Genomic DNA, 121,896 nt, shown 5'->3' with positions numbered 1-121,896 from the left:
TGGGTGTCTGCATGAAGAGAACATACGCGGAGTTCGTGGCCTACAGGACATGCAGATGTGAGGGTCTGGGCGGGCCCCCTTTGACCTCAAAATCTTTTCCAACCAGGCACCAATGTATCTGAGATCTCGCCATTCGAGTGTGATTCATTCACTTGGGAGGAACGATTTTCTTGTCAGTACTTTCTTCTGAATGAGCTTATTAAAGACATTCTTAAGACTATACTTTCAGGGATCATTTCTATAGTCCGTTACTAGAGAAGTTTCTCTGAACGTGTAAAAAAAATTAAATAAATAAAGACATTCTTCTTTAAAGACATGCAGGGTAGCATGAGGTTAGTAGGAACGTACTCCAAGGAGAGCACAGAAAGCAGTTGGGGCCTGGAAAAGCTGACCTCGGTTCCACCTCACCGTGCCATGTTAGACTGATGTGTCTGCAGAGTCAGGCTGCAGGCCCGATGCCTGCAGCACCCCCAGAGTGCTCAGGGGCAGGCTGCTCTATACACTCAGAGACCCAAAGTAGATTAAGATAGAAGTAGCATGTACTGAGTATATTTGTTTCCTAGGGATGCCATAACAAAGTATCATAAACTAGGTAGCTTAAAATAACAGAAATCTATTCTCACAGAATTAGAGGGTCAGCAGGGTTGGGTCCTTCTGAGGGTTGTGAGAGAGAATATGTTCCAAGCCTCCCTCCTAGCTTCTGCCATTTTGCTGGCAATCTTTGTCATTCCTTGGCTTGTTGATGCATCACTCCAATCTCTTTCTTCGTCTTCACATGGCATTCTTCTTGTGTGTATGTCTGTCTCTGTGTCCACATGTCCTACCCTAATGACTTCATCTTAACTTGATTATATGCAAAGACCCCATTTCCAAATAATGTCACCTTCATAGGCACTGGAGGTTAGAACTTCGACATCTTTGGGGGGAATACAATTCACTCCATAACTCTGAGCATTTAGTAAAAACAGTTAATATCCCTGAAATACCAGACACTGCCATGAGAGTCATTTTAGATACATTATTCCTAATCTTCACAAAGATTTCCCCATTTTATAGCTGTAGAAACAGAGGAAAGTTCACATTGTTAGAAAGTATTGGCTCTGGAATCAGATAGCCTGGCTCCACCACTTACCTGTGAAGCCTTGGACAAGTTATTTTACTTTTCTGTGCCTCAGTTTCCTCACTTGTAAAATGAGGATAATACTAATAATCACACCTCCATCCATGCTGGGCTATTGCAAGGATGTTTAAGGATAATGCACAGAGCCTGGCACACAGTCATTACTGAACTCGTGGTAGCTGCTACTGTAAGCTGTGGAATCAAGATTTATTTATTTTTATTTTTACTTTTTTTGAGACAGAGTTTCACTGTGTTGCCCAGGCTAGAGTGAGTGCCGTGGCGTCAGCCTAGCTCACAGCAACCTCAAACTCCTGGGCTCAAGCGATCCTACTGCCTCAGCCTCCCGAGTAGCTGGGACTACAGGCATATGCCACCATGCCCAGCTAATTTTATATATGTATATTTTTTTTTAGCTGTCCATATAATTTCTTTCTATTTTTAGTAGAGATGGGGTCTCGCTCCTGCTCAGGCTGGTCTCAAACTCCTGAGCTCAAGCGATCCTCCTGCCTCAGCCTCCCAGAGTGCTAGGATTACAGGCGTGAGCCACCACGCCCGGCCTAGCTCCAATTCTTTCCTCTCCGATCCAGCATAACGAGGTGTCAGGTACCTCCACATTCGTGATCTCACTGAATCTTCACGATACCCCTGTGAGGCGAATATTTCTGGCTGTATTTTGTGGATGTGGGAACTCAGGCACAGAGAGGTGAGGTAACTTGCCCACGGTCATCCAACAATCAAAACATTCTAATGTGGCTCTGCTGATGCTGATACTTCTTTCACTCTGTTCCTTGTCACCCCAGCACATGGAGGTCCACAGGCCCAATAGGGTGGAGCATTTTCCTTCACCATGGTTGACTAATAACCTCCATGTCTAAGGTAGTCAGGCAAGATTATAAGTTTGGTCAGTAGACCACCCGAGACTACGGCAGCCAGAGCGTTCTGTGTCCCTGAGTGTTGGCTCCTGCAGGGTTCAGGAAGCTCAGGCCAGAAGATCTGCTGTTAATTCTTGAGGAAGTCCTTCAGAAGGAAGATCTCACATTCTCTCTCTCTCTCTCTCTCTCTCTCTCTCTGTCACACACACACACACACACACACACACAGCTTATAAGAGGCCTCACCCGTGGGACAAGCAACTAACCACTGAAGGAGGATAGGCTACATAACATTTTTCAGTTCGGAAGCCTGAAAAGTAAGAACCAACTCCCAGGTCCAATCCAAAGTTGTCTGGCAAATCGGTGCTAGAGAGGATTCCAAAAGGCAAAAATAAAAACAACCTCCTCCAAATGCAAACACTTAAGAGATGGACACTCGGGTTTCTTTGTCAGGATGGAAAGAGGGCTGGAGCAGCAGAGGGCTCCGGCTGGACCTTTCTCTGTTCTCCCTCCCCCTCTGCCCCGCCTGTTCCTCCACACCGCCGTCTAGTTCTTCAAATGCCTGAGGAGAGAAGACATTTCACATGGCCACTCACGGGCTTCACCTGGCCCTTAGACAAGTTTTGTTTAGCCTGCACACATTTTTAAGTAGTTGTTAACATTTTAAAGCAAGAAATTTTACCTAAGATGAATCTGGATTTTTTTCTGCTTTTAAAAAGTCAAAGATTCTAGCCAGGTGGCTCTGTATTCCTGAGTGATAAGTGTGAGACGTGGGTGCCTCCAAGTTCGTTATTTTTATACCCAGACTACTTTTCATCTGTGCCCGGTCCCTGCAAGAATTCGAGTTTTGCACTCCAGGCCAACTGAGACCTCACCTCTACCTGTCCAATGAAACAGATATCACCTCACCCTGACATTCAAAGTTCTTTCACAGCATGGCTTATTCAGACTTACCACCCACGACTACATTTCATTCAAAATTTATCTACTCCTTCATCCCCTACAGGTCTCTTATTTCTGCATTAATGGCTTTTCTAGTGCTTTTTTATTTCCTCCAAGATGCCTTCCATCCCAACTTGGCCTTGGAACTCTTCCACATCTTTTATGATCCACGTGAAGGCCTTTTCAGAATCTCCCAGATAGATGTACGCTTTCTTTCCTTTGATGCTCCAAAGCAACTTGGTATGTTTTGAAATACTTGTTTTGGATTTTCACAACTTCACATATTTGCATATTATAATTCCCCTTCCTGGAATTCACTTCCCTCTTCCTCTGCCTGTTAAAGTTCTAATTCTTCTACATTCACTCATAGGTCACTCACTCCCTTTGGCTTCCTTCTTCATTTACCTGAGCAGAATGAGCTGGTTTCTCTTCTATGAGATGCTAAGCTGCTTGATTTCAAGCAAATAAATTATCTGTCTCTCTTGCCTCATATATAAAATGACAATGATAATGATAAAACCTACAGCAAAGAGTTGCAGTGAATACTAATTAGTTGCAACACAGCTAAACTATCAATAAAGATAGACTAGTGTTTTTCTCTCTGTATTGGCACTAGAGACAATGGGTATGTCTCTAGTGGGCACGTGTCTTCCCTACCAGCTTGTGGGCTTCAGAGTGAGGACTGTGTCTTATTCATCTTTCTAATGCTTAATAAACATGTATGGGATGAACAAACCAACTCATAATTATGCGTATATTGGTTTCATGACATCTACTTGAGGGTTACCTCCTTGAGGTTGTCAACTGGGTCTTTCTTTTTTTTTTTTTTTTTTTTTGAGACAGAGTCTCACTTTGTTGCCCGGGCTAGAGTGAGTGCCGTGGCGTCAGCCTAGCTCACAGCAACCTCAAACTCCTGGGCTCAAGCGATCCTCCTGTCTCAGCCTCCCGAGTAGCTGGGACTACAGGCATGCACCACCATGTCCGGCTAATTTTTTCTATATATATTTTTAGCTGTCCATATAATTTCTTTCTATTTTTTTTAGTAGAGATGGGGTCTCGCTCTTGCTCAGGCTGGTCTCGAACTCCTGAGCTCAAACGATCCGCCCACCTCGGCCTCCCAGAGAGCTAGGATTACAGGCGTGAGCCACCGCGCCCGGCCTGGGTCTTTCTTTTTGATATAATCTCAGTATCCCTCAGGGCCTGGCACAGTGACTTTAGCAGGCCCTTAATATGTAAATATTTAGTGAATTATTGAATGAAACTCCTAGTCCAGCTTTCAAAGACCAATGAGAAGCAGGAGTCTGTGCTGAGTAACTGCTATGTGCCAGTCCCTATAAACATATCATTCCTTTATTTTGTTTCTCTTGTTTTTGATTTTGTTCATTCACATATCATCTCCTTTAAAGAAACGTGTCTCATTTTATCCTCACCAACACGCATTAGGGTTACTATATTGTTTTACAAAGGAGGGAACAGAGACTTAGAAAGGTTAAGTAAACTTGTGAGATTTCAGAATCCCATTTCTCTTCCTAACACCCCTCTTCTTAGCCAGAATTTTCAGTCAACATCCAGTAAACAGAACAAAATTTCTCAACCTGTCTGTGTTCTAACCTGGAGGGATGGTTTCTATAAATACAGCCCTTCCCTGCCCCTCACTTCCAACCCATCATTCTGCTGTTAAGGGCTTTTTTCTCCTTGTCTTTCCCTTTCTCCCATTTTCCAAGATAATGGAAAGTCTTCCTTGAGAAGGAGCTTGGAAGAAGAGAATTATAATTAAAACTCTCGGCCGGGCGCGGTGGCTCACGCCTGTAATCCTAGCACTCTGGGAGGCCGAGGTGGGCGGATCGTTTGAGCTCAGGAGTTCGAGACCAGCCTGAGCAAGAGCGAGACCCCATCTCTACTAAAAATAGAAAGAAATTATATGGACAGCTAAAAATATATATAGAAAAAATTAGCCGGGCATGGTGGTGCATGCCTGTAGTCCCAGCTACTCGGGAGGCTGAGACAGGAGGATTGCTTGAGCCCAGGAGTTTGAGGTTGCTGTGAGCTAGGCTGATGCCACGGCACTCACTCTAGCCTGGGCAACAGAGTGAGACTCTGTCTCAAAAAAATAAATAAATAAAAATAAAATAAAATAAAACTCTCAGGGCCCAGGGCAAAATGACATTCAAGGCTCCTTGTTCAAAAATTATTAAGAATTTCACTGAATGTGGTAGTTCACAGCTATATTCCCAACACTTTGGGAGGCCAAAGCAGGAAGACCACTTGAGGCCAGGAGTTCACAATCAGCCTGGGCAACACAGTGAGACCCCATCTCTATAACAAAATTTTTAAAAACTAGTCAGGCATGGTGGCATGCACCTGTAATCCCAGCTACTTGGAAGGCTGAGGCAGGAGGATCCTTTGACCCCAAGAATTCAAGGTTTGCAGTGAGCTATGATCGCACCATTGTACTCGAGCCTGTACAAAATAGCGAGGCCTTGTCTCTACACACACACAAAAAAAAGAGGAACGGTCGGGCAAGGTGGCTCATGCCTGTAATCCCAACTACTTGGGAGGCTGAGGCAGGAGGATCACTTGAGCCCAGGAGTTTGAAGTTGCTGTGAGCTAGGCTGATCCTCTGGCACACTAGCCCAGACAACAGAATGAGACTCTGTCTCAAACAAAAATAAAAAATAGGAAGAAAGCTCAGGTTAGACTACTGAAATGATGAGAGACCACATGGAGATAGAGGAAACTGGCCATCCCTCAGCTCTTCCTGACACCCCAGTGAAGTCATCAGAAAACCCATCTTGGTCACTCTCACCCTAGCCAGGCTCCCACCTGAATGTGGTCACATGAATGACCCTAGCCAACACCACATGGAGCAGAAGAACCACCCAGCTGAGCCCTGTGCCATCTCCTCCTCCCACATAACACTCGGCACGTGGCTGGGTAGGCACGACCACACTGGCTGAGCAGGCCCAACAGTGGTTCTCACCTTAACTGCGTTAGAATCACCTGGAGAGCTTTTCAACATCCCCATGGTGGTCCCACCCCCAGAGGTTTGGATTCCTTGCTCAGGGAGAGGGAGGGCCACTGGGATGGGTGAAGAGCAGTGGGGATGGGCAATAACTCATCATGGAAAAAAAGGAAGTGACTCTTCAGCCAGAACAGGCCTAGGTTCAAATCTTGCCCCTGCCTCTTACTAGAGGTACATCCCCTCTGACCTTTCTCTTCTATAAAACGGGTGACTATTATCTCCCTCTCCAGGGAGCTAAGGGGAGTCAGTTGCAGTAGAACAAAGTGATTAAAAGACCTTGGAGGCAGAGACAGTGGGGTTAGACTCCTGGCCCTAGTACTATGAGAAATAAGGGTATGTTATGAACAACTGTATCAAAAGATTCTGCAGCTTAAATGAAATAGATCAATTACTTGAAAAATCTAAACTATCAAAACTCTCTTAAGAAGGAATAGGCAACCTGAGTAGTCCTATATGTACTAAATTGAATTTGTAGCTTAAAATTCCAGGCCCTGATGGCGTCTCTGGTGAATTTAACCAAAACCGTGGGAGAGTCCAGGCTATACACATTTACTTAAAATCTCAGAAGATGGAGATGATAAAACTTACCGCTGCATTAGCTACAAGGTACTGGACTGGACTCCTGGCCTGCTGTGCCTCTGACTAGTGAGTGACTTTGGGTAAAGCCCTTCACCTCTAGGTACTGCAGGATTTTTAGCAGGAAAATGTTAAGATTCTAAGAATGCTCTGCTGTGCATTAGGCACCGGAGAAAAAAATATACCTGCTTGATGCTTGGAGGGGAGGGAGACAGACCCCTGGACAGCAGGACTCTGCTTGGGGCCCTTTCACAAGAGGACACCTCCCTGGGGGCCCACGTAGGCAAGAGAAAGATTTGACCAACGGTTTGACCCTGTAGTCAATGATAAGAAATTTTCGGAAAGAGAAGGTATGCTTCTAAACACTTTATATATATTACCTTTTTCAATGACCCGAAATGCAGGCAAAATTATTGTCCCCATTTTGGCGATAAGAAAACTTCAGCTCATAAAATTTAAGTGCCTGCCTGGCATAAGGTCACCTGAACTGTCTGACTCCAAGACACTGGCACCCACCATGGTAACAGTACAGAAGCATTGCTTATTTCTGTTTTCTAAAGTGCAAGGGGGGCCGGGTGCAGTGGCTCACACCTGTATTTCTAGCACTCTGGGAAGCCGAGGTGGGTGGATTGTTTGAGCTCAGGAGTTTGAGACCAGCCTGAGCAAGAGCGAGACCCCATCTCTACTAAAAATAGAAAGAAATTATATGGACAGCTAAAAATATATATAGAAAAAATTAGCCGGGCATGGTGGCATGTGCCTGTAGTCCCAGCTACTCAGGAGGCTGAGGCAGGAGGATCGCTTGAGCCCAGGAGTTTGAGGTTGCTGTGAGCAAGGCTCACGCCAAAGCACTCTAGCCTGGGCAACAGAGTGAGACTCTGTCTCAAAAATAAATAAATAAAGTCCAAGGGGCATAACTCTATTCTCTCCCATTGGCCCTGCCTGCTTCTCTCTCTACCAATATCTGCATGCCTGAGCACCTAGACCTCCCTGCTCAGCCTGGAGACACTCCAACCCAAACAAAAGCCAATGGCCAGCCATCTTCTCCAGAGAAACCCTTTGATGATTTAACTTTAGAACAAATATTAATATTACCACCTTTCAGACAGTTGCTGAGGCATATTAAAAATTGTTATAAATTCTTCAACATTCCTTCCATGGATATGTGGGGTCTACGGCCCTTGTTCTTCAATCTGGGCAGGCTCTGTGATTGCTTCAACGATAGAACACAGCAGAAGTGATTCTGTGCCAGTTTCCAGGCCCAGGTCATAGTTTGGCACCTTCCTCCTCCTGCCCTTTGGACACTTGCTCTGGAAGTCCTGAGCCAGCACAGGAGAATCCATTTACCCTGAAAGCGTCACACTGCTGAGGCCACAGGGAGGCCCTTCGGTCAGTGGCTTCAGCTGAGCCCGGCCTTCCAGCCGTCTCCACCGAGGCAGCAGATTTGTGATTGAGGAAGGCATCTTGACCCTCCACCCCAGCCCATTCACCAGATAAATACACCTGAGTGACCCCAGTCAATGCCACATGGAGCAGAAGAATGGTAGAGCTAGGACTTGCCCAAATTCCTGGCTCCAGATTGTGAGATACAACAAAATGATTGTTGTTTAAAGCCACTAAGTTTGGGGCCGATTTGTTACATGGTGATAGATAACTGAAACAGTTGGGGAAAAAAATCTTTAATCTCATTATTTTCTTCAAATCTTTTTACAAGGTAATGAAGAAAAATACACACAGACACAGCTCAGAGAAGCGGAAGGGAACTAACATTTATTGAGCACCTAATTTGATTTCTGCCTGGTGCTTTTACATGACTTAACTAATACTCAAGACAAGCCATGTATTTTATCTACATTTTAAAAAAGAAGAAAACCAAAGCCTAGAGAAGTTAAGGAACTTGCAGCTGATCACATATCTTGAGAGTAGGGGAAATGGAAATTGAACCCCTCGTCTGGCCTATCCAGCTAGAAAATCCATATCCTTGTCGCCATCCCGCATCCCCACACCACCTCTCTCGCCTCTGCTGGTAGTCTGAGCTCCACCTAACATGACATCATGTGTGGTTTTTCATGTTGCTACAAAGCCTTCAAAACTCTCCTTTTAAATGGTCACATACTATTCCAACTATAGTTTACATACCATTCCCCTATTTTGAGTATTTGCATTCCTTCTGAATCTTTTTGCAATTAAAGGGAATTCTGAAAGGAACAAGCCATATCACGTAGACGTAAAGCAGAAATGCTAGAGGGAGAGGTGGGCCATTCTTGGGCTCCTTTGGTATTACCAGCAATCTCATCTGCGCAGCTCCACCTCCAGCTCTGCCCCGCTCATCTGCCCCTTCTCCACCCGGACTGCCCTAATGAACCTGGTTGCCCAGTCACCTGAGGGGAGTGTCCTGGCCTTGCTGTGTCCCGAGGAAGGTGGAGCAGCAGAGAAGGTGGAGAATAACAATTCCCTTGGAATTTACATGCCATTCAGGCCAGATGAGTTAATCACCCTTTAAGATTTAGCGCAGACCTCATCTGTCTTAAACAGCTTGGACAGCCGGAAAAATTAAGATCCTCTCAGGATGCTTGTTGGCTTTGAAAAGATTATAAATCCTCTTATCTCAGAAAGGCCAGGTGAAGGATTTGTAAATCCCATTAAGAATTTTAGCCTTTATCCTGAGGGCAATGGGTAGCCATTGAATGGTTTTAAACAGAGGATGATGGCCTGATCAGATGTTTTTGATCTAGAAAGAACACTCTGGGTGGAGGGCAGTTGTAGGATTTAATGATTAAGGGACTGGAGGGTGGGAAAGGGAGGACTCCACGATGCCCCTAGGATTCTGCCCAGGACAGCTGGGTGGGGAGGATGAGGAGCAGGAAGGGGAGGGAATGACAGGGGAGTAGCTCCTTTTCGGACCAGGTGAGTTAGCATACCTGAGGGTAGGGCCCAGGGCAGGCTGGGATTTGAGGCAATCAAGCAGGCTGATTTACAGATGCTTGTCCCCCCAGGCTTTTGCTGGCTGGCTACTTGGTCACATGGACCCAGGCCCAGGAGGGATGGCACCACCAGCCAGGCTAGCCCAGGGAATTGAGCATTCTGGGAGGCCACCGCTGGCCCAGCAGCAGAACTGGGAACACTGGGGAAGTCCTTGAGGCCGTGAAGATTGCTGAACCCATGAGACTGCTAATCTCCTTCTTCCTGCGCAGGGAGTTCTAGATTACCCCTTCTTCAGGGGCTGTTTGGGTTGGAGGTTATCAAATCCCTGGAGCTTTTCAATTTGATGTTTCTTATTAATTTTATATTTTAAAAAAAGTATCATCCCAGGTGTAGCCTCAGGAAAAAAATCCCCTGGTCCCTCCCTTCCCAAAGATCTACAGCCAGCAGGAAACTGGTGCCAAGGTGACTCAGGACAGCATGGGCTGGACCGATGCTTTGAGAGCGGTATAAGACCCAGCAAACTGGGGGAGGCAGAGTTCATCCAAACAGTGGGCATCCAGGAAGGTGCAGAAGGTGATGAGTTTTCTGAGCCCTAAAGAAAGTTTGACTTCCACAGGTGGAGAGGAGAGGGCGAGACATTCTCAGAAGAGACAACAGCTGTGCAAAGATCCAAAGATGGGAAAATACAGGACATTCTGAGCCAAGGGATCTTTGCAGGGGCACAATACTTTCAAGATGTAAAGAGACACAATTGGTCCTATTGCTCAGATTCACAAGATTGTGACACTCTTGAGACAACCTAGCCTTGGCCCTGAACACAACCATCATCATCAGCGGCTGAGATAGAAACTTTCTGTTGACTTCCTGCCTGGAAATGCTAGGAAACTCTGTCCCTAATTGCCTCATTCCCAAAAAGCAACTTTCCAGATCCTTAAGATGTACATTTTTGGTACTACCCTCATCTCTCCCTGCAACTTACTTCCTTACCTATATTTTTCCATTTACCTTCTGTCCATCTAAGCCTTTAGAGGAGGAGGTATGTACAAACAACCCTACAAAACACTAAACTCATAATATTATATTTCAAAAGAAATCTAGTGTCCACCCAATCTTCAAAGAGGCCAAATGTGCCCTCTGAGTCTCAAGGGTGAGACTTGGATATGAACAGAGCAGGCAGGGTCCAGCACAGGACCTGATAGGAAAGTCCAATTCCTAAATGAAAGGCAGGAAGGAGCAAGCTTGTGCACGGGACCCTGGGGGTGGGGTTGAGAGTGAACTGCACTGAAAGCACAGGACCTCCTTGGGGACCTCAGGAGGTTAAAGTCTACCTGGCTGCATAGCTTCAACTGAGGCTGGTCAGGCAAGATCAGATGCCAGGTAATTTTTATCCAAATAGCATCTCAAGGGTTAAGAGAGGAGATTTTCAGACTTCACATTTTTCACAGCTAGGAAATGAGGCTCCCTTCTCTGTAGGACATCCTGGGGAAAGTGAAGGGCCTAGGGACTTGGGAATTGTGTTGGGCTGATAACCACGTTCCAGCATTTGCAGACTTGCAGTATGGCAGGGTACGGCCGGGGTAGGTGGGATCTGAGCTGCTTTGCCACAGAAGTTAGGGGAAGTTAGGGGAGCGGGGAGAGGCACAACACCATTGAGAACCTTTCGTTGACTTTGTTATTTTACTGAGAACCTCTAAGTCGAGTTATTATTCTTCATTGAATAATGAAGTTTGGAAGCAGGTTCAATACATAATAGATAATTGTGAACTACTGACTTATACACATTCACAAAATCAGCTTTAACTGTTGGCACCAGGAAAAAAATATATACATTCACAATTGTTTACAAATACATGACATGCATTTGTGTTCCTCTAGGGCCTCTTGGCCCACAGACGCCCAACAGGACCAGATTTTCCAGCAACAAGAGTGAAAGCCCAGACAGCCTCACAAAAATTTCCAATTTCTATCCTTTGGAGGTCCTCAGGCTGGGCTTCCCATTGCATGGAAAGACCTGTCTGAGGCTAGGGAGGGGTTGGGGGCCAGACCCCAGAATCACCCCATCTAGGATAAAATCCGCTGAGGAGCTTGGGCCATCAAAATGCTTTCTTCCTCTGTGAAATCATTCCACAGAAGGACAATCAATGATTACATGAGGCTCCCTTTGCCCCTCTCTCAAACACTTGACTGGGGCATAGGCCAGTAAGCCAAGTTCTATTTGGGCTCAGAGGGAGAGTGATGCCCCAGCTCCCAAAAAGACTGAGTGAGAAAGCAGGTAGTAGTGAGGTACTTAGGAATGAGCCACAGTGTCGCTAAGCAGACAGGGTAATGCATAGTGGCTGTTTTGAGGTCATGAATGAGTTAGTATGAGGAGTATAAACTATATATAAACAGAAGATTTGAAATAAGAGCCCAAAATACCAAGCTATTTCATATTTAGTGACTGCAAATGCAAAGTGAAACTTTAATTTGTTTTTTTGTTTGTTTGTTTGTTTTTTGAGACAGGGTCTCTGTCACCTGGGCCAGAGGGCAGTGGCATCATCATGGCTCATTGCAGCCTCAAACTCCTGGGCTCAAGCGATCCTCCTGCCTCAGCCTCCAGAGTAGCTGGGACTACAGGTGTGTGCCATTATGCCTGCCTAATTTTTCTATTTTTTTGTAGAGACGGGGTCTTGCTCTTGCTCAGGGTGGTCTTGAACTCCTGACCTCAAGTGATCCTCCTGCCTTGGCCTCCCAGCGTGCTAGGATTACAGGCATGAGCCACCACACCCAGATGTTTTTGTTCTTTTCTGATTGCCAACCAATGTTCTCTGATGGTCTACTATGGGGCAGTTACTCACTCAAAAATCACTGAGGATGCTGTGGTGAATGGATGGTGGGGTCAAAGAGGACAGGTGAAAGGATAGTCACCAAAGCCCCCGTGTACTATAAATCAGGATACATGTCAGCATAAGCATCATCACCACTTTAATCATGGCTAACACTCATCCTAACATTGTGTTTCCTATTTGCTGGGCACTGAGCTGAGTGCTTTAAATTCATCCCCACGTTTAATCCTCACAACTCCACAAGGCAGGTGTGCTTATCATTCCCACTTTACAGATGAAAAAAGTCTGAGATGCAGAGAAGTTACTACTTGCTAGGAGGAGGCAGAACTGTGACTTGATCCCAGGTCTGACTCCAGAAAGCATGTACTTGACCATAGGGTAAAGAGCAGAATCCCTGAGAGAGTAAAGCACATGCCTTCAACTAGGCACAGAGGAGATCCCCTAGCACTCTCTACCCTCTCACCCCCTCCCTGCTTTATTCAGCCCAAGGAGGATGACAATATCATTGCCCTACTGGCCTGGTAACCCGGACTGGGGAGGCTCTGAGTCAGAAGCAGAAAATGCCGGACAATTTCACATCCAGTTGTTAGGTCATGAAGTAGAATCAGGAACGGAGTTGAAGTCAGGGACAGGATAATCGTGCCTTGCCAACATAATTATATCCCTTGTACCCCGTGATCAAAATGATTGAGTCAGAAGGTCTTGCTTTGTGCCAGAGTCACTTGACTGGCTCCCAGAGTGGCCACCCAGGGTAGCTTTTCCTCGGTAAATTTGCCACAGAGCTTAAGCTGGTTCACAGCCAAATCAGTGTCCTGGGGGGCTTATCTGCCTGGAGAATCCCGGCTCCCAGCAATCCAACTCATAGGAGGCCAAAGTATATAACCACATGCCAATGTATTCGTTAGCAGTTGGTGTTAGCCCTTCAGTAACTGACACGTTCCTCCCCCAACTGGGGCAGCCTTTTCCCAACATCAGCGATCCCAGGGAGCCAAATTCGTCATTAGCAGGCTGGTTGGTGAGTATATCCTGAGAGTTAGGAGAGGCTGACCTTCTGAGAGCTATTTCACCCAAGTCAGGGTGAATCATCTCCACCCCACAGCAGGTCACATCTGTGTGGGCACCAATTTCATGCTACTCTTTCCTGGATAGAGATGAGCAGTAAGTGCCAACTTCTGGCTTTTGGCTTTATCCTATTTCTTTTTCCTTCCTTTTGCTATTCTCCAGCCTCATCCCTCATCCTTCAGTTCACACATTCTCCATACAATAAAGTTGATGAGGTTGCTGATCATTCAGTTGTCCTCACATCCCAGCCCTCCCCCTCAACTCACACACATCAGGGAAGTCGCCCTGATGGATGGGTAGGTTGTTCTCGAGCCCTTCATTCATTTACAAAACTTTTTGGTTTATCTTCAACTATATTAGGTTGAACCTTACGAGATCATTGTTTTGTCAAAAACAGTGAAACAGCAGCAGCTTCATGTGGTTTAATTAACAACAAACCAGACTCTTTGGGTGTAGATTTGAGTGTGACTCCCTTTCCCAAGCCTTGATGGTGGGTATGTGTGGGTGTGTGTGTCTATGTCAGGGGGCAGGGAAGGGGAGGCATGCATAGCAGCTCTCTCCCTCTTTATGGAAGGAAATAAGCTCTCCTGGGTAGTCACTGGTATCTGGGTCCTCATTTCTTTACTGTCCATGCCTCCTCCAGCTAGGGCCTTAATGCCAGGGATAAGCTAAGGAGGGACTTGAGGTTGAGGGAGAAGGTTGAATTCTTTTATTTCTTTACATTTTATATTTTTATTAGGTCCCACCAAGATATGAACTCGGACTGCTGCATTCAAAGTCCAGAGTGTTAACCATTACACAATGGGGCCAGGCCAAAAAGGTTGAATTCTTTGTTTTATGTGGCAGAGTTAGCATGTGTTCAGAAGCCAACAAAGAAACACTTTTTGATAGTCAATGGTTTGTGCATTCTTCTGTTAATGTGGAAAATTGGGGATTCATAGAGACATTTTCCATTTCACAAACATCAGTCAAATGCTGTGTGATACAGGTTGTAACGCCCAACACCATTCCTGCTTTCAAGAGTTTTCAGTGTGCTGTCATTGTAGGTATACTCAGACATCTGCTTCTAATTGCCAGCTGCTGTACAGTAAGCTCTGGGAGGGTAGGGCCTGTATCTGACTTACTTTCCTTAACTCCTAACGCCGACAGGGTCTTGCATATAGTAGGTGCTCTTATATAAATGAGTGAGTGAATGAATGAAAGTAGTTAAATAATAAACCAAACATGTGAATACCAGGAAGGCTTCAAATATCATACCAAAGAACGAACCCGGGCCTCTGAAGACCAGGAAATCAAGCTGCCTGTAGAGAATCAGAAGAGACCTTCCCCAGAGGAGGTGACCTGTAAGTAGTTGCTCCTCAGTTGAAAAAGGGTGGAACAGCTCAGGCAGTGGTACAGTCTGCCTCACAGATGTTAGAGAGGAAGCCACAAATGAAAAGGATTTTAGCCACCCATTTCCTGGCCAGCTCTTTGGCCAGCATGAGCTGCATTCCTTTGAGCTGAGCATGAGTGGAATTTCCAGCCTAGGTAGCAGAATGGAACTTGGAACAAATAGCTCAGCAGAAAAGAACTGAGAAACAATGGGGCCGGGTCCAGCTGCCCTTTGCCAGCTCTTGAGCTCATGGAATATTGGAGCTCAGCAGGCCTTGTCGAGGGAGATAAATGATGTCCTTTGGATTGTAGGATTGTACCATTTCAGAGGACCCAGACAGAAATTCCCATGTTCAGACAGCATTTTAGGAACTTTGGATGTGCTGAAATACCTGGAAATAGTCCTCATCGCTATTCAACTTTCCATCTGGCAAGGACAAGTGAAGATATGGTTTGCTTTAAGGATGGGGAAGATCCACAAACAATGGAAGGTAGAGGGGAAGACACCTTCCTCAAGAGAGCTGGAGGATGCTTCAGAGATGGGGGCCTGGTGATGGTGAGGGAGGTGGTGATGGCAGGATTCAGTGCACTGTGCAACCAATCTGAAGGAGGGTGGCAAGGGAAAGGAGTAACTAGTAGGAATAGATGCTGTCAGTTTCAGGCAGGGAATTCAAAGAGAAAGGGACCAGCTTCACATAGGAGAGAATAACCACATACAATGACATAGACACAAAGACACTGGTCTCTGTACTAGCCTGACCTGAATTTCTTACACATGATCAAGTTCTGGGTGCATGCCATCAATCACACTGAAAAATGTAGTGGGAAGTTCTGCAGTGTCAGCCCTCAACTGCTGTTCCTTCTCTGCATTTTCTCAAGTCATTAATCCCTTGAAGACAATGATGTATTGATGCATTTCAGTTATTTATATCTAGATCTTCTCTTCTAGATTATAAGGGAATTGAAGGCAGGAATCACAAATTACTTAACTTTGAATAAGGCACATTGCCTTAAATATAGCTAAATAAGTGCTTCATAGATAAGGAAAGGCAGAAAGAGGGGGGAGAAAGATAGGGTGGGAGGAAGAAAGAAGGACAGAAGAAAAGAAAGAAAGAAAAAATTGCTTAGAGATGTTAAGGGGTGGTGCTGGTGGTGCTGGGCTGGTGCTTGGCCTACATCACAGGAAGATATGTGGTGTCACAGAAGGAAGTTACCTAGGACCCCCTGGGGTGGTTGGGGGCAGTTTATGTTTGGACAAGGCTAGGTCCTTTACTTCTTGGACATATTCACAACTTAGTTCTTTAATAATATGTGGTGGGTAGGAAATGACAATCTTTCACAGGGAAATTGTAAAGGAAAAGACAAAGAAGTCACTCCATTTACTGGCTGGGTTCAGTCTGCCCCACAAGACTACCAACATATATCTGAGTCATTTCCTCAGTGTTGTGATAGCTCTCTCCTCTGCCTTTAGAAGGAGGAAATGGAAAGTTAAAAATCTTACATTAGACCACCTTTTGCATACCCAAGAATTCATTTCATTCTCAAGGCCCCAAAAGTACTTAAATAGTAAAGCCAGGTTTAGCAAGAGCATTTTGGTCTCCACCCCTGTGATACGCCTTTCCCCTCCTTTATCAGGGATAGGAACTAAGGATAAACTGTAGTCCTCATCCAGACTCAAATCAGGGTAGGGGGCACTCTTTAAATGTATTTAAAAAATCATTTATCTCGCATCCAATGTGTGCTGAGCACTGTGCTGGGCCGCAGCTAACAGGTACTCTCTTCCCCCCATATTTGCAAGTGCTAGTGTGCCCACTTTACAGGTAAGGGGCTAGAAGGTCGTATTCATTTAACTTAACCTTGGTAGACGTATCTAGTAGAGGGCGGAGTTCTACCTTCCTACTGGCTTATTAAAGATTTTTTAGTAAAGGGGACCTAAACTTCAAGCTCACTGCTCCTCTCACTTTCATAATAATCATCCCGTAAAGATGAAAAGTAATGGTAGCCAGACCGCAAAGGGTGGAAGTACAGACGCGAGCAACGGGGGAGGGCTAATCTTTAACGTAGCTGGTTTAGCACAGTGCTTTTCCGTTTCACGAAAGTTCAAAAGAGTAAGAGGCCACAGATCGCTCCGGGAGAGCAGTCACAAGTGTACCGTACGCATGCGCCCAGACAGGACCCACCCGCCCCTCCGGCTGGACCGCTTTGGCCAAGTCACCAACCGGCCCCCTAAATGCCCGCCCTCAAGGCTAAACCCTCGGCCAATCGGGAACCGGAGTCTTCAGGCACGTCACTTATTTGCATATACCCTCCTCTCCCCGCCCCCACACTGGAGCCCCGCCCTGTCTGAGGCACGGATTGTCACCTAAGCGCTCCGTCATGGCACCTGATTGGCTCTTTTGCCAGCTCTGCCTCCATCTCCTCCCGCCGCCCGACCCTCCGCGCTCCCACAGCAGCGGGCGGAGCGAAGTACGCAGGCGCGGGCACTGCCTCTCTCTTCTGGTGGCCCGCCCTCCCTCCTCCCCCTCCCTCCCCTCCCCACCCCCTCTCCCCTCCTATCTGGGCCTGCGCGCGCGCATCTTCCTCCTGCACGCGCCGCCGCTAGACAAGCACTGTCGCTGGAGCCTCTGGCCCGCGCGTTCCTCTTCCTCTCTGGCTGTGGGGCGAGCGGCACCCTGCCCCGCCGTCGCGGCGGCAGCGGCATCCCGGGCGGTCTCGGGCGGAGGCAGCGCGCGATCCCTCCGGCGGACCGTACCACCGCTCGCCAGCACGCGGGGGGAGCCGCACGCCCCGCCGCACACGCCTCGGCGACCCCGCGGGGCTGAGGCGTCGCCGCGCCCGGCAGCGTGAGCGCAGAGCCGGCCTCGACCCAGAGCTCCGAGACCCGAGGGCCGCGCACGCCGCCGGCCCCACCCATCCGGGCCGAGGAGGCCGCGGCAATGGCCGAGACAGAGGAGCGGAGCCTGGACAACTTCTTCGCCAAGAGGGACAAGAAGAAGAAGAAGGAGCGGAGCAGCAGGGCGGCGAGCGCCGCGGGCGCAGCGGGCAGCGCCGGCGGGAGCAGCGGAGCCGCGGGTGCGGCGGGCAGCGGGGCTGGCGCGGGGCCCCGGCCGGGAGACGGCGGGACCGCGAGCGCGGGGACCGCCGGCCCGGGGGCCGCTACCAAGGCTGTGACGAAGGTGAGGGGCCGGCAGGCCGGCACTTGGGGCCCGGCCGCGCGCTTGCACCCCATGTGCCCGCCCCCGCCTGCCTGGGGAGGCGCCCGGGAGGGGCCGCGGGGGCCGGCCAGCGGCGGGCGGGCGGGCGCTGGGGCCAGCCACGTGACGTCGGCTTCCCACGTCGGGCCGGGCTTGCGGGCACCGGGACCCCCGAGACCTGTCCCCGACCCGCCCCCTCACTTCGCGGCGCTCGGCTTTAGCCGCGACTGAGGCGGCAGCACCCTCAAGGGGCACTTGGTTTGGGGCTGCAGTGCCCGGCATAGCGTTTATCGAGTGACGTCTACTCTGAGTAATTTCGTGTGCTGGCTTCAGCCCGGTAGTTTGAGCTGAATTTTCTCCTAACAGTCGCACTCTGTTGTCATGACTCGGTCTCTAAGCCTGTAAAAGAAAAAGTCTCGTGGCAGTACTGGGGTAGAAATGTAGTTGTGGAATTACTATTGACTTTTTCTTTCGGCTTTTCCTAGTTGCTTTAAAGTAACAGCTCTCTTGCAGGAACCCGGCGGAAGTAACAATGTTAGACTACTGAGCACGTTTGTCTTCCAATCTAGTCTAGTCTCCTGGGGATCAAGCAAGGGCTTCAGCTGGAAAAAGAGTCCATACTTAGTTTAGCCACTTGATACTCTTTTCATAGTCTGTTACTTGTTTAGTTGTGTGTTTACAAATAGCTTTAATTGATCAAATGGTGTTTGTTTTACAGGATGAAGATGAATGGAAAGAATTTGAGCAAAAAGAGGTTGATTACAGTGGCCTCAGAGTTCAGGCAATGCAAATAAGGTATGGTCTAGTTGCAAATGTGTTTAGATAACCTTTAGGCTAGGTATTGGACACAAGTTTGCTTTTTTTTTTCAGTCCTTTAGTCCCAGAGCAGCATCACAGTAGCCTTGTGCTTTAGATATGCTTATTAGGACTCTAATGGATTATGTCTATTCTTTCTCACTCCAGGAAGGCAGTCCTTCTATTTGTTCATCAAATTAGCTGCTAGCTCTAAAATCCTGTGAGAGCTTGCCTACTTCAGTTCTAGTTAGGCCTTTTTATTTGAGCCAGCTAAAGTAAATGTTGTCACTTAAAAATTCTTTTAATTTTGGTGACTGAACTTAGTTTTTCTTTTTGTCTCAAAGATAATGTGGATGTTTTCAGATTCTCTCCAATAAGCAAGTTAATATATATTTTTGTAATTGAAGTATAGCATACTTACAGAGAAATACAGATTTTACATGTTCGCACAGTGAAATCAACCTGTGTAATCAGCACCCAGGTCAAGAAAATGAACATGACTGGTATAGAATAAGTACCAGTACTCCTAATGCCTAGTCAATGCCTTCATCCCCAAAGATAACTACTATCCTGACAGCACAGGTTAATTTTTTCCATCAGAACTTGATAGTAATGGAACCATACAGTCCTAGCGTGTTATCTTTTAAAGTTCAAGAAAACATAGTAATTTTAAAAAATTGGATTGGTTGGTTTAGAGGATTTGGAATTAAGAACATATTTTGTCAAGTCCAGTCTGTGGTATTCAACTTCAGATTGATGTTAAATAAATGCCATATTTTGAAGAGTTAGTAAAGTAGGAAAAAAACAGCTGAATGTATGATTCTGGTTTAAGATTAAAAATCCTTTGCTCCCAGGTTAGAGAAACAAAGGATCTTGATAAACTGCTTCCAGTTTTGAAGTTTGCATTTTGTATGCAATGCCAGTGACTTCGTGGCACAGTGGAGTAAATAGTTTCTTTAACTGAAAACTGTCTTTTGATCTCTCTGGATGACAGTGTTTATGGCCTTATAACTTCTTCAAAAACCAGGGCTAATATTTTTTTTCTTTAATATCCACTCTGCTTCTTACATTGTTGAGAACAGGGCTGCTATTTTTGACATTTGTTGAATACCTACTACAGCTAGGCATTAATGTCCTAGGTGTTTGCACATCATTTTGTGAATTTAACCAAAGTGAAACCTCCTGATCGATAGTGGGAAACTTTTAGGAAATGTGGCTTCTCCATTCTTGATTCCTTGATAGTAGTGTTCGGTAGAAGTGATTTGACTGGAGTTTGATTCCCAGCCACTTGTTGGCTTCCTTCGTGTTGTAGATGTTTTTGAAAAGCTGTAGTTTAGAAAATATCCCCATTTTCTTTCTCCTGGATCTTGACCTGTAAAATGGGAGAGGAGGGGATGTGAGGTTCTTACATTTGGGGTTGTGGGACTACGTATGTGTGTGGCTCCTGTTCTGTTGTAAAGATAAGGCTTTTCTTGGTCTGCCTTTTCTTTCCTGGCTGACTGGTGTTCTTACAAACTTGAGTGACAGGAAGAATGGTATTTTGCCACGTTGAATTTACTGGGTAGGAGTAGCACTTTCTGAAGAGAAAAAGTTTCAAGTTTACTGAATGTTAGAAATTGATTTTGTTAAATTATGGAGAATGTTTAAGCAGAATCTATGTGGGGGTTTTTTTGTTGTTGTTATTGACTATAAATCCCATATTCATATTCGGGGTCATTTTAGTCTTTATCTATTTTGGCTACTCCTGAGATGGTGAAAGGGTTCTTAAATAAGTTAAATACTTTACCCTTGCCAGGGGCTTAAGTAAACTCAGCTAGTATGAGCATTCATATTCTGCTTGACCTGAAGTAGACCAGCTTTTATATTGTGTTTTTTCATTCTCAGCATCTAGTCCTTGCCCCTAAGTGGCCACCCTAGAGGTTTTCCTCTGACCTGCTAACATTAAAAAATATTCCTTCTTCCCTATGCTCTTCACTCAGATCCACCAATCTTCGCCACATCTGTTTTGTCTTTATCCATATACTGAACACTAGCTGCAGATTTTGCATACAGTTTTAAAGTTCTTGACACTAGTACTTGTAGTAGGTTAGCATGTTGGGCCTTTATCAAAGATAAGTGTACATTTCGGGGGGGGGGTAATTTCCATAGCAGCAAACATACCATGTTAAGATCCTATCTCATGTTTATCAACCAGTTGAAGATTTAAGTACCAAGAGTACTTAATGTGCCCAATTTTGTGTCTAAATTAATAGATCTTATTCAGGGTCATGTCAGTTCTTGACAGGGAAGCCATTGAGATGGTGACAAAGGAGCCTGACACTTGGGGCTTAGATAATTGGTTGATGATAGGACTTGAAGCCCTCTCCCATCTTTAAAATGGATTTTGGAAGAAAGTTAGATTTCATTTAATTTTTGAGGTTATACAATACTGAGCATATGTCATGTTTCAGTAAATAATGAGTTCTTGGAGCCCAGTGGCTTTTCTTGGAAGCTTCTTGAGAAATCTAGACCTTTAAACCTATTTAAACTTAACTCGGTAGAGCTGGTTAAGTTGTATTTTGAAAAGAAATAACTCCTGAATCCAAGCTGGATTCATTATAGCAAATATTTATGTGATGACTGTCAGACATTGTATGCTAGGTTTTCCGGTTGTAAAAATAACCCATGCTCTAATAGACACCAGTAGATAATTTCAAAGAGATATGTAGGGTACTCTGGGGCACAGTGGAGAGACAGTCTACCATGAAGGGGTCAGGAAAGATTCTTAGGATGAGGTGCGGTGACATTTTAAGCCACCAGGCATAGCTCATCAGACCATTTTTATCTCCCCATTTTACTGTTGTAATAGTGATTGGTATGACAGGAACAGACCTATGGAGATGCCCAACATTCCAGCAGCTCAATCAAGTCTGAATTTTTTTTTCTTTGAATTTTTTTTTTTGTGTGTGTCACCTGCAGTTTCATGCAATCAAGTCTAGTTTTTGTTTTAGCTGCTTCCCTCTAGTGTTGGGGAAGGGGAGTTAGGATGCATAAGTTCTCATGTTATGTCCCTTGAGGTAAAGGAAATAAGAATTGTCGGTTCTTTATAAATAATCTATTGCGGGATACGTGATTCTGATCAACTTTGCTAAAGAAAATGAATTTCTCAAACTTCAAAATAAAGAAAATTTCTAAGATAGCTGTCAAGAGGATACAGTGAAATAAGAGGCAGTGTGAAAGAATATGGGCTCTGGAATCCCATGGTCTTGGCTTTCCTACTTTGTAGCCCTGGGAAAGGTACTTAAATGCCTATCAGTCTCTTATATACAATGGGTTTCCTCCCTGCCTTAGTGTTACTGTGAGGTTTAACTGTGTAAAGTGTACTGTGCTGCCTGGCTTAGTATTCAGTAAATGTTCCTTTTCTAGCATCATTATTCCCTCTGCCCCGCCAATAGTATCTTAGGGATTTACACATATTTTAAAATGTACACTTCCTTTCTTGAATTTGGATGAATTTGCCAGTAGGATTGTAGTGTTTAAAAGAGAAAATTTAGCTGTTGAGAAGCTATATGTTATATGTAGGTCAAACACTGAATTTTAGCCTGTCTTCTACGGAAGTCACTGCAGCATGTTTCTTGTTCTGGCTTTGGCATTTGGAGAGTTGACACTTTCTGGAATATATAAATATGAAAAAGTAATAGGATATGTAAATCATTTCAACCCTACGTTTAGTACTGTGGCATTTTTAGTCAAGCCTCTAAACATCTATGGGCCTTAGTTGCTTCATTTGTTGGATCAACAGTCTTGACTAGACCATTTGCAATGTTACTATAGCTACTATTTCAGAATCTGAACCAAAATATTAAGTTGTTTCCTTGCACCTTTTATTATAGCTATATAGTCCATCTAATTAAATGGATCATGCTTGGTTTTTAGTAATAGTTTATAAACTAGATATATTTTTAAATTTGTGGTTATTTTATCCATTTGTTTTTTTCCTGAGAACAAGGAGTTGGTAGAAAGACAGTGGACAGTAAAGGAAACTTCTTTTGCTTCAGATGCTGCCAGTATTGTATCAGACCACATTGGAATTTTCTTTAAAATTTTTTCGTGAATTAGAAAAATATTATGCTTGTTTTTAGAACATTTGAAAAAATTTGAAAGCATAAAGATATGTATAAAATCATCTATAATCTCTTCAACTTAGGAATAATCAGTGTTACAAGATTTTTTGCTTTTCAATTGAAGATTGTTTATTGCAAAGTAATAATTTTGGAGTTTAGATATTAGTCACCAAATATTAAAGTAATTTTGGGGAAAATATATTTTAGAATCTAGTATGTGTGTGAACAATTGTGATTTAGTACATTAGTGAGTTAAGAACTGTTTAAAAATGTAAATGACCAACTGAAAGCTATTACAGTTTTGGAGTATAAAAGAGTATGTAAGCAGCATGAATACACTTAAATCCTTGTGGAGGACTCTACCTCTCTGGCATGGATTGGGTTGCTGAGACATTACTAAACTAGTCAGTTGTAGCTAGTGACTAGCACTCATACTTTTACCCTTGAACCAAGCAAATCCCATTATAATGTAAGTACACTGGCATTTCAGAAGTAAGTTTTCTTTTTAATCCTTTTGGGACAATTCTGACGTTTGGATACCACTGTTAGACTCCTGGATAAATTATGACCTTCATATTCTTACTTGGTCATTCATCCCACTTAATAAGCTACCTTTAGAAAACGAGGTCATACTGTTTGGTATTGATTTTTTAAAATCCATTTAAAGAGAACGTTTTCATTTTTGTTTTTTTTCAAGTAAAAACTTTTTTTCCTATTATGAAGGTGCGATATTGCTGCTTGTACAAAAATTCAAATGAGTATTAAAAAGCATGTAGTAGCAAACATAGTGCTTACTATGTGCCAGGCACTGTTCTATTGTTATAGCATTTAATCTTCATAAAATGAGGCTTTTAGCTCCATTTTACATAAGAAGAAACTGAGGCATTGAGAAGCTAAGTGCCATACTCAAAGTCTCCTGGCTAGTAAATGGCAGAGCCTGGATTTGAACCAGGCAGTCTGGCTTTAGAATCTGCTCCTGCTTGTTTCATGAATTCTGGCACCCAAAGCTATTCCTTATAACATTAAAAAAAAAGTTATAGACGTCTTTATATTAGGTATATATAGGTATTGTTTTAGTAAGTTGTTGGTTTATGACATGAATGTTACTTCAATAGCAGCATGGGCTTAACATCATTTTAAATGGCTGCATAGAATTCTATTATGTTGTTAGTCAAAAGGAACACTGAGGATGGCTTGGCCCTATATTCTCCAGCCTTTTTTTCTCTCAGATACAGTCTTAAGTAAAACCTTACTATAAATGCAGGTTGAAGATGAATCTATTACCCTTTCCTCTTTCTGATTTCCACCCTAGCCTGTAAATTCTGGAATCACCTCTGGTGGGTGGGTAATTCATATGATGCTGCCATTATTTTTGAAAAAGTTTTAAGCATCTTTAAAGAAGAACGTCAAACTGGTCAAGAACTTTAGGTCAAGTAAATCAGGACATGTGTTATTTTTAATAGAAATGGAAGTAAGGCACCCTTAGATGTACTTTTGCAGAAGCCAAGAGAGGCTGTGATGTTCCCAAGGTCACACAGTTAGGAGTCATATGGGGTCATCTATACATTTTTATGGCCATAATTGTTGGTCAGAAAAGGAGACAATGTCCAAAGGAGTGGAAGACCAGGAACAGAGATTTGGGAACCAGCCATGTTTTTAAATAGGGAGAGGAAAAGGTAGAAAGGCGAAGGAGATTTAGAAGCTGAAGACCTAGGAAAAACTGCCATTGTCATGAAAAATAATTCTGGGAAAGTTTGGTAATCTCTGCTAGGTGTATCTGCAAGGTCAAAGAGTTGTAAAAAGGACATTTGATTTAGCAGTTACTGTACTGAAAATCCTGCTCTCAAGCCAGCAGTAGAGAGAAAAGATAAATGTACTTGGTAATTTAGGACTTAAAAGTTTACATAAAACAGTAATAAGTAATTCAGCAAACAGAGAAATAATCAAAGATACCTTGGAGAAATAGATTTGACTGAAGTAAATTTAAGAATAAAAAACTAAAAATTGGCATTGAATACACACTGTAAGCAGTCTTAAGATGGTGTGTTACCACTGCATATCTTTTGCATTTATGATAACTTGTAAGCCAAAGATTGGATTCTTATATTTTCCATTTTTTTTTTAAACAAGTGACAAATACATGTTTGATGTTAGGGGCTAGTTCTATATATTCTCTGTGCCAGACAGTAGAGACCGGCACTAATGAAATCTGTATCACTTATGTAAACACTGGACACAGACTTGTTTTCTGTTGGAATGTGAATTCTAATTTTGAGAGCATTTTGTTACATGTGCTAAAGGATTTGCAAATAAAATTATACAACTTTTCAGAAACTACTTATTTGCTCACTAAAAATAAGCTTACCATAAATGCCTGTTTATATACTTAGCTCCAAAATGCATCTTGTAATTGTGCTTTTAATCCTTCAGGTCAGTCTTTTCTCTGCATTTCAGGGTGCATCAACCTCTCTTCCTTCCTTAGGCAGTAGCTAGGGTCTTGCTTTTACTTGAGGCTGCTATAAATAATCATGCAGGTTGTCACACAGGCATGCCAGTATTTTAAATATCTCTAAATTTTCTTGAGTGTATGAGGTGGTTTGCAAAAAAGGAAGGAGAGACTATCAGACTTAGTGATTTTCTACATCTTTTTAAGCAAAGAAATCCTTTTTTCACATGAAGTCAAGTAGAAGTCCCAATGGATAAGGTAGACAAAATTCTCTTTCTCTGCCACCCCTTTTTTCCCCAAGAAATGAGGCATTTAGGCTTCCAAGAAGTTAAGTAACTTTTGCTGGGTCCCACAGACAAGCATTGACAGAACTAAGGATTTGGACTGACAGTTTTCCTGGTGGATCTTTAATTGAATTAACTTGTTTGCTTTTCCTATAGTGAAAAGGAAGAAGAAGATAATGAAAAGAGAGAAGATCCAGGTGATAACTGGGAAGAAGGTGGAGGAGGAGGTGGTGGTATAGAAAAGTCTTCAGGTCCCTGGAATAAAACAGCTCCGGTACAAGCACCTCCTGCTCCAATAATTGGTAATCTTACTATTTCAGTTTCAGAAAGATGTCTAATTCATGTGTAATTTTATGTGTGGTCATCTTTCAACTATAAAGACTTTCAAATCCTAAATAAAGGGAATCTGGAAGTTAAAAGACATACTTTTGTTCTGTATAGTGCTAAAATTTATGGAATAAATTTATAAATAGACTAGTCAATTAAGTATAAAATTTATAAACTAATTAAATATTTAAGCATTTATTCCAGTTTTCCTCCCTAAATATTAACTCCTGGCCAGTGGGGAAATAGGTAAGGAAAAGACTTTCATTTAGTAGAATCCAAGGTAAGCTTCATTCAGGATATCTAGTAATGTGTTTAACTCCAAAAGTTTTCATAGGAGAGGCAGTTCCTTAAAGCTTTTATCATGTTAAAATATTTTTGACAGCTGAGGAAGGAATATTGGAACCCTTGTGTTTCACTTGTGCTTCTCTTTTTTTTCCTGTTCCTTATTTTGTTCCTACATCTTGAAGCATGAATTCTCAGCAGGGTTGATGTTATCCTTCTCAAGGGTGAAAGTTGGTGGTTTTTTGGGCCTGAAGAAATCTTAGATCTCAACAGTAGTTTGTGGCCCACCAAAGAAGCAAAGTACATAAACAGATGTATAGTATCTGTGGTTTTAAAATTTCATGGAGTGGGAGGCATTTAGGGAAAAGATGTCTCAAAGGGCTCCTTGGAAGGCAATAATGAAAAAACAAAAGTTTGAGAAGCCATAGCTTTAAAATAGTATATACCTCTTATTTTATTGAGAATAATATAAAGAATGACATCACCCCAAATCATGCTATCCAGAAAGCATAGATAACTACTACATGTTAACATTTTTGCATCCTTTCTAGCTTTTTGTATGTATATATATTTTTGTCTGTTTAACTCTTCTGTCAGTGGACCCCAATAACCTCTCTACGTTGCTAAATCCAACTCCCAAGTCTCAGTCCTCATCTGACTTGACCCATCAGCAGCATTTGGCACAGTTGATCACCCCCTCAAAACACATTCTTCTCTGGGCTTCCGGCACACCACATTCTCCTTCTTTGTTGGTTGTTTCCCAGTCTTTGCTGGTATCTCCTCTTCTCCTCTGCCTCTAAATGCTGGTTTGCTCCTGGGCTCAGTCCTAGCTTCTCTGCTGTCTGTCCTCGCTCCCTTGGCAGTCTCTTTTATATGCCATTGACTGTTGTGTTTACATTTTCAGCTCAGATCTCTATCTTAATTGTCTACCCAGCATCTTAAACTCATCATATCTAAAGCTGAACTAATTTTCACCCCTCACAAATCTGTTCCGCCCTACAGCCTTTCTCATCTCAGTGTTACTGTTTCAGTCACTTAGGCCACAGTTTTGGAGTCATCTTGACTCTTGTCTCTTGCTCCACACCTAAATCTAACCTGTCGGTAGATTCTGCTTTTATTTGCACAATAAATTCAGACTGTCTTGACTATTTTTCACCAAGTCCTACTGCTACCACCCTGGTTTGAACTATCATTTCTTATGGATTATGGAGGTAGCCTCATACCTAGTCTGCCTGCTTCTACCCTTGTGTCATCATCCCACCCATGCACATGCTTTGTTCCCAACACAACAGTCTGAGTGGTGATTGTCTTAAAATGTGTCAGAGCATGTCATTGTGCTGGTCACAAACTCCAGTGTTTTCCCCTCTAATTCAGAGTAAAACCTAAAGTTCTCAGTGATTTACAAAGACCTTGCACGTCTGCCTTGTGATTCTCCCTTGGTTTTTTTTTTTGTTTGTTTTTTTCTTTTTTGAGACAGAGTCTCACTCTGTCGCTGTGGGTAGAGTGCAGTGGTGTCATCATAGCTCACAGCAACCTAAAACTCCTGGGCTCGAGATCCTCCTGCCTCAGCCTCCTGAGTAGCTAGGACTACAGGCAAACACCATGCCTGGCTAATTTTTTTTTTTTTTTTTTTTTTCCTATTTTTGGTAGAGATGGGGATCTCCCTCTTGCTCAGGCTGGTATTAAATTCCTGACCTCAAGTAATCCTCATGCCTTGGCCTTCCAGAGTGCTAGGATTATAGGCATGAGCCACCTCGTCCAGCCAATTTGCCTTTTTTCTGACTTTATTATTAACTTGATCCTCACACTGCTCCTTGAACACATTAGGCACACTGCTACTGCAGGCCCTTTATGCTGATGCCTTCAGCCTGGAATCCTCTGCTTTACGTAATATCAGGAGTCTGCAGACTTGCTATTAAGGGCCAGATAGAAAATAATTTAGGCTTTGAGGGCCATGCAGTCTCTGTTATAATTACTCAGCTCTGCTGTTACACCCTAAAAGCAGTTGTATACGATACACCAATGAGCATAGCTGTGTTCCATTAAAATGTTATTTACAAAATCAGTTGTTGGGCCAGATTGAGTTTGTTTGCCAACTCCAGCTTTCTGTGTTTGCTTCCTCTTTTCAGGTCTTTGCTCAATTTTTACCTCATCACCGAGACCTTACCACTTATTGAAAACAACAGCCTACACCCTGTCCATTTTGCACTCTCTTCACAAACCCTTCCCTACTTTAATTTTTGCTATAGCTCCTCTCTGTTTTTAGTTATTTTGTTTCCTCTCTATGGAATACCACTGGTAAAACTTTTTGTGATGATGGAAGAGTGCTGTCTGATACAGTAACCACTAGCCACATGTGGTTATGGAGTACTTAAAATGTGTAGCTAATGTGATCAAGAAACTAAATTTTAAATTTTATTTCATCCTACTCATTTTAAATAAAGGTGTGGCTAGTGGCTATACTAAAAGATTCATGAAGGCAGGGTTTTCTGTTTTGTTAATTACGTCCACTGTATGTAGTTTGGGTGCTGAGTAAATAATGAATACACATAAAAGCTTTTCCTCGTATAATCAAAAACGGTATTGAAATGGCTGTCTTATGTTTCAGCTGGCAAATATTTATATAGATGTTTATTTGAAATGACATATTTGATAAGTGGAAAACATGTATATAACACTATTTGAATCTATATTGAGAACAGAAAAAAGAAAGATAGGAAAAAGCTGGAAGGGGACTATGTGCCCAAAATGTTAGCCACAAGGGAAGACTTTGGGCTGCTGAGCTGCTTCATTTTTATTCCTGTTTTATCCATATTTTCTAAGTAAATGGAGAAAGAGTCATAAAATCCATTAATGATGAGGAAGACAGTGAAATAAGGATATCTAGTCATTTATTTTTATTTTTTATCATCTTTAGAATATTAATAAAGGTCAGCATGGTGGCTCATGCATGTAATCCCAACGCTATGGAAGGCTGAGGCAGGAGGATAGCTTGAGGCCAGGAGTTTGAGACTAGCCTGGGCAACGTAGTGAGTCTCCATCTCTCCAAAAAATAAATTGGTCAAGTGCAGTGGCACACACTTGTAGCTACCTAGGAGGCCAAAACAGGAGGATCAGCATGAGCCCAGAGTTTGAGGCTGCAGTGAGCTATGATCATGCAACTGCACTCCAGCCTGAGTGACAGCAAGACCTTATCTCTAAAAAAAAAAATTTAACTACTTAAAAAAAAATCTCAACTGCACAGGCATTTTATTAAATTAAGTTCTTTACACATGGCATCTTATTTAACCAGCCAGGTAAAGAAGTCGTTATCATTATCCATATTTACTGATAAGTAAACTGAAGACTAATGTGGTCACATTCTGAAAGGCAGCCCCTGATGAGCCCTGTTGTCCAGTTCCAGCAGGTTCCTTCCCGCGTCCAACACTGAGGCTTACAGTACTCATTCACATGGATTATTAACAATAATCCATGGAGGAGGGGTTAGAAACACTGCCTTAGGAAAATAGAATGTTTTTACTTTGGGACATTTTCTGTAAAAACTTTCCTTTTGTTATAAGGGACCCAAAGACCCTTATATCAGGTATTGGCTTTTTCTGATATTGCTAGATGATCAAGAATGCAAGAATAGCTTATTTTAAATGCCCAGCATTTGAATAGTTTGTCTAAACTGTCATAAAATATTAGTTACAGAAACCCCAGAACCGGCAATGACTAGTGGTGTGTATAGGCCTCCTGGGGCCAGGTTAACCACAACAAGAAAAACACCACAAGGACCACCAGAAATATACAGCGATACACAGTTCCCATCCCTTCAGTCAACTGCCAAGCATGTAGAAAGCCGGAAGTAAGTACTATGATTGCATTTTATTTGGGACCTCTATTCATTGGCCAAGGTGTGGGCAAAAGGGGTATAAAATCCTACCTGAGGGGGATTACTCCTAATTGGCAAAGCCCAGGCTGCAGCTGAGAGGCAGCTGAGAACTAGCATGGGACTTAAGATGTGCCCTGGAGGGGGGAGAGGTATTAATAAAAGCCCTGGAATGGGTGAGGGGAACAAGCACTGTAGACTTTGTCTGCTGTCTGCAAAAGTTTCTCCTATCCCCAGTTCATGCTGTTTTGTAGCAATGACAAGTCTTATTTAGTTAAAATTCTTTGCAAGTACTTTAGTAGTGGCTGCTGCTCCTTAAAATACAGAAACTAGAAACGTAAAAGTGATATTTCGTTGTATTCCCAGTTATTGTGAACAGATGAAAGATGTTGGCATTTATAAATCTAATATTAAAATAATCTTATTTCAGCAGGTACTTAAAATGAATGCTACCTGGAGTTAAATGACCACATATGGCACATCTACATCTTATTTAGGGACATGAATTTTAAAAAGTAAATAAAATGGGAAGAAATGTAAATGACATCAGATGGAAATGTTTTTTTTTGGGTGGCCTTTAGAGTTAATCTCAGCCTTTTCGCCACTTTGAGAGCACAGCTGGCTTGAATTCAGACCTCCACTTGGACTTACTCCTCTGCTCTGTCCTACAAAATGTATAAGGGACCTACGTCTGGGAGGGGAGTGACTCACCACACTCATCTTTCTTTACCTGATCTAATCAGGTCCACTCCCATAAAATATAAGTGAGGAAAAATTACTGAATAATATGTAGAGCTTACTTGAATGAGAAAATTGTTACCTTTACTTATACATAAAGAAAGAGATGTATTATCTATTTGCTAAAAGTAAAAAGTAAGTCTTAGGAAGAATGGCATTACACGGCCTTTAACTGAACAATTAATTGTCTTCAAGGTGGTCCTGAAACAGGGTCACAGTTAAAAACTATTCAGTAGAAAATAGGACCATGGAACTTCAGTACGATGTTTTGTGTTTTCTGTTCAATCAAAGCCTTAAAAATGGTTTGGTAAGGATTTTATATACCAGTTCTCCCCTCCTGTCCCTCCCCAAGATTCTTCCAAGTGGTGGATTAATTTTTGTTTTTAATTCAAGGAAGAATATTTTCAAAAACCCTAGTGAAGAAGAAATATTTAATGATTACATTTCTTTTCCCTTAGGGATAAAGAAATGGAGAAGAGCTTTGAAGTAGTAAGACACAAAAATAGAGGTAGGGATGAGGTTTCAAAAAACCAGGCACTTAAACTTCAGCTAGACAACCAGTATGCTGTGCTTGAAAATCAGAAAAGCAGCCACACACAGTACAATTAAGGAATGGTCTTTGCTAACCCTTCTAAGGTATCTAGACCACAGCTAACCGCCATGAACAGCCAGCCATTCATCATCTGATCTCAGCTGGATCTACAGCAACCGATGCAGACCACTTGATTTAAGTGACCGGCCCTATTGCACTATGGAAGTTTAAAGTGTCACAGCTGCTCTTTATGTATATTGGATTTAGAGGAGTTTTCATTGTTATATAAATGTGTGAACTAGATTCCACAGTGTTCTTTCATAATTACTCTGCAAAAACAAAAAACCAAAACCTGCAGCCAGTGGTCATTTCAAAATCTTTTTATGTTCAGATACTGAGCCTTCATAAGGGTTGACTACCTCAGATTTGCTGCACTCATTGTGGACTTCATGTGGATCACAACTTCTGGATAAGAAGGTTTACAGCTATTAATTGTCGACGTGAACCTTGAAACCAGCTCTACTGGATTCCTGTCAGAAATCCTGCAGAAAGTCAGCCATCTGGGTTCTGATCTGCTGTAAAAGATGAAGATTTAAGTGACCTTAATTAACCTGTCCTGTGCCCCACCCTTAAGGAATACTCTCTAGTAGGCTGTGGCTGTATTAGACTTCCTGGAACACGCTGATCTCAAAAGAACTGATGTGTTCAGATCATCTGTGTAGGGCTGTGATTTGTAATTTAAACTTTTAGTTGTGTTCTGAGGTAACCACAAATTAAATTCCACCAAACTTTGGTCCTCCAAGTGGGAAAGGGGGTGGGGGAGAGAATAATCTTGTTTCTCTTAGTAATTTTTTATTTGGATAGTGCTTTTTCTTTGTTCCACATTAAGGCCTTTTTTGCTTTGACTTGAAATAAGTTCTTTGAAAGAGCATATTGCTTGGTTAAGTAAGTAACCTGAAGTATGCATTAGAATTGTGAAATGTCTTGTGAATTTGCCAATCCCGAGAGTAGAACCAAATAGCCTTTGATGTAAAGGGCAGTGGATGCCAGAGGCTCTACTTCAGGTGCTGCTAAAGCCTCCTCTAATCAGGTCTAAGATGTGTAGTAAACTGCAGTGGAAAGAGTGGTTTCTGCTCAGGCTAAGGGATTCACTGACCTGTCCTTACAAATTCAAAGCAATGTAAGCAAAAACCTCAGCTAAAACCCATGTAAGTTAAAGGGATCATGCATGATCTTTAAGAATTCCATATATACTTGTGCCCAAATTTAAGGTATTGGAAGTTCTGTATATGCAACGATTGTCCCAGCTAGCTCTCTTATCAACCTTTTGATGTGTCTTTATGTTGTTCATTTGGAGTCAGGGTAAAAAGACAGGTGATGTAGCACTTCATTTTTAATAATTACAGTTTAACTGTCTAATAGTTTTTAGTCTTAAAAAGGGACTTGAAGCTACCCAGGATTACACAGAAAAGTTTCTTTCTACTTAATGATTTAGTCTGGCAGTTTCTTAGTTCTCTCTTGGTTCAACAGAAATATTTCAGAGTGGTATGTGACCACTTGATGCAGTCTGGATTTCTCTGTCATAAATCCCTTTGCCAAATGCAGGAGTTGCAGACTTGCTACTGGCAAGAGTGAAGCAAATGGGTGAGTGAAACTAGCCCGATGTGGGGGTATTTTCCTGTAGCAGTTCCATCTTGATGAACATGTCAGTGCAGGACTTGACTTCTAGGAGGTTACAGTATCTCCTGACAGGACCTGTCAGCCACATTTTTGCAATAAGGTTGGCATTATTTGAGGTGGTGGGCAGGATGCCTGCCTTGTGATGTATTTGGGTGGAAGTAACTGAGCCAGCCAGTGGGAGGTTGGATGATTAAACAAGAACTGGGATTCTTGGTTAAACTGAAGACTTCATTTGGGAACCAAAAACCTTAGTAAATAATCTCTTGGACCTTGAGCCACATGTTTTCCTTGAAAAGTATGCCTTTTTTTCCAGCAAAATTTTGTTGGGGTTATGTTATCATCGAGGCATGAACTGAGGTGAATATATGGAGGTGTTATTCAATGGCGTACTGTACTAGAAAGCTGAAGACCTGCAGCAGATTGAAATTCCAACTCTTGTTACAACTTTTTAAAAGATTGTGAAAATATCAAAATGTACATGAATCAAGTTTTAATATACTGTATGATGGGTGGGTGAGGCTGTCCATTGTACCATTTCTTTCTTTGACTTCTCAGGCATGGTTTGGCAGTGCAAGAACTCTGTAACATTAACAAATTCAATAAAAAGTAAATATGTGGATTTTGGAGTTTAATGGTTTTTATTAAACCTTTTGTCTTTGTACATAATGAGTTGACGTCATGCCTCTTTTGCTGTGGGAAGATGACGATGCTCTCAACTCAGGAATGTACTTTGTGTTTAAGAAATGTGTGCAGGGCACTTGGAATGTTGGGGAAAAAGTGGCTGCAAAGCGGTGATAAACATTCTTCATCTTTAAAAAGTATTGAAATATACTTTTGTTTTAGTTGCTATATTAAATTTTATTACCTTAAACTATGGCAAGGCAACCTAAGTTTTATTCTGTAGACAAGATTTGAGGTTTTGTCCATTGAGAAACTTACACATTCCCCAAAAGGGGAGTAATTTTAAATTTAAGAATTTAGTTTGGATTATAGTTGCTTCATTTCTAAACTAGTGAAAGTATACTTCAAGTCACTTTTGGTAATGGAGTTTAAATGTTTAATGTTCACAATTTATTTGAATATTCTTTGTGCTTGATTGAAGTGGTTTTTTTTGATAGAACTATTTATAGTAGAATATACACACAGAAACTTAAACTCCCTATCTTCCCTCATTTAATTTCCTCCATAGTTTTTTTAAACTTTTTTTTTTAAATAAAAGTCACCTTTTTAGAGTGTACAGCTAAGTTTTTAGTATATCTCCAAAGTTATGCAGCCATCACCACTCTTGATTCCTGAACATTTTCATCACCTCGAAAAGAAATCCTGTACCTATTAGTCATTTTTTTGATTTCCCCCCACATCCCCGAGCCTTAAGCCACCAGTATTCTATTTTTTTTGTCTCTGTATATTACTCTGGAAATTTTATTTAAACAGGGTCTTCTGTGACTGGCTTTTTTTCCTTAGCATGTATTTGAGGCTCATCCATGTTGTGGCCTGTGTCAATACTTCATTCCTTTTTATTGCTAAACAATAGTTGTCAGGAAGGGAGGGAGCTAGCAAAAAAAAAGTCAGATGTGCTATATTTAATTTATACATGCATCAGTTGGACATTTGGGTTTTTTTCAGTTTGTCACTATGAATAATGTTGCTGTGAACTTTCATGTACAGGTTTTTGGGTCCACATGTTTTCAGTTCTCTGGCTGTGCACTTAGGGGTGAAATTGCTGGGTCATACGGTAACTTGAGGAACTGCCAAACTTTGAAAGTGTCTTCACCACATATTATTCAAGCCGGCAATGACTGAAGATTCCAGTTTCTCTTGTTTCAGACTCTTGGATTATAGTTTTCCTAGTGGGTGTGAAGTAGCATCTTACTGTGGCTTTGGTTTGCATTTTTTCACGTGCTTAGTGGTCATTTGTATATCTTTGGAAAAATGTCTATGCAAATCTTTTGTCAAGTTTTAAATTGTGTTTTACTATTGAATTGTGAGTTCTTTATTCTGTGTATTAGTCCCTTATGAGATGTGAATTGCAAATATTTTCTCCCATTTTTTTCCTTTTCTTAGTGTAGTGTCTTTTGAAGCACAAAATTGTCAATTTTGAGCAGGGCATCAAGGCTTTTGCCTGTAATCCCACCTACTAGTGAGGCTGTGAGACAGGAGGATGGCTTGAGAACAGGAGTTCCAGACCAGCCTGGGCAATATAGCAAGACCCTGTCTATAAAAATTTAATTTTTAAAAATTAGCCAGGTATAGTGGCATGCATGTGTAGTCCCAGCTACTTGGGAGGCTGAGACAGGAGGATTGCTTGAGTCCAGGAGTTTGAAGCTGCAGTGAGGCAGAGGTGGGAGGATCACTTGAGGCCAGGAGTTTGAGGTTACAGTGAGCTATGATTGTGCCATTACACTCCAGCCTCAGTGACAATAAGACTGGGTTTTATTTATTTATTTTTTTTGATTCAATTTTGATGAAGTCCAATTTATTTTTATTTATTTATTTATTTATTTTGAGACAGAGTCTCACTCGGTTGCCCGGGCTAGAGTGAGTGCCGTGGCGTCAGTCTAGCTCACAGCAACCTCAAACTCCTGGACTTAAGTGATCCTACTGCCTCAGCCTCCCGAGTAGCTGGGACTACAGGCATGTGCCACCATGCCCGGCTAATTTTTTGTATATATATATTTTAGTTGTCCATATAATTTCTTTCTATTTTTAGTAGAGACGGGGTCTCACTCTTGCTCAGGGTGGTCTCGAACTCCTGACCTCGAGCGATCCACCCGCCTCAGCCTCCCAGAGTGCTAGGATTACAGGCATGAGCCACCGCGCCCGGCCAAGTCCAATTTATTTTTGCTTTAGTCGCTTATCCTTTGAATGTCATGTCTAAGAAACCATTGCCTAACCCAAGGTCACAAAGATATATGCTTATTTTCTTCTAAGCTTTATAGTTTTAGCTCTTTCATTTAGGTCTTTAATCCATTTTGAGTTAATTTTTGTATATGTGAGTTAGGGGTCCAACTTCATTCTGCATGTGGATATCTACTTGCCCCGAACCATTTGTTAGAAAAGACTCCTCTGTAGTAATTACTCTATTTGGCACACTAAACATTTTACTTTTGTATCTCAGTCTATTAGAATGTGAAATTGGTTTGGGGTTGAATAGGTGGAGATGTCAGGAGGTTGGGGGTGTGGGGTCAGAATTGAGAGAGGTCAGACCATGGGTGTGGTGACTAAAAAAGGAACGCAGAGTTGTTCAGAATCTGTATGTAAGGAGTGGAAATAAATTAATAGGAATAATCAGAGATCAGGAGGAGAACAAAGGAATGAGAGGTTTTGTTTGTTTGTTTTTTAATAAGACAGAGTCTTGCTCTGTTGCCCAGTGCGGTGGCATCAGCTCCCTGCAACCTCAAACTCCTGAGCTCAAGCGATCCTCCTGCCTCAGCCTCCTGAGTAGCTGGGACTACAGTTGCTCGCCACCATGCCTGACTAATTTTTCCATTTTTTTGTAGAGATGGGGTCTTGCTCTTGCTCAGGCTGGTCTCAAACTCCTGAGCTCAAGGGATCCTCCCACCTTGGCCTCCCAGAGTGGTAGGATTACAGGTGTGAGCCACCCCGCCTGGCCAGAATGAGAGAATCTTACAAACAGGTATTCTAGTGTTAATAATTAGTTCTGAGACCGCAGATGGTTTTTCATCACCATCTACAATAAATAGGTATTAATGGGGCATGCAGAATGCAAATAAATTATGAATTGCTTCTTGGCCTTGAAATAAAGAATATTACGAAAGATATATTGAATAAGAAGTAATTGCTTTAAATAATCATATTTGTATTATCTAAAATAAGAGTAATTGTGTCCACATCAGGGATTTAGGATATACGTGAAAGTAATCATTAAGGTAGTTCAGGCGTTTTGGAATTGCAGCCCAAGTGGGAACTGGAATTCTAAATAGTAATTGAATGTAGTAATACAGAAGATGGAACTTAAGTTGTCAGCTTTAAAACAGTCTTCAGTCCCTCAACTGAACTGTTCAGGGGTTCAGTCAAAGAATACAGCAAGAAACCTCTGTAAAGATAACATCCTTTGTCTTTAAATATGATGGAAAAATAGTAAGTATGAGGGAAACAGCATTTACAGCCTGTCTTACTTGTGATTAGAGCAGACAGCTGTAGTATCAGGTGAGAAGCTGTGTTAACTAAGTAGGAGGTAGTCACTTTCTTACTAACAATGGCAGCAGATATAACAGCGGGAATATGTTAAATTTATTGCAAATATTTAGTGTGTGACATTCTATGTTTTGCATTGACATTTTAGGAAACATGGTGTTACTATGACAATTTTTTCTCTTGAGACCGGATAGCAGTTTTTGACTGTTAAATATACGAGGTTAAAATCTTAGTATATCTTACCTTTTCTTACCTTGCTATGACATAGTTGCTAGTAATAATTTTCTGTACCATCTCTTTTTATCTTTTTTTCCAGAGAACTCAAATTTCGATTTTATATTTTTGGGGGAGAGGCAAGATGTACAAAATAAACTGTTGATTGTTTTGAATGTTAGCATATGGAAATTTGAAACATACCTAAGGACAGAGACTTTGTTTCTCTTTTTAACTTCGGAGTTCAGATAGTATATCATTCTCTAAAAAATACTGCAGCTGAAGTTTTTATCTCATGGAAGTCTGTAGGGGGAGGAAGAAGGGAACTTATATCTCCCAAGATTAACCTTCACTTTTTAAAAGTTATTGTACATGTGATTTTTTTTTTTTCTTTTCCTGTTCATACATTTGTGCTGCCCATGTACTCTTGACGCATTTCAATAAAATTGTTTGGGGTGAGGGAAAGAAGTGAGGCAACTCTGCAAGATTACATCTATGGTTCTTAAATTGCATTTTTGAATAATCTAGGTCTCTTAAAAAATTACTGATGCCTGATTCCCACCCCCAGACATTCTGATTTAATTGGTATGGGGTGTGACCTAGCAGAGGGATTTTTCTTTAAGTTCCACAGGTAATTCTAATATGCTACAAAATTTGGGAGCCACTGGGTTATGTCAGAATAAGAGATAAAGTACTTCCCTTATAGCGAGCTGGAAAACAATCACAGGGCTAGTTTATGTAGGAAATCCCTTAAATTGCATTCTTACCCCAAAAGGATTACCATATTTCTAAATTTTTGGATACTGCTAAATGAGGGGAAATGGCTACCGAAGTGGGGAAAAGACCCGTAAGCTAAAATACTAAATTCTTTTTTGTTGTTGTTGGAGACACGGTCTCACTTTGTTGCCCAGGCTAGAGTGCCGTGGCACAATCATAGCTCACTGCAACTTCCAACTCCTGGGCTCAAGTGATCCTCCTGCCTCAGCCTCCTGAGTAACTGGGACTGCAGGCTTGTGCCACCACACCCAGCTAATTTTTTCTATTTTTTGTAGAGATGGGGTCTCACTTTTGCTCAGGCTTGTCGAACTAACTCCTAACCTCAAGTGATCCACCCGCCTCAGCCTCCCAAAGTGCTAGGATTACAAGCCTGCGCCACCACACCTGGCCACATGTACACCTTTTTATAGTTTTGTAATTATCAGTATAAGGACCACTTTTTATATTTCATGTTCATTTCTTAGATAACTACCTCACCATCGATATGATTTCTATAGCCACTTGCTAACCTTCTCTAACAATATATTCATTCTGTTTGACTTGTCTCTTGACAATAAATCTCTAACCATTCCAGAATTTACTCACTGTTAATCTGCCCTTCATTACTCCTGGCTACTTTTAATTTGCCCTTCCATTATGTTCTCAGTTACAGCACCTGGATTTTAATGGTTTCTGTAGAATTCTTCAGTTCTCCCTGGTGACTATGAATTGAACCCTAATTAATTAACTTTTCCAGAGACAACCTTCGGCAGCTGCAGAATCCTACAGCTCATCTGCTTAGGAATTGGAACCTCAGACGCGTGGACTGCCTGCACTCTTGGTCTGTGGTTCAGTTTACTTACCAGTTCCTGCCATTTAAAGGTCATGTGGGTTGCACTTAAGCATCCTTTTTAATCAGGTTTGGGCACCGACTAGAGTCTCTTAGGCTTGTCTTTGGTTTTAACTTGCTGAGACTATTGTAGCTTTATTCCTGGATTTCCCTGATTTTTACAGTTCAAATTTATGCCTTTAATTAGAATCTGAATTAAACCTGGAAGTCAGGCACTCCCAACCTCAGTGACACCATGGTAATGGGGTGAAGAGCAGGTTGCACGCTTCCATCATATTCCTTTGTTCTGCCCTGATATCCTCTTCTGTTTTTAAAACTTTAGCTCCAGCCTAGCAAGAGTGTTAAATCACTCACTGGAATTTTAAAAAATTATTTATATATTAATAGTTTTTAACCTTAGGCCAGGCACTGTTCTAAACAGGTACCAAATGTCTTGTTTAACCCTGAAAATGCCTTAAAGACAGGGAAATAGGTTCTGAAAGGTGAAATAGCTTGCTTGAAGTCACAGCTAGTAACGAAGGAGCCAGGATTCCAACCCAGGTGTTCTGGCTACCGCATGTTCTTACCCATGAGGCTTTGCTTCCACTCCTCTCCCCAGATTTAAGGCTGGAGGAGGAAAATGGGAAAGCTCTTTTGAATTTGACTCGAAAGTACTTTTTTACCCTGTCGCTTCCCCAAGGTGATTGTGGATGCACTAGAGCCTCACTTCAGGCTCCCCTCAAAGCAGCAGAAAATTCCTAATGTTGAGGTGAGTTGTACTATCCTTTTTGTTTGTTTGTTTTTGACTGCTGGGGGTGGGATTTTATTTTTTGAAGACTGTTTTATGATGAAATTTTTCAAATAAAATAGTTATAGCATAATAAATGCCCTTGAGCCCCTAGTCCAGCTTCAACAATTATCAGTTTGTGGCCACTCTTATTTTACCTGTGAACACCCTCTCCATTTCCTGGATTATTTTAAAGCTAATCCCAGACCTACTTCATCCATAAATACTACACCAAGGGATAGAGACTTAGCAACCAAAACGCCATTATCACACCTACGCAACTTTTCTGTAATATCAAATATCCTGTTGATGTTAACATTTCTCTTATTTCTCATGGTGCTTTACAGTTGGTTTTTTTTGAAAAACAATCCAGATAAAGATGACCCCATTGCTTTTAGTTTTCTAAGTCTCCCTTAATTCCCCCACTTTATTCTTTTTTAACCAATTTAGTTATTGAGGAAACCTGGTCACTTGGCTTGCAGAGTTTTCCACACCGTATTGCCTTTCTACGTTTCCTATAAATGGGTAGAGTGCAGTTACAACGCTAGATTGAGCTGGAATTCATTGGTATGGGTGCACTTACCACATTCTGGAGCTTACTTGGTTGGTTGACTGAAACTTGGACTCCGTGGTGGCCTGTGTTTAATGAAGTTGAGATGCTGGAGGTGGAGGATTAGGCTTAGGGAGATAGGAACGTTGGAGTGGATTTATCACGTGCAACCTGTGCATCCCGTCTCCCAAACTACACCCTCTGAGGAGGGCCGCAAGACCCCTCTTGATTAAGACATTGAGAAGTATGTTGGTGAGGGAAGCACCCACATCCCTGAAATCTCTGTGGCTGCTCTCCTGAGGGCAGGCACGACTGTGCCGTTGAGATGAGCTCCCTGATCTCAGCGAGGACTGTGGGATCTGAGTAGCAGAAGCCAAGTGCGACACTTACCTGGTTCCATTATCAACAGACTGTGTTGTCAGTATACGGCACTGTTGAGACAGTGGAAAGCTAGAGCAGGAGGAAGGGACTTCACTTCCTGGTGTGCTGTTTTCCATGGTGGTCGGTGGATGGGCCACGTGGTAGAGCCAGGAAGTGGTGTGTGTGTGTGTGGCTCTCATGGTTCCGCAGCAGTCCACACCCTCCAAGCTTCTCCCCACTGCAGCACTGCTTCCCATGGTCAGCTGGGGCCCAGAGCCCCTGGCAGGTTTTCCTGCCACCTAGTGGCAGTCTAGGTCAGCTGAGGCCGTTAGCCTCCAGCAAGTTTCTCCACCACTTAATTTGCTGAAGTGTGACTGTCTTGGGGAGAGGATGCTGTCCTCTTCTAAGTGTCCAAGTTCCTTCCCTCCTCCCTCTCCTGTGTTAGGGTAGTAGTTGCTTTCTACAGTTGCTACTTGTATACTCCTTTTTATCCCTTTTAGTAGCTTTTACTAATTAACAATTCTTTAAAGTTTCAAGTATGGTTTTGTATCCTGACTCAGTGTCGACTGATTCTACATAGATCTGGAGGCTTGATCAAATGAGAGTCTAATTAACAGGAGTAGGGACAAGAATACTTCATAGATGGTGTTCTCTGCTTCCTATCGCATCACATCAGAGCCACGTAATTGGTTGTCTTGAGGGATCAATGAGTTTACATGTTGTCAGCTTGATCTGTCATTATAAAATTCCCCATTTGCCTTTTATGTAATGGTTTTTGCAGTTACTGACGATCACTGCCTAGATCTGTGATCTCATTAGGAGCTGTAAATGGTGTGCTTCTATCGTTCATTACCTGGAATTATTCTGTACAGAGAGCTTTTTCCACAACTATCATGTTATACTGAAATGCATGTAGTTCATGTTGATATGGCAGGATAATTGCTCAACTCTCATTTATCAGGGTTTTTTAAGAGATGAGCAGTTGAGAGGTGAGGTCTCGCTCTGTTGCCCAGTCTGGAGTGCAGCGGCCACTATTGTAGCTGACTGCAGCCTCAAACTGAACTCCTAAGCTCAAGCGGTCCTCCCGCCTCAGCCTCTCCAGTAGCTGGGACTACACGTTTAAGCCACCACATGCGGCTTGTTTATCAGTTTCTATTGCTTTTTAAATTTTCTTTAACATTCTTTTACGGCTTGAAAAGAGCTTACATTAAATATCTGTACCATGGTTCCCCCTTTCCCATAAATACCTCACAAATTTAAAACAGCTGATAATTTTCATTGAAGATTCCCAAATGTTAAGCATTAAGCAGCTCTGCCTAATGACCAGTACTACTCATAGGGTGGTAGCAAAACAGAGCTGGGTGCCTTGCTTGTTGGCAGATCTAGAGTTAAAAATATTTTTAGGGATAATGGAGCAGGGGTCAGTCAACTATGGCCCAGTACCTATTTTTGTACGGCCTCAAGCTAAGAATGGTTTTTACATTTTTAAAAGGTTGGTGGGAAAATGTCACAAAGCTTAAAATGTTTGTTATCTGTCCTTTTATAGAAAAAGCCAACCCCTGATATAAAGCAACCTATATGAAATAACAGGTTTAGATTAGAGCAGTGGGGTTTGTGACTTTTGGGTGGGACGTCATAGATCTAAACTAGAATTATGAGCTCTACCCTAAAAATGCTCGTGTATAAAATTGTGCCCATGTCCACTCGTGGGCATCCTGGGCCCCAGGCTAAAAACCTTTGCACTGTAGTATTGTTATTGGTCTGCTTGGGCTACTGTAACAGAACAGCAAGGTTGGGTGGCTTAAAGAACAGAAATTTATTTTGTCACAGTTCTGGAGGTTGGAAATCCAAAATCAAGGAGCCAGCAGGGTTGGTATCTGGTGAGGCTTTTCTTCCTGGAGTGTACACAGACAGCCATCTTCTCACTGTTCCTTACAGGACTTTCCTCTGGGCATGCGTACTCCTGGTGTCTCTTCCTCTCCTGTTGGATTAGGGCCCCATTCTTATGACCTCATGTAACCTTAATTACCTCCTTAAAGGCTCTCTCTGCAAATGGTCACGTTGGGGTTTAAGTTTTAACCTGTTAATTTGGGGAGACACAACTAGGTCCATTACAATATAAATACTAAATCTTAAGTATAATTGAGTACTGTATCTACTTTAAGGATTCCTGTCTCTTTAAGCTCTGAGAGATCAAGTGTTCTCTATGCATTTGCTGCTGAATCCCATGCACTACCTTATAGGCTCCGGAGTCCTACTGAGTCAATGCATGTTGGTGAAATCAGACTAATGCACAAGAAAACTCATGGAGGGATATGTGGTGCTAATTTAAGTATCAGAGATTAAAATAGTGTAGCAATTCTGAGGAGAAACTCAAAATCAGAATAATCAAAGGAAGCCCCCCCCCCACACACACACTTTAAAGGAGAGAATGACCTATGCTTGGAATTGTTTGTGCAAGACGTTATTCTTGCTGGCATTAGGACATTTACAGACTATGAGCCAAAGCCAGAGTTTAAGTGGTTTATGTAGGGTGTGGGCAGATAGATGCTGGAGAGTTGGGAGGAGACTGGGATCTGGAGCCTTGGAATTGTACAGCATGCGTCTAAGACCTGAACTGGAAAATAGCTCAGAATTTTGGCAGAAAAGAAAATGGTAGATAAGGTAATTTTATCTGGGATAGAAAGAAATAGGATCATAAAATTTATCAATGCTCAAAGAATTTTAAGTGGTAAAATTTAAGGAAACATTGCATATCTATGGAATGATTCCGCTAACATAAAACAGCTGATAAAACCAGGTGGTTTTTGTTTGGAGAAGGGTGAGAGGGCAATGTTTACATGACAATGCTACCGATTTCTCTGTGTACAATTTGCATCGTCCTAAACTGTGAACTATCTCAAAATTGAAAACTTCCAAGTGCCAGTTCTCTTGAGGGGCAGGGACACCCTCTACTCCATTTTGAAGAACATCTGATAAAAACTTAAAAGGTTTCGTGTCCAAGGTGAGGACTCTCTCTCTTTTTCACTGTTTTTTTTTTTTTTTTTTTTGAGTTTGCCTTTCAAATAATCATTAGGAATTAAACAGTTGGCATCAAAATTACAGTCCTAACAGATTCTGATTTATCCCTCAAAATGAGATGAGCTGCTTTTATAGTTAGAGGATTATGGTAATACACATAGTATCTGGTGTTTAGGGTTAGCATAATAAAGGCTAATACAACTGAAATGCTTTTTTTGCCCAATAAAAGTATTTTTTTTACCTAGCCTCTATAATTCTAAATATTCTAAATAAATTATTCTAAATAGTAAAAAACTTATCTGAACACATTTTAATACTAATTTCAGTTACAACTTTTATTCTTTATTGTCGTATTTTCCAAGTTTTGGCACCCAAACCTGGCAAACATCATGGAGATTTGTACAAACATACATATACATATATACATACATGTTGAAGTTTAAACCCCAGCTTCCTCATTAAACCCTGTGCTCAGGCTCCTGTTAAAAAGAGGTAACATGGTGAGAAGATAAAAATCAGGGAAAACATAAATAAATCCCAATTGATAACTCTTGTCATGAATTAAGGCTGACATTTTAAAGCAAAATCCACCACCTTGCTAAAAATTCCAAGCTACAGCCTCAGATATTTACAACAACAAAGAAAGACAAAAAAAATCTCCTTATACACTTAATGGAGTTTAACAACAAGCTAGCTGTACTATGCTGTTATTTCAGTAACTTTTTATTAATGTTTCAGTGATTAAAATTTCAGGTGTTCAAAACTCAAGTGGGGGCATCATTACACTCTGAAGCAAAATTCTTCAGGTACTCATCTTTTAACTACTACACAAATCCATCACAGTAACATTCAGGCTTTTTAAAAAAATTTAATGTTTAGTAACTAAAGAGTAGCTACAATCACTGTACTCTAGGTCGCTTGATCTTATTTTTCTCTGTAGGAGCTTTCCTCTTTTGTGATAATCCGGCCTCAGGTTCCTTATTGTTCTGAAGAAATGCAACAGCTTCTGGTAGACAGTATTTTTCTATGTGAGGAGGGGATTCCTATAAAAGGAAAAATAAACATTTTTTTTTTCATGTCAAACTCTTAAATGATCTGGTAATAGATTCCTTTACTGTGCTTTTTGACAAACTTAAAGTGCACATTCATTCCTAGGTTCATGCAAAGAAAACTTCTGTCTTTCAAGGTATGCTAATTAGCATTCACATTTAGTGAATGAACCCTGTGGGACAAAGTCTCCCCTTTTATCAGAAAAATTAGTGTATAGCTCAGAGTGGGGCCAGTTCAGATCTTAATGATTTCATTTGTAAAATATGGATTAAATAGACTATGGAATGGGAAAATATGGTTAATAACTATCATCAGTGTGAGATACTATGCTTAGTGTAATTTTTAAAAATCTTTTTTACGTTTTACAATAAACATGTGATATGGGTGCTTTTAACCCTCATTTTACAGATAGGTCAATAAAACCACTAATGTCACATAACCAGGTAGCAAAGCCAAAATTCATACCCTTCTCTACCTGACTCCAAAATACTTGCATTTTTCCTCCCTCAAAACCATTTTCCAACATGGAAGAAAAGGATCTTTCCTGCTTTATAAGTAGAATACAACTTAATTTTCTGGCAACATGGCACACTGGATAACCTGAAAATGAATCTCCACAAAATACCAAGTGCCTTCTGATTCAGTTCTTCCAGAGGTAACTATAAATTCTGACCAAATATATTAGAAGCAACTACCCTAAGACCCTGGAGAATAAAGAAATCAAGCAAACATTAGAGGGGAGTTGACATTCGGAAGAGAATGGCATGGGGTGTTTATGGCTTCTGGTCTGAGAAGAGGTCCCAGTCTGTCATGCGGGTTGGCTAAAACTAACAGAGAAAGAAAACCTGCGGTCTCAAAGACGGGAAGAACCGGAGCGGATGGCAACTACAGCCACTGGAAAATGAGACAGGAAATCTCAGAAAGGTGGTGGGATGGGGAAGCCCCAAACCTAGTGTCTTGAACTCTGCCCAAATCTTTGCTTGAGCCCTGAAGGGACTAACGCTAAGGCTAAAGAAAATGAGATTTGAGCTGCCACTCGCTGCAGAAGGTCAGTCAAGTAAACTGCCCGCTAAACAAATGAAACAATCTAGAGTTTCTACAAGTTATGTCCAGAATACATCCAAAATTACTGCACACATGAAGCAGAACATGACCCATTCTCAAAAAAAAAAAAAAAAAAAATCAGAACCACTTCAAATAAAATGAAATACTTAGGTAAAACTTGACAAAACATATATAGGATCTATATACTGAAAATTACAAAATGCTCATGAAAAATCCAAGAAGACCTAAATTAATAGGTATGCCATGGGGTTCATGGATTGGAAGACAACATGGTGAAGCTATCAATTTAAACTGATCTGTAAGTTTAATGCAATTTCTATGAAAAATCTCAGAGTTTTTTGTAGACATAAACAAGCTTATTTTTAAATTTACATATTTATATTTTTAAATTTATATTAAAAGCAATAAAAAAAAGGTAAAGGCCTCTAATATAGCTAATACAATCTTGAAAAAGAGGAATAAAGTGGAAGGACTCATTACCTGATATTAGGGCTTGCTTTTATATAGCTTAAGTAATCAAGCCAGGGTAGTACTGCAGAGGAAAAGATGTGTGGATCAATGCAACTGAATAGGAAAACCCATAAATAGACCCACACAAATCAGCCCAAATGAATTTTGATAAAGGTACAAAAGCAACTCAATGGAGAAAATTTCTTTGAACAAATGATGCTGGAGCAGCTGGACATTTTTTAGAGAAAAAAACCCAAGAAACAAACAAAAAAAAGCCTTTGACCTAAACCTCACATTTAATATAACAATTAGCTCAAAATGGATCACAGATGTAAAGGTTGGCCCAATGCAGTGGCTTACACCTGTAATCCCAGCACTTTGGAAGGCTGAGGCAGGAGGAATGCTTGAGTATAGGAGTTCGAGACCAATCTGGGCAACATAATGAGACCTCATTTCAAAAAAAAAAAAAAAAAAGTAAAACCTTTTCTCTGCAAAAGACCCTGTTAAGAAAATAAAGTTAAAAGGATAAAGAGACGAACTACAGACTGAAAGAAAATATTTGCAAAGTACATTTGCAACAATGGACTATTATCTAAAACCCTCAAGCTTGACAGTAAAAATCAGTTCAATTAGAAAATGGGCAAAACACATGAACAGACATTTCAGTGAAGATGATAAAAACACTGCAAATAAACACACCAAAAGATGTCCAATTTCATTAGCCATTAGGGAAGTGAAAAGTTAAAGCACAATGAGATATCAAGGAATATCTACTAAAATAAAAAGTACTGAAAACACTAAATTTTGATGAGGATACAGAAAAACTAGATCACTCATACATTGCTAGTGGGAAAAATGATATGGCCACTCTGAAACACACTCTTCAGCATTTGTTCCCAGTGAAATGAAAACTTATATTCACATAAAAACCTGTACACAAATATTCATAGCAGCTTTGTTCATAGTAGCTCAAAACTGCAAACAACGCAGATGTCCTTCAACAGATTAATGGCTAAACAAATTGTGGTACAACTCGGCAATAAAAAGCAACAAAACTATTGACGCAAGCAGCGACCTGGATGAATTTCAAAGCAATTTTGCTGAATGAAAAAAAGCCAATCCCAAAAGGTTACACAATGTATCGAGTGCTTCTATGTAACATTTCTAGAATGACACAATTACAGAAATGGACAATAGATCAGTGGCTGCCAGGGGTGATGTGACAGCTGGGAGGCGGGGGGGCGACAGAAGGAAGATGGCTATGGTGAAGAAAGGGCAACATGGAGCCAGGTGTGGTTGGAACATGCCTGCAATCCCAGCTACTTTCAGGAGGCTGAGGTGGGAGGTTCACTTGAGCCCAGGGGTTTGAGGCTGTAGTGTGCTACGACTGTTCCTGTGAATAGCCACTGCACTTCAGCCTGGGCAACATAGTATGACCCCCAATCTCAAAAAAAAAAAAAAAAGCGACATGAGGGATCTTTGCAGTTGACAGCCTATTCGATATCATGATTGTGGTGGTAGATATACAAACCTATGGATGATAAAACTGCACAGAACTAAATGTGTGTGTACACATACATGCACAGCACAAGTAAAATTGGGGAACTCTGAATAAGCCTGGTGGACTGTAACAATGACAGTATCCTGGTTGTGATATTATACTATAGTTCTACAAGATGTTAACATTGGGGGAAACGGGGTAAAGTGTACAGAGGATCTCTATTATTTCTTACAACTGCATATAAAACTATAATATCTCAAAAAGTTAAAAAATATCAACAGAGACCACCCTGCTCATGACCCAGATGTTGGAAATAATAGACAATGATTTAAAAGCAGCTTTTATAACTATGCACAGTGATGTAAAGGAAAATATGCTTGAAATGAGTAAAAAGAAGAATCTCAGCCAAAAACGGAGAAAAGAACCAAAGTGCAATTCTAGATATAGAAAATATCTAAACCCCAAAATCTCACTGGATAGGCTTCAAAGCAGAATGAAGATAACAGGGAAAATATCAGTGAAGTTGGAGACAGATAAATAAATAGGAATCAATATTCAAAAGAACACAAAGAAAAAAAAAGATTGCAAAAAGGTGAACACAGCCTTAGGGACCTGTGGGACAATATCAAAAGGTCTAAAATGAGTACCTGAATTGCCAGACAAAAAGGAAAGAACAGACAAAAAGGAAAGAACGGAGCAGAAAAAATATTTGAAGGAATAATGGCCAAAATTTCCCAAACCTGGTGAAAGGCATAAGTTTGCAGATTCAAGAAGCTCTGCAGACACCAAACAGCATTAATATAGAGAAAACCACACCTGGAAATATCAAATGGTTGATAACCAAAGACAAAGAGAAAATCCTGAGAGCAGCCAGGAAAAACTGCCACAAGACATACACCAGAGCAACTCAAATTGTCACTGACTTCTCAACAGAACAATGGAGGGGATGGCAAGAGAGTAAAATCTTTAACAGAAGAAAAAAAAAAAACTATCAATCCAAAATTCTATATAACCTGCAAAAAAAAATCCTTCAAGACTGAAGGTGAAACAGACATTTTCATATATAACTAGAATTGAAGGAAAATGACAGCAGATGGAAATTTGGATCTTCCAGAAGAAATAACACTCAAAATGGTATGTGTCAGAGTAATTCTAAAAGACTATTTTTTGGGCATTTTTTCTACAGACACTTTGAATTCATAATCCCAGGAGGAATAAATATTTATTCTTACAGAATTATGCTAATGACATCATCTCTTTTTATAGTGACTTAAGATTATTGAATCCCTAATTTTGCCAATCTTTTTTCCTACCTTGTTACAGTAGAGAGCACATGGCATTTTATTATGAGGTATTTATATACAACACCTGACAACTACTAGTCTTGGCTCTATGATCTTTGGCAGATCATTAACCTCTCTGAGCCTCATTCACTCATTTATAAAATAATAAACTAACATTTACTTTGAGACACTTCTTTAACAATTAAGGAGAATATTAAAATATATGTAAAATACTTAACACAATGATTGACACACAGTGAGCACTGAATAAATGATAGCCACTATTAAAAAAATAAATAAATAAATAAAAGACTATTTTTTCTTTTAATCGCAAAATACATAGGACTGTTTAAAGCAAAACCTATTTAAAATACTGTATTGTGGGACTATAACATGTATGGGGGTATGTGTACACATATATATAAATGACAACTGTAGCATAAAGCAGAGGTCAGCAAACTTTTTTTATAAAGGCCCAGATAGTAAATATTGTAGGCTTTGTGGAATACTCTACCATTGTAGTGCAAAAGCAGCCATAGGGAATACATAGATGAATGAGTATGGCTGTGTTCCAATGAACTTTATTTAAACAGGCAGCAGGCCTGTGGGCTATCGTTTACTGACCCCTGGTATAAAGCATAGGGGAAGCAAAGGAACCTACTCGGATGCAAGAATTCTACATTTAATGCAACATAATACAATATTAACTCTGGAAAGACTGTGAAAAGTTAAGGACATATATTGTAATCTGTATACAAACACACCCCCTCCCCCCAAAAAGTAAAGAGATTTTTGCTTTAAAAGGCTAATGGATAAATGGAATTCTAAAAATATTGAATTAATACCAAAAGCCAAGAAAGGAAGAACAAGATACATGTCATAACAATTAAAAGAACAATACATGAAAATGACACCCATCATAACTGGATAAACAACTTGTAACAGATTTGAAATACATAGAGTAAAAGCTGACAAAATTAAAGAGAAAAATAATCCACAATCATAGCTGGAGATTTTAATGCCCCTCTCTCAGTAATTGATAGAACCAAAAAAAAAAAAAAAAAAGGAAAAGAAAAAAACAGACACAGAAAGCCTGATCAACATTACCCCATATTGAACTATTTGATATGTACAGAACACAACACCCAATAATTGCAGAATATAAATTCTTTCACATATATACGATATATTCATCAAAATAGACTAAGCTCGTCCATAAATCAAGTCTAACTTTGAAATATCAGTAATTAAAATCATACCAAGTATGTTCTGATTACAGTGGAGTTCAAAGAAATCAAAAATTAAACACACACAGAAAACCCTCTTATATTTGGGAATTAATAGATTCCTAAATAAGCCACTTAAATGAACACAAACTGCCAATATCAGGAATAAATGTAGGGTTTATCACTATAGTAAAAGGGTAATAAAGGGTAACAAGAGAATATTATGAAGAACTTTATACCAACAAATTTGACAACTAAGATGAAATAGATATATTATTTGAAAAATACAAGTTATCAAATCTGACACATGAAACAAAGTATGAATAGCTCTATATCTACCAAAGAAAATGTGTTGTTAAAAAAAACACCCTATAAAGAAAACTCCAGACCTTCAAACACTCGAGGAAGAAATAACCATCTGACAGAAACTCTTCTAAAAAACCAAGCACTTTCCAACTGGTTTTATGATGTGTAAAACCCAATACCAAAATATGACAAAAACATTACAAAAAATGAAAATTTTATATCCATATCCCCCCAAAAGAGATTTTAAAAATTCTTAATTGTATCTAGCAATACATAAAAAGATGGATATGGCATGAGCAAGTAGAACTGGTGCCATGAGTTCAATGTTAAACTTAACATTTGAAAATTAAAGCAATATACTAGAATAAAGAAGAAAAACCACATAATAACTTAAACAGAAATGGAAAAAACATTTGATAAACATCAACTCCAATTAATGACAGAAAAGAAATCTCATCCAACTAGGAATAAAAGGGAGCTTCCTCAATCTGGAAAAGAAATTTATGAAAAACCCATAGCGGACATCATATTTAATGGTGAAAAAGTGAACCCTTTCCACTCCACTGAAGATTGGGTTCCTTGTGTTTTCCCCTATCCCACCACTTCTACTCAGCAGCATACTTGAGGTCCTAGCCATATATGATAAGAACAAGAAATAATAGGCACAAGGAAGGGGGAAAAAATGTAGAACTCTCTCTTTGCAGATAAAATGACTACTTACGTAGGAACACCTATGGTACTAATTGTACTAAGTGAATTTTACCAAGGTCATAGGTTATAATAAGACTAATATACCAAAAATATATTTTTATAGATTGGCACCAACTGGTAGAAAAATGAAAACTTGGGAATCTCCATTTATAACAACATCATAAAATAGGAATAAACTTAACAGAAGTTAAAGTCTCTATATTGAAAACTACAAAACATTGCTGAAAGAAATTAAAGAAGACCTACATAGAGATATTCTATGTTCATGGAATGGACTACTCAATGTTGCTTACTGTCCCTATATTGATCTGTAGAGTCAATGTAATCCCAATCTTAGTCAAATCTAGGCTTTTTTTTTTTTTTGTAGAAACTAACAAGCTGATTCTAATATATATGGAAATACAAAAGACATAGAATACCCAAATAATCCTGAAAAAGAAAACTAAAACTGTAGTCTTAACACTAACTTCAAAAGTTACTATACAGCTACTGTATTCAAGACAGAGTAGGTTCGTTCTCTTGGCCAGAGCAGCAGCAGCAACAACAACAAAAGAAAAAAAAAAAAAGGAAGAGGAAAGGTATTATCCAAAAATCGACAAGTAGATAATGGAACAGAACACGGAGTCCAGAAATAGACCCACAAAAATATGATCATTTGATAATATTTTTTATAAGGGTGATAAAGCCTTTGGGGAAAAGTAAAGTCTGTTCAACAAACAGTGCTGGAACAGGTAGATATCTACGTGGAAAAACCCTAACCACAACCTCATAGCATAAATAAAAATTAATTTGAAATGGATCATAAACCTAAATATAAAAGCTAAAACTATGATACGTTTGGAAAACTATATTAGAGATTATCTTGGTACCTTAGGGAAAACAAAGGTTTCTCTAGGTGGGATACAAAAAACCACCATGAAAGAAAAAGTGCTGAATATTATTAGTCATCAGCAAAATACAAATTAAAAATCACAATGTGATCCCACTATAAACCTACCAAATGGCTAAAAATCAAAGGACTATCAACACAAAATGCTGGGAAGGATATGGAACAAATGGAACACTGATACAGGTTGAGTGTCCCTTACCCGAAATGCGTGGAACCAGCAGTGATTGAGACTTCAGATTTTTTCAGATTTGGAGATATTTCCATTATATTTACTCAATGAGCATCCCAAATCCAGAAATCTGAAATCTGAGATGCTCCAATGAGCATTGCCTTTGAGCATCATGCTGGTGCTCAGGAAGTTTTGGATTCTGGAGCATTTCAAACTTTTGCATATAGGATGCTCAACCTGTACATTGTTGGTGGGAGTGTAAAGTGGTAATAATTCCTTTGGGAAAACGCCTAGCAGTTTTGTAAGAACCTAAATACACATTTATTCTATAACACAGCAATTGTACTCCTAGATATATACCCAAAAGAAATGAAAATGTCCATAAAAACACCTGTATATTTTTAGCAGCCTTATTCATAATAACTAAAATGGAAAACAGCCCAGGGGTCTATCAATAAGAAAATGAATAAACTGTGGTATACTCAGAGGAATGCTGCTCGGCAAAGCAGAATGAACTACTGATATACACTACAACCTAGATGAATCTCCAAACATCATGTTGAGAGAAACCCTTAAATAAACTAGTACATACTGTATGACACCATTTGTATGAAGTTCCAGAACAGGCAAAAGTAATGTACAGTGGGGGAAATAATCAGAACGGTGGTTAACAATGGAGCTAGGGTAACGATTTATTGAGAAGGGACACCGGAAACTTCCTGGGATAATCAGGGTCTTTACTGGATAAGGTTTAGATTGTACAGGTGTATGCTTTTATCAGAATTCAAGGACCTATACAGTTAATATCTACCAATTTCACTGTATTAATGTTACCTTTATACTAAAATGTTAATTGTATAAATAAATGTTAATGGTAGATCTGGGAGGTATGTATACTGTTCACTGTAAAATTTATTCAGCTTTTCTTAATGCTGCAAAAAACCTCCAACTTTTAGAATGAAAAATACACTGAAATTTAAAAGTAATACAAGTTCTTTATAGAGAACTTATGATATGCATAAAAATATTGTGAGGAAGTAGATAAATAACATTAACAATCTTATCAGAGGCAACCACTATTGGTATTGTGGCATATTTCCTTGTAGTCAGTTTTTTTGGTTTGTTTTTAAGCATTCTTTCTTTCTTTTTCTGCATAGTTTACTGTGATGTTACCAACATCAAGTAAAATATTCATTTTCATCATTTGCTTCTGTTCATTTGTTTTCTTGAACAAGTCTTTACTTCTTCCAAAACTTGAGGTGAAGTATTTTTAAAAACCACAGCTAAAGGACATTGATCCACAGCTAAAGGACATTGATCTGCAGCTACCTATATGCTCATTACATGCAGTGGGGGTCCTAGTTTTTTCACAGCTATCTTCTTTTGTTTTTGTTTTTTTGAGACAAGGTCTCATTCTGTCGCCCTGGCTAGAGTGCAGTGGCCTCATAGCTCACTGCAACCTCAAACTCCTCAAGCTATCTTCTTGCCTCAGCCTCCCAAGTAGCTGGAACTACAGGTGAGTACCCCCAGGCCAGGCTAATTTTTCTATTTTTAATAGAGATGGGGTCTCACTCTTGCTCAGGCTGGTCTCAAACTCCTGGCCTCAAGCGATCCTCCCACCTCAGCCTCCCAGAGTGCTAGGACTGCAGGCGTGAGCCACCGCGCCCAGCCCATAGCTATCTTTTAAGACAAACATTTGTCACAATGACCTTCATATACCTTCAAAACTCAGAGGCTTTGCTGCGCCTCCCTCGAAGAGCTCAGCGACTGGCCTGCAGGCTCTGCCGGTACCCTGCCAGCATGACTGATGGCTTCTCTATACCTTACTCCCTCAGTGGCTGCAGAGAAAAGCCATTTTTTTCTTTACAGAGTTAAAACCATACTGTTTATAAAATCAAGGGGTTTTTTTTTGACGTTGTTTAAGGTATTTTTCTCATGCCTTTAAAAAATCTTCATAAACACAATTTCTAATGGTTACATAGTATTTCTTTACATGGATGTGCCCCTATACTATTGGTTATGTAGGTTGTTTTTCAGTCTTCTAACTATTTTGAGAACATAAATTTTGCTTCACATTTCAGATAATTTCTATTAGGGGAAACTAAATGTCAACTGTTAGTACCCCAACTTCCCTAACCCAGAGTTCTTGATATTGATCTCTGTTCAGTTGGCTTAGGATTTATCAAATAATTTTTTCAGAAAGATATATATTTGAGTCCTTGCTTATGTATTTATTTCTCTTTACATATTAAAGTCTGGCTAAATATAAAATTCATGGGTGGCAAACTTTCCCCTCAATCATATAGGTGCTATTGCCAGTCTTTAGGTACTTAGAGCTGCAGGGAAGAAAAGACAGGTTTGGGTGTTTTTGTTTTTTGAGGTATGTTCTTTGGCTTAGATGTTTGTGGGATTTTTGTAAGAATTTTTCTTTCTTTATCCTTGTAATCTAAAAGCATGGCTAGGATATTCAGGTGTGTGTGGGGGGTCTCTTCACTGAGTTTGACTAGAGGTCAGTGAGCCCTTTTAATCTATATGTAAATGCTGACAAGCTAGATCAGAAAAGATTTCTTTGATCTTATATCTCATTATTTTGTTTGTTTCAATGATTCTCATTTGTTCTCTGAACATCTGTACTGTTAGGTTGGATTGCTAGTCTTTCTTCATTTAATAAGTATTTACTGAATACTTAATACATATGCTAGGCAATGTGCTAGGTCCTCAGAATAGTGAAAGAAAACAATCAGTATAAAAGAATGGTTAAAACCATGGGATCTGGAATCAAAATGTCTATGCCTTAGGTGAGTAACTTTGGACAGTTTAATTTCTCTAAGCCCAATTTTCCTCTTATGCAAAAATGGGAATCATAATAAAATACTTCAAATACTACTCCTTAGATTAAAAAACCTCATGTACTCAGTGCTTGGTAAATGGATGCTCAATAAACATTAGATATTGTTACATATGGAACTAACATTTAGAAGTTCTTCTACCTCTTTTGTCTTTGCATCTCTTCATTCTTTTCCATTGTATTATGTTTTGGTTTCTCAAATATGTCTTATATATCATTGATTCAAGTTTCTTTTTGCAATGTCAATTTTGCAAACCCCCTTGCTTTAGCTATTAATGTTCATTGAGAGTTCATATAAAAATCAAATGAGAATTCACATACAAACAGTACACTATAGGTGATCAATAAATATTGGTTCTTGTCTAGAATGATCAGGAATTCCTGAAAGGGATGGATATGGTAGGGTTCTCTATGTTTCCCTAACCCTTGCATTTTTTCCCACTGGGTAAATTTTTAAGACCTCACATCTCTATAAATTGAGCTTTTTAATAAGTTATTTAGGTGCTCAAGGAGAGCTATTACTGAGTTACTAATTCCTAAACAGTATGCCCACTGTTTTATGATAAAACCTTCACATTTATGTTTTAGGCATTCTTTATATTAAATCCTGAACAACCTCCAAACAAAAGAAGCAAAGTCACAAGGGGAAGTTTTCGCTTCCCCTTATTTCTATACCATCCGTTAGAAATCCTTTGTAGTAAGACATTTATGATTACATGTCATGCTCTGCTGACTCCTGATGGCCTCTCAGGCACTCTGGTGTCAGGAAGATTTTTCCTTGCCCATTGAAATCACACAATTCTCAATATGAGTGTAGTAAGCCCTCCACATAACAAATGCTTAAATTTACCACAGCGTCTAACAGGCATTTACTGGGTATCAATGCAAAAGGTAAACAAAACTAAAGAAACACCTTTGGATAAATGTTTCTCATTAGCCTCCTGGAATCAATTTCTGCTTTCTTTATATTCTAACATTTTAAAGGGTATATCTTTTTTTGTTGTTGTTGATAAAATGGCTGGAAATAAAGGGCACTTTGAAAGCTTTCAGAGGTACCTAGATTTTTATACCCTTCTCATATTTAACTTCCAAACTAAATGTTCATATATGTGTTCATTATTGTTTTTAAAAAACAGAATGAACTGAAAGGGGCTGAATGGAGGAGAATAATAGGAGACTAACATTCTACTAAAAACAAGCTGAGGTTCAACATGTAGTTACATAAATGCATATAGCTCTAGTAATGAGGAGGTCAAGGATAGAATCTTACAAACCTGCATGAGATAATCAGCAATGTATTCTGTTTTCAAGCAGTACACATTCTGGGCAGCAGCTTCTGCTATATTAATTCCTGAGTCATCTGGTTTCAGTTTATTGAAGTCAGCAAAAAGATGTGTGGCCTCTTTAAATAAAGGTACAGAATGGCCAGGTAGCACCTAATGAAAAAACAAGAGGTAACACAATGTACCAGTATTCCAAAGTAGTTCCACTGTACACCATGTCCTTAAGGATTACCATCTCAAAAAACAGAGAAAATGAAGAACAATCACAGTAAACTTGGTTAGATAATTATTTATGTAAAAAATTCAGTAAATTAATTCAATACAAACCTTTGCTCCTCCTGACTGAAGAAGGCGTTTGAACCCTGCTTCTCGAGAATCATCAACATGTAAAATAACCTTCCACCCGCTAAATGCCCCCTACAAATAAAAAATAATCAGTGTTGAAATCATTTGGAAAATGACAAAGTAATACAGATAATGCACAATTTTATCTGTAGATTTAGTTTTATAACTAATGAATTTTATAACCTTTACTTTTGCCATAGTGTAATTGTCTCTAGTCAGAATACTCTGAACACACAGCCACGGTATCTGGCACATAGTAGGCCATTAATAAATACTTGAGGAATGAAAAAAAAACATTTAATGATTATGTAACATTAAAACAAAGCAGCCTGACTTATGTTTAGTCTTTTTTAGTATTCTTTTTCTTAAAATTAACCATGGGTACAGCTTAAAGCACAATTTCTTAGATTAGATGAAGCCTACAATATTTCTTTTGAAAATGTCTGCCAATTGGAAAAATAAAATATTTAAGTAGTAAATAAAAATTAACAGAAGGCAGTGGAATTACTCAAAATGAAAGGGAATCAAAGCTAACAAGGATTGGGAGATATCAGAGAACCTGGAATACAACATGAAAGATTATTTAACTCAGGGGTTCTTAACCTTTTTGTGAGCCATGGACCCCCTTTGGCAGTCTGGTCAAACCTATGGACCCCTTCTCTAAATGCATTTTTTAAAAATAACAGCTTTATTGATATGTAATTCTCATACCCATACCATATAGGTAATTTTTTTTAATGTTCCAAATAAAATGGTTTCCTATGTAATTATATTTTATTGAAAGTTATCAAAATATTAAAAACAAATCTATGATATAATAATAGATATGTTTTATATTAATGCATTAAATCACAAAACCTAGTGGTGGGTCTAATAACTACTATAATTTTAAAGTACTAATGAACACAAACAGTATTTCAAGATACCTGCAATTATAACGCAAAACAAAAAATACCTGATTTCTGTTAATGCAAAGTTACAGGTACTGTTGATGGTGTTGTGATTTGTTGCCTAGATTGCCTAGACTTATAATTAAAGGAAATGCTAACTTTATTAACCACAATTAGAGGCTAATAAAAATAAGGATGTATTTTTCCCCCATCCAACGTATACAGTCTTCCCAAATGTGATCTACAAATTCCTTTGGGAGAGTCTCTGGACCCAGGTTAAAAACCCCTGAAAGAAGATGCTAAAAAGATTCTTTGGAAGAAATGCAGTATGGGCCACATTTCACATATACAAATTATTTGTAAAAGAGCCATCAACATCATATACAGATATATTAATGTTGAACACAATTAGAAGAATTAGGAAATAACATTAAGCTCAATATAGGATACCCAAATTAAAAGACAAGTAGAATTATTTATTCTTACTTGGTCAAGCAAATTCTCCTAAAAAAAACCAAAAAAACAAAACTGGAGTAGTCACAATATGGAATGCCATTTATATTACCTATATAATTATGTATGTTAATACCTCAACAATGCCTGATTCTTGTCTTTGCTGGATTTTTTTCCTCCATCTCATTGCTGCAAGTGCTAGTCTTCGTTGCTGTACATTGATTCCAGTCAAAACATCAAGTATGGAACTACTTCCCCATTCATAGTCTTCTTCCTAGAGAATTTGTCCACCAAACTTTTGAGTTTCTACAATATGAGGAGCCACTGTGCTGTATACAGGTTTCTTTCCTCAAGGAACTCACAGTCTAATAATAGTTAAAGCTATACATTCAACTGTTATAAACACAGAAAGGACTAAGCATCATTTTGCGAGTGTGAAGGACATATAAATTTGGTTTCATATAAGAGTCAAGTATATCTGGTTTTTAATTAAAAATAAAAATACTGCATACATTTTTAAGAAACAATGACAATTACATATTGGCAAATGATAATTCTTATGAGATTATCGGGTTTCACTTGCTGTAAGACTAACTTCACAGAAGGACAGTCTCAGAGGAGGTATGATCCCTAAGGGACTATGACTGAAAACTTCTAAAACTACATAGTGGATACTACTGTGATGGTCAGTCAGGAACCAAAATACATCAAATAATTAGTTTCATATTTAATGGGCTAATAAGATAAAAGCTTATAATGAGATAATCTTGAAATTTTCTAATGTTAACAGAATGTTCTTTCAATTAAACCACTAACATTAAAATTAATTTTAAAAGTGAATAAAACAATGTTTCTGTGATTTCTAATTTTTTTTTGCTTTGTTATTGAAAACCTTATAAAGTTGGTATAATCTGGTCATATTTGGTTACTTCAATTATATGAGCAGTCAGTGGATGTGTTGAAATCTCTTAAAATATTTACTTAAAAAAAAAAAATCTCCACAATTGTGAATACACACCTGCACGAAGCGGCCAGCAGTCCGGCATGCTTCAAGGTAGGAGCGATGAAGCACCCACTTCCCAGCTGCCACGGAGGCTAAATACTTCTCATTACGAAGAGGATGTCCCACAACAATGTGTGTACAGTTGGGATCAAAACTCTGCTTTTCTATCACTAATCCACCTTAAGTAGAGAAAAATTGCTTGTATGTTATTGGCTCTTCTTTCTAGGAAAAATATAAGTTCAACCATGCATACAAATTATTTATAAATAAAATGCACCAAGCTATAAAAACCAAAAAACCTTGACTGACAATTATTTCACATATAAAATATTCATTATGAAAATTTTTTTTTGAGACAGGTTCATGCTCTGTTGCCCTGGCTAGAGTGCAGTGATGAGATCATAGCTCACTGCAGCCTCAAACTCCTGGGCTCAAGCCATGCTCCTGCCTCAGCCTCCTGGGTAGCTGGGACTACTGGGGTGCACCACTGTGCCTGGCTAGTTGTTTTTATTTTTTGTAGAGATGGAATCTCACTTTGTTTCCCGGGCTGGACCTGAACTCCTGGCCTTCAGTATCCTCCCACTTCAGCCTCTCACAGTGCTGGGAATATAGGTGTAAGCCACCACACCTGGCCTCTTAAATCTCTCTTAATACCTTAGTGATTTTCAAGCACTGAAGATAGGTAACCAGGAAGCTGGAAGTAAAACAGGGGCATGTGCAGAAGAAAATTTTTTGTGAGTGGAAATATGGTCAGCAGGCCAACACAGAAGCTTGGGAGGAAAACATACAGATAAATAAGAGAGGAAGCAGCAGGTGGGAAGCAGCAATGTATATCCTCTTCTTGGATATACATGTAAAGTAGAGCTACTGATCTATAGTTTAGAGGCTAACCTGACTACTGGTTAGGCAGAGTTGTATCAAGGACTTCCTAAAATGTTTTGTTGTTGTGTTTTTTTTTTTTTTTTTTTTTTTTTTGAGACAGAGTCTCATTCTGTTGCCCGGGCTAGAGTGCCATGGCATCAGCCTAGCTCACAGCAACCTCAAACTCTTGGGCTCAAGCAATCCTACTGCCTCAGCCTCCAGAGTAGCTGGGACTACAGGCATGCGCCCCCATGCCTGGCTAATTTTTTTCTATATATTTTTAGTTGTCTGGTTAATTTCTTTCTATTTTTTAGTAGAGATGGGGTCTCGCTCTTGCTCAGGCTGGTCTCGAACTCCTGACCTTGAGCGATCCGCCTGTCTAGGCCTCCCAGAGTGCTAGGATTACAGGTGTGAGCCACCGCGCCCGGCCTTCCTAAGATGTTAAAACATTTGAACTCTACTCATGATTTACAGATGATTCTAATAATAGCAGCAACATTTTTTGAGCATTTACTATATCCCGGGAACTATTAGAAATGCTCCAGATTACTAACTCATTTAATCCTCACAACACAATGAAAGTTACTGTTATTATCTGCATTTGCACATGAAGAAACAGAGTAACTTACTCAAGATCACAGAGTGACAAAAGAACAAGGTATAATTCCATACTAATATCAACTTCCAATTCCACATAGCAAATTTACTCTGTGACCCAGACAACACAATAGACTGATGTATTTATGTATCAGTCAGCCACTGTTGCATCATTTATAAAACAAAGTGCTGGACACAATATCTGCTATAACGTCTCTTTGCATTCTAATACCGGAAAACCTCTAGAGTCACAGACTCCCAGTGCCAAAACAATCTGTACTCATCTGCCTCTGCTCCCTGCCCTCTTCTAGATAATTCTCTGCTAATTACTACTACTCTTGCCCCAAGTTTGCAGAGATGGAAAAATCTATAGGAGCTAGACACTTGAAGACTTTCATTTTGGTGAGCAAAACTTAGCAATTCTGACTTTTATAACCCCAGCTAATTTGTCAGGCAACTGAGAAACAAAGTGTTCCATATGAGTAAAGTTTCCAAAAAGAAACATAGTTTTTTAAGTATACAACTATATTTGACAGAAATCTTTTTTAAAAAAGTTATAGTTCTTCACATTCTTTAAAAAAATAGTACTAAATAACATTTGATGTTTTCTTGATGACTTAGGGCCACTATTAAAAACAACCATTATTTCTTAATGTTTTCTCCATGTTAAGCTGTAAGATTAAATTCTCTTACTATTAATATAATTTTCCTAACTCTATACAGCTGCTTTGTCCAATACAGTAGCCATCAGACACACATGGCTATCAGACACCTGAAGTGTGCCAGGCACAGTGGTGTGCACTCGTAGCCCCGGCTACTTGAGAGGCTGAGGCAGGAGCATTGCTTGAGCCCAGGAATTTGACGCTGCACTGAGCTACGATTGCACCACTGCACTCCACCTGGGCAACAGAGTGAGACCCCCCCCCATCTTTAAAAAAAAACAAACAACAACTGAAGCACAGCTGGTCCAAATTGAGATGTGCTATAAGTGTAAAATGCATGCCAGATTTCAAAGACTTACTACAAAAAAACATAAAATATCTCACTGATATTTTATGCTGATCACATTGAATTCTGCATATAATAGGTTAAGTAAAATATATGTTTAAAGTTAATTTCAGGCCAGGCAAGTTGGCTCACGCCTGTAATCCTACCGCTCTGGGAGGCTGAGGCGGGAGGATTGCTTGAGATCAGGAGTTCAAGACCAGCCTGAACAAGAGCAAGACCCCATCTCTACTAAAAATAGAAAAAATTAGCCCGGCGTGGTGGCGCATGCCTGTATTCCCAACTACTCGGGAGGCTGAGGCAAGAAGATTGCTTGAACACAGAAGTTTGAGGTTGCTGTAAGCTAGGCTGATGCCATGGCACTGTAGCCCGGGCAACAGAACAAGACTCTGTCTCAAAAAATAAGAAAATAATAAAGTTAATTTCACTTGTTTCTTTTTACTTTTTAAAATGTGGCCACTAGAAAATTCAAATGATATGTGGCTTATTGTATTTCTATTGGACAGTGCTGCTGCAGCACACCAGGTTACTCTTCTAGAATGATGCCAGGTGGAGAGCCTGACAATTAGTGGAAGAAGAAGAATGTTACATACAAAGGAGCTCCTCCCTAGATATTACTATCAAACTCATTAAAATGTGGTTTCATCTATATTCTAAGTCTTTAATTTCATTGATTTTTGTCCAAGGTTTCATCAATGAACAAATGCTCAAAGCAGCACAGAAGACTTTGAAACATTAACTATTGGTTTCAATTTTAATCTTTAAATCCCATGACCCAGTGACTTTAGATTTAGATCAGAGCCTTATAAAATCAAAGCTCCAATGCTGACTCAATTGTGTAGCCTTAGCAAAGTTACCCATATTCTTTTTCTCAATTTCTAGACCTTAGAAATATCAATATTGACTATATTTGACTTCCAAATAAGGTTAACTATATGGCACATTTTTGATTTAAGTAAAATATTAGTACCTAGTTTTTCAATCAAATGATAATAATCGATACGTTCTTGAGGATTCAGAGATGACAACTGAAATATGTACTGTTTTTTAAATTCTTCATGAGTCTCCTCTGTTATAATCTGGAATGAAAGAGCTTTATTAGAAAAAATTAACATTAAAATTATCAGGTACACCGTTCTTTTAGAGTGACATTTTACTCAGTCTTCTAAGTTATCAAATATACAAATAATAATATAATGCAAAGAAATATAATTTCCAACATTTGATGAACCCATGATAGGAACATCAACAAATTTTTTAATTCCATGTCAAGACGGGTAATGTGCCGACATCCTAACAAGGATTGAGGGAGGCACATCTCATGGATGCGCGTGAAAACCCAATCGTCATGCTTATGAAATACAAAAGGATCAACAAATTTCTAATACAGCATAACAGTAACACCCAAAAGCCATATCACCCTACCAAAGATCAACAAACCTGCTCTCTGGGGTGTGGAGCCACAGGTGGGTTGGCGAGAGGGAAGGCAATGCTGGGGGCCTGAGGCGTAGGGATAAGGTGGCTGTCTTTTATTGGCACTTCCAGTTCTTCAGAGATTGGGTGTTTGGGGGCTTCAGTCACACCTATGTTTTCAGGGTCACAGACAGCTGAGGACAATAAAATGCAGTGTGATATTATCCAAATACACCAAGAATAAAGTCTAGGAAATACTCTCTTCTGCCTTAGCCAAGATGAAGTTAAACACAGACTCTGGAATGTAAGAAGTACAACCGCAAAAGTATCCTGTTTCTAGAGCTTATAAATAAATGCAATTAATTAGCTTTAAAAGGGCAAATATGTTATCTGTGGGCTTTTCCCAACCCTTTCCTTATATACCAAGCTTTAATCAGTAAAGTGTAACCCAAGTTTGTAAAATGATAGCAATTCTACACTTGGAGAAAATTAGAATCAGAGATAAAAGATAAGACATAGGAAGCGTTCTGTTTTCAACGTAAAGCTCAAGGAAGAAAAACATAGAATTCAATAAGAAATTCATGTAATCTAAAAGAACAAATGTAGGTATGTGCTGGGCAGAATCCAGAAAACTTAAATGAAAATAAGGTGATAGGGAGAAAAACCAAGAATTAACTGCACAAATACAAACAGGACTAGAATGAAAGAAAGAACAATGGTGAAAACCATATCTGGAAAAAAATGCCTAATTCTAAATTTCCAAATTTAAGAATCAAAATGTATTTTTCAAATTACTGATAAGTACCTCAATTTCTAAATTATTTTTCTCTTAAGTTTAAACCCAAATCAGAAATATTTAATAAGTTTCTCATTTGCATGTACAATTCAGAGAACCACAACATGCTTATCTATTTATTTTTAAGAGGTCAACATGTATTATACTCAATACAAAACAAGTTAACAGATTTCTTTCTTGTTACCCTGTTTGGCAATTTCCGAATCACGTAAAGGCTCCTGGAAAGGAGAATCTTCCAACTTTTTAGTATCAACCTGAAGCTCAGAGTATTGTGTGGGACAGCTGGGCCACTGCAAATTGCTTGCAAGCCTTGCTCTCTCCTCCCTTGCCGTAGGGTCATCCCAAATGATCTGTTCATTTTGGGAGGGCTCTGTGTTGACATCAGGTACTGTTTGACGAGACTGCCTAAGGAATAAAAGTGAAAATTTTAAATAAACAGCCATAATAAAATCCAAACTCATAAAATCTGTAAGATAGATCATAAAGGGTGTGGTTCACCTTTATATGCCCACCATCTAGAACAAAATAGGCACCTGAAAATATTTACTGAATAAATGAACCTAAGGAATTTTTTTCTTTTAAAAATGTTTCTCCCAGACACTTAGCTGTTTTAGCTAGAATATTAAATACATATTTTGACCAAATGTCTATATATTTAAAACTTCAAAGGGGAAAAGTTTAACCCCATCAAGAAATTTTTAAAAGTTCTAAAATAACTGCTATATTGAAAAATGAGATTTCCCTTACTTATATCGGTTAGGGAAACATGGTCATGTTTAGAAAACCATGATTACTTTGCTTAACAGTAGTTGTATTTTTTAACCACTTGAAATCATAAGCTCTATAATTATATGGAAAGCTTACTGTAAAGGCTGCCTTATAAGAAGGAACTTTTGGTAACCAAACTTTCCACCAGCCATATACTGAATTAACAGTGAAGTGCATTTTATGGTGTAATTGTAAAAATTCCACTTGGGAAAAAACAGAATTCCTACTATTTTCTTTATATGTATGTGTCTATATATTTTCGTTCTTAGTTAAATTAATTTAAAAAATCTGATAGTACCTACAAAGGGTTCCTTTGCCTCAAAAACAAGGAAGATAGCCTTTTATTTTCAGAGTATATTTATATTCTCTGACTTGACACAGGATTTAGGTTCTCTATAATGATAAAACATGATCTGAAGTATATTAACAAAAAGCAACTTTACTCAGCACTGAAATAAAGAACTGGCCTCATGTGATTCACAGTATAAGATAAATGCATAGTTCAATTAATCAATTGAAGATATAAGTCCATAATGCTCATTACACAATTAAAGGTTTTTCTTCTATCAGGAAAAAGATGAAGATACGCTACTAAACTTAAAAGTCGTATCACACTAAAACTATAATCATCTTTCCTAGAAGGTCAATTTTTAAAAAAATACAAAATGCATGCAAAATTCCAATAAGAAATAACCATTTAAAATTATATATATGTACTTACTGTTTAAAACCAATACCAAAGAACAGAGAGAAGAGCCCACTGAATCCATTTCAAATGAGGCAAACTGAATCTTAAAATTAGCTCTCTCAGGGAAGGTACTAAACTGTTTTAATTACACCTTACTCTGAAGCAGGTATTTAGTATGAGACAGACCTCTGTGTCTGCTGCTTGCCTCTGAGTAAGAATTCTAGAACTGCCTGGAGCAAGGGAGGGAAGGTGGAAAGGCTAGAAAGGAAAATCTAGTCAGCAGAGGGTCAAACCAATAGGTAATATTAGAATATGGTATTTATTGCTTGGGTTAAATAAAGCCCAGTAGTACGACTCTTTCACTGGTCTTGATATTCTAAACTTTTGCTTTACTGCCTATGTAAAAAAAAAAAAAAAAGCTAAATTAGGCCTGACTCATAGAACCGAGTCAGCAGGTACCTAACTAAGGAGCTACCTTTCGCAAGTCATCTGGTCTTTTTGCCATCAGTGACAGACACACACCTCAGTGCCTCTAGGACTCTGCTTCGTCCACTGCGAGCAGAGCGCGTGCTGTCAGGGGTTGAGGAAGCACTGTTACAACCACTTCTTGAAAGGGAAGTCCTCTGCCCTTGGGGTTTCACTATTGACGTCGCAGACATGATCTCCTGTAACTGCTTTTGAAAGTTCTCTCTCATCTCCAAAGTCTGTGTCAGAGCTTGAAACAAACACAAACATATCAATCAAGGTAAGAGTCTCTTTTTTTATCATATCTTACATTAATTATTTTGTCTAGATCTGGCTGAACACACATTTATGGATTTGACATTTACTGAATACTTACTATCGGCTACAGTAAATGCACTATAGCTATGAATACTGCAGAACACAAAGGCGGCCCTCACTATAAGGACTGTATAGGAAATAATTAGGAAGCCCTCCAAAGACACTGTATCTGTAGTGATTATCCCTTTGTACAGCTCCCTGCCTGCTTCTGACCCTCTCTCATGGTACATTCTACACTCTGAGATGTATTACAGTCATTTGTGTATGTGTCTGACTTTCCCCAATGGTTCTTCAAAACAGTCAACCCTCTGTATCTGTGCATACAAGTTCTGTATCTGTGGATTCAAGCAATCATGATGAAAAATATTTGAAAAAAAAAAAAAAAAGACCAGGCACAGCAACTTACACCTATAATCCCAGCACTTTGGAAGGCCAAGATGGGAGGACGGCTTGAGGCCAGGAATTCCAGACCAGCCTGGGCAACATAGCGAGACCCTGTCTCTACAAAAAAAATAAAAATAAAAAATTAGCTGGTCGTGGTGGTGTGCACCTATAGTCCCAGCTATTCAGGAGACAGAGGAATGATGATCACCTGAGTCCAGGAGTTCAAGGCTGCAGTGAGCTATGATCATATCACTGTACTCTAGCCTAGGCAACAAAGCAAAACCCTGTCTTCCAAAAAAAAAAAAAAACTAAAAAATAAAGTATATGGGAGGATGTGCATAGGTTCTATTCAAATCCTATGCCATTTTATATAAGGGAATTGAGCATCTGTGGATTTTGGTATCCAAAGTGGGTGCTGGAACCAATCCCCTGCAGATACTAAGGGATGACTATATCTTTGGTATAAAACAACATGTATAGTAGTCTACCATTTATGTATTTTTTTAAAAGTGGGGAAGGAATAAACATTTATGATTGTATATGCATAAATGGCTCTAGACGAATAAACAAGATACTAATAGCATTGGAAGGCTGGAGAATAAGAGTCAGAGAAACTCTTCCTACCTCCTTCTGAAACTTTATATTTTAATAATAACATATTCACATGGTTTTATTGTACATATAATAAAACTTTCTAAAAATCATTGAAAAGAACTGCACCAAAGAACAATTTTAAGAAGATCATCAACTCCACTTACTTTTTTTGTTTTTTTATGATCTTTTTCCACCTACTTTTAATGGAATAAGTTATATCACACTAACTCTGTAAAACAACCAGTTCCATAAATCTCAAAAGCCTCACACTTAAATCACTTAAAGCTTCACAAATTATCATTTAACGATCAGCCTGAAACTTTGAATCAATCCTCAATACATGCATTGCTTGTTTTTAGCAACGTAGAAAAGAATTTTATTTTTCCATCTGATAATAAAGGAAGCATTCTGTATGAAAGATATATATTTATAAAAAATTTTTGCAATTTAAATATTTTACCTCCTTTACAGTCATTCCTTCCATTTCCATTTGGTGGTGCTGATTCTTTGTTATTGCTTGTTATGTTGCCTATATCATTTTCTTCTAAATGCAAATGGTCTGGCTATTGAGAGAGAAAAATGACAATTTCTCAAACCAAGCTACTGTATAAGTTTTCATAGCAATATATGATTACAAATTCAGCTTTGGAGGCGGTAAATGTATCATCTGTATTACTTACCTCATCATCCTTTGTTGTAGAAGCAGCTGGGAGCAGTCGATTATTACAGAGTCTGGTATCTTGCACCGCGCTGATATCCAAGCTCATTTTGGGATTGTAAGTATGTGGATAAAGAGACTCAGGAAGATGTTTATACTCTTGGGCACACTGCAATATAATGGTGTGCTTTAAAACAACTGAAAAATCTTAATGAATAGAAGATATTAAGAAGGATAAGGACAACCAATACATTATATTGTAAGATGGCAAAAGTTCACAAAATTAAAGTTTTAAAAAGTAGTTTACACTGAAAAATTCTCATGATACAAATGAAAAACTGTCGTCACTTTTTAAATGTCATATCCACCAAAGTATACAATCTAATTCTATTTCTGTGCTTTTGCTAAGTTATCAATTATACTCCAGGGTATACCCAGAAAAAAAAGAAATGAAACACAGTTCTAAACTGTATTGGTATGTTAAATTAATTTTCCTCAAATTATTATAAGATTTCTATTCATATCATTTTTAATTAGTGAAAGGAGTTGGGAGAATCAGAAAGAGTATTCATTAAAGATTTGTTAAGTATTTAAGTACTACAGTGCTTAAGTTTTTGATGGCAAAGAAATCAGATGTACACAGTTAAACAAGATTATCAAACTTGTTTGTGTACACTGAAACTCTGAATTTGTGCTCTGAAAAACTGTTTGTATACATTTTCAGTTAACAGAGAAGGAAAAGTATTGCTTACATCTAAAAGCCAGTGTTCTGAAACGATGTGTATTCCTCGTTCTTTTACAGATTTATACTCGCGGTTAGTGTCATTTGGCCGCCCTTGATAGATAAAATGAGTCACTGTTTCATCAAAACTCCACCTTTAACAACCAAATACAAATAAAGAACAACTAAGACAAATATCCACATTAGTTTATGATGATCGTTCAGTATGAACAGAATATTCTGACCTTCAAAAAACTTTCAGAGGCCAGGCGCGGTGGCTCACGCCTGTAATCCTAGCACTCTGGGAGGCCGAGGTGGGTGGATCGTTTGAGCTCAGGAGTTCGAGACCAGCCTGAGCAAGAGCGAGACCCCGTCTCTACTAAAAAATAGAAAGAAATGACCTGGACAGCTAAAAATATATATAGAAAAAAAAATTAGCCGGGCATGGTGGCGCATGCCTGTAGTCCCAGCTACTCGGGAGGCTGAGGCAGTAGGATTGCTTAAGCCCAGGAGTCTGAGGTTGCTGTGAGCTAGGCTGATGCCACGGCACTCTAGCCCAGGCAACAGAGCGAGACTCTGTCTCCAAAAAAAAAAAAAAACTTTCAGAACCTAGGATAAGAACATTAAAATGACAGGCTTTACTTTTTTTGATTAATTTTTTATAGAAAGAGGTTTAGAAAGATATTCTTTAAAATACTACGTTCTTCTTTATATTTTTCTGAATTGTTTCAATTTTCTTTTATAATGAGTATCACTTTATATTAACAATAAAGGTACAGGCAGTCCCAGGGTAGATAAGTTCCTGAGAAGTCTTTAGGTCAGATTTGTATGTAACTCAGATCCCTGATGAACAGCATATATACAGTAATAATAAAGATACTATAATGGCTCATATGTGGTAATAATAATACAATGCAATACTGTAATAATACTCCTGTACTGTAATAATAAGTTACAGAAACTATTGTGCTCTTTCTTTTATTTAATAATTCCTAGGCTAATAGGAATGTTATGCTTATTTTGATCTTCTAACCAAATCAATAAACTTTCCATCTCAATAATTAATCCACTGCACTTCTTAGTAATAATTGATGCTTTCATTGGAGCATTGCCTTTCACAAGTTCCATTCTCACTTTATCCTTTATAATTGTTCCAATAGTCGAGTGCCCTGAAGCCTAACGCTTTCCCAGTGAATGATGGCATCTGGCCTTTCTCTGAACTCTTAATTATTTCTACTTTTGATTCCATTGTAATCACTTTTCTACTCACTGCAGGCTCACCTAGACTTGCAGTGGACTTTCGCTTTGGAGGCATGGTCACAGGGCTAAACACAGACTCAAAAAATCGAATGAAAAAGTTAAGACAAAAGTGATGCTGTGGGTAAGTGACTGTAAACAATGAGACTGGCTGCTAGTGTAAAGACGCTGCACCAACGAACTGCTTATGCCATGTGGGTTTGCTTACATATGTGGAAGAAAATAGTCGTCTCTGGATTATTAATTTAATTATAAATTATCCTTATGGGGAGCCTGGGAAGCCTTGGGAGCCCATTCATAAGCATGGAACACCATAAGTAGGGTTGTCCGTAACCCGGGGATTGCCTGTATTTTCAAATTAATAAATGGCAAAGCATCAAATCTGTCCTCCAGTTGTTTGCAGTCACTATACACATACGGCCCACAACAGACTATGTATTTACACATCATTATTTCATCCATTCCTCACAACAATCCTGAAACACTGGTATTACTATATCCATTTACAGATAAGAGAATTGAGGGACATGGTTAAATACCCTATTCTAGGATATTCAGTAAGTGGTAGAGCAAGTCTGACTTCAAATCCCACACTCTTAACTATCATATTATGCTATGATCTCCCGATTCTTCCCCTTCAACATTCTCCTCACTAAGAAAAATAATCTAATCCCAGCACTATGGGAGGCTGAGGCAGGAGGATCACTTGAGGCCAGGAGTTCAAGACCAGCCTGGACAACATAGGGAGACCTAGTCTCTAAAAAAATAAATAAAAAAATCTTAAAAATTAAAAAAAAAAAAAAAAAAATCTCTGAACCTATTTTGTTTTGAGGTGGTGTCTTGCTATATTGCCCAGGCTGGTCTCAAATTCATGGGTTCAAGTGATTCTTCTGTCTCAGTCTCCCAAGTAGTTGGGACTACACATTTGAAACTTTTAAGTAACCAAGTTAAGTGGATTAGGATGTAATATTTCCTCCTAAATTATGTTAGAAACGTGTATTTCCTACTGTTCATGAATCCTTAAAAATAACATTAAAAATACACCTTGCCTAATTTAGTTGTCAGTCCTCCTAATAACTATTTCTGCCATGGATGTAAATAAACTATCAAGATAATTTAGAGAAACAGAGGAGTATTTTTGCCTTAATCAACTTGGTTTACTAGGCAACTCCACCATGATAATAAGATAAACAAGAAACTCTGAATTTTTAGTTTTAGTTCAGAGTTCCTTTAAGAACAGACTGTCAGTAGTTGTAGACAGTTTACATGAGGGGCTGGCAAATTTTTTCCTAAAGAAGGCCAGATGATAAATATTTTAGGCATCATAGGCCAAACAATCTCTTTTCCAAGTACTCAACTCTTGCCTTATATGTGAAAGCAGCCACAGACAATATGTAAATGACTGGGCATTGCTGTGTTCCAATAAAATTTTGTTTACAAAACCAGATGACCAACCCACAGACTCTTTGCTTCCAGCAAAACTGTTACTTTAGGAGCTATTCTGGAAATTTGTAGGGGTGATTTTAGATGGTTACAATGCGTTCATATGTTGGAGGGTGTTACTGGCATGTAGTGGGTAAGGTACAGCTATGCTATAAATTCTGGGGAATAGTCATATATACAATTATCCCACATCCTGCATCATATTCTAATATTGTGATAAATTCACATATGTAAAAAAACTTGTCTATAATTAGATGAATCTAGAACCTGTTTTATATATAAACACAAGTTCTTTTTTGCAGTTTTAATATACATTAATATTCTAAAAATGCAACTACCGTATAAATTGATGGAAGACTGTACTTTGCCTAATTTGGAACTTACCAAAATCATGAACAACTGTCAATAAAGTCCTATTACCAACAGAAAGCTACTCATGATATCTAAGCCTCCAGATCTGTCTCAGCCTTGGGACTGTTGCATTTGAGGTGAGTTTACATAGGTATGCAAACATACTAATGCCCAATTATCTTTTGGTATAGTCAGGCTCAAGCATTTATATGCTGAATATATGTTCTTTCTGTTGTTATGTATCATTTCTCCTATGCACCACAGGGCACTATATTGTCTTTTATTTTTCAAAGTTATAAAAGTAGGTAGGTTATACTTATAGATTTCATTTTAGTAGAAGGAATGTTCCACAAATGTCTGTAATAAAATGGGGATGCTACATCTGATGTGTTGAGAAGATTTGGCCTAGATATCTGAAGGTGGGAGGCATTATCAGATATCTCTTCAGCATGGTCTAGTCCTATATAATGGAAGGGAACATTTGGGACAACTTTACATGAGAACTGGTTACCCTATGAACACATAAATATCAAAACCTCTGCATATTAAAAGGTTCTCCCCTTTTATCAATTACCAATTCGAAAAATCCATTTCAGGAAGAGATATAATGCAAACTTTAATGCAATTCAACAGTTAAATTCTATTTAGGAATTTCAGTATTAAATTCTTTTTTTTTTTTTTTTTGAGACCAAGTCTTGCTCTGTTGCCCAGGCTAGAGTGCCGTGGCACAATCGTAGCTCACTGCAACCTCAAACTCCTGGGCTCCAGTGATCCTCCTGCCTCAGCCACCTGAGTAGCTGGAACTACAGGTGCACACTACCCTGCCCACCTAATTTTTCTATTTTTTTTTTTTTTTTTTTTTAGAAACAGGGTCTTGCTGTGTTGCCCAGGCTTGTCTCAAACTCCTGGTCTCAAGGAATCCTCCTGCCTAAGCTTCCTAAAATGCTGGGATTACAAGCGTGAGTTACCATGCCCAGCTCTATTTTTACATCGAGAGGACTGCCATTTTAAATCTTATAGAAACAAAATCCTAAATGTTCCCTTTTAAGTCTTGTATCAAGTCCACATCCAAACAGAAAATCCAAAGAAGCATTCAATTTTGACAGGCCGGGCGCGGTGGCTCACGCCTGTAATCCTAGCACTCTGGGAGGCCGAGGTGGGTGGATCGTTTGAGCTCAGGAGTTCGAGACCAGCCTGAGCAAGAGCGAGACCCCATCTCTACTAAAAATAGAAAGAAATTATATGGACAGCTAAAAATATATATATAGAAAAAATTAGCCGGGCATGGTGGTGCATGCCTGTAGTCCCAGCTACTCGGGAGGCTGAGACAGGAGGATCGCTTGAGCTCAGGAGTTTGAGGTTGCTGTGAGCTAGGCTAACGCCACGGCACTCACTCTAGCCTGGGCAACAGAGTGAGACTCTGTCTCAAAAAAAAAAAAAAAAAAAAAAAAAAAATTTTGACAAATATATATATATATGCATATATATATTTGTCATAGGGCTATTGTGAGAATAATACTCAGCAACTGACAATGGGTAATATAAATATAATAATTATATAACAGTAAATAATGTTATATAATAATATAATAATACAAATATAAGGTAGTTATAAGAAAGCTTCACTATTCCACAATGGATGCATCAAACACCATGATGCTTATAACAATTACAGGTAAATTTTATATTTATTAATATATTCTCCTAACCTAATTTCTTTATCAAATAGAAAACTGCCTAAGACTTACCAAAGGGAAAGATGAAACTACTCACATTCCTCAAACCATTCATTATTTATAAAACCAACCATTGCACTACCTGTCAATGGCTGGACACAAGTGGTCAACAAAGCTAGCACCACAACAGTGGAGGAGTACACTCAACTCAGGACAGCATAGGATAAGCAAGAGTTGCTCAGTCCCTGATACTGATGCCATTTGTGCTGGAGATTTGTCTCTACTTTAGGCTGTCAGGTTGAGGGTAGATCTGATCATCTATGTCTCCAAAGTCTTAAAAATGATATTAATACAAATTGAAACATGCTCAAAAAAGACCATCTTACTACAGGAGGGTTGCTAGAGTACTTAGTACCACTCACAGAAGGGCTAATCTAAAATCAAAGTTTATTTTAAGGTAAAAATAAACTTAATTTCAGAACCAGATGGATTACCAGGCTATAAACTCCTTGAAGACAGGAATTCTTTTAGACTGTACTGATCATTTATGGATCCCAACTTTCTAGATAGTGAGTGGCACAAAAATAGGTTCTCAAATATTTGTTGAATATACCTAAAAAATACACATATAAGAGTGAATTGATATGTGAAGTCTTTTCAAAGGATGTAAGTGAAAAGTCAACTGGAGAGATTTTGAAGATAATACACATTAAAAAACAAACGTTTCATTGTAGATGTTCACATGGGTTTAGGTTTCCTTATAAATTTAGGCTATATCACCACCCAACAGAAAAGATGTGCCAACTACCTGTAATCTGCTCCTAGCGAGGCTGCAATCCCATTTAGTTCACTCTGCTTCTTACTGAGTTTTTTACTAACACATACCACTACCTGGTGAAGTGGCTTTGGAACTTCTTCCTGTCCATGAAAAATAAAAGAAACAGATCAGCCATTATTGTTTGAAATGTTTTATCTAAAGCCTCCTTTTAATAAGAGAGCTGACCCTACCTTCTCTGACCGGGTGTCCTTCAGTTGAGGGCTGGCAGAAATAGCGACAGCATTTCGAGAGCTATTTGCCAAAGCAAGTTTCAAGTTTCTGACAATGACTTCTGAGAGCGGTGTACTCAGTTTCCTTTTCTGTTGGCTATGACCTTTTGGAGTTTCCAAGGCTGCGAGTGCGTCCTACACATATGGAGGAGACGGAAAGAGAGGGAGAAAAGAGGAGACAAAGGAAAAGGCAGGGAGAGAAGGCAAGAGGGGGCAACAGAGTAGGGAAGAAGAAAAAAGAGAGGGGTTAAATAGAAAGAAGGGGGATAACCTTCAAAATCAATGGATTACAGTTTAACCTCCTCTGGTTTTCCTCCAAACAACAATAAAAAGAACAAACTATCATCGATATACTGTGAAAAAAAATTCCATACTGTCCAGCATGTTGGTTCAAAGAGAATAACACACGTACGTTTTCAGCAGTGCTAGCCACATTTTCCTGAATCTTAAAATTGAAGTTGCACAAAAACACAGAAGGAGACAAGTAAGCAAGGATGGATATAAGCAAGATAAGGTTAAAAAGCCAGAATGACCTGAGAATTGTAAAAAAATTTTCAAAAGTACAAAATACATTCAGGCACCCAAGCCACCCACAGTTCCCTCCTCAAAGGAAGCTCCTGTTGTCCAAGTGGTTTGTTCATTCTCTTTCACATCTGCATATTATTCCATGTATATATCAGAATGTATTTACCCTGTGTCCTACTGATGAGTTTTTAGGTTAACAATCTTTTGCTAGTATAACAATGCAACGAATAACCTTGTACACACACCCTATTGCACATACAAGAGTAAAGGGGACTTTATAAGCAAAATATATCTACCAATGTTGGCACTCTCATCAGCAAAGTATGAGAGGAGTGTGTGTTTCCAAACATGGTTGACAGCACAGTATGTAATCAAATTTTTCTTTTTTGTTAATCTGATAGGCTAAAAATTTTTATCTGTATGCTTTAATTTCCCATTCTCTTATACTGAATGAGGTTAAATATATTTATGCATGTATAATTTGTGACAACCATCTGTTCCTATCCTTTGCCCATTTTTCCAATGGATTGCTAGTCTTTTAAATATTCACTTGTATGAATGTATTTTTATATTACTATGTATGAATTTACATGTACACATATCCACTGTGATCTAATGTCCACATATTTGTTCATAATTTGTCATTTGTCAAAGTCAAATTTATACCATGGAGAATTTTTTAATGCTGTCAAATTCAGATGAATTTTTAATTTCTTTTAGGAGGTATGTTACAGTTTGAAAGGACTTCACCACACTGAGATTATTTAAAACAAATAAATTTAAGACCTGTTTTGGAATTTTTATGGCTTCATTTCTTACATGTAAATATCTGATCACCTAAAATTTATTCTGATGTAAAGTGTGAGCTTTAATCCCAAATGTATTCTCAGATAGCTACCTAGTTGTCTGATTTGAATGCCACCTGCGTCACATAAATTTCCCTTTCTAAGGTGTATAATCTTGCGCACTGATTTGATTACTCATATGACAATAACAAGCTGCTTTAATTATCACAACTGTGCAGGAGGCTTTAACAACTGGCGGGGCTAGTGCCTACCCTAATTATTCTTTTTCAGATTTTTTGTATTATTTCTGCTTGCATTTTGACTGGATCTACATTACCTTTATAGGTCTTTACAATGCTTAATCTATTTTGCAAGAACATAGTAAATCTTTCTATATGCTAAAGTTTTATTTTTCTAAATTTCTTCAAAGCATTTTAGAAGATTCCTCATACATAAAAATAAGAAGCTCCCATACCACCTCTACCTGCCATCAGCACCTGCACCATAAACACTGCTTCCCTCCTGATACTTTCTTCCACTTAGGAACCAGGTCCTGATCCCTCTCACAAACTTGAGGAAGTAGCTCCAGCAATTCTCCCTTCTCTCATTTGCATCATTAATTGGATCTCAACTGGATCAGCAACAATGGCACGTAAACAGTATTTCTTATTTAAAAAGTTTTTTTATACTTTTTAATTTTTTAGACTAGTCAAGTGAAGCAGTGCGAGTAGAGAAGGCACAAAGGTATCTTTAACTGGTTGTGATCAGTTAGTTGTAAACACCACTACACAAAGACCAGCCTTAACAGTATTTCTTCTCTCTTAAAAACAAAACCATCTTCTTTTGACCTCACTTTGCCCTATAGCTATGACTCCATTTCTTGGCTCCCCTTCACAGCAAGACTCCTCAAAAGCATTGTGTACACTCAATGTCTCCAATTCTTCTTACATGCCCTTATGAACCCACACCAGATTGCCCTTCCACCATGCCACCATAACCCTTACTGCTATGATTACTTCTGACCTCCCTAATGCAAATTCCAGTGGCCAATTTTCTGTTCAAACCTTTCTTGATCTTTGAGCAGCACTGGGCACAGTTAACTCCTCCTTCCTCTTTGAAATACTTTTCTTACTTGGCCTCTAAGACAATCTCTTTTTTTTTTTTTTTTTTTTTTTTTTTTTTTTTTTTTTTTTTTTTTTTTTTTGAGACAGAGTCTCACTCTGTTGCCCGGGCTAGAGTGAGTGCCGTGGCTTCAGCCTAGCTCACAGCAACCTCAAACTCCTGGGCTCAAGCGATCCTCCTGCCTCAGCCTCCCGAGTAGCTGGGACTACAGGCATGCGCCACCATGCCCGGCTAATTTTTTTGTATATATATATTTTAGTTGTCCATATAATTTCTTTCTATTTTTAGTAGAGACGGGGTCTCGCTCTTGCTCAGGCTGGTCTCGAACTCCTGACCTCGAGCGATCCACCCGCCTCGGCCTCCCAGAGTGCTAGGATTACAGGCGTGAGCCACCGCGCCCGGCCCTCTAAGACAATCTCTAGGCTTTCCTCCTCTCTTCCTGGTGGCTCCTTTGCTGGTTCCTCCTCTAAAGGTGATCACCTCAAGGTGTTCCTTAGAACTCTTTTCTTCTTTGCCTTCTCCTACTCTCTTTTACCACATGGCTTTAAATATTACCTACAAACTCAGATTCCCAAATTTCTTTTTTTTTTTTTAGATACTAGTCTATTTTCTCATTTACTATCATAAAATACATACAAATCCATCATAAAAGTTAAAATTTATCAAAACTTATGTACCCAAACACTGACCATACATGGAAACATTCACAGTTGAGAGAAATGTAAACATAAAGACACAGTATCAAATTTCTATCTCTAGCCCAGATCATTCCCCAAACTTTAGGGGAATGGCCATAACAGGCATCTCAAACTTAATGTGCCTAAAGCACGAACTCTTGACCTTTAGGCTCCAATCTCAACCTGTTCTACTCAACTCAGTTCATTGGCAGTTCCATTCTCCGTATCTTTCAGACCAAAAATATGGAAAGGAACCAAATCTTAAACATTTAAAAACCCACCATGTACTGTGAAAAACTGAGAATTCTTAATATTGTAGACATGGTCTTAAAAAACTATTGGACCTTAAAGATAAAAGAAAACTCCACATGGCCTCCAGGCAAAAAGATAAAATAACTTACAAAGATAAGAAAATTAGATTGGCATCAGATTTTTTTCAAAAACAACACATGCAAAGCAAGGCAGCAGTGGAGGAGCATTTTCAGCAAACTCAAGAAGGAAAAAAAAAAAAAAAAACTTCCAGACCAAGAATAGAATAGCACATTCGAACAATCTGTTGAACAGTCAAGGCCACAGTATAAGTTTTAAAAGTGCAGAACCCAATGTATACTGTACACACATGCCCTTTCTAAGGAATCTACTAAAGGATGAACTTCATCCTGCCGAAAGATGACAGGAAAGCTTCACAAAGGACAGTGAGCATTCCATATATTCAATTGTAAAGTTAAGACCAAAACAAGGGTGAGGTCAATGGGTTGAAAAATATATCAACATTTTCTTTTCTGATAAAGTAAAAAAAATGCAATTAACAATAGAAGAAAGAAAAGGGGGAAACAGAATAAGATAACTGAATGTTATACAGGCAATTAGTAGGGGTCAAAAAACATTTAAAACTCACAAATAATAAAAGGTTAAGTAAGGAGAAGGGGGATTACAGGCACCCTAAAAAGTATTAATATAATTGTCACAATGAGAATAAACAAAACAAACCCCTTTCCTAATACCAAAAGGAAAAAAACAAAGACACAACAAGCGAAGAGGCATAATATCACTATATATATAATGTAATCAGAGGGTTAATTACAACACAATATATGACAGAAGTGAGACCAAATATAAGCCATATTAAATGTGAGTAGGCTTAACTTATCTAATTAAAAGAAAAAGATTTTCAACTTGGTGAATAAAGGGAAACCCGACTCTGTGTTGTATAGAGGAGATAAAATTAAAACACAGCAATGTAAAATGGCTAAAAATGAAGGAACACTCAATTTATGAAGTAAATGAAAACTATAAGAGAACAGGGATTGAAATCCTGATTCCAAAGTAGACTTCAAGCCAAAAGCATTCAATGAGGCAAGAGACAATTTATCATATTTGGGAGTTTTTTTAAAAATTGTTTACAAAGTCTTGCTCTGTTGCCCAGGCTAGAATGCAATGGTGTGATCATAGCTCACTGCAGCCCCAAACTCCTGGGCTCAAGTGATTCTCCCGCCTCAGCCTCCCAAGTAGCTGGGGCTACAGGTGCTCCACACCATGCCCAGCCAGATAATTTATAACACTGAAAGCCACATTCCACATTCCAACTAACATAAAAAGTTATGAATATCTATGTACCAATTAATAAGGAACTACTTATTTAAAACAAAAACCACACACAAGACGTCAGGAGAAGCAGAAACACACCAATATAAGAAACTTGGAAACACCTCTTAATATAAGACAGGTCAAATGAACAAAAAATAGGAAAGGCTATAAAAGATCTAAACAATGTAATCAGTAAGTTAGATCTTTTGGATATACATCAAATGCTACACCCTCATGATAGAGAATAAATTGTCTTCTCAAGGAATATTCCCCAAATCAGTCATATACCAGGGCACAAAAATAACACTGTTAAGTTCTGTCAGGTAAAAATATTACAAACACTCTGACCACACTGCAGTAAAACTAGAAAGTTAAAATGAAACAAAAAAGTCCTTCCACCTAGAAATTTAGACTTTGGGTTAAAGGAGAAACATAACAGAAATTATAACATTTCTAAAAAATAATAATGAAAACACTATATATCTGAGTAAAGGATATAATGGATATTCCCTATAACTATTTTTATTTTGCAACTTTTTGTAAGTTAGAAATTATTTTGAAGTAAAAAGTAAAATAAAACAACTTATAATACCAAGTATCAGCAAGGATAAGAAAGACTAAGGACTCTCAATACACTTACTGTGGGAAGTATACACTGATCCAACAACCACTTTGGCAGTTTGTCATTCTCTACTAAAGTGGAAAAACATCCCAGTAATTTCACTTCTAGATATATACCAAACAGTAATACGTGCACACAGATTCCAAGAGACATGCACAAGAAAGTTCATAGTAATATTATTTTGAAAGAGCAAAAAACTATTAAGCAACTAAATGCCTATCAATAGTAGACTGGAAAGGTAAATTGTATATATCTATACAATGAAATAAATGAGCTATAGTTACACGCAGCTACATGGACAAATCTCCTAAATGAAGGCTGAAAAACAATAACAAAACAGACTCAGAAGAATACATACTATGATTCTACCTATTTAAAAGTCAAAAACAGATACAACAAAACTACAGCATTAGAAGTCAAGAGTGTTTGTTACCTTTAGGGAAGAGGGAGGAAGCAGTGACAGGGAAACGGGGAAAGTTCTAAGGTATTGGCAGGGGTCTCTATCTGAACATGTATAGTGGCTTCCCAACTGTTAACAATAATATTTCATTTAGCAGAACAATTTATTGTACTTTTCTGATGTATATCAATTAAAAATTAAGTTTAAATAAGAGGTGAATTACTTTTTTGGTGAGGCCTAAGAGATGGCCAATTTTGTGATTATTCCATGGCCCTTTTATGTTTTGAGTAAAGAATTAAATATACAATATTACATCAGTTTGAAGAACCACTGAGTATAAGATGAAGCATTATTTATGTACCATCAAAAGAGAAAAAACACTGCTAAATAAACTATGACTCTAAACAATGAAATCTTTAAACGTGTTTTTTTATACTAAGACTGTTTTAGAAGTATCCACTTTCCACCGCAAAATTTATTGCAAAGTATCGAAAAAAGAATAGTCTGAATGGCTGGAAATATTTCTACCATTCTTTTGCCTACCAGTATTATTTAATTTATTATTTAAAAAATCTGTGAGATATAAGACTTCAGAGATCATCTGGATTTACTCCATGTGTTACAGATGGGAATAATGAAGTCCAAGGAGATTGAATTGTTTTTAAAAGGCAGCAAGAGGCAAAGAGGCTCGATCCTAGATCTAGCAGTTCCCAAGATAGTGATTTTCCTTTATTTCTTATGGCAATAGCAGCACAGTGTTAATCACAACACAAAATGTTACTTCAAAAGAGAGTTCACGTGAACACTCAGGATTTTAAGTTCATCATAATATTGAAGACACATTTTTTTCATGTGGGTCACTGGAATTCGGACCAAAGATAAAAACATAAATTAGCTTGGAGAAAATTGTCCTGGATATCAATTAGTATTTATTTTTTGATGATGAACAATCCATAAACTTTATAATAAATCTTCTCCAAAGCAGTAACATTAGTAAAAATTATTAAAATGTTGCTTCTTAACACCCTATGAGCAAAACATCAATAGATTAATGGGTACAATAATTTGTAAAGATTCATGGATAAAGAAATCATAGACAATGGTTTGAAGAGCCACTTTAGAGGCCAAAATCTATAAAAGGAAGTGATAAAAATCATCTTTGGGAAATAAAAGAAAACCATCTGGAAGGTTACATTAGCCCTTGATTTGCAAATGAATTTTGCAGAAAGGGAGCCATACTCTAAAAATAAGGTGATAATATTGACATTTCAGAAAGCAAACCCTCAGTGTACTCCTAGAATCAATATACATGTAGCAATGTGTTTATATTATTTTATAGTTTATAAAATGTTTTCATCATTCTATTTTATTTGATCCTTGTAATAAATCTGTGAGTTTTCAGAGCAAGTGTTAACTATCCTCTTTGTATAAAAGAAACTGATGCTCAGATATGTTAAATGCCTAGAGACATACAGTTCAAGACAGATCTAAGACTTGCATCCAGATGTCAGATTTCACAGCATATATATCTACAGCTGTTACCTCAACCTTGGGTGTATATACTAGGACTCAATAATATGAACCTACTTGCCAACGTATCTGAAAATTTTTTATTTATTTATTTATTTTTTTTCAGACAAGATCTTACTCTACAGCCCAGGCTGGAGCACAGCAGCACAATCATAGGTCACTATAATCTCAAATTCCTGGGCTCATGCAATCCTCCAGCCTCAGCCTCCCAAGTAGCTACGTAGCTCGGACCACAGGCATGCACCACCACACCCAGTTAAAGAAAAGGGTTTTTTTTGTAGAGATAGGGTCTCACTATGTTGCTCAGGCTGGTCTCAAATTCCTGGCCTCAAGAAATCCTCCCAAAGTATTGGGATTACAGGTGTGAGCCACCACACCTGGCCTTCTGGAAAATTTACTATTAGTACTACACTTTAGAAGTGACAGAATTTGGTGCTTTAACTTTACAAAACCGTTAACTCTGGGACCTTCTCCTATAAACCTTACCTTCACATCAAAGGAAGGCTTGAAGAGCTTGTCCTTGGACAGAAACTTTGATGGTGTATCCAGGTGTAACGAGGGCTCCTTCTGAAGTGGCTGTCCTACTGCTGGGGAGCCTGAAGCTTGTCTGGCATGTTGTGAGATCACAGCATGGAAAGCTTTACTCTGAAAGCGGTTCATATCTAACGGTGTAACAGCTGTTTTTCTGTGAGTTTCTGGGTATACGCCAGGACGCTCTGGAGTATCTGGATTTAGATTCATCCCATTTGTTATTTCAGTTTCCAAACTTTGTTCTAGAGATTGAAAATGAAAAGAAAGAAACATGAGCCATTAAGGCCCACTTTTTTTCCCCATACACAAGAAGCAATGTTTTATATCTTGTTAGTTTTCATGTTAACCCTTTGGAACTCTTTAAACCACAAACTTACATACCTACTTTCCAAGAAACAAACCAGATGATGTATTGATACATGTGTTGAGTTATACAAGCACATTAACTGAAACAAATAATAAAAATGCATTTCCTATTTCATCTTGTTATACTTTAAAATGGTCTCAACAAACCTATTTGCCAAAAATTACATCAGTGAATGTCACCCTAGTCAATAGCAGAGTAAAAAGAAAATTGCAATTACATATACTCAGAGTTAACTACAGTTAAGTTCTTGGAAACTCCTTAGTGGAATTTTAACACATTGACTGGCACACTAGAAGAAAAGATTTTTTCCTCGGGGCCACGGCATTTTATTCTACAAAAATAGAATAAAAACTTTGAAAACAAAATGATCCTTTCTAATTTAATGAAAAATTTGTTATTTTTTTATCGTTTTCTGTGTGAGTTATATGCAACTTGAAAAATAGTTCATGTAGCTCCCAAGGTGAAGATATGTGTGACTTACATATATGCTTCACGAGGCCCCAGGCTCAAAACTAGTGTGAGTTAAATACAACTCACATGGTAGTTAATGTGTTAAAGTGACCTAAATGTCACTTTTGTCTCTGTCATAAAATTTCCAGTCTGTCTGGGTAAAAAAGTAATGGCTCTGAGAGGTAATTTCCAAGCTGCTGATTTGTCTCTGAAGTTTGCCCAGGGATGTCATCATCTTACAAGAGAGACTACTATATTCTCTTACCCCTCCTTCTACCTTTTTCCAACATTTAAGAAAAAGACTTATTAGATGGTTACTCCATGCCAGGCCTAATGTCAGACATTGGAAATACATAATTCATAAGACATGCACATTTCCTGCCTTTCTGGAACTTATAGTTTAGCAAGGAGACACAAAAGTAAATCAGCATTATAAAACTGGGATAAGAGCTATAAAAGGGATAACACAGGGTGCTATGGTGGAACAAAATGTTAGGCATGATAAAGGTCATACTTGGTGAGTCAAGGATGGCTTCCCAGGAAAAGTGACATCTTAGCTGAGAACTGAAAGATAAGGAGGAAGAGCAGCACAAGTGTCAGGTGGTCTAGAGTAAAAATGCAAAAGCCCAAAGATGAGAGGAGAGAGAGCACAATAATTACATGGTGTGTTAGTGTCAGCCAAAGAAGAAACCAATAGTAAATACAACCCAAGCTCTCATCTTTAGACTTCAAACACTGAGTCCCTAAATTGCTCCTGGTATTATTATCTTCTAGCTTTCATTTTTTTACATCTAACTAGCTTTTCAGATACTTCCTACACTTGAGAGTACAGATACAAATTAAACATTTGCGCTATGAACACACATTTATTTGATCACTCAATAACAAAGGCCCAACAGTGGCTCACTGTACCCAACATGAAAAGTAGAAATCAATGACCTTTCCTAAAAAGCAGCTTTGGTACATTTATATCCCACAAATCATCAAGTTGTAAAAACATATATAAAAGAACAAAATAAAAGTATTAACCTTCTTTAGGTGAATTTTCAATCAGAAAATGGCTTTCATCTGCTTTCTTTCCCATTCTAGCAGTCTCCAACAGCCAAGCTATAGTGACTGCCGGTAAATTCCACTTCTTTGAAGCTTCATATTTAGAACCACCTGGCTCTTTCAATATAAGATGTGTACTGGCAAACATCCCTTTTTTTGCATTGGCTTTTCGAACGAAGAATTCTTGAACACTGAAATTTATATTTAAAGAAAAGCAAATTGTCATATATACAATTAGCCAGCAAACTTAGAACAAAGTTTCTAATACAATAGTGTGGTTAGAGTTCACGTAAGCATAAGAAAATACACACCGATTAAAAGTTGATTTATTCTATCCTAAATTAAGTTACTTCCCTTACAAATGCTTATTCTAGGATAAAAATGTATTGCTATAATAAACTTTTTACAAAAAAAAAGTAAATTAGACTTTCAAAGAATAGAAAAATTACCTCCTTAATTAGTCATCACCCACCCACCTTGTCCTTTCCTTCCAAAAGGAGGCATAGAACAATAACAGGAGCAAAATGTGTAAATAACACATTATATATTTTTTTAACCTACTACAACTTGCCAAAGCATTTTCACATATAATCTCATTCAATTCTCTCAATATTTGAGAAATATTATATTTTGCAGATGTAAGAAAAAACACAGAGAAATTAAGTGATTCACTCAAGATCACAGGATACTAAACACAGAGAATACGGGGTAGAAAAAGAAGTCTACTACTTGAGATATAAACAGAATTCAGCATTTTCTTCTATGACATCTGGGTTTTATGTTCTAGTTCCTGATTATTAAGGCTTTTTAAATTTCCTATGTCTCTCTTAGCACTTTCTTAGTTTCACTTTTTACATTTAACCTACTGATTCATTTGGTACTTAGGGGTTTGAGATAAGGCTCCAATTTTATCAAATCCTATTTATCAAATATGCCATCTGTTTCTCAACAACTTGAAATGTCACTTTTATGATAAACTAAATTCCTGTTTGTATTTGAGTCTACTACTAGACTTGCTGTTCATTCATTAAATTTTCTGCTACATATAACCACACTGTTATTTAGTGAGGTTTCACAAAATATATTTTAATAACTGTTAGGGCTAATCCCAATTATCTTATTTCAGAATTTTCATGACTTTCCTGCTTGCTAATATTTTCATATGAATTTTAGAATAAATTTGCTTAGTGCCCTCCCTAAAAAAATTTTGTTGGTATTTTCATTTGAATCATGTTAAATTTATACATTAACAAAGGGGATGACAGAAACTTCTTTATGATTACTAGTCTTCTTTTCTAAGAATATGCAGATCCTTCCTACTGTTCAAATCTTGTTAAATATTTTGTTCCCTTCGACAGCATTTTACAAGTTTTCTGTAAGTCCTCCAAGTTTCATGCTGAACTTGCCTTTGCTTCCATTAGCTCTTTTAATTAGCTATTTGTATATATGAAGGTCATTGATTTCCAAATATTATTTTTCTGCATAGCCACTTTACTGAATTTTTCTGAGCATTGCTTTCGTTGTATCCAATGGAGTCTGTTGCCATTTCTGTTGTTATTTTCCACAATTACAGTTTAAAAAAAAACAAAACCTTTTTACTGTTTAATATAATTCAAATACAGAACACAGCAAAAAAGGAAATATACAGCTTAATGAATTACTATAAGGTGAGGACCCTTGTATCTACCACCCATGTCAGAGTACAGAATCTTGCTGGCCATCTCAGAACCTCTCCAACATGCCCTACAACTCCTCTTCCTTCCCCTCTTAATAGTGGCCACTAGTTGGACATTTATGGTAATCAACTCTTTACCCTTCTTTAATCACACAACACATCCTTAAAGATTACGTTTAGTTTTCTGTTTATGTCTTTTAGCTTATAGGTTCCCCTTTCTTTTTCCACATCCTTAATATGCATTTACTTAAGACACTGGATCATTTATACCATAGAGTTGTACCAAAGTCTGAATTTTGCTGATTATATTACTATGTTATAGTTTACCATTTACTCTCCTCTCTGTATTTCCTACCAATTGGTATTTGGATTGAGAAGCACTATCAGATTGAGGTTTAATTTTTTCGGCAAGACTACTTCAGGGTGGTGGTGTATCCTTCATTAGGAGGCATATAATGCCTTGTTGTCTCTTTACTGTGTGATTAACTATTGATGTACAATGCCTAGATTTTTTCACTCATTAGGAGTTACAATCCTATCATTTCTTATGTCTTGGAATACCTCTATAGCGGAAAACTTTGCCTCATCCACTGTCATGTTATCCTGATGCAGACTGTATAGGAAATGCAAGGTAAGAACCTCATCTTTTCCCTTTGCCAGCTTTCAAAATAATGGGTTGGTTCCCCAGCACCTTGCAAAGGTGACCAATTACCTTAGTTTGTTTGGCATCATTATGAAGTCATGAGTTAAGCAATATTTGATGTGTTTAGATACACTGCAGTTACTGATACTTAAAATTTTCCTGTTTAGGGCCAGTGGAGATACGTTTGACACAATCCTCCTTAGTAGTCTTTACTTACCAGTACAGTTTCTCCCCCAGATCTGGAAGTAACCATTTCATCAAGCTTTAGTTTCTTTTAGCAGCAAATGGTATTTTGGTATTTTAAGATTATAATCTGGACATGAGTTGCTTGTTATTATTGGGTTGATAGCTACTTCTAAGCTTATAAATGGTTTTGATTTCCTCTTTGAACCAAGAGTTATTAAAAACAGTTTTTAAATTTCCAATTGATAGGGTCTTTTCATTTTCTATTTTTGCTATTCATTTCTAGTTTTTTTGCACTGTGATGAGAGAATATGGTCTACACTCTTTCCACATTAAAGAAATTACTGAGATTTTCTTTGTGGCCAATGTTTCTCACAGGCAATGTTTATGAGGGTCACTTGAAAAGGTATGTTCACTGTTTCAGGGTAGATATCTAATTAATAATGTGTTTAAGTCTATACCCTTCCTTGTTTTCTGTGAATCTGACCTGTCATGGAGTAAAAGATAAGAAGTCTCCTACAAGTAATATGCTTCTGTTGATTCTTCCTTATATCTCCTGTTGTTTTTGCTCTATAAATGATAATGATGCTCTATTTGGTACATACATATTTTATTTTCAGTGTGAATAGCACTCTTTATTTGCAGTACTCTTCTTTTTCTTGTTTAATGCTTTTTAACAAGATTTATTTTCTTTCGAGATGGTGTCTTGCTCTGTCACCGAGGCTGGAGTGCAGTGGTGCAATCATAGCTCGCTGCAGCCTCAAACTCCTGGGCTCAAGTGATCCCCCCACCTTAGCCTCCTGAGTAGCTGGGACTACTGGCATGTGCCACCATGCCCAGCTAATTAAAAAAAAATTGTTTTGTAGAGATGAGGTCTCACATTGCCCAGGCTGTGTTTAATGCCTTTTTATTTGAATTCAAACTTGTCTGACACTAAAATTGCAACACTTTTTCTCTCTGTTTGCATTTACTTAACAAATTTTGCCCATCCTTTTTGTTTCTTCCAAATATTCTGAATCACTTTGTTTTAGGTGTGTCTCTTGTTCAAAAGCATAGTCATGTTTTGCTTTATGATCTAACCTAAAAGTATTTTACCTTTAATATAAAAGTTTAGTTCATTTACATTTATTGACATAATAAGGTTCTGCTTCTTTTTGAAACAGCCACCATCTAATGTTCAATTAGAGGTTGGGTCAATATGGATTTTGGAAGTAACTTTTAAATCCATTTTCTTTCTATCAAAGTGTTCATTGCTCTCACTTAACATTTGTATTTCTGGCCCAAAACCAGAGAAATTATACTAAGAAAGAATAAATCATCCATATGGCACATGGAAGAATATAATTTTTAGACAAGCACTTATTCAGTAATGGCCCAGGTATCAGCATTAAATATTCCCTTTCCTGGTGGCTAATCCAATAAAGCATTAATGCCCACAGTTTTCCAGGCATAGATGGTAGCATCTTCCCCTCTGCCACCTTGAGCCTTCATAAAGATACCCTACACACCAGCCATAAATATAATAAAGACATGGCAAGCAAATTGTAATCTGAGTGCTCTCCAGTAAGTCAAAACAAATATATAAAAAGGTATACCACAATAGCAGATGCACTGAAAATACTACATACCTTGCTCCAAGGCTCTTTGCTAAGAATATCAAAGAATCTTTTTCTGCTCCAGCACACTGGCTGAAGGAAATAACACAGTCTTCTAAAGGAGTCATTCCTGTCATCACTGGGACTGGTGTAAAGAGAGGATTCGACTTTGGATCCATTAAAGTCTGATAGTCTATACAAGTAACCTTTTAAAAATAAGAGAAACAATAAAGCCAACCTGAAATAAGCAACCAGGGGTTAACAATGGTTCAGTTATAGGAGCAGTAATTTTAGTTTTGATGAAAAGAAATTTTACTTTAATACAAACTTACATATGCTCATTCTCAATACATTTCAAATTACAATATTTAAAGAAACATATATACACCAATTCATCACATTAGGACATTAAAAATCAGTAATATTTATCACTGGAGTTACTGAATATTGCTTTAAATTTCATTTTTTCCAATTTATTAGTTTATAATTTTTTTTTCTCCATTATTGGAAAGTTAAAAAAAAAAAATCAATAGTAGGACTGGGCATGGTGACTCATGCCTGTAATCCCAGCACTCTGGGAGGCTGAAGTGGGAGAATCGTTTGAGGTCAGGAGTTTGAGACCAGCCTGAGCAAGAGCAAGACCTTGTCTCTATTAAAAACAGAAAAAATTAGCCAGACATGGTGGCACATGCTTGTAGTCCCAGGTACTGGGGAGGCTCAATCAGGAGGATAGCCTGAGCCCAGGAGTCTGAGGTTGCTGTGAGTTAGGCTGACGCCACGGCACTCTAGCCTGGGCAACAGAGTGAGACTCTGTCTCAAAATAAATGAATAAATAAGTAAAATAAAAATCAATAGTGAAGTTATCAGTGATGAGTTAACAAGGTGGGATATACAAAACCACATGTCATGCTTTGGTTGTGAGAAAATAGGAAAGACAAATAGTATGAGATGACCTGGAGTAAACTCTTAAGAAGGAATGTTGCTACTGTGGCCCCCGGGAAATATTAATAGTAACCTCTACCCCACCAGGAACAAGCCAAAGTAGCTTCTACATTTTTGTATTTATTCCCTTGCTAAAAGCAAAATCGAGACAGTGCTCAAATCCAAACAATATTTCACCTAAGTTGAACTGCCTAAGAAATAAACATTAACCCCGCTGCACTGAGATATCCTTCAATACTGTATCTCAACTGCGATAGTGTTTTCATACCAGCCATGTATTTGTGACGACTTCTCCCACGGTTGCTTCTACTTCACACCCCAGCAGGGGAACCACAGCATAATCAGCAACAGTTCTGCTCGGAAAGGATATAATTTTTCCAGCATTTTCTTTTATGATGCTTGCAATAGCAGATTCATGTTCATTACTAAAACCCAAAACAAGGAAACTCTTTTGGCTAAATAAGCCCTCTTCGGTAATTGTAGATGCATCAGGGAGACAATGACTGATGGAAGACCGGTTTTCTTCTTGCAAAATGTAAGTAGAATCATTAAAGGTCTCAACATGAGTAGAATCATTAAAGGGCCCAACTTCAGACTTCTTAGCTTCAACTGAAAGAGAAAAAGAAATGTTTTCTAACAGTTTATCTTATAAAGTTTATTTCCTGCCAAGGATATTAATGTGACATGGATTCTGGGAATTTTGATCACACTTCCTCCATTAGGGAGGACAACAGCAATCATGTTAGTTCTAAGTATTTCTAGTATACTACAAACCTGAATTAGTTGAAAATTATGAAGCTTCAGCAGGACTTAGTCCAAAACTGGTTTAGATAATTCACTATAGAATTGAGAAAAAAATCATTAAGGGAGAAACAGAATCAACAGGCCCAAGTGGTATAAATGTCAAGCCCTTAACGTGGAAATAACTATAAATGTGCTAAGAGAATCATAATTACTTCTATCTTTAAAATTCCTAAAATGTATCATATCAAAATTGGAGCTACTAAGCATCTATGCAGATTTCTTAAGACAACAACTGATCAAGGACCCAAAGCAAATGGTCTCAACGATTTTATTTTAGGATAAAGTTGGCTGACAGATGCGCAGTAAAAGAAAAAAACATAGCTACGTAAAAATGTCATTAACTAAAACATTCAGTCACTAATATGCAATAAACACTTATATTAAGGCTAAAAGTTCAAGAAATAAAAATGGTGTGTTTTTGAAAACTCTAGTGGTGCTGTGTCGGAAGGTGACACTTTGTGCCAAGAGTTGGCGAACTATAGCCTAGGGGCCAAATTGGACCCACAGCCTGTTTTTGTACAGTTTGAGAATTAAGAATGATTTCTACATTTTTAAATAGTTGCCAAAACAAAACAAAATAGTATACGTGACAGAGGCAGGATATGATCAGCAAAATCCTAAAATATTTACTGTCAACCCTTTTGGAGAAAAAGTTTGCCTTACTTTATGGAATCCCAACAAGGCTGGCAGCTGTTTAAGGATTCATTCAGTCACTCATATGGGCACCATGCCTAACTGCTTTACATGTATGTAATGCTCACATCAGGAAAACTATGAGGTTGACAGTATCAGTATATCCTTTTTCTTCAAAGGGAATATCAGGCTTATAGAGGTTATGTAACTTGCCTAAAGTTATATTATTAAGTGGAAGAAATGAGATATGAACCAAAGTCTGACTCCAGAGTTCAAAACACTGTTATAATGCCACCTTCTTCTATCCTCATGTCCAAGACATTAGCATTTTCATTTTTAAATAAATTACTCCAATATATATCAGAAACTTAGGACTCCTACTCAATTTAAGTATTTAAATTGCTCTTATTGACATTCTGAGGAAGCATAGTTGCATTTACTTATTAGGAAGACAAGAGAGTTGGGTTCTACTTTTACAACCTCTTTAACCCTCAGTTTTAGCTATAAGGAATAAGGGATAATAGTATATTTACCATTTATAGAAATACTCATGAGAATGAGTAAGTTTACATGGAAATAAAGGTGACATGATACTATAAAACATTCTGGAAAGTTTGTTTTTCAGAAGTTTGTTAAAATGTAAACAGTTTGTTTTAAAGGTTAAAAACACTTTTTATAATTACAATTATTTCGCAGTCATATCTAGGAGAAAAAAATAACTTTGTTTGATGTCTGTATATTGCTGGTGAGATGAAAAGAAGAAACCCAGTAGAATTTTAGATTACTACTATAAAAACAAACTAGAAATACTAAGTTCTCTTTATTTGAGATAAGGTCTCCCTCTCTCACGCAGGCTAGCGTGCAGAACAATCATAGCTCACTTGCAGCCTTGAACTCCTCCCATCTCAGCTTCCTGAGGAGCTGGGACTACAGGTATATGTCACCATGCCTAAAAATTTTAAAAAAATTTTTTTGTAGAGATAGGGTCTTGTTATGTTGCTCAGGCTGGTCTCGAACTCCTGGGCTCAAGCAGTCTTCCTGCCTTGGTTTCCCAAAGTGCTAGGATTATAGCCATGAGCCACCACGCCCAGCCAGTACTTAGTTTTTAGAAACTATAAGTAAAACTCTGAAGTTATTAAGATACTCATAATAAATTAACATGTTCTATAGCAGTTCTTTCCATTCATTTTAGTAGTACAATACCTTTTTCAAACAGATCTCACTCAGAAGTCCAACAGACACTACTTGGTAAACCTATTATTGAAAAATCTCTTTTAAATCAAAAGCAATTTTGCTTTAAGAATTAATTGTGGCCAGGCTCAGTGGCTCACGCCTGTAATCTCAGTACTTTGAGAGGCTGAAGCAGGAGGATCACTTGCGGCCAGGGTTTGAGGCTGCAATGAACTATGATTGCGTCACTGCAGTCCACCCTGGATGACAGAGCAAGACCCTGCCTCTTAAGGGACAAAAAAAAAGAATTAATTGTAAAATACTTTATTATATCCTTTCTAAGGTGCCTGGGGATCCACTGAGATTTACTGTCACTTAATCCTGATAAGGTCAGTTAACCACTAGCTGCCTTACAAATGTAGATTTCAGACTAATCACCTGCCCTCTACCAAGCACCCTTGCTGAAGGACAGTGTATCTATAAAATTGCTTTCAGTCAATTTGTGGCTTCTTTATACCAGAGCATCCTAGCAAATTGGGATGATGTTCTGATGGGATGCAATACTAAGGCATAAAAAAAATGGTTTGATAAAAGTCAATTTTGCAATACAAAACAAACAGAAATAGTGTGCATAAAAAAGGAATGTTAGGAATTGTCTTTCTAGAAATATGATAGGCTATATATTTGAAAGGGTTTTATGAGAGTTCACTAAAAAGCACCCCGAATTATAGAATAAAATATTAAAGGTGTCCTTATAAACGCATAGCAAAATTCAAAATAAAACAAAGGAAATCCTCAAGGGCTAAAAATGAAATAGTAGCATGAATCCAGACCATTATGTGGTTAATAGGGCTGATGGCTAGCCCAACTATTTGTAACCTATACAACTAAGACAACAACTGGACTTGTCTTGGAATTTAAGGGTATCATGCCAGGGACAAGAACCAAGCTTTTGGTGGAGCAGAGTGTACCCTGAGGACACAAACCCAGAACACTTGAAGGGAAATACTTTTAGTAAATAGAACAAAACCAATCAACAAACAACAACAAATCCACCCTGCAAAGGGAGATGACAAGTACACTTGGCTTTGGTTCAAGGAGAAAAACATCTCTCCTAAGAATTTGTCACCATAGGCTGGTTCTCCAAGTAAATTAGGGTACAAATTCACACTAGCCCGATGGTCTAAGAAACCTCCAGCCAAAAAACTTAGAGGTGTACTGAATTGGTAAACTCCTAGGCACCTGGCAGACCTATACATGAACCTTTTCTGGAGGAACAAACCCTTACCCCAGGTTTCTTAGAATTCCTAGAGTCCTAATAAGTACAAGTTCACAATAAAAACCACAAAACACATGGGAAAACTAGGCACCATAAACAATAATTGACAAAATTAACACTCCCACCAATTCAGATGTTGCAATAGGTTTAATGTGTTTCAAGAAATAAAGAACAAAAACCACGAATATAATATAAACTATTAAAAGAACTAAAACTTCTAGGAATAGAAAAATTAATTACTAAAACCGAAAATTCAATGGATGGGTTAAACAGATTAGGAAATAGCGAAGGAGAAAATTAGTGATCTGGGGAAAAATCTGAAGAAATTACATACAATAAATTACAGACAAAAAGATGGAAAATAAGAAGGATAGATTAAGTAACCCATAAACAGAGCAAATGGGAGTTAAACGAACATAGAGAATGGGGGAGAAGCAACATTCAAAGAGATAATAAATGAAAAATTTCTAGTACCATCAAAGGAAAAAGCAAAGATCCCACTAATTCTCAGTTTTAGAAAGCATAATGAATCCTAAAGCAGGACAAATAAAAGGTAAAACTCTAGGACACAAACAAAAGGAAGATCTTAAAGATAGAGAGAAAAGATAGATTACCTATAAGGGAATGACAATAAGATTGACATGTGACTTCTTAGCCACAGAAACAGATGACAATGAAATAGTATCTCCAAAGTGCTTAAACAAGGTACTGTCTAGAACTGTATAGCAGGCAGAACAGTGCTTTAAGGACAAGGGCAAAATAAAGATATTATTAGGTCAACAGAAAAGGAATTTCTAAAGGATATGATTTCAAGAAGAAAAGAAAATGATTCCAGAAGGAGGTCTCAGATGCAAAAACAATGAGGAGCAAATAAATAGTTGAACATGTTAGTAAATAAAAAAATATTAACCATATAAAACAATAATGATAATTCCTAACTGTGAAATTAAAAGACAATGAAAACACTAGACAACAAAATCACTGTAGCTGATTATGCTGAAGAATGGAGGGAGGTAATTAGTTGTGATCATTAAACATAAGTGTTTTCAGGTTCTTTTATTATTCAAGAGGAAGATAAAAATTCTGATTAACTTTACATTTTAAGTTATGGTACATATTAAAGTTTCAAGGGTAATCACTAAAAATATAAACAGAATATGTAACTTTAAATCAATAGAGGGAAAAACATCATACAAAGTTGGGAGTGAGACTCAGGATGGGAGGGAGCACCCTCAATCCATTCAAAAGGCAAAAATGCTGAAAAACAAGGAAACAGAAAAATGGGACAAACAGAAAGCATAAAACGAGATAGTAGAAAATAATCCAAATATATATCAGAAATAACAATCAATGTAAATTGAACAAATTTGCAGTTAAAAGAAAAAGTTAGTCAGACTGCATAAATAAAACAAAACCTAACTACATGCTAAAACATAAGAAGACAAAAGGGTTGAAAGGGCTGGTCCGAAGGCAGTGAGTTACCTCACCTGATTGTTCAGTCAGTTACAGACTGAACTCCTTGTTCTACTCTTTCCCCTCCTTCTCACTACTGCACTTGACTAGAAAAAGAAAAAAGGAAGAAAAAAAAAAAGAAAGAAAAAAGGGTTGAAAGTATAATATAAAGGATAAAAAAAGATATACTGGATGTAAGTGTATTTAAGAATATAAATACAGACCCAAATGAAGCAGGAACAGCTATATTAATATCAAAGTAGATGTTATGTAAAAAAATTCATTAGGGAAATAAAGATCAACATGTAAATAAAAATTCAAAACATATATATATAAAACCAAATTTGACAGAACTAAATGAAGAAACTGACAAAGCTACCATTACAGCAGAGGAGTTTAACTAATGAGATAGTTAATGAGTTTAACTATCTCATTAATACATAGCAGACAAAATTTGATACCATGTACATATATAAAAGCTTCCAAACAATCAGAGAAAACATGTTTCTGAGGCACAGAATATTTATGAAAGCCACCTTCTAAACACATCATAGGTCAAAGAAGATATGATAAAATTAGGAAATATTTAGAATTGAACAATTACAAAAATGCTGTATTTAAGATCTGGTGAAATGCAACTAGTTAAATTAGTAGTTTTAGGGAAATTTATAGCAATAAATACATAGGTAAAAAGGAAGAATAAATTAAATGAATCATCCAACTTTAAGAAGTTAGAGGAGAAATAAGGAAGAAAAAATGAAATAAAAACAAAAAAATCAAAAGTTCCTTTGTTAAAAAGACTAATAAAGGCCGGGCGCGGTGGCTCACACCTGTAATCCTAGCACTCTGGGAGGCCGAGGTGGGCGGATCGTTTGAGCTCAGGAGTTCGAGACCAGCCTGAGCAAGAGCGAGACCCCATCTCTACTAAAAATAGAAAGAAATTATATGGACAGCTAAAAATATATATAGAAAAAATTAGCCGGGCATGGTGGTGCATGCCTGTAGTCCCTGCTACTCGGGAGGCTAAGACAGGAGGATCCCTTGAGCTCAGGAGTTTGAGGTTGCTGTGAGCTAGGCTGATGCCACGGCACTCACTCTAGCCTGGGCAACAGAGTGAGACTCTGTCTCAAAAAAAAAAAAAAAAAAAAAGACTAATAAAAATTGGTCTTTAAATTTCTTAGAAAACATAGCTAAGCAAAGGTGACAAAAGAAGAAACAGAACAATTAAGGAGTCACACATTCATTAAATAAATCAGTATTACAAAATCTCCCCACAAAGAAACACTATCACCAATTAATTTGACAGGTCATTTTCACTAGACATTGAAGTATCAGAGAACTCCAAGCTTAGACAAACTCTTTCTGAGATTAAAAAAGAGGGAAAAACTCACCAATCCATTTTATAAAAAATAAAATCCAACAAAGACAACATGAAAAGGAAAATTATAGGCCAACCTCACATAGAATAGATAAAATTTTAAATAAATTATTAGTAAACTAAATACAGTAAGGTATAAAAGATTAATATATCTAGCAGAATTTAAAGTTGATTTCACAATATGAAATCTATTAATAAAATTTTAACACATTAAAGGAGAAAAACCATGTGATCATTCCAACAAGCACAGGACAAGTACTTAATAAAATTCGAAGCCCTAAACCTAAGAGCTAAAATTATAGAACTCTTTCAATGTTCAAAATATCAATTTATTCTTCTATACCAGCAGTTAAAACATGTAATTTTAAAAGATATGAGTTAAAATGTCAAAAAGAACAAATAAACATAATATAGATAGACAATAAGAAATTAGGAGTAAATCTAATATGGCATTCTAACATCTTATGAATATAGCTATTACACTTTATTGAAAGATATCAGAAAAGATAAAATTATATGGTAATATTCTATATTCATGGATAGGAAGTTTTTTTATTATGAAGATGTCAATTCTCCTCCAAATTATAAATTTAATACAATTTCAACCAAATTCCCAGATTGGTTTTGTGGAAACAGGCAAACTAATTAAAAAAAAAATTCTATGAAAGCAAACAGCCAAGAATAGTTAAGACACTTTGGTAAAGAAAATTGGAGGGTCTTTTCATCCCAGACAATAATAACATATTACAAAGTAATTATAAGACAGTTTATCAGTATAGTATCTCCATGGAACAGAACAGAAAGTCTAGACACAGATTTCCGCATAATAGATACTTAACATATGAAAGTGGTGGTAGCTCAAATTAGTGGAGAAATGATGTGCTATTCAATAAAAAGTGTTGAAAACAACTGATTATCTGCATGGATAAAAATAAAATTAGAACACTTCATGTCAAATATACCAAAATCAATATGGACTGAAGATACAAATGTGAAAAAGCAAAAGTTTAAGACTTCTAAAATAATATATAGAATAATTCTTTGACCTTAGAGCAGGGAAACTTCTTACATAAATTAGAAAAGTACAAACCTCAAATGAATAGACTGAAAAATTCAAATGCTTAAAAGATACCTTAAAATATTATGGGCAAAAAGTGCTCAAAAAGATGCTCCATTTTATTAATTAATAGTAATCTTGATATGAAATTAAAACCACAATGAGATCCTACTTTACATACATCAGAATGGCAAATATTTCAAGTCTTACAATGCCATATGTTGGAAGAATGTGAAACAATAGGAACCCTTATTCACTGGTTTTTGAGTGTAAATTGGTAAACTAGGCCAAACACTTCAGAAAGCAATCCGCATTATGTAAGAAAGTTGAAGATGTACGTATCCCATGAATCAACAATGCCATTCTTGGGTTAATGCACTTCTTGCTCATGCATACAAGGAGACATCCGTAAGAATAATCTCAGCAGTACCGTTTGTAATGGCAAAAGAGGGACCTAAGAAAAATGTCCATTCATGAGAAAAAGGATAAACCATGGCAAATTCACATAGCCATGTGGTATATTTATAACTAGTTACTTGGATTAAAAGAGTATCTTTCATGTTGGGAGCAGACGGTAGCAAAAAATACATACCACATTATCATTTATGTAATGTAAAATATAATAATGTATATATTGTTTATAGACATATACATATGATATAAACTATAAAGAAAATGGAGAGAGACTCACAGGAGGCTTTTGGCACAGTGGTAATGTTCTATTTTTTATAGCTAGATAGTAGTGCACTGTTACACATCACAGTGTTCTTTATATCTTTTTGGATATACTAAATATTTCGTAATGTATTTTTTAAAATAAGAAATAGTATTTGTAACTCTTCCCTGGCAATTTACCCTACCACACTGGTAACACTACATACTGAGGCGACAGTCCCCAGTGCAGTGCTGTATGCATTAGAGACCACAATAATCCAGCAAGTGGTATCTGTCAAAGGTTTAAATTAAAAGCTCATGTCATTACAGACTCAGACACAAACCAAGCAATGCCTGTGTAAGTAACAGATCAAAATGGAGCTGGTGAGCTGAGGAGAGGGGGTCAAAGGGTTCAGGGCCCTATGGGCCTTGCCTGCTCCGAAAAAGGTTAAAAGCAAAATTTTAAGGAAAGAAAAAGGTTAGTTTAACTTAAAATCTAGAAAACTTGGCAGAAATCAAACATATGTATTAGGCTACTAAAATATTTCTTACTAACTGCAAATACTGACCAAGTATTTCTTACCTACTGTGGAGCTATTATTGACATATTGAGAGAGCAGTTCCTCATCAGCTTGCTCATGCTTTTCATTAGAGAAGCTGCCGTTCTTCTTCTTTAAAACCGCTGCTTTACTTTCAGGTTGACCTGAAACTGGAATTTCCACTGGCTGGTAATTGGCATGGATATATGGTTCTTCAGGAAGCATATAACCTTTAGTGAAACACTCCAGTAACCACTTTGCTCCCACTACATGAGGCCTACAAAAATAACACATATGTATTAGTTTAAGCCATAAAGACCATCATCCCACTTGCCATGTGGTTCCCATACTTGCATGGATATGGAATTTTAAGAAAAATCAGTAGTAGAAATTGCTTTGAACTAAAAACTGACAAAACCTGTGGGCTGATTTACTCCAAAACTGCTTCAATTCATCATCATAATCTCCCACTATAACATGAGTTACGTCTTCATTAAGCTGATTAAAACGAACTCCACCTCCACTGTTAATAAGCCTTCTCAGTTTGTCAAGCTTTCTGCCACTAAAACCACAAAGATATATCTGCAAAGGAAGAAAACAATTACTTTAGATTAACGTATTTAAGATACTTTATTTCTCTCAACAGAAACAAATTTATTAAAAACATATATCTAAGTCCACTGTGTGTAAATAAGACAACTTGTGTACATTTTAAGACATACGAAAAAATGTATTCTGAAACTTCTGAATTTTCAACAATTCTGAAACTTCTATTTTTATAAATCACTTCTTTACAATCCCATACACAGCATTATCTTCCACAATGGATATTTGATAAATATTTTGAGGCTATAAATGAAATAGAAGCCAGAATCCAACATCTTCTGAATATCAGTGCATAGCAATTTCTAAAATGCAGGTAACTCTGGGTCTCTCTATTGATGGGGAAAAAAACAATAATAAAATAAAAATAAAATGCAGGTACTTCTTAAATTTTGATGGCCTTACTACTTGTACATCTTAAAGTAATTATAAAAAGAAACTATAGTTAACTGTCTGAATTTTAAAGACCTGGGTTTAAATCTTGGTTTTCAGCTGCCAATGATTAACCACATGACCATAGGCAAGTTGCTTCAGCTCTTTAAGCCATTTTTCTTACCTATAAATTGAGGTATCTTTTCACAGCATTAATCAAGCAAAAAATATAAGTCAAAGAACTAAGTATGATGCTTTGAGGATAACGTGTGCAATAATTTATTTCAATTTATTTTTAACTATCAGAATGTATATATTTAAACCAATTTAGTCAATATCTTTTGACTTTTAGTCAAAAATCTTTTCCACCTCTATTTTAGATAAGTTGTCTTTTAAAAAATTTAAGAATGACAAATCTATTCCAAACTGCATTTATAGCTCAAGCTAAATCACCTCCACTACTAGAATCTATTTTAACAAAAAAGAGGAATCATATACATCCCGCAAGTAAAAAGTAATTAAGTCATATGTAGAATTGGTATAGTCTAGCATAAAGATTATGCAAAACACTTTCTGTTCTACCAGTAAGTTGGTTAAGTTTTAGAAGTATAGAATGTCGTCTACCACCCCAAATGCACTCAATCTTGTCTGATCTCTGAAGCTAAGCAGGGTCGGGCCTGCTTAGTACTTGGATGGGAGACGTATAGAATGTTAAGGTAATTCGCCCAATTTCCCTTGTTAACAATAAAATAGAATTAAATTTTTGCTACTCTCTGAGAATTACTGCATAGCCTAGTCATTCTACAAATAGGAGTATATTACATATTCACATCTATGAGATCTGAAAAAGTACAGCATATGATGTTTCCATCAAAAAACATACGCGATAGTTATTAATATACTAAAAAATTAAGTAACCCAAGAGATACCAAACAAAGCTGTGGCACTAATGGTTAGGAATACAGACTTTGCAGTGAATGCCTAGCCACTTAATGTCTGTCTGTGTGACGCTGAAAAACAATTTTAATCCTCTAAGTCTTAGCCTCAAGATAATATCCATTTTAGAATTATTTGTGGGAATTTAATGAGATTATATATAACATAACATATAAAAATAATTAGCACAGGCCGGGTGTGATGGCTTACACCTGTAATCCTAGCACTTTGGGAGGCCAAGGCGGGCGGATTGCTTGAGCTCAGGAGTTTGAGACCAGCCCTGAGCAAGAGCGAGACCCCATCTCTACTAAAAAAATAGAAAGAAATTAGCTGGACAACTAAAAATAGATATAGAAAAACATTAGCCAGGCATGGTGGTGCATGCCTGTAGTTACAGCTACTCGGGAGGCTGAGACAGGAGGATCGCCTGAGCTCAGGAGTTTGAGGTTGCTGTGAGCTAGGCTGACTGCCACGGCACTCTAGCCCGGGCAATACAGTCAGACTCTGTCTCAAAAAAAAAAAAAAAAAATTATTAGCACAGTGTCAAATACCTTATAAACACTTAACAAATGACACTTATAAATAAAAATCCAGTAAGTGGTTCAGAAACTAAGACTCTCAAAATATAGTAGATGGAATTAATGTTGTTGGGAAGGTTCAGAGAAGATGAAGTCTGAAGGATAAAAGATGAAGGTACATCCCAGGCAAAGGGATGTTCACAGCCAAAGGATAGACATGGTCTAGTGAGTGCATCTGTTTAGCTAAAGTGGAGGATTTACACAGATAAGGAAAGGGCCCAACTCTGAAGGGTCTTCAAAGTCAGGCTGGGGAGTGCTAACGTATATTATCACTTACTGCATTTATTACATAATAAAGACGTACCCGACAACCATCTAATAAATCTTCAGGTGCTTGAAATGAACTGACATCGAGATTTTCTAGATTTTCGAGTGTAGCCTCCAATTTGCTATTAATGGAAGTACATACTGATTCATTTATGCAACTCGCATTTATGTTGGAAATATGGCTGACATCTGAAAGAGTACGACCTACATTAAAAAAAGATGTATAAATGTATGGAGATAAAATAATTATTACATATTTTCTACTAATTAACTTTTCTTACAAATAAAATGTTACAAACAACTTCCAAAGTAAGATTCTGAGGTGATTATTGAAATTTTGATGGCAAAATATGAAAAATGAAATGAAATTAAGGCTCATATGTTATTTAAATGAAAATATATTTCATACATTTTCCTAATAGTGGCTTGTTGCCCATAAGAATCTGAAGTTGCTGGCTTTAAGGTCAAAGATACTCACATTTGAAAAAAAAAAAATTTTAACATTACATCAACATGGCACCTATAAAATAAAAACTAATTTTTATACTAATGCAGATAATCTATAGCAACTGCAGTGAAATACTAAATAAAAAAAGTATTAATAATATTTGTATATCAGTAAAGTTTAAAACATTAATTCTTTTATCTTAAGTCTCTATCCATCAATGTTCTTAATTTCTTTAGTCATCTCTTGTATTATATTAAAGCAATCATTCATTCTAAAACGAGTATCAGGAGCAGTTCTGGACTTTTTATCATTTGGCTATCTTATATAATTATGCCTAGAAGCATAGTAAAAAAAAAAAAAAAAAAAAAGGAAAAAGTAAAAAAAGAAATTTCCTATCTCAGTGATCCTTTTAACACATCAATTCTTACACCAGGGGAGAGGCCAAGACGGCAGACTAGAAGCAGCCCCCACATGCAGCTTGTCAAGGAGAGGATCAAAGTTGCAAGTAGATGCCCATCTATGGATAGACCCTCTTGGAGAGAGCACAGTGAATCATCAGAGAGGAGACATGAGATACTCAGAATAAAGGAGACAGGACGGGGCGATCCATTCACCAAGACTGGAAGTTACCTGGGGGAGACCCCTTCGTGTGGTAAAGGGATAAAGGAGAGAACCCCAGGGCCCAAAGCTCTCCATGTGGACACTATGACTCGAGCTGTGGGGGGGTCCCCCCAACACCGCAGGCCACCCTGCTGATCAGGGAACTACTTGGAGGCTATATAGTAGAGTTCCATTGGAGAGCAGGCTCAGCAGGGACTTGCTGGCCTCTGTTCCTGGGTTGCCACCCTGACGCCACGCTAAGCTCTCAGGCCCAGAGCTCTCGGTCTACACCGGGATTGGCTTCACTGCAACTGTCCCCACATAGCCCCTTGCTGGGCAGGGAGAGCAGGTGATCTCCCAAGCCTGTAAATGGGAGCCAAGGCCACTGCTCCATCAGGGAGTTTGAATGGAGTGGGCGCCACGCCACTGGAGACGTTCCATAGTAGCAGCCCTAGTGGGACCTGGGTGAGGAGAGAGCCCCAGCCACCCAGCAGCCCAGCCCAGGTGGCCCCACCCACTGACCCCATGCACTACCACACTGAGGCCCACGTCCCTGTGAACTCACATGCCACGTGGAGGCCCACGACCCTGAAGACGGACCTGCACGCCAGTGGCTGACCATGTCTCCCAGCTCCACATGCCAGCTAGTGGGCCACACCCAGCCACACTGCCAATGCCATGCCTGCAGTCTAGCTCTCCACCACAGACCTCCGGCCACTAACCACTCCCCCTGCCACATACCGCCATTACATCTAGACCTGATGGACTGAACGCCCACAGCTCTGACACTTGTGGCTATTGCCCAGATAGCCTTGCCAAGCAGCCACCACCGCTATGGGGGGCGGGGGGGGGCAGTCCAGGCAGAGCAATCTTCCACAACACCTGCCTCCATGGATAGGGACTCACCCAGCCTCCTGCCCCAGCTTCCAACAGCAGCCTGGAAACCAACCACTCCACACGGAGATCATCCAGCACTGGTGTTGACTGTGACAACCACAGGGGAACAAGACAATGTGTAACAGCTACATTATAAGATCACAGTGCATCCACCCCTCTCCTACCGGATCAGTCTTCCAAGAAAAGAAACAAAAGCGCCACCTAAGTAGGAGAGTTCCCGACAAAGAACAGGAGCACTGCAAATCTATCTGCCCTGAGCTGAGAAGAATCCAGCAGAAGAACTCTGGCAATATAAAAAAACAAGCTAATTCAACACAACCAAAGGATCACAATAGACAGACCTACAGCAACAGATCCCAAGCAAAAGGAAATTGTCAAAAATGGAATTCAAAATATAGATGGCAAAGAAGATAAATGGAATTGAGAAAGTTGAAAGCCAATACAAAGAAGCTAAAAAAATATTTCAGGACATCAATGAAAAAAATGAAAGTCGCTTAAGAGATAGACAACAGGCCAGGCACAGTGGCTCATGCCTGTAATCCCAACACTCTGGGAGGCTGAGGTGGGAGGATTGCTTGAGCTCAGCAGTTTGAGACCAGCCTGAGCAAGAGCGAGACCCCATCTCTACTAAAAATAGAAAGAAATTAGCAAAACAACTAAAAATAGAAAAAATTAGCCAGGCATAGTGGCGTATGCCTGTAGTCCCAGCTACTCAGGAGCCTGAGGCAGGAGGATCGCTTGAGCCCAGGAGTTTGAGGTGGCTGTGAGCTAGGCTGATGCCACGGCACTCTGGCCCAGGCAAGAGAGTGAGACTCTGTCTCAAAAAAAAAAAAAAGAAAAGAAAAGAAAAGAGATAGACAACATAAGAAAGGCTACAACAGAACTTGAAGAAATGAAAGAGTCAGGGAACTTCAAAATACAGCAGAAAGCTTCAACAATAGACTAGACCAAGCAGAAGAAAGAATTTTCACAGCTTGAAGACAAGGCTTTTGAGCTAACCCAGTCAGTCAAAGATACAGATAAAAGATAAAGAATAATGAACAATTACTCAGAGAAATATGGGACTATGTAAAGCAAACCAATATATTAATACAAATATACGTATCCCTGAGGGAAAAGAAGAAAAAGCAAAAAGCATAGAAAATCTGTTCAAGAGAATTATTGAGGAAAATTTTCCCAGTATCACCAGCGATTCAGACATCCAAATACAAGATAGTCGTTGAACAACAGGAAGATTAATAGCAAATAGGACATCTCAAAGACACACAGTCATCAACGTAGCCAAAGTCAAAATGAAGGAGAAAATCCTACAAGCTGCAAGACAAAAGCAAGACCTTTGTAGGTCTTTCCTAACCTACAAAGGAAAGATTATCAGGCTAACAGCAGACTTCTCAGCAGAGATCTTACAAGCCAGAAGGGACTGGGGCCCCATTTTTAGTCTTCTTAAACAGAACAACTGCCAGTCAAGAATTCTGTATCCTGCAAAACCAAGTTTCGTAAATGATGGAGAAATAAAGGCTTTTCCAGACAAGGAAACACTAAGGGAATCTGTCACTACTACACCTGCCCTCCAGGAAATGCTCAGTTGTGCACACTATACATGACACAGTACAATAGATAACCGCCAGTACAAAAACACCTGAAAATTAAAAGCTCACAGATCTTTTAAGTACCCACATATCAATACTAACACAACATGAATGGGCATAATGCTCCAATTAAATAACAGCTGAAGGGATGAAAAATCACTGTAGAAGTATATGTTGTCTCCAAGAAAACCATCTAACTTGCAAGGACACACACACACAGAATCAAGGTAAAAGGATGGAAAAAATATTCCAAGCAAATGGAAACCAAGAGAAAGTTGGTGTAGCCATTCTCTTATCAGATAAAACTGACTTTAAAGCAATAATGATAAAAAGAGACAAAGACAGTCATTATATGATAAAGGGGGCAATTCAACAAGAAGATATAACAATCCTAACACAGGACCTAACAAAGGAGCTCCCAGATTCATAAAGCAAATTCCACTAAAGCAAAGCAAAGACATAAACCATAGCATCATAATTGCTGGAGACTTCAACAACCCACTGACAAAACTGATCACTGAAGCAGAAACTAAACAAAGAAATACTGTTCTTAAATGGAACTCTGGAACAACTGGACCTAACAGACATTTATAGAGTGTTCTATAAACACTCTACCCAAAAATTATAGAATATACATTCTTCTCATCAGCGTGTGGGACATTTGCCAAGATTGATCCTATCCTAGGCCACAAAGCAAATCTCAGCAAATTCAGAAAAACTGAAATCGTACCATGTATCTTCTCAGATCACAGTAGAATAAAACTAGAAATCAATTCCAAAAGAAACTCTCAAATCCACACAAAGTCATGGAAATTAAACAACCTGCTACTTAATGATCCTTGGGTCAATGATGAAATTAAGATGGAAATTAATGAAGAAAGATTAAATTAAAGATGAAATTAAGAAATATCAAAAGATTCTTCAAATTGAATGACAAGGGGGACACAAGTTTTCAAAAAATCTATGGGCTACAGAAAACGTAGCACAAAGGAGAAAATTCATAGCCTAAAATGCTTACATCAAAAAGACTGAAAGATCACAACGCATCAACCTGATGTCATACCTCAAGGAACTAGAAAACGAAGAAAAAGCCAAACCCAAAGCCAGAAGAAGAAAAGAAATAACAAAGCTCAGAGCAGAACTAAATGAAATGGAAATCAAAGAAACAATACAAAGGATCAATGAAACAAAAAGATGGTTCTTTGAAAAGATAAACAAAATCAGTAGATCTCTGATCAGTAGCTACATTAACCAGAAATAGAAAAGAAAGGATTCAAATAACCTCAATCAGAAATGAAAAAGGAGACATTACAACTGATACCACAAAAATACAAATTTCATCCCACGAATACTATAAAAAGCTCTATGCACACAAACTAGAAAAATAGATAAATTCACACAAACTAGAGGAAATGGATAAATTCCTAGAAACACACAACCTCCCAAGCCTAAATCAGGATGAAACAGAAATCCTGGACAGATCAATAAGTAGGAGTGAGGTCGAGGCAGTAATAAAAAATCTCCCAACAAATAAAAGCCCCAGACCAGATGGATTCACAGCCAAATATACCAGACCTGCAAAAACACTGGCACCTATCATACAGAAATTATTCCATAATACTGAGATGCAGAGAATCCTCTCTAGCTCATTCGATGAAGCCAGTATCACCTTGATACCAAAGCCAGGAAAAGACACAACAAAAAAAGAAAACTATAGACCAATATCCCTTATGAACACTGACACAAAAATCCTCAAAAAGATACTAGTAAACTGAACTCAGCTGCACATCAAAAAGATAATTCACTATGATCAAGTAGGTTTCATCCCAGGGATGCAAGGATGGTTTGATATATGCAAATCAATAAATGTGATTCACCACATAAACAAAAGCAAAGACCATATGATCATTTCACTAGATGGAGAAAATGCATTCATTAAAATCCAGCATCCTTTCATGATGAAAACCTTCAACAAACTAGGAGTGGAATAAACATATCTCAAAATTATAGAAGTCATATAGATAAACCCACAGCCAACATCATACTGAATGGGGAAAAGTTGAAAGCATTTCCCCTAAGAACTGGAACGAGACAAAGGTGCCCATTGTCACCACTTTTATTCAACATAATAAAGTCTAGCCAAAGCAATCAGGCAAGAGAAAGAAATAAAGGGCATCCAAATAGGGAAAGAGGAGGCTGAACTGTCCCTGTTTGCCAAAAATATGATCCTGTATCTAGAAAACCCTAAAGACTTCACCAAAAGACTCCTAGAGTTGATAAGCAAATTCAGCAAAGTCTCAGGTTACAAAATCAATGTACACACATCAGTAGCATTTCTATATACACTAATAACAGTCAAACTGATAGTCAAATCAAGAACTCAATAACATTTGCAATAGCTACAAAGAAAATGAATTAGGAATATATTTAACCAGGGAAGTGAAAGATCTCTACAAGGATAACTACAAAACATTGATGAAAGAAATCATAGATAACATAAATTGAGAAATATCCCATGCTCATGAATTAGAAGAATCAACATCCTTAAAATGTCCATTCTGCCCAGTGATTTACAGATTCAATGCAATTCCCATCAAGATATTTCACAGATCTAGAAAAAAATAATCCTAAGCTTCATTTGAAACCAAAAAAGAACCAGAATAGCCAAAGCAATCTTAAGCAAAAAGAACAAGTCTGGAGACATCACATTACCTGACTTCAAATTATACTACAAGGCTATAGTAACCAAAACAGCATGGTACTGGTATTAATATAAAAGTACAGACATAGACCAATGAAACAGAATAGAGAATCCAGAAATAAAACCATATAGCTACAACCAGCTGATCTGTGACATAGCAGACAACAACATATATTTGGGAAAGGAATCCCTATCCAATAAATGGTGCTGGGAAAATTGGATGGCCACATGTAGAAGAATGAAACGGGACCCATATCTCTCATCATACACAAAAATTAAGATGGATAAAAGACTTAAATGTAAGGCATAAAACCATAAAAATTCTAGAAGAAAATGTAAGAAAAACTCTTCTAGACATAGGTCTAGGCAAAGAATTTATGACCAAGACCCCAAAGGCAAATACAGCAGCAACAAAAGAAATAAATGGGACTTAATTAAATTAAAATGGTTCTGCACAGTAAAGGAAATAATTAGCAAACAGGCAATCTACAAAATGGGAGAAAATATTTGCAAACTATACATCCAACAAAGAACTAATTTCCAGAATCTACAAAGAACTCAAACAAAACATCAAGAAAAAACAAACAATCCCATCAAAAAGTAGGCAAAAGACATGAACAGAATTTTTTCAAAAGACAACTGGCTAACAGACATGAAAAAATGTTCAACATCACTAATCATCAGGGAAATGCAAATTAAAACCACAATGAGATACCATCTTACCCCTGTCAGAATGGCCATGATTAAAAAGTCAAAAAACAACACATGCCAGGGTGGATGCAGAAAAAAAGGTACACTTATACACTGCGGGTGGGACTGCAAATTAGTATAACCTCTATGGAAAACAGTATGGAGATTCCTCAAAGAGCTAAAAGTAGACCTACCATTTGATCCAGCAATCCCACTACTGGGGATCTCCCCAAAGGAAAAGAAATCATTTTATCAAAAAGACACCTGCACTCGAATGTTTACTGAAGCACAATTCAACAATTGCAAACATCGGAAATCAACCTCAGTGCCCAAAAATAAATGAGTGGATAGAACAAATGTGTTCTAAATACATACACACACACCATGGAGTACTACTCATCCATAAAAAGGAATGAAATAATGTCATTTGCAGCAACTTGGATGAGACTGGAGATCATTATTCAAAGTGAAGTATCTCAAGAAGGGAAAAACAAAGTGGGAGCTGATGGATGGGTGCACATGGGCACAAAAAGACATAAAGAACGTTGGAAACCAAGAAGGGGGAGGGTGCAAAGCGGGTAGGGGATAAAAACTTACCTATCAACACTGTCCTGAAGGCAGGCTCAATGAAAGCCCTGACATTAGCATTATAGAGTACATCCAAGTAACAAAAACTTTTTACCCCTTAATATTTTGGGAAAAAAGAATTCTTACATAGAAAAATAATTGTTTATTTTAATCTCAATGAGACTTACTATCAATTGTGTTGATCTGGCCAGTAGGAGTTGAAGTATCAGGCATAGTCTTGGCTGCTGGCCTTGGTTCAGTCTTGTATATGGATTCATCCTGACAAAAACCTTTGTCAACACTGTCAAAAAACCATTGTGTGGTCACACAGTGTACATTCCATCTCTTGGCACATTCATATTTCTGACCTATTGTGTTCATTAAGAAAGAAACAAAGAGAGCAAGAGAGATACAGAAATGTAAACCATTAAAATCTCTTTGCAGAAATATTCACATTTTAATAGGTTATTTAAAAAAACCTACCTATAAGAAAACTAAAGTTACCAGAAACAAAAGTAAAAGTTACTTTTAAACAGTATATTACATAGTATATTAAAAAGTAACATCCTATATTATTACCTAATTATATTTTCTATTTGTTGTGTAAATACACATGCTGTGTGAGGTGGTTTATCTTTTGTACAAACTGCATGAAGACAGGAACAACTGTTGGGTAAATGAAATAATACTGGACTTGGTTTGCATATAGGCTCCATCAATTAATTTCTTTAAACCAGTTTCTTAATTTGTAAAACGGAGATAACTCACAGAATGATCATATGGTTTTAACAAGAATGTATAAGACAACTGTGAAAACTGTAAGTGTATCCAAATATATTAATAATAAATCTCAACTTTAGACTATTCCAATGTCAACAGGATTCTACTTCAAGTCCAGGATAGACAGGCAAATAGATAAATTATGTTAAAAACATATATCTTCTTATAACTTTAAAAACCTTTAACATAATACATTTTGAAACAGTATCACAGAGAAATTGAGGTCAATATGTAATATGAAAGGTTTTGTTTGACATTCTTGAGAGTCAACAATAAACTGTCTTCAGCTTCTGAAAAGCAACAGCAATACAACTCTGCTTACAATCATCCTATCATAATTGGCTATATCCAAAGTTCTGACTTAAAGACTACCATTAACCTGATTTTTTTTTCTCAAATTTTATTTCTTATCTAGGGAGCTTAGTAAAACACAGTACACAGACTTAAAGAGAGATATTAATAAAAACATTAACAAAACTAATCAATTTGTATATACTTTGGGAGTACTGATAAAAAAAATTCTCTCAAATAAAGTTTATAGAACACTGAAATGAATAGTAATTTCAAAGAAGTTTTCTCATTGGTAATGTCTTTTTCCTTTTGTACCACCACATGTTCTGCAAGGTGTATCTTCAAGTTAAAACTTGTAGTTCATTCAATTAAAAAATAACACAAGCCTTTTAAGTTAGTCATTAGAGATATCATTTAGCTATATCTATTGGTTTTCTTGTTATTCAATGCAAGCTTCTTTCTTTCTTTCTTTTTTATTTTGTTTTTGAAACAGGGTCTTGATCTGTCGCCCAGGCTGGAGGGCCAGAGTACAGCAGGGTCAGCATAGCTCACTGCAACCTCAAACTACTGGGCTCAGGCGATTCTTCTGCCTCCACCTCTCAGGTACCTGGGACTACATGTGAGCACCACCACACCTGTAAAATTTTTCTATTTTTTGTAGAGACATGATCTTGCTCTTGCTCAGGCTGGTCTCAAACTCCTGGACTCAAGCAATCCTCTCACCTCAGCCTCCCAAAGCCAAACTTCTTTTAAGTATTTGGTAACTGTGTGAGGAATTTTTTTAAATCAAAAGATCTAATAGTAAGCTTAGATAAAACATCACTAGAAGTTTTTGGTTTTTTTATATTTATTCAATGACTTGGATAAACACTAGGATGTTCAAATAATTTTTCTATAGAATATTATTTAAACTATCTTTTTCAAGGTCTTAGAGAAAACAATATCAAACTAGATTAAGGGCATGTCAGAAGCAAAAGATGTTCTATAAAGATTTTAAAATGTTAAAATCCTGCCATATGAAACAACATGGATGTAACTGGAAAACACCATGTTAAGTGAAATAAGCCAAGCACAGAAAGACAAATCTCGCATGTTCTCACTCATATTTGGGAGCTAAATATTAAAAACAATTGATCTCATGGAGATAAAGGGTAGAATGATGGTTACCAGAGGATGGGAAGGGTAGTAGGGAGGTAAGGATAAAGTGGGGATGGTTAACGGGTACAAAAATATAGTTACATAGTTAGAATGAACAATATTTGATAGCCCAACAAAGTGACTAGAATCAACAATAAGTTAGGGTATACTTTAAAATAACTAAAACAGTGAAACTGGAATGTTCCTAACACAAAGAAATGTTAAATATCTGAAATGATGGATACCCCAATTACCCTGATTTGATTAATTCACATTGTATGCCTGTATCAAAACATCACATGTACCCCATAAAGATATATAACTATTATGTATCCATAGTAAGTAAAAATTAAAAAATTTTTTAAAAGATTTCAAAATGTTAAATGCTACAGATCATTTTGCAATTGTCCATTCGCAAAGCACAGTTTTACCTTTTGGTTCTTGCACAATGAGGTGTGTGCACTCATTCATTTTCAATTGTCCTGTGTATTGACCTCCATGCTTAACTGTCAGTTGCTGAACTGTCTTCCTCTCTGCGCCACACAAGCCAGTCACACAGATTATGCAACCAAGAAAAATAGGGCACTTGAAGTCTTCCATGTTTATATCAGTATATCTAGTTATTTTTCTGGAGGAAACAAACAGTTAAAAAAAAAAAAACATATTAAATTTCCCAGATAGTTTTAAATTTCCCAGATAATGACAAACAACACAAATATCACTACTGTTGTCATCACTGTTTAAGATTTATAATCATTTTTAAGAAAAGGAAAACAAACACACTCATAATTCTTACTAATTGCTCATCTAGCTCAATACCACATCTCTAATAAAAAGTAATGTTTCAGATAGAATTTCTCAAATAAAATTAAGAAAAAAATATATACTTCATTAACTCTAGGCCCTTGCTGGTCAAAGCGGTTTATTTTCCAAATTTATAAGTTTGAATCTCTACTTCAAAACCCAAAGGATTTTTGGTTGCCTACTAGAAAGGATCTTTGGTTGGACTTTTTAATCCTTCCATTATACTAGATAAGTAAAAGCAATGATTTTTGGCAGAATACCAACAAAAATATCATTATCATTCTGTTGCTATACCAGGCAGATGTGCTGACAATGTAGTCAGGTTGGGAATGAGGGTTGCCAACATGGAGACATATTTAATATAGTGTTGAAAACAAGCCCAGAAAAATGTCGATTTTGTGGTACTTGGTTGTTAATCTAATTTCAGGGAAAACTTACAAGTGCCCCTTAAAATAGGTTCTAACCTCCATAAGTGAACGGATGCTATCCCTGTTTTGCTTGCTACCTACGTCTAGGGCCTAGCTCAGGCCAGATGAATAAAATGGGCTCACCTAACATTTCTTTACTGATCACATCTCAGTTGACGGCTTACATATGTTTATATATGAATATACTTATAGATACTCCTTTTGGGGAGAGAATATGACTGCCAAAATGGCTAATTCATTCTCTATCTTAATACATAGGTATAGGGCTGGAGGATAATGGAACGTAAGAGCTAGAGCTGCCAAACTGATTTTCTCAATTATTTTAGAAACATTTCCTACATTTATTTTCAAAGTATTTCTTACCCTGTAGCTAATGCTAACACCAATAGCCCATTCTGTCAACTTATATCTTGATAATGAGAGCTTGCAGATTCTGCTCTTCTGTTTTCAATAGAGAAGAGAAATGACCCCATTTTTGTCCTTGAATAACAAATCCAAAGAGGATACCATAAAGCTTCCCTTATGAAAACCCAGAGTAGGCCAAAATGACTGAATGCATCATTTTCTTCAAATCTAGAAAATAAATAAATATCTTACTTTTCTTGTGACTTCTCCCAAAGTGTTTTTATCCAAGAGGGAAGCAAAATAGGTTTCTTTAGGTTTGCAGCCACTAAATACTTTTTGCTACCAACTTCTCCTGCAATGAGGTGAGTTACTGATACATTAAGGTCTCTGTATACTCGACCACCCATCATTTGTACATATTTATGAACTTCATCCTGCAACCCCAAAAGAAAATACGTAAGTATTGAATCAAACAATGTCTTGCCATTTTTATACAATATCCCATAAATATATTTTGCTGTTGACAGCTTGAATACACAAATGTTTCTTACCATTATAAAGTTAAATAATAAACTAAATTATTTTGGGGGAGTAAGATGAATATAAATTATAATTTAAAAAAATATGCTTCTCCAAGCTGGTTTTGAAGAAAAAAAAATCTGCCAGGGTTTTCTAGGAGTAAAACAAAAAGAAAAAAAATAAAAATAAAAAAAATTAAAAAAAAATGAAAAAAAAAGAACAAAAAATAAAAAAGAAATAAACAAATTAAAAAATAAATAAACAAAAACAAACAAAAAATTTAAAAAAATAAATTTCCTATATTTATCCCTTTCAACTTCATGAACTTATTCAACTATTGCTTCTATAACAAAGATTGTATTTTTATATGCTATACATTTTTAAATATAAATTATACCTATATAATATGTAAAATTTTCTCTTATGTAACTCTCTCTTAGAATCCTTTCTTTAAAGATTATCCATCTATGGTAAAAAAAAAAAAAAGTATATAAGTGACTCAAAAACAAGCTCACTGACTGGTTAGGGAAAGCAGTTTTTTTTTTTTTAATTTTTTTATTTTTTGAGACAGAGTCTCAGTTCTGTTGCCCAAGCTAGAGTGCCATGGCCTCAGTCTAACTCACAGCAACCTCAAACTCCTGTGCTGAAGCAATCCTCCTGCCTCAGCCTCCTGAGTAGCTGGGACTACAGGCACATGCCACCAAACTCAGCTAATTTTTTCTATTTTTAGTAGAGACGGGGTCTCACTCTTGCTCTGGCTGGTCTTGAACTCCTGACCTCAAGTGCTCCTCCCACCTTGGCCTCCCAGAGTGCTAGGATTACACTCTGAGCCACCATACCCAGCCGGGAAAATAGTTTCAAATTAAAACAAAAAACTTCAATTAGCCACTATTCAACAAAATGGATTCCACTATACTCAATTTATTTAAAAAAAAAAAAAAAAACCACACACGGTGTGGTTGTGTATTGAACTTTGTTAGAAGTCACGAACACTAAATACAAGGTCTTTCAAGGTATCTCCTACTCAGTGAATAATTAAGTGTGGGGAGAGAGAGAAACACATTGACAGACACATAAATTGACCAATCATGATATTCCTCTCAACATCTACCCTTTTTTCTTTTTCCACACTTGTACAAGATATGGTTACATCAGACATAACCATATTATAAACTGGATGTTCAGCTCTTGGGACACATCGTTGGTGCTGCATACAAAATATGACTACTTGAGGACCAACAATTCTGCAGCCAAGCTATGAAAAAAAAAAAAAAAAAAAGGTTGGTAAGTTAAGAAAGATCAGTCTTACAAAATTACATTTTGTAGTTTTTTACCAATTCCTTACAGAATTTGATGACCACTGCAGAAAAATCAGCAAATTGTCATAAGAAAAAGATAAAGACCATTACATAATTTCTCAGACACACTACACACTATACATTGAACATGTACACAAAAAAGTAAATCAAACAATGCAAGCTGTCAAAATAAATAAACTCCAAGGGTCCCTCTCAGTCAAAACTGCCATTAAAATTTTGATCTCTGAAACAAACACCATCTTAATGCAATAATCTTATGCTATAACAATCAGGAAACATCCATATATCCTTTTCAAATGAAGCACCCAGCCAATGAAGAAGCAACTTAAAAGTATAAGAGCCTGTAAGTGGCCCCCTCTAAAATATCTATTATGTCACGAGAAAATGTATAATCCTAGGCAGTTTCAACATTTGGGTTTTAAATACTTTGCACCTCAATGTCTTTCTAAGAAGAGCCACAAAGAATTTTTCCTAAAATACTACAGGTCAACTCAAAGAATAACTTTTAATTTTCATGATACTGACTTAAGAAAGGTGGTGGTCCTGCTCAACACAGCCACACTCAAGCCAATCTAAACAGCCTCCAGTTGCCAAAGTCACCACTGCAGAACTGATTTAAATATCTACAGGTAAAAGATTATATCGCTTTTTGGTCAGCCATTAGAAAATGAGTTTTCTTGGTTTTGTTTTTATTTTTTATTCTTGCTGTGTTGCTCAGGCCGGTCTCCCGAGTAGCAGGCATGTGCCACAGAAAATTGGTTTCAATGTTGCTGCTTCTGACAAGCAGTGGTATTTTCAAAAGGAGGCAAAGAACAATGCTCTTGGCAAGGTCGACACAGACCTTCCATAAATTATACAAATACTGCATCTACCTACTCTTCTATGTTTTCTTCTCCTTGAAACAAGAATCACCTCTGTGTAATCTGGATGGAATTACAGCCAGTTTACTTTTATCTCAATGCTTCTCTCTTGTCCAGACACCAAAAAAGTAATGAGTCAGTAGACTCTAGAATCAACAAAAAGAAATGAGATGGCTCATTGATCTATTAGCAATATTGATCCCAAAATGCTTCCTTCTAGGATATAATTTTTCAGACCCTATACAAGATACAGGTATTAAAATTCTGTGTGCAAGAGCACATAGGAAAGATAGAAAGCTACCAAACACTATGTTGAGGTCTTTTCCTACTCTTTGTTATTTCTCCCTGAAATAAATTACAGTCAAACTGAGCTTAAGTAAAGTCCATCACTAAAATGCTTCATTACCATAGGTTTACTTATACCAAGTGAAGCTATATCCCCTGAAATATAAAAAATGACATATAATGAAAGCCTACTGTAACTAGTGTTTAAAAAAATATTATTCTGGTCTCCCTAAACCAAAAGAATTCCAATATATTCATAATTTGTCTAATATTTCATGATCAGTAAAGATTTTATGTCCACTGAAGCAAAAACAAACCAAAAAACAGACTACCAAAGGAACACACTAGAAGTCAGCAAACCTTTTTGAGGCGATCAAAGGCAACGCCACTAAAAGGGTCACAGATATAAAGTGATCTATCATTCTCATTTATCTCCAATGCCTCTTCTTCTGTAATAACCTGAAGATATTCTTCTGATTGGAATTCTTTTATTGACTGAAAGAAAAAATAAAGAATGTACCTGTAATTAGTTCCCTGTATTTAGGTCCAATCAACTCTATCTTCAAATTCCACCCCAAGTCCAGCCTTCTCCCTGTTGAAAGCCACCATGATCTCTCACCTAGAGCTCTGCAGAAGCCTCCCAAATGGTCTCTTTCTCCCTCCCACTGTTCTCCACAGAGCAGCTATCAATCTTTTTGAAAACACAGGTCAGATCACGTCACTCTCTACTTAAAATGCTCTGATGGCTTCCCACCACACTCAGAACAAAATCCACATTACTTACTATGGCCTACAAGACCACACCATCTGGCCCCTGCCTATCCCCCACTTTTACCTCTTACCTCTCATCTCCCTTGCTTCCTCTACTCTAGCCACTCCTGCTTTCTTGATAAGCCTGGAACAAGCTAAGCATAAGCTCGTTTAGAGGCTTTGCTCTTGACTGTGCAACACGGAATATTCTTCTCCCAGGTCTTCACCTGACTTGGTCCCTCACTCAGGTCTGCTTAAATGTCACCTCTTCAGAGATGCCTTTCCTGATTATGCTTTCTAAAATACCCTTCCCTACCCATTTAGTCTATTTTATGAATAAAAAAATAACATTTTTTATATATATATAGCTTTTATATCCCTCCCCTGGAAGTTTCATGATATATCCTGTTTGCCATGATATCCTGACAGCCATGTAAGCACTCAAACATTTTCTGAACCAATTTTGAAGTCCTTATGTTAAATAGTTAGAGTAACTCTTTTAAAATGATAAGTCAGATCATGATACTCTTCTGATTAAAACCCTCCAGTGGCTCTCCATTTCACTGAGAGAAAAAGTCAAAGTCTTGCATGACCTCTTTACCCTTACCCTCTGAAGCATTCCTTAATACTCTTCCTCCACCCCTTGCTCACTACACACTAACCTTACATAGACACTACAAGGCACCCTTCCAGGGCCTGTACATGCCTGTTCTGTCTCTTCCCTAGATATCTGCATGGCTATCTCACCTCCTTCACGTTTACTCAAATATCTTCTCTATAAACCCTACCCTGATCACAGTGTTTAAAACTGTAACCTTCCCTTCTCTTTCCTCTGCGACAAACATCCTCTGGAATCCCTTGACCTGATTTGCTTTTTTGTCTTCCCATAACACTTAGCACCTCATAACATGCTATATAGTTTATTCATTAATCATATCTGATTAATGTCTATTTCCTCCTACTAGAATTTAAGCTCTGAGACAGCAGAAATCTTTGCCGGATCACTGATGCATCTCAAGTAATAGAATAGTGCCTATCAGATCGTAGACACTCAATAAATATTTGCTGAATAAATGAACTTTAAGGAAAAACCTGCTACAACTACTTCTCAAACTTTAATGTGTGCTGGGGATCTTGTTAAAAATGCAGATTCTAATTGATTAAGTCTGGGTTGGAGCCCAAGATTCTGCATTTCTGACAAACTCCCAGGCCATGCTGATGGGATCTGAGTAGCAAGGCTCTACACCACCCCTACTATCATCCATACTATCTTGTATACAATGAAACATACTTTTTAACAGTTAACCAAAAAATACTGAAGTGCAACCAGCCCATGACTGACTCAAATTTTTTCAACACTCTGGTTAGGAAACAAAAGAAAGCAACTTAATTTTCAAGAACTGCAGATTAGGCACACTAAACAGAAACGTCATAATAGATTTCAAGTCCCCTAAAATACATAATAATGATATACTTACATCAGTTCAAAAATATGTAATGATCATATATTTATATTAGACTACAGTAAAACTACCATGAAAATAAAATATCTATTTCTAAGACATAAAGCCTAACATCAAAAACACTTAAAAACAAAATGAATTCACAACATTAAACAAGACTTTTTCAATTATTCTTACCTCAAGAGCTTTAAAAAAACATTCAGAATTGTCTGAAGACTTTAAAAACTTCACAAAAAACGGTTCTTTGTCATTGCTGGACATTTCTGAACTGTCAAAATAAAAGAACCATTAACAAGAACAAAAACACATTATGTATGGAATTATCTGTTTAACCCACCTATTTCTCTGGGCAGACAGGAATGCCTAACGATAGGCATTCTGGCCTTGCCCATGAATTCATCCACGACGTTTCTAAGAAACCCTGGAATGTGGGTAAAGTCAAGGAAAAAGATGACAACACCAATCCTTGCAAATCAGAGAATGACATTAATGTCCCTGAATTGAGAACGTTGAGGGCCCCGGCTATGGGGGCTCTAAGCCATGGACGTTCAATTGCACCTGACTTAAGAACATACAGAGAGCATCTGCCCTGCCGGTACCCATGGCCTGCGAGGTTCGTTCATCCCTCAATAAACGGATTTTAAACATAAACACGAACGCAGGTTAGCAGGGTCATGCCCCGCAAGAGGTCGGACACTCCTGCTCCCCAACTCCAGGAAAAGGCCTGGCTCTCGAATCACCGAAGCCACGTCCTCTCCGGCGTCAAAGGCCCACCTGCCGCTCAGCGGGCCGGTTACCAGGGCAGTAAACTCTAGGGCCCCGAAGGCCACACTAGGCATCGCGACCCGCAGTTGGGGCGGGGAGGGAGCTAGGTCCCCACTCCGCGCCTCACTCACCTCGATGGAGCCTGGTGGTCTTCCGGCAGCGAGCGGAGGGGCGCGCGGCCCGCAGGACGGCGGCTGGGGTCTGGCGCTAGCCGGGCGCACAGCCCCCGCCCCCACTCGCCGGGGCCCCCAGCCCAAAGCAAACGCTGCAGAATCCGGAAATTGCATAGGCCGAGAACTGACTTTCGCGCCAACCGCGCGCCCGCGCCGGCCGCTTCCTGCGGAAGTGACGTACTCGTCCGCTGTAGCCGGAGGGCGGAGATGTCAAAAGTGGTGGTGGGCGGTCGGCAGCGGGAGGGGGTCCGGGGAAGTCGGCCCCGGATTCCCTGGGGTTTAGGGCTTTGAAGGGCTGGTCTAGGCTCTGCTGGGAGTTGGCCCTGCGCCCGCGGTTCAGGGGATGTGGCCACAGACCAGGAGTGCTCCTTAGTGGAAGTCCTGTACATTGAAAAATGAAGCCAGGGCAAGAGCGGATTTCCTCAATAGATACTTATTTTACACCTGCCTTAACATCAGTCAGTGCACGAGAAACCATATATTATCCAAAACAACTCCACGAGGCAAATAGTGGTAGTTCCATTTTACAAATGTAAAAACTGAGGCTTAGAGAATTAAATGGTGTGTTCAAGGCCACACAGCTAGTAAGTGGTAGAATTAAGACTGCATCCGGGTCTTGCTGACTCTACGGACTGAGTTGCTTTCCCTCCAGCATAGCAAGAATATAATCACCACCTATCACAGCCAAAAAATCTGGAGGGAAGAGAGACTTCAGGATGACTTGAATTACATAGCTAATGCCAAGGGATCTTTGTCAGTGGTCTCTCCCCCTCCTCTTCAATGGTCAGCTCCATTTTCTTTCTGTGCATCTGCCTAAGTATTGGGGAGATTCTGGGATGGAACCTAATGTTTAAGCGGCAAAGAGCAGAGAGAGGGGGGATAAAATAGGCCTGCAGAACCTTAGCTCATTGATAACCGGTGATAATCTGATTAGTTAAATGCTTCTCTCCATTGTATTCTTGACTACTGAGATTGATACTTTTTTTTTCTCTCTCTTTTTTGAGACAGATTCTCACTCTGTCACCCAGGCTGGAGTGCAGTGGTAGGATCATAGCTCACTGTAACCTCACCCTTGGCCTCAAGCAATCCTCCCACCTCTGCCTCCCAAAGTGTTGGGATTACAGGCATGAGCCACCACTCCCAGCCTGATTGAGAAAATGGTTTTGAATTAAGTATGTGTGAATTTAGTGCCATGTACCTTGATGGCGTTTATTTTTCTTTTTAGAGCCTAAAGATGGTAATGAGCAGCTTGAGTCTAAGTGTTTGCAAATACCCATAGAAAGTGACAAAAATTCTTTGCTTGTCCAAACTTTAGTCAGATTTCTGAAACTTATCCTGAGTTTATCTGTTCGCTTCCTTGGAAAATCCAATTAGAAACCTCTGCCATCTGTATCTAATCAAGTTCCTCATTCACCAGCCCCCCCCCCCCCAGGTGTTGTCTGATCACCCTGACCTATCTTCAGCAGAATCCTGTTAGGTTGTTTTAGACAGAATCCCCTTACTCCTGATGTTACCTCTTAGTAATTTTCCATCCAATAACCCCCGCCTTCCTCCATTTTGCTCCTTGGCTATAAATTCCCACTTGCCCGTGCTGTATTCAGAGTTGAGCCCAGTTTCTCTCCTCCAGTACAAAATCTCATTGCTGTGGTCATTATGCCTATCCTGATGGTCCTGAAAAAAGTCAGTCTTACTGTGCTTTAATAAGTATCACTAAATAATTTTTTCTTTAACAAAGGTGAGTCATAATCGGTAACACTGGGGCTCAAAGGTAAAGGCTTATTGCTGGGGAGAGGGTAAGGAAAGCTTTAAAAACAAAAATTACTGGAGGTGGGAAAAAAAGAAGCAACAATGAATTGTTAATATGCAAATCTGTCCTGAAGCTGCAATAATGTTTGTGGGATACTTAACAGTTAACAAAGGACTCCAGCTTGCACTATTCCCATTTAATCTTCTCAGCAACTCTATAGTATGTGGGCATCATTCTCCCAGGTTGTGCAGATGGGGAAAGTGAGACTCGGGGACTGTGTGACTTGCCCAGGGCCGCACAGCCAGGAAGTGGCTGCACCTGCGCTTGAGAAGAGGCGAGGTGATGGAAAACCTGAGCCCTTCCTACACACCACACTGCGCCTTGGCACATGCTGCCTGCCCATCTCTGTATGAAGGTCCGCACGGGGCAGGAGCCCATTCCTGGCATTTCTGGGGCAGAGTAGAGCCCTCACAAGAGAAGGAGATTCCTAGGTGCTGCTGATGAAGATGAGGAGGAAAATAAGATCCACCTTTAGCTTGAGCCAGCTGGAACTCGAAAGCAGGGGAGTTGACCTTGTCTTTAGGGTGGGAGACCAGCACTAGGGGCAAGTCTCCAGATAAGCAGGGACAGTCTGTACCTGTCCCTGAAGTGCCTAATCCTGGAAAATGAGTAGAGCAGTGGGTCTCATGTGTGGTCTCTGGACTAGCAGCATCAGCATCACCTGGGAATTTGTTGTGAATGAAAATTCTTAGGCTCCAACCTCAGATCTATTGAGCTAGGAGCTGTAGGGGCGAGGCTAGCAATCTGTGTCCTCCAGAGGATTCTGATTCACATTAAATCTTGCTTGGACAGAAATCCTTTTGGGGAAGGGTGAAATGGTTACAGTCACCCCTTGGTCTCTGGTGAGATTGATTCCAGGACCCCCTGCAGATACCAAACTCTGAGGATGCTCAACTCCCTTATATATAACCTACGCACATCCTCCCGCATACTTCAAATCATCTCTAGATGACTTATAATACCTAATACAATGTAAATGCTATGGAAGTAGTTCTTACAGTGTATTTTTAAATTTCATATTATTTTTTGTTATTTTTTATTTTTTTTCCAAATATTTTCAATCCACTGTTGGTTGACTTCTCAGATGTGGAACCTACAGATATGGAAGGCCAATTATGTGGGTGTGTGATTCATGAAGATTTTGGTGAAAATGAGGACCAGTTGCAATGTGCCCTGAGAAGCTATGGTTTGGGAATTGATTTTCCCTCACCTTCCTTGCACTTAGGGTCACTTTCCTATTTCTCTGGCACTTCTGTCACCTGGAACCAGACACTCCAGACCCTGCCTGGGTGGGATTAAAGGCAACTTTATATGTATCTGTTTGTAGAATGAAAAAACACAGGAAACAAATGTGACAAAATAGTTACTTTTAAAATATGGGTGGTGGGAATATTAATATTTGTTTTTTGTTATATTTTGCTACATAGATAATATTTTTTAAAAAATTAGAAATTATTTTTGAGTGATAGGGCTTTATGTTTAAATTTCCAATGCTGTAAATGAAGAAATAAATAAGTGAATGTATAATTTAAAAGTGAAATGACTAAATGATCTTTATTGCTGTAGAAATAGTCTTTGAGTGGCGAAACATTTGCTTAAATTATTGTCTTCAGTAACCCAGAAGCCAGAACATAGGCCTAGTGAGTCTGCTGGGCTCTCAGGAAGAGGAGGTAAAATAGAATGTTAGCACACACGTTGGCTGCTACTGGCTGTGTTCAATTATTATAAGAAAGAGGCAAGCTCCAGGAAGAATTGGCCTATTTGCAAACAAAAATAAAAGGGAATTCAGTAATCTGAAAATGTGAGGTTTTGCAAGATTGGAAAAGCTGACTTTATCTAGGTGCTAAAAACAAGAGAGAAACCTAGGAGAGGTTTTGGGCAACAAATGTCCATTACAACCCAACCACGTGGGAAAGGTCTAGTTAGCAAGTATGGTCACTCACCTAAGCTAGGTAAGCACCACCAATGGGGGCGGGGGGGGCGGGGAGAGAGGAGAGAGGGAGATGTGAGACCAAGGACAGCAATGAGGCTTGGAAATTATGTCTAGGAAAGATTGGGGGTGGGGAGGGCTGCTCTCATAGGGAAATGGCTGTGCCATGGCTTCCTGGCAACCTTAC

At 38.3% G+C, this 121,896-nt stretch overlaps 2 protein-coding genes, 1 non-coding gene and 1 pseudogene across 10 annotated transcripts; 2 read left to right on the top strand and 2 right to left on the bottom strand.

Annotated features, from left to right (window-relative positions):
* The first annotated feature begins 213 nt into the window (after window positions 1-213).
* Window positions 214-293, top strand: LOC138388692 (small nucleolar RNA U3; annotated as a pseudogene).
* Window positions 294-17,290: 16,997 nt separating this feature from the next.
* On the top strand, window positions 17,291-33,599 carry CDV3 (CDV3 homolog). 7 transcript variants are annotated; one of them, XM_069475414.1, is made up of 6 exons: window positions 17,291-17,891; window positions 18,628-18,704; window positions 20,787-20,789; window positions 25,694-25,839; window positions 29,834-29,993; window positions 31,214-33,580. In XM_069475414.1, the coding sequence occupies exons 1-6, from the start codon at window positions 17,652-17,654 to the stop codon at window positions 31,362-31,364; spliced, it is 777 nt and encodes a 258-aa protein (XP_069331515.1). In that variant the 5' UTR covers window positions 17,291-17,651; the 3' UTR covers window positions 31,365-33,580. The 7 variants fall into 7 exon arrangements, with proteins under 7 accessions (XP_069331515.1, XP_069331512.1, XP_069331514.1 ...); XM_069475411.1 differs by lacking the exon at window positions 20,787-20,789 and having other exon boundaries at window positions 31,214-33,599; XM_069475413.1 differs by lacking the exon at window positions 20,787-20,789 and having other exon boundaries at window positions 29,840-29,993.
* A 10,415-nt stretch (window positions 33,600-44,014) lies between these two features.
* On the bottom strand, window positions 44,015-117,295 carry TOPBP1 (DNA topoisomerase II binding protein 1). 2 transcript variants are annotated; one of them, XM_069473229.1, is made up of 27 exons: window positions 117,212-117,295; window positions 115,182-115,316; window positions 113,469-113,612; window positions 112,091-112,272; window positions 110,693-110,889; window positions 108,242-108,421; window positions 100,599-100,765; window positions 98,224-98,387; window positions 97,850-98,082; window positions 89,108-89,448; window positions 87,931-88,103; window positions 83,781-83,992; window positions 81,890-82,176; window positions 74,117-74,290; window positions 73,917-74,026; window positions 68,413-68,536; window positions 67,683-67,829; window positions 67,463-67,565; window positions 65,764-65,956; window positions 63,970-64,190; window positions 63,017-63,183; window positions 62,547-62,655; window positions 59,129-59,292; window positions 58,247-58,384; window positions 56,750-56,839; window positions 56,414-56,575; window positions 44,015-44,684 (listed from the first exon to the last, which is right to left on the bottom strand). In XM_069473229.1, exons 1-27 carry the CDS (start codon window positions 117,293-117,295, stop codon window positions 44,541-44,543), a joined length of 4,545 nt encoding a protein of 1,514 aa, XP_069329330.1. In that variant the 3' UTR covers window positions 44,015-44,540. The 2 variants fall into 2 exon arrangements, with proteins under 2 accessions (XP_069329330.1, XP_069329331.1); XM_069473230.1 differs by having other exon boundaries at window positions 100,599-100,750.
* LOC138388611 (small nucleolar RNA U13) lies at window positions 62,843-62,947 on the bottom strand. Its single transcript, XR_011234148.1, has one exon. It is a non-coding gene; the product is annotated as a small nucleolar RNA U13 (small nucleolar RNA).
* Window positions 117,296-121,896: the final 4,601 nt, after the last annotated feature.

The sequence above is a fragment of the Eulemur rufifrons genome, chromosome 7, assembly GCF_041146395.1.
Source record: "Eulemur rufifrons isolate Redbay chromosome 7, OSU_ERuf_1, whole genome shotgun sequence".
NCBI lineage: Eukaryota > Metazoa > Chordata > Mammalia > Primates > Lemuridae > Eulemur > Eulemur rufifrons.
The sequence above is the reverse complement of the archived record's forward strand: the minus strand, read 5'-3'. Positions and strand labels throughout refer to the sequence as shown.

What these genes read in the sequence shown, in the direction of transcription:
- CDV3 (XM_069475414.1), top strand. Translation starts at nt 17,652, where the DNA reads ATGGCCGAGACAGAGGAGCGGAGCCTGGACAACTTCTTCGCCAAGAGG. An exon ending in CTACCAAGGCTGTGACGAAG is followed by an intron (nt 17,892 to 18,627) that starts GTGAGGGGCCGG and finishes TTTGTTTTACAG; the next exon opens with GATGAAGATGAATGGAAAGA. An exon ending in ACCTCCTGCTCCAATAATTG is followed by an intron (nt 25,840 to 29,833) that starts GTAATCTTACTA and finishes ATAAAATATTAG; the next exon opens with TTACAGAAACCCCAGAACCG.
- TOPBP1 (XM_069473229.1), bottom strand. Translation starts at nt 117,295, where the DNA reads ATGTCCAGCAATGACAAAGAACCGTTTTTTGTGAAGTTTTTAAAGTCT. An exon ending in GCAAAGAGCCTTGGAGCAAG is followed by an intron (nt 83,993 to 87,930) that starts GTATGTAGTATT and finishes TATAAATTTCAG; the next exon opens with TGTTCAAGAATTCTTCGTTC. An exon ending in TCGCTAGGAGCAGATTACAG is followed by an intron (nt 68,537 to 73,916) that starts GTAGTTGGCACA and finishes TGGTTGTTAAAG; the next exon opens with GTGGAGTTTTGATGAAACAG.